This window comes from Somniosus microcephalus, chromosome 2 (assembly GCF_052327205.1).
Source record: "Somniosus microcephalus isolate GS21.2 chromosome 2, FLI_Smic_1.0, whole genome shotgun sequence".
Lineage (NCBI taxonomy): Eukaryota > Metazoa > Chordata > Chondrichthyes > Squaliformes > Somniosidae > Somniosus > Somniosus microcephalus.
Genome location: NC_140988.1, coordinates 154,186,193 through 154,306,459, shown reverse-complemented (window position 1 = coordinate 154,306,459; position 120,267 = coordinate 154,186,193). Strand labels below are relative to the sequence as shown.

Sequence of the window (120,267 nt, the reverse complement as noted above, 5' to 3'; positions counted from 1 at the left end):
GAGGGAAGATGTGTTTGGTGGTGGGATCACACTGGAGGTGGCGGAGGATGATCTGTTGAATGTGGAGAATGGTGGAGTAGAAGGTGAGAACAAGAGGAACCCTATTGTGGTTCTGGGAGGGAGGAGAAGGGATGAGAGCAGTAGTGTGGGAAATGGAATGGACATGGTCAAGGGCCCTTTCAACTACATTGGAGGGGAATCCTCGGTTGAAGAAAAAGGAAGACATATCGGAAGCACTGCTATGGAAGATGGCATCATTGGAACAGATGCGATGGAGACAGAGAAATTGGGAGAATGGAATAGAGTCCTTACAGGAAGCGGGGTGCGAGGAAGTGTAGTCAAGGTAGCTGTGGGAGCTGGAGGGTTTATAGTGGATGTTGGTTGATAGCCTATGCCCAGAAATGGAGACAGAGAAGGTGAGGAAGGGAAGGGAAGGGAAGTGTCAGAGATGGACCATTTGAAGGCAAGGGTGGAAATTGGAAGCAAAGTTGATGAAATTTTCCAGTTCAGGGCGAGAGCAGGAAATGGCACCAATACAGACAATGTGCTGGAAAAAGAGGTGAGGGAGGGGACCTGAGTAGGACTGGAGCAAAGAATGTTCCACATATCCCACGAAAAGGCAGGCATTGCTGGGGCCCATGTGGGTTCCCATAGCAACAACTTTTATTTGGAGGAAGTGAGTGGAGTCAAAGAAGAAGTTGTTTAATGTGAGAACAAGTTCAGCCAGGTGGAAGAGGGTGGTGGTGGATGGGGACTGGTTGGTCCTCCCATCAAGTAAGAAGCAGTGCGCCCACAGGAAGTCCTGGTGGGGGATGGAGGTGTAGAGGGATTGGACGTCCGTGGTGAAAAGGAGATGGTTGGGGCCAGGAAACTGGAAACTGTTAAAAGCGGTGGAGGGCATCGGAAGAGTCGCGAATGTAGGTAGGAAGAGATTGGACAAGGGGAGAAAAAGGAATCTAGGTAGGAAGAATTCAGTTTTGTGGGCAAAAACAAGCTGAAACGATGGGTCTACCAGGGCGGTCCTGTTTGTGGATCTTGGGAACCCTGTGTGGGGTTGTGGACTATGATGTTGGAGGCCGTGGAGGGAAGATCTCCAATGGAGATAAGGTCAGTGACAGTCTTGGAAATGATGACTTAATGTTCAGTGGTGGGGGTGGTGGTAGGAGGAGGTATTAGAGAGTTGGCGTTCAGCCTCTGCAAGGTTCGCCAAACAACAATAGCGTCACTCTTGTCAGCAAGTTTAATGACAGGTTAGGGTTGGATCTGAGAGAATGGAGTGCTGCAAGTTCAGAGGGAGGTAGGTTAGAGTGAGTGAGGGGAGCAGAGAAATTGAGACAGCCATTGTCACGCCGGCAGCTCCCAATGAAAAGAGCTAGAGAGGGTAAGAGGCCAGAGGGAGGGGTCCAGGTGGAACGAGAATCCTGAAGCCAGGAAAAAGGGTTTGCTGTGCGGGGGGGAAGACTCCTGGCCAAAGATGTGGGCACAGAGGCAAAGGCAACAGAAGAGCTCAACATCGTACCAAGCTCAAAATTCATTGAGGTGGGGGCGTAAGGGGATGAAGCTGAGGCCTTTGCTGAGGACTGATCGTTCGGAGCCAGAGAGGGGAAGGTCAGAGGGGATAGTGAAAACACGGCAGGGGGTGAGATTGGAAGGAAGGATGGGGTCAGAGGAAAGTGAAGGGAAAGAAGGTTCCGGAGGGGTGTTGGTACCAAGAGTTGTTGAAGCTTGCGATCCTTGAAACCTGAAAGGAAGAAAAAATGTTTTTTGTTTAAGCGCCGGATAAGGTGAAGGATGAAATGGAACTGCGGACCAGGACAGCTTTGAGATGGAGTGCGTCGGTGCTGCTGAAGATAGAGGTTGAGAGTGTTCATGTGGTGGTGCATGGGTTGAGCGTGGATCTCAGGACATGGCGAGAGCAGTTGTTCGAGGAATGCTGAATATCCTGGAGATATCTGTGATCATGGGTGGATCCGAAATATGAAAGGTAGAATTTCAGTTGGATTCCACGTGGAGTAAGTTGGAGACGAAGACAGTTGCTGAAGAAAGAGATGTGGCTGTGAAAGCGAGTTTTGGCAGATACCTGATCAAACACGAGAAGGGAAACAGAAAGCAATGAAGATGACAAGGTATATGAAATAAAGAATAGATTTGCCTTCCAAAGCTAGGCTTTATTAACTTTAAAATCTGCAGCACATCTTTCCACATCCAGTCCCAACCAAAGCTGGAAAAGAACTGAATTTAAGGTGGCCACCACACATCATGTGACATCAACTACCAATGAGATTACAACATATATCCCAAGGCAGTTAACAAACAACCAATCAAAATACTTTTACTAAACAAGGAATAATCACCACATTCACCCCTCCTTTTAAAATATACTCCAACCTAAATAACCTTTACAATTTATAATTAATTATTTACAACTAAAACTATGCACAACAAGAGTAAAACTGTTTACATGACACAATACTAAGTGAACAACAACAAATAATAACATTGCACATAAGTATTAAGTATCTCTCAACTAAAACAATATAATATAATATTTCAACAATTTAAAAACATTACTATCAATTTAAAAGTCCATTTTCAATCGGTCGACCGGATATCTTGTTCGTGTCGACCTTCTTAATCTTGGTGAAATTCCTTGCCCTCCCACACCAGAAGGCACAGAAGTATCTGCAGCAGGAAGGCTATCCATATCCCGATTTTCAACAGTTTCCGGATTAGAAATCCCATCAGAAGGTAAACTGGGACGGTCATAAACATCCATCAAGGGCTGACTAATAGAAGTATAATTATCTGCAATCGGATTGGAGACATTTGTAGTATCTGTAACAGCATCCACATTATCTAAATCATGACTATTGTTAATATCCTCAGAAGAGGGCTGGCCACCACAAGGAGCCAAGTCTTTAATTGGAACGGTACTTTCTTTCCCATCTTGGAATCGAATATGAGCATATTGGGAATTTGCCTCCAACAGCTCCACCTCCTCCACTAAAGGATCATATTTTGACAATCTAACATGGCGTCGAAGCAGCACAGGTCCCTGCATAGTAAGCCATGAAGGTACCGAATATCCCGTAGTAGATCTCCGCGGATAGTTAAAGAGCCTTTCATGGGGGGTCACATTAGTAGCCGTTGAAAGCAATGATCTAATGGAATGCAGGGCATCAGGCAGTACCATTTCCCACTGTGTATTCTTAAGGTTCCGGGATGTCAAAGCCAACATAACTGCCTTCCAGATCACCCCATTGTATTGTTCGCACTGTCCATTACCCTGGGGATTATACGGGGTAGTTCTACTAGTAGAAATTCCCCGACTCTGAAGGTATTCCTTCAACTGGGAAGACATAAAAGAACTTCCCTGATCCGAATGGATATACGCAGGCATCCCAAAGATGACAAAAAGTTGAGTCAGACATTTGATAACTGTAGCAGCTGATACATCTGCACAAGGAAAAGCAAAAGGGAACCTTGAAAACTCATCCACAACAGTAAAAATATATCGGTTTTGAGTAGTTGAAGGAAGAGGCCCCTTAAAATCGACGCTCAAACGTTCAAAAGGAGAAGTAGCCTTTATAAGATGAGCTCGTTGAGGCTTAAAGAAATTTGGTTTACACCGAGCGCAGATAGAACATGATGAAGTCATCCGCTTGACGTCTTCAACTGAAAAGGGCAAATTCTTACTGCGTACGAAGTGTATCATCCTCGTAACCCCAGGATGACATAAGGCATTGTGAAGATTAATAAGCGTATCTCCGTGAATCACAGAACAATAAGCCCTCGACAGTGCATCAGCAGCAACATTATCCTTCCCTGGACGATAAACTATGTCAAAATGGTAACATGCTAACTCAATCCTCCATCTCATTATTTTATCATTTTTGATCTTTCCAAAATGTTTAACATCAAACATAAAGGACACAGATTTTTGATCAGTTACCAACGTGAAATGTCGCCCCGATAAATAATGTCTCCATTTACGCAATGCTTCTACTATTGCGTATGCCTCTTTCTCTATTGAAGAATGTCTTTTTTCACTATTGTTCAAAGTACGTGAGAAAAAGGCCACAGGTCTTCCATTTTGGTTCAGAGTAGCCCCAATTGCAAAATCAGAAGCATCCGTCTCGATCACAAAAGGAACCTGCTCATCAATAGAATGCACAACTGCTCCTAAAATATCCTTTTTAAAATTCTCAGAACATGTCCTGGCCTCCCATGATAGAGGATATGTCGTAACCCGAATAAGAGGCCGGATCTTCCGTGAAAAATTTGCAATCCAATTAGAATAATAAGAAAACAGTCCAACAACTCGTTGCAAAGCCTTAGAATTAGTAGGACAAGGTAAATCAATCAATGGTCGCAGACGTTCTGGATCTGGTTTAATCTTGTTTCCCGAGATAATATACCCCAATAGATTTACCTCAGTAGTCGAAAAGATACATTTCTCTTTATTAAAAGTTAAACCAACTTTTTCCGCAGCTTGAAGGAATCTTTTTAAATTAGAATCATGCTCCACCCTTGATTTGCCACACACTGTAATGTCATCTAAGTATGAAAAGGTGTCAGAGAGGGAGTTATCACTTATAAAAGCATCCATTGCCCGTTGAAAACAAGCAACACCATTAGTAACACCAAATGGTATTCGGCAAAACTGATACAGCTTTCCACCAGCCTCAAAGGCCGTATATGGTTGATCCTTCTTAACAATAGGAATCTGATGATAAGCACTCTTTAAGTCAATAGTGCTAAAAACCTTATACTGAGATACTCTATTGATAAGCTCATCAATCTTAGGCAAAGGGTACGCATCTAATTGAGTATACCTATTAATAGTTTGGGAATAGTCTATCACCATTCGTTTCTTGTGTCTCTCGTTAGTCGTGACAACTACCTGTGCTCGCCAAGGCGAACAACTAGGTTCAATGATTCCTTCCAATAAGAGACGTTGAACTTCAGAATTAATAAATTCTCTATCCTGACTGCTATATCTTCTTGACTTGGTAGCAATTGTGAGGGTGCCAGTCAGTTCCTTTTGTAACCTCTAGATGGCACCTTCACTTGTTTGTTTCTAGCCCTTTGTTAATTGTTCCTAGCCTCCTGTGTTAATTCTTAACGGCCTGTTAGCTGTTCATGGGTTTCACCTGGTTTTCTTGGTATATAAGTTCTGTGGTTGCTTCCCTCTGTGCTCAGTCCTAACCGGGGAACCGGGGACTAGCCTTCGCTCTGTGGCTCCTGGCTTTGACTAGCTGGCTGCCATGGTTCTCTCGAGCTCTGTATTTAAGATGTATCTAAGTCTGCGTTCTTGTTGTTCTTAGTCTTGATAAGGTGCTGGGCTGGACTAGCGTGTTGCCATGTTGGCGCTTGTCTTGAGCTCTGTATTGATAAGCCTGTTACCCCTGTGGCAGCCCCTCGTGATAGCTTGTCTCGAGTCTCGTCTCGGCAAGCTGGTTGCGCTTGTGGTAAGCTTATCCCAGCTCAGTATGGACAAGTAGGTTGCCTCATGGAAGCTGTCCTGAGTTCCTATTCTTGACTAGCCGTTTTGTAACTTGTCTCGAGTTCTATGTATATTGTTGTGTTCCTTGTATGAATCTAGTTATGTGTGAATCTAGTAAAGTACCTTAAAGATTGTATACCTGCCTCTAGCCTGGTTTCTGCACTTGGGTCCAGAACCTACATTACCCGGAGAGCACGGCCCCGTATCTATACGGCCCCGTGGCTCCCCACCCCCATGACAGTAGGACTGAGCCATACATGGACCCAGTAGAAACCAACCGGCTAAGGTTTGAAACTCTCGAGTTAATTTTTTGAGCTTTTGGGCAAATTTTTGGTCTCCTAGGACGAAGACCCCCAGTGTGTTTAAATTTTCAAGTGAACTTTCAAGTCTTCTATGTTAAATTCAAGTGAATTTTCAAGTCTTCTGTGTTAAATTTTCAAGTGAACTTCCAAGTCTTCTGTGTTTAAATTTTCAAGTGAACTTTCAAGCCCACTGTGTTAAAATTTCGAGTGAACTTTCTAGTTTCCTGGGCCTTTGTTGTGTTATATTTTCAAGTCAAACTCTCAAGCTTCTTGGGCCTCTACTGTTAGAAACCCCAAGTAAATTCTCAAGCTTCCTGGGCCTCTACTGTGTTAAACCCCAAGTAAATTCTCAAGCTTCCTGGGCCTCTACTGTGTTAAACCCCAAGTAAATTCTCAAGCTTCCTAGGCCTCTACTGTGTTAAACCCCAAGTAAATTCTCAAGCTTCCTGGGCCTCTACTGTGTTAGATTTTTTGAGTAAATTTTCAAGTCTCCTATGTTTAATTCAAGTGAACTTTCAAGTCTTTTGGACCTTTATTGTGTTAAGCTTTCAAATTCTCCTACAAAAGAGAGACTTTCAAGTTCTTCTGGGCAAATTAAGTCTTCAAGCTCTCCTGGACAAATTAAACTCTCAAGCTCTCCTGGACAGGTTAAACTTTCGAGTTCTTCTGGATCGTATAGACTCTTGAGTTCTCCTGGACAAATATAATCCATTGAGCATGCTAACTCTGGAGAACGATGGCTCCGTTGCTTACAAAGATTTTGGTCATATGATCGCCACGACATGTCCCTGCCGCTAGTGGATGAAGAGGATGATTTTGTCTTGAGATTTCTGAACATCTGCAGTTTGTGAACAGTTGGAATGGGGAATATTATTGCTTGAGAAGCTAAGAAGATTCACCCTGTGTATTCGAGCCCTGTGTATTCGAGCCCTGTGTATTCGAGCCCTGTGTATTCGCGCCCTGTGTATTCGAGCCCCTAAACTCCTCAGGGATTTTCGCTATCACCATCCTGATTGTCCAGAGGGAACGTCGGGAGCCGTTCCTAGGGGAGGGGGTCCTATGAGGGTGCCAGTCAGTTCCTTTTGTAGCCTCTAGATGGCACCTTCACTTGTTTGTTTCTAGCCCTTTGTTAATTGTTCCTAGCCTCCTGTGTTAATTCTTAACGGCCTGTTAGCTGTTCATGGGTTTCACCTGGTTTTCTTGGTATATACGTTCTGTGGTTGCTTCCCTCTGTGCTCAGTCCTAACCAGGGAACCGGGGACTAGCCTTCGCTCTGTGGCTCCTGGCTTTGACTAGCTGGCTGCCATGGTTCTCTCGAGCTCTGTATTTAAGATGTATCTAAGTCTGCGTTCTTGTTGTTCTTAGTCTTGATAAGGTGCTGGGCTGGACTAGCGTGTTGCCATGTTGGCGCTTGTCTTGAGCTCTGTATTGATAAGCCTGTTACCCCTGTGGCAGCCCCTCGTGATAGCTTGTCTCGAGTCTCGTCTCGGCAAGCTGGTTGCGCTTGTGGTAAGCTTATCCCAGCTCAGTATGGACAAGTAGGTTGCCTCATGGAAGCTGTCCTGAGTTCCTATTCTTGACTAGCCATTTTGTAACTTGTCTCGAGTTCTATGTATATTGTTGTGTTCCTTGTATGAATCTAGTTATGTGTGAATCTAGTAAAGTACCTTAAAGATTGTATACCTGCCTCTAGCCTGGTTTCTGCACTTGGGTCCAGAAACTACATTACCCGGAGAGCACGGCCCCATAGCTATACGGCCCCGTGGCTCCCCACCCCCGTGACAGCAATTGGCTTACAATCCAGCATCAAATTGGAAAAAAGTGATAATGGAGAAATGGATAAAGAGGTTAATCCACAAATAGATAAAGGTGGCTTAGTCCCTCCAAATGAAAGACTAAGAGACTTGTGTAACTGAAGCACATCATGTCCAATCAAAATATCCGCACAGAGATTAGGCAAAACAGATAGGCGTATATCAGTATACGTATTACCTAGAAGAATCATTTTCACAAAGCAACAACCAGCTATTTGTGAAGTAAGGGTCGTCTGAGCCATACACACCTGATACGTAACAGGCGAAATTTTCAAATGCTTCTCCTTCGCAAACTGAAGACTTATAAAACTCTCAGTACTGCCCGTATCTATAAGGGCCTTCACTTCCAACCCATTAACTTGAGCGGTAACTATAGCTTTGTTTAGGCCATGAGCAAATGCAGCAGAAATTGATGCAATAAACGCCCTATCTAAAGGCTGAATAGTCACAGAGGAGGAGGTGGTAGAGGAGGGCCCTCCCACACCAGGAGAGGAGGAGGTAATTGAACCTGATGATTTGCACACGTGTGCATAATGACCTCTCTTGCCGCATTTACTACACACAGCCTCCCGAGCAGGACACTTCAGACGAGGGTGCCGGATATTCCCACAAAAATAACACTTCTGAATCCTAGTGGCAACAGCCGCCGAAGTAGAAACTGTTTCAGAATCTAGTAAACCACTCCCATTAAGCCCACATAATTCCTTTTCATCCGAAACTGCCGAAACCATAGTCGCAGGCCGATTAAAAAGAGCATAAGAATCCGAACTTCTCTGAGCCACATCCAATGTAGAAGCTTGCTCAAAAGCACTTTTAAGATCCAAAGTCTTATTTTCTAACAACCGCTGACGAATTGATCTAGACCGTAATCCATTAATAAAAGCATCCCGTACCGATTCTTCCTTATATTCTTCAGCCGTCACGGCCTTATAATTACAGTTAACACTAAGGCACCGAAGTGCTTGTAAATAAGTATCCAAAGATTCTCCCACCTGCTGCCTACAGGCAGATAAAAGGTGACGTGCAAATACCTCATTCTTTGGTTTAACAAAAATCTTTTCCAATGTAGAAATAGCCACTTCATAAGTTTTACAGTCCAAAATATATTTATATACATCCGGAGCAATGTAGTTGATCAGCATATTCAGCTTATTTAGAGACTCTTGATCCAACACGCCCAAAAAGTTTTTAAATGTACAATACCAATGTTTCCATTTATCATCCACTCCAGCAGAATTGGGGTCAGCCTTGAATCGTTCTGGTTGAAGATATCGCTCCATTCTAACATAAAGTTAATAAATTGAAATAAAGAATAGATTTGCCTTCCAAAGCTAGGCTTTATTAACTTTAAAATCTGCAGCACATCTTTCCACATCCAGTCCCAACCAAAGCTGGAAAAGAACTGAATTTAAGGTGGCCACCACACACCATGTGACATCAACTACCAATGAGATTACAACATATATCCCAAGGCAGTTAACAAACAACCAATCACAATACTTTTACTAAACAAGGAATAATCACCACAGTATAAAAGACAAACGGAAAACCCGTTGGAGAGAAGAGCAGAACCTCTTCAAAGTGGACATTCCTGGAAATTAAGTGGCAGTGAATTAAACACTAATACAAAAGCAAAATACTGTGGATGCTGGAAATCCGAAATAAAAACAGAAAATGCTGGAAATATTCAACAAGTCGGTCAGCATCTGTGTTGTATGCCATGTGGCTGGCTGATATTTCATTCTGTCACCAGGTAGCTGGCAGGGCCCAACTCCCCATCTCCGACGGCCAGGCTTGCAGAGACTCTGCTGATTTCCAGTGCCTCCTCCTTTGTAAATGTCAATTGAGAGATGGCTGGTGAGCCACCTCCGGTTCTCTGCCTTTCCCTGGTGTTCTGTGCTCTCTTCTCCTGCAAGGAGGGAAAGGAGAAACCTATGAGTGAGAGTAATGGCATGTGTTCACCCGATGGATGGAGAGCATTTGTTGAGGGTGACTATGAGGGATAAGCATGACATTGCATAAGGATGAGTGTGAGTGCCAGTGGTGGATGGATAGGTGGGAATAGAAACATAGAAACATAGAAACATAGAAGATAGGAGCAGGAGTAGGCCATTCGGCCCCTCGAGCCTGTTCTGCCATTTAATGAGATCATGGCTGATCATCCAAATTCAGTACCCTATAGAAAATGTGAGTAAGTGCATAGACAGAGAGGGATGGGTGCACCTGCAAAGTAAGTTAGTGTGAGGAGTGATGTGCTAGAGTAGGCTTGAGAAGGCACAGTGAGGGGGCTAGGGTAATACGCACATCAGGATGCAGGTGAAGGTGGCATGTATTCACCTTTCCTGCCCTGCTTAGGTCATTAAACTGCTTTCTGCATTGAATCCAGGAGCATGGCACCACGCTCCTGCTGCTGACCTACTGGGCAACCTCCAACCATACCTTCTTTGTGTCATCTGCAGGCTTCTTCCTCCCGTCACTAGGGAAGAGTATCTCCCTCCGGGCCCTTGCAGCCCCCAACAGCACATCCAGTGAGGCGTCGTTGAAGCGGGGTGCAGCCTTTGCCTGTCTGGACTCCATACCAACAGGTCTGTGGCTCTCCATCCCAACTCCAGACTCCTTCAACTTGGATGTTTGGAGTGTCCCTTTAAATACTGGAGTTGAGATCACCTCATGCACGTCGTCATCACGCCCGCTGATGCTAATTGGACGTGAAACCTGGAAGTAAAATGAAAATGAGGTGGCTCAGTTAAAAAGGCACTGACAGACATGATGCACTTACTTCCGGGTTTCCCATGCGCTATCGGCTAGTCCACCACTGCACCCCCCTCCCCCACTCCCAGCAGGTCTGCGCTTTAGATTCCAGCTCTATGCCTCTGTTTATAAAGCCAAGGATATCGTATGCTTTTTTAACATGCTTCTAAACTTGTCCTGCCACCTTCAAAGATTTATGTACAAACTCCCCCAGGTCTCTCTGTTCCTGCAACCCCTTTAAAATGATACAATTTAGTTTATATTGCCTCTCCTCATTCTTCCTACCAAAATGCATGACTTCACACTTCGCTGTGTTAAATTGCATCTGCTACATGTCTGCCCTTTTCACCAGTCTGTGTCTTCCTGAAGCCTAATTACTGTCGTCCTCACTGTTTACTACATTTCTGAATTCCGTGACACCTGCAAACTTTCAAATTATGCCCTGTATACCCAAGTCCAGGTCATTAATATAAATGAAAAAGAGAAAAGAATTGTCTGCTAAATTGCTTAATTCAAATGATTGAATAATGTGATTTTTGTTTTAGTGATTTGAATCATCAGGCGTAAATTGTATTGACATAAACACCAGGAACTTGCAAGGGCATCTAAATAATGTCATCCAGGGTTAATATTAATAAAGTTAACTGCAAACGGGTGGACACCAGTACAAAATGCAACCAGAAAATTGGATACGGTGCTAAAGCTAGCATAATGGCTACATGCCATTTTTCCACTTGGTTATACCCTCTTTATACTTGTTAATCAGGTGCAAAGTCTTGTTGTAGAGTTAATCTGCAGTGCACTGTTCCAGTCCTCAAGAGGTTAATAGTTGCACACTGCCATGTCAGCTTTACTCTGTCCAATACCAGCACACATTCCAGTTTTACGTAGAAACTCATCCTGGGGAATTTCCATATAAAATCTAAAATAATTAGACCACAAGATTACAATCTGCTGCAGAGATCCAGTACAAGCAGTAAAGTTGTAAAAGTAAAAATGGAAAATTTCACAAACGTTCAAAAGCTTCTCAGCAATACTACAACCAGCAATGAAGAGTTTAATCAAAATAACACGACCACTGAGGAAGCCTTTAATCAGCTTATGATAAACATTATAAAGGGACCACTTTTTGCAGCACTTCTGTTGATCATGTTTTCCATGGGCTGCACAGTTGACCTGAAGAAGCTGTGGGCTCACTTGAAGAGACCTTGGGGGTTAGCTGTGGGCATGGTCTGCCAGTTTGGATTTATGCCACTCATTTCATTTATCCTTGCAATTTCTTTTAAATTGAAACCCTCTTCAGCAATTGCTGTACTTGTTATGGGCACATGTCCTGGAGGGACTATTTCAAATGTGATGAGCTACTGGACTGATGGAGACATGGATCTTAGGTGAGTGTTTATGGTTTCCTCTCCACCTTTCACTTATCAAGCTACGCATACTCTCTTCTCTCTGCACATCCTTTCTGCATAACATTAACAATTTCATTGTCGGTAAAACAGAAAAAATCTTCCCCTCTGTGTTCTCTTTACGTTGTCAGTATCTCACTTTATTTTCTTAACAATTTGCAAATGTCCTGGATTTACTTTAATATCACCTACATAAAGTGCTTTGCATGACACTTTTCCAAGCTTGACCAACACTATGTATGTGGTGACAACATCAAGTTGACAATGAAGTTATCCATTTTTCTATATGTAGATCACCTAAATCCCTCCATTCAGTTATGGGCTGTAAGCATAGAATCAAAGAATCGTACAGCACTGAAGGAAACCATTTGGCCCATCGTGTTTGTGCCAGCTCTTTGAAAGATCTACCAATTAGTCCCACTCCCCTGCTCTTTCCCCCATAGCCCTGCAAATTTATCCTTTAACAGTGCCCCTTTTACAAATGAACGCACGTAGATCAAAGAGCAGGATTTAATATTATAAACTGATCAGAATATGGAGGTGTAGCTTTCAAAAGCTCTTTATAATAATTTGTGTGTGACTACACAAACCACTCTGGGTACAGGTATATTGTGTATCAGTAAAACAGTCCGTGACTACACAAACCACTCTGGGTACAGGTATATTGTGTATCAGTAAAACAGTCCGTGACTACACAAACCACTCTGGGTACAGGTATATTGTGTATCAGTAAAACAGTCCGTGACTACACAAACCACTCTGGGTACAGGTATATTGTGTATCAGTAAAACAGTCCGTGACTACACAAACCACTCTGGGTACAGGTATATTGTGTATCAGTAAAACAGTCCGTGACTACACAAACCACTCTGGGTACAGGTATATTGTGTATCAGTAAAACAGGTTTATTAAGCATTAAATATCCAGTACAGAGAAAGTAATACTTAACAAGACGATAGTCACAATCTATTCGTTGAACCCCGGTGTTCCTTCCGAGTGGGTGCAGTCTCTTTATTCTCTTGCTGTGTTCTGTTGACTGAAGCTTCTCATCCTCTGGTTTCTCGCTGCGCGCTGCTTTCAGTGTTCAATATCTGTATCTTTATACCCTTTCTCTCCTTTTTGCCTACGTGGCAGTTAGTAAGCAAGCTATCCTTATCTGAGAACAACCTTCACACTAAATTCTCTCAGATGTCATTTTGCTTTGTAATTAGCTCATTGTTTAGCCAGTTCTGTATTTTTGAGAAGACAGGGAGTGGTGACTGTCTCCAGCCCCCTATCTTCTTTTGCAATGTTGCTGAATTTCTTGTTCCCCGCTGTCTCCCTGTATACTTAACAGACCATTCTACAGAATTATATCAATTTCTAACAAAGTCCAGTCAGGTTGGCATAATTTTCCTAGTATGCTTTGGTCTCAGCCATTCGCCATTTTATACAGGCTTTTTAGGTTTTTAACATACAATTTCACATATTATAGTTATATAAAAATGGTTATAGAATCTTAACAATGTTTACTAAATCCTACGGGTACACCTCTATCCTATAGATCCCTACCTTGAGGGCGAGGCATTTGCCGACCCCTCAAAACTAAAATTTTACATATGGGTTTGTTCTCCCACATTTATATAACTCTAAGATATTCTGGGCTGTGATCATATTTAAATGCGATCAGGTTTTGTACATTAGGTGTTTCAGGTAGCAGGTGTAGAATAGTAAGCACATCAGTACTACAAGTTGGGTTATGACCAGTACATGGGAAATTATCCTAATCCAAGGAGGAATCTCCATGTTTGTCCCTATGTCCCACTAGTGTGTTTGATCTTCAGTACTTGGAATTTCCTTGGCTATGGCTTTATTCCCTTGCACCAGTGCATAATAATGGCGTTGGGAGGTGCTTACTTGATTTATTAATTCAGTTAAGGCTTCAGGTAGCTCAGGGATATCATATCCGAATTTAGTGACATAATCTTCTAAATTTATATTTAAATCATCTTTTACTTGCAATACCTGCTGGGCATGTGAGGCTATTGCAAGGAGAATTCTTCCTCCTATTACCGTAGTCTTTGTAAGCGTGATACAGTAGTTATTGAACATTCAAGTGTTCCGTGATTATAAAAGTTTTCTAAAGTGGTAAAACAATACCTCCCTTCTCGTAAGTAGGCTGTTCTCGTTCTTACATCTGAGGGGCCTGTCACTTCCATGGTACAGTTTAACCTTTCTTCATTCCAACCATACCCACAGGTGTCCTTTGAATGATCGTACAAACTGTATGGGCAAACAAGGGCATCCTTATTTGTACTACATCCTTGTAGGTTTGGTTCAATCCATGTTAGCTTTTCTAACTGTACTAACCATTGTGGTGCCGTGAGAAATCGGTTAATGGTATTTCCTTTTACTACTCCTATATTCTCTATTCTAAATAGAGGGTTGGGTCTGGTTCGATCCATTAGACTAGGAATTTGTGGTATTAGTCCCATCAACCTTTGACTCCCTACCTCGTGGCATTTGTGTTTGACAGGATGGATCCTAATTAAACTTCTGATCTTACATAGTTCTGCATCATCGTAATAACTGGATAGCCCTGATAAGTGTTTATTAGTGACCCAGGTGGGGAGACGTCCCTTATTGATGGTCTGAAGGTTTTCCCTAGTTTGCTCAATCAGCCAATTCCCGTACATAACGCATATGTCATTATGGGCTGCTTGATCAGAGGCATTTCTGTTTTCTCTAATTAGATCATTAATTCTTTTGGCATGATCCTCTATTTCGTGTATGATGTCCCGCAGATGTATGGTCATTATCCGATCTTCCCTTAGCTCCTCGCTTTCTGTGCTGTTTTCCTTACTGAGTATCTCCTTCAATTTCTGCCTTATTGTTTGTAATTGTTTCTGTAAATCTGCGGAGTCCATCGAGTTAATTACTGAGGTTACTGTGCTGAAACCTGTGAGCCCATCATTTATTAATCCTCTTTTCTGTCTACTCTTTCCCTGGCTTTCCTCTTGAGTGGTACTAAGCTCGTGGCGGAAGGCCCCTTCTGTTTTTTCTATGCTTGTTGACAAAGTCGCCTTTTTCCAGTATTGGCTAAAAACCTGCTGCAGCATTCTTTGAGTTAATTGTGCTGTTTTGTCAGGGCACCACTTTGGTAGTATTAGATCTGTTAAATTGAGGATAACAGGGGCCACTTCTGGTATTACTTGATGATACACTGCTTTATAGGTAGGGATTATTACAAGACCATTCCCAGGTCCCGGTTTTAAGTGGGGGCATTGTTTCTCGAGTACTCCCTCTTGGGGTTCTGAATGATTTGTTTTCTCATAGGGTGTGAGCCCAACGCTATAGAAATACCCATCCTCCCTTACACACCCAGTTATTGCATTTTGGAATTCTACTGTGCTGCTATCCTCATTCTCGGGGTCCCTATAATTTCCCCAACGTTTAAAGGTTGTCATAAAGGGTTCATTCCCTGCTGAGTTAAACTTTATATTATATTCGGGAATAGGAGGCCAATCATCACCCTGATTTTTAAGGCCCATGATAATATTTGACCCAATACAAGAATACTGGCCGGTGTGTTTCTTCCACCACCGAGGCCAACATAATTGCACGTATTCCTTGCTCTCTGCAGCTACTGGGCCCTGGTTTGATTCTTGTACTTGTTCCCAGATTTCATTATTTTTCTTCAGGAATTTCCACACATTTGGGCCTTTACTGTTCCTTATCCCACACCTGATACACACACCATATCCTTCTTTTATTTCCCAACTATCCACCTTTTCTTGTGATGTACCACAGCCTGTCACATATGTTGTTGTTATATTATCTTTTGTACTGTTTCTGATCCAAATTCCCCCATATGTCTCAGATGAACCCATGCTTGCTGACCAACATTGGCTCCTAGCCAGCAATGCTTTCAGTTTAAAAATCTCATTCTTGAGATCTCAGCTCAGCCTTCAGCTGTCTAAGCCTTATTATCTGAAATTCTCTCCCCCAAACCTCCCTGCCTCTCCACCACCCTCTCCTCCTTAAAGACCTTCCTTCAGACCCACCCACTTCTAATAACTCCTTCTTTAGCTTGACATCCAATTGCCTGACTACTTCCCTGTAAAGTGTCTTGGGATGTTTTTCCATGGTAAAAATGCAAGTTTTGTTGTTAAAGTGTTCCAATTACTTGAAAGAAATTGTTGGCAACCAATAAGTTTGTTATTCTGAAGTTTTCACATATCACCAAAGCTCATTTGGAAAGTGAAAAGAAAGTGTATTCTTCCCAGACCGGGAACTATTTGGAAAGTGCAGGAGCACAGGGAAAGGAGGAGAGGAAAAGTTTAAATTTGACTTGAGAGAAGAACTAATAACCTTTCCATTAACAAAACTTGCCTTTCTTCACCACATTCACAGGCCATGGAGCCTTCTCCTCTTTACCAGATTTTCCATGCTTTCCTCCCCCTCTTCTATTCTGTTGAAACCAGTTTCAGCTCATCTAGACCCACCTTTTGTTTCTCTACTTCTCATTATCACCTCCTTTTGCCTTGCACCATCATCACTTGTCATTTAATCACAAACACACACCCTCCACCCATCACAGACATTTCCCTTTATTCATTCCTCCCCTCCCCACTTTTCCCTGACTCTGTACTTGCTACAAAACTTTTTGGGGGTTATATTGACCAAAGGCTGAAAAATGCTACTAAATGGGTGCTGTGCTAATAAAATCTGTTTGAAAATCTGGATTGAACACAATTTTGGTCCTAGTTGCTGATTACCATAATTTGAATTTGCCTGAAGGTGCTAAACCGGACACCTGCAGGTTTAGCACTCAAGTGCTGATTAGATGCAACTTTTGTGGATCAGTCTATGTGGGCTCCTCGCACCCACTTTCACTGGAGGTGTGGAGTGCGCTGGTTAGCACACAGCAGCAGCTTTCAGGATGGCTCAGGGACCGAGGGAGAGGGCGCACAGGTTCTCCAACATGGCACTGGAGGTCCTGGTGGAGGAGGTCCAGAGGAGGAGGAATATCCTGTACGCGCAGGGGGGGAAGGACGCCACCTCGACCTCCTGTCCCTCTCTCCTGCAGCAGCTGGTGCTGCTCTGCCTGGCCTCATGACCTCCTCCCATTCCTTGCCCAGCCCAAGATGCCCATTACCAAGCACTCCCTTTCTCCTGGTGACTCCTATAAGGTGGAGTAGCACAGCATGCGCTCTTTTTAAGTGAAATCCTCAGAGAATTTCCAGAATAAATGTTGATAGAGTGTTGGTGAAGTCTTGATAGAGTGTTGGTGTAGTCTTGACTAAGTGTCCCAAAAAGTCTCCCGATGTATTTCAGAGGTACTCTTCACAGCTCCAGCAGCAATTGAACATGAAATGGTGAGTATCCCTTTAAGTAGCGCTTGAAATCCACATCAATGCCTTGTTTACTCCCAAACAGCTGGTCGCTGTTAGGAGAGGGCGTTAGGACAAGGGCCAGCCACCAAAATGCTGTGCAGCCTCCCTAATGAGCGCTAGCAGGCATTTTAAGTGGCAATCAACTCCTTAATGAGTCTTCCGGCAGCCGTTCCTAGCTTAGGCTTCAACTCTTCAAAGAAGGATTGAATATCAGTATTTTCCTATTTTAAAAATAATAACCACTTTATGCTTTGCAGTGTTTTCATGACTGTCTGCTCCACAATCCTGGCCATTGGTTTCATGCCATTGTGCCTTTCTATTTACTCGACTACCTTGACACAAGAATTCAACAATTCCAGCATCTCGACACAAGCAAGTAACATTGAAGTACCTTATAAACAGATAGGTGATCAAAATTATATTTATTCATTTTTCTTCATAAAATTTTAAGAGAATGGGGAACATGTTCAGATGCTCTTATTTATTCATTGTATAATAGCTGAGATAACAGCAAGGAGCAGCAAAATGACCTCGGTGGCTGGGGCTGGTGCCTTGGAAACTCTGCTCTTCAGTCAGGTTTTCTAAACATCTGGGCCATGTGCTGCTCAGTGTTGGGGAGGTTAAACATCAAACGGGATGGGTAAAATGAAATACCAGTATGTATACTCATAATTTTATTTTGTTTTTAATTCCATTATGAATATAATTCGTTTTAATTAATTCCTTAATTTGTTCCATCAGGGCCAGATATGGGTCAGTGTTGCTGTGTGCTGCTTTCTTTAATAGTCTTTTCACAATCTGTATCCCCTTCTCCGCCTTTCCATTAGCCTGAGGATAGAGCAGGCTGGAGGTTACATGATTAAACTCATACTCTGAAGCAAATAACTGAAACTCACGACTGGCATAGGGAGGGCCATTATCAGAGACCAGGGTTAGAGGGATGCCCTGCCTGGCAAAGATTGACTTCAGGTGAGTTATCACAGCTCTTGATGTAGTACTGGACAAGAGAGCAATCTCCGGATAATTGGAATAATAATCAATAACTAACAAATAGCCTTTTCCTTCATAATGAAATATATCAGTTCCGACCTTTTCCCAAGGTTGTGATGGAAGCTCTGTGGTAATGAGGGGCTCTTTTGCTTGCTTGTAGTGATACTCCTGACATGTAGCACACTCGCTGATCAACTGGTCAATATCAGAGTTCATGTTTGGCCAGTAGAGTGCCTCACGTGCTCTCCTTTTCGACTTTTCTGCACCCAGATGCCCTTCGTGTATCCTGTTGAGCATTTCTCGTCGCATAGAGGTGGGCACGACTATCCTGTCACACTTAAGCAGTAATCCATTGACCACAGAGAGCTCAGACTGAATGTGATAATATTGTTTACATGACCCTTTCTTCCATCCCTCTTGAAGATTTCTCATTACTTTACTGAGGACTGGGTCCTTTGATGTCACTGTGACTATCACTGATAGTTGTTCCTGTGTGGCGGGCAATGCTGCGTAGACCATATCCACATGAAGAGCCACATCCTCTTCTGTTTCACTGTTTTGTGTGGCATACGGCGCAGCCCTGGATAGTGTGTCTGCAATGAACATTTGTGTCCCTGGCACGTATGTTAGCTCGAAATCGTAATGTTGAAGTCTCATCATCAGGCGTTGTATCCATGGTGACATGTCACACAGATTCTTCTTTGCGATCCCTAGCAGTGGCTTATGGTCCATTTCTAGGATAACCTTGGGAAGACCATAGATGTAGGTATGAAATTTTTCACACCCAAATGCCAAGCCAAGGCACTCCTTCTCGATCTGCGCATACCGGCACTCTGTAGCCGTCATGGAGCGTGACGCATACGCCACTGGTCACCATTCTCCTTCATCTTCCTGTAGAAAGACAGCCCCTAATCCATTCTTAGAGGCATCTGTGGTCACTTTTGTCCTCTTTTTAGGGCAGAAGAACTTCAGTAGGGGTTCACTTGCTAGAATGTGTAGCAGCCCCTTCCATTCTCTCTCATGTTCATGTCCCCATTGGAACTCAGTCTCTTGGTGCAGCAGTTTTCTCAGATGAACAGTTTTCTCTGCTAGATTTGGAATGAATTTTCCTAGGTAGTTAACCATGCCAAGGGCCCACTGAACCCCTTTCTTGTCCTTTGGTTTCTCCATGTCATGTATAGCTTTTACCTTTGACTTGTCTGGCTGAATCCCCTCTGCAGAGATTTTGTCTCCGAGGAATGTGATTTCATTGACACGGAACTGACATTTGTCTTTATTTAGTTTGAGTCCATACTGCTGTATTCTCTGAAGTGTTTTCTCCAGTCTGGTGTCGTGCTCCCCCTGAGTGGAGCCCCATACTACCAGATCATCCACGTACACCCGCACTCCCTCCAGGCCCTCAATGATTTGCTTCATTGCTCTGTGAAAGATTTCTGGGGCAGAGCTAATACCAAAGGGCAGACGTTGGTAGGAGTACCGACCAAACGGGGTGTTAAAAGTGCACAGCTTAGCACTTTCTTCATCAAGTTTCAACTGCCAGAAACCATGTGAGGCGTCCATTTTGGAGAAGACTTTCGCTTCTGTCATTTCGCTGACTATTTCCTCTCTCTTTGGAATTTGGTAGTGCTCTCTTTTGATATTGGCGTTAAGGTCCTTGGGATCCATGCAGACACGCAATTTATCAGTTTTCTTGAATTGACGCAGACCATGGAATTTACCCAGTCAGTCGGTTCCTCAATCTTCTTTATGACAGCTAGTCCCTCCATGCGGTCTAACTCTTTCCTCAGTTTTTCACGGAGAGCCACTGGAACTCTCCTGGGTGCGTGAATCACAGGTTGTGCATCCTCTCTCAGTTTGATAGAGTATGTAAAGGGCAGTGCTCCGAAACCCTGAAAGGCATCTGCATATTTGTGTGCTATAGTCTCATGAGTCAGATTTGTAGTATCTTGGGGGGCACTCTGCACACAGTTCTGTTCATTGATAGTATAGATTCGTTTTACCAAGCCCAAATCCACACAGGCCTTGTCCCCCAACAGTGACTCATGTCCTTCAGGCACTATAACAAAGGTCAGAGGGTGAATGTGATTTTTTACCTTAACATTCAGCCTACACGTTCCTTTTGTTTCAATGTCCATTGTATGCCTTCAAAGACATAGTCTTGTTCAGTATTTTAGGTCACACTTTGAGATTCCGTGCATCACTCCAACTTATGAGGTTTGCCTTAGCACCTGTATCTAGCTTAAAGGGAACAATGGTGCCATTTACCAGCAAGGGAGCTATCCAAACTTCAGTCTGTGGTCCTACAGAGTGCACTTTGATATAAGAAAAAGGAGACTTACCATCAAGTAACTTTAAAGTAAGCTTTAAGTAACTTATAAACACACTATATACACAAGAGAGGTCTTTACCATGCCTCTGGTAGAAGCCTCTTACAATACTGAACAGACCAGTATTTATACCAGTCCAACAGGAAGTGACATGACAGGAAGTGAGGTATGTACACAGTTCATAGTTCATAGTTCACAGGAAGTGATGACATAACTTCCCGGAAGTTATCATTTTTATCACATTCTTCCCTCCTGCAGGATTAGGAGGCTGTGGTCTACCTTTTGGTCCGCAGCCGCCGAACAAGGAAGAGTCGCACCCGTTTGGATTCCCGTCGTAGAGGGTCGCTGGTCCGCTTACATGCGGTTGGCCATTGGTCAGAGTCTGTGTGGCCTGGATTGCCCTGTGAAGGGTCGGGGAGATCATGGCTTCGAGTACGAGCCCCAATAGGTTCAAAGTCGGACTGCCTCTGTTCAGAGGGAGGTGCAGAGCTGGTCTGTGGCGGATCAGTACTTTCATGCGCGGTACTGGGAGGGTCGCAACCTTGAGCACGGGGTTCTACCGGCACCAAGCTAGTTGGTGTCCGATCAGGATCCTGGAGAGGGGTACCCGATAGGTCCCAAGAGTTTCCTGGTGAAATGCCATCACCCGATGTCCCACTAGGTCCTGGTGGGCAGGGAGCCAGATCCCGTAATGATACGGTAGATTCTCGGCCGTCGGAATATCGTATGTTTGCATAGGTGGGGTTGGCATCGGTTAGTTCGACCTCGTCTACAAGAGGGTCATTTTTAGATGTCCGAACGTATCTTCGGAGTAATACAGGTCCAGGAGTAGTTAGCCATGACGGGAGTGATGTCCCACGAGATGAGCGACGCTGGAATCCAAAGAACCGCTCATGAGGTGTAGTATTTGTGGCTGTAGAAAGCAGGGACCGTATAGAGTGCAATGCATCCGGAAGCACTGTTTCCCATTGCTGGTCTGGTAGGCCCCGAGATCTTAAAGCGAGACGTACGGAATTCCAGATGATACCGTTATACCTCTCTACCTGCCCATTTCCGATGGGATGGTATGGTGTTGTTTTGCTTGTAGCAATTCCCCGTTCTGAGAGGTAGTCCTTGAGTTCCCTTGACATAAAGGATGGACCCCGATCTGAGTGAATATAAGCCGGCATGCCACAGAGAGAAAATACCTGCTCAAGGCAGCAGATTACTGTGGACGCCAGCATATTGGAGCAGGGGAAGGCAAACGGAAAACGTGAATATTCGTCGATCATGGTGAGCAAATATGTGTTCCGAGTTGAAGAGGGCACTGGGCCCTTAAAATCGATGCTAAGTCGTTGCATCGGTTGGGTTGCATGTATGAGTATACCATCTGAGGGGCGGAAGAACTGAGGTTTTAATTCCGCACAAAGCCGGCATTCTGAGCATATTTTCTTTACATCTCCAGTGGAAAAAGGGAGATTCCGTGATCGTACGAAATGTAGCATGCGCGTAACGCCAGGATGACACAAACCATTGTGGACATCCATGAGAGTGGAGGATGACATAGTGGAGCAGAATGCCCGTGTGAGGGTGTCCGGGGCCACATTCTCCTTGCCAGGCCGATAGAGAATGGTATAACCAAAAGAGGCCAGTTCCATCCTCCAAAGTTGTATTTTATTATTCTTAATTTTGGTTCGTTTTCGATTATCGAGCATGAAGGCGACTGATCGTTGGTCCGTGATCAATGTAAAGTGCTGGCGAGCTAGAAAATGGTTCCACTTCCGTACTGCCTCTATGATGGCTGTGGCTTCTTTCTCAACCGGAGGATAATGTAGCTCGGCACCTTGTAAGGTCCTGGACATAAATGCTACAGGACGACCTTCCTGATTCAGAGTAGCCGAGATCGCCACCTCCGAGGCATCACATTCAACCACGAAAGGGAGATTCTCATCAATGGAGTGAAGAGCCGCTTTCTCCAACTGTTTTTTGAGAAGGTTAAAGGCTGCAACAGCCGCTGTTCTCAGTGGAAATGATCTAGCATGCAGCAAGGGTTGGATTTTGTCCGAAAAATGAGGAATCCATTTAGCGTAGTATGCAAACAGACCGAGAGCCCGACGTAAAGAAGCCGGATTCTTAGGTGACGGGAGCTCTTGGAGCGGGCGAAGTCTTTCTGGGTCTGGCTTAATGATACCATTGCCTACGCAGTAGCCAAGGATGTTGATGGTCGGTTGCGACTCAACAGATTTGGATTCATTCAGGGTCAAATTACGGCGATGGAGGGCATCCCGAAATTTTTGGAGGTTGGAGTCGTGTTCCTGTTGATCGTGACCTGCAATGGTAATGTTATCAAGATAGGGAAAAGTGTCCCTTAGGTTTTCCTGCTTAACCAGGCCATCCATTGCCCGTTGAAAGACAGCCACTCCATTAGTAACCCCGAATGGGAGGCGACGAAATTGGTACAGCCGTCCATTAGCCTCAAAGGCTGTGTACTGCTTATCTGAGACCTTCAAGGGTAACTGATGATAGGCACTTTTTAAATCGTAAGTTGAGAACACTTTGTATTCGGCCAGTTTATTAACCATATCATCAATGCGTGGCAATGGGTAGGCATCCAAGTCGGTATATTGATTGATGGTTTGCGAATAATCGATGCATAGTCGCTGTTTGTGAGGTTTTAGAGGGTTCTTGACAATGACGACTTGAGCCCGCCAGGGCGACGAACATGGTTCAATGATATCCTCTGCTAGAAGTCGAGAGATTTCAGCCGCAATAAAAGATTGGTCTTCCTGATTAAAGCGCCGCGATTTCGTTATTATTGGTTGGCATTGAGGCGGAATACTGGCAAATAATGAGGGTTCATCAAGTGAAGCTGCTGATAATGCACAAAATGGTAATTTAGATGGTATATTAGAAATAGTAAGTCCGGGTTTGGATCCACCAAACTCAATGGTGAGTTTCTTATGCTGTTTTTGGAAGTCCAGCCCTAAGAGGAGATCACTACATAAGTCTTTGAGCACCGAAAGTCGGGTGGAGGGATACATACAACCATGAAGTGTCATATCAACAACACAAAAGCCGGAGATTCTGGTATTAAGTGATGACTGGGCCATCGCAATTGCCTGGTCCGATGGGAAGACATGTAGTTTCAATTTCGCAACAATCTGTTCCTTAATGAAACTATCAGTACTTCCTGAGTCAATTAAGGCATCTAAGGTATGCCCTTTAATTGAAATTTTTGTGGCTGCCTGAGACAGGTTCTGTGGGCAAGCAGCTGTAATTGGTGTCGTTGCACAGAGAGTGGCTAAAACTCTCGGTGTGCTTCTTCGGGAGAGAGCTCGAGAGGAAGCTTGATAGGTCCTAGCTGGAGCATCTTGATAGGCCCTAATTGGGGCAGTTCGGTAGGCCTTAGCTGGATTGGCCCTCGTAGAGGCCCTTGATAGGCAAACTTTAGCAAAGTGTCCTTTTTTCCCGCAATAACTGCAGATTGCATTGCGAGCAGGGCAGGTTTTCCTAGGGTGAAAAGCATCTCCACAAAAGAAGCATTCCTTCCTAGATTGCCAAGAGGCTGCTAAAGTGGGGTCGTCCTCCTCTTCTTCATCAGAATTATCAGAATTAGATTCCCCCATGATAGGGTTCACCTGAGACCGCTTGAATTGTCTGGTTGCAGCTACAGCAGCAGATCGAGATCTGGGCAGCTGATAGAGGTCTGCATTTCTCTTTGCCAAATCCAGTGAACAAGCTAGGTCAAAAGCTTTTTGTAGCTCAAGTGTTTTACTTTCTAGTAGACGCTGGCGTATAAATGGAGAGGCAATCCCGCAGATGAAAGCATCACGAATCATTTCTTGGCGGTACAGCTCAGCTGAGGCTGCCTGAAAGTTACAATCTATGCTGAGCCTGCGAAGTTCTTGCAGGAATTCGTCAATTGATTCCCCTGGCCCTTGTCGGGCTGTGGCCAGTAGATGTCTAGCATAGACCTCATTTGGGGTCTTCGCATACAGTTTCTTAAGTGCCCGAATCACCTCTTCGTAATTATCCCAGTCATCAACATATTCGAACACTTTTGGGGTCACATAATTGACAAGTATCTTCAATTTAGCAGGAGCATCCGCTTTACATTCATCCAGAAAATTCTCAAAAGTACGATACCAATGCTTCCATACCCTGCCAGCTGCTGGTGTATTCGGGTCCAAGTCCAGACGAATAGGTCTAAGGATTTTCTCCATGATGGGTGGTTCCCTGGATCCTTAACTTCCGAGTTTGTCTGAAGGTCTAGTATTTGTCAGTGTAAATACTAAGTTACTTAAATTGATGTAAGAAAAAGGAGACTTACCATCAAGTAACTTTAAAGTAAGCTTTAAGTAACTTATAAACACACTATATACACAAGAGAGGTCTTTACCATGCCTCTGGTAGAAGCCTCTTACAATACTGAACAGACCAGTATTTATACCAGTCCAACAGGAAGTGACATGACAGGAAGTGAGGTATGTACACAGTTCATAGTTCATAGTTCACAGGAAGTGATGACATAACTTCCCGGAAGTTATCATTTTTATCACACACTTCATTAGCATTGTTGCCCTGTTTTGACTCATTTTGCACCATTCCAACAAACAAAGTGTGGCATCGGCAGCGGGTGGAGGCGGAGCAGCGCGGCAGAGCGACTACAAGAGGCCCCAGAGGCTCAGGTAGGCCTCAGTGCGGCATCGGCAGCGGGTGGAGGCGGAGCAGCGTGGCAGAGCGACTACAAGAGGCCCCAGAGGCTCAGGTAGGCCTCAGTGTGGCATCGGCAGTGGGTGGAGGCGGAGCAGCGCGGCAGAGCGACTACACGAGGCCCCAGAGGCTCAGGTAGGCCTCAGTGCGGCATCGGCAGCGGGTGGAGGCGGAGCAGCGTGGCAGAGCGACTACAAGAGGCCCCAGAGGCTCAGGTAGGCCTCAGTGCGGCATTGGCAGCGGGTGGAGGCGGAGCAGCGTGGCAGAGCAACTACAAGAGGCCCCAGAGGCTCAGGTAGGCATACCAATCTCCAATCTCAGGCAAGGAGAGAGGTAAAAAATATTCAAGGTGTGACGTCACCACAAAACAGGTAGGTGATTGGTTGGAGTATTTCTCTCATTTTAAAACTTTAAGTCTGTGGTTTATAGTTTTTAAGGTTGCTGTGGTGTACCAAAGCCTTTCTGGTGCAGAGTGACTGTTGGTAAACCATTTAACTGGTGTAACTAGAGGGATTGATTTAATTTAAATCCAATTAATTAAAGGGGATACTAGCATCTAAAATCGGGCAGAGGGTGTCCATAACTAACAATAAAAATTTTAATTAATTACATAGAATGGAGCAGGTGATGTGTTACTGTTGCGAGATGTGGGAGCCGGTGAACCCCATTGAGGCTCACGGTGATTACGTCTGTGACAAGTGTCTGCTGCTACAGGAACTCCAGCTCCGTGTTGATGAGCTGGAGTCTGCGCTTCAGACACTGCGACACATCAGGGAGGGGGAGAAGTACCTGGACTCTGTGTATCAGGAGGTGGTCACACCTATGAAGTTAAGTAATTCAGATGTAGCCCATGGTCAGGGACAGGATGGTGTGACTACGAGTGAGGCAGGTACGGGGATCCAGGAGGTAGAGCTGGAGGAGCCGCAGCCCTTGCTCTTGACCAACAGGTTCGAGGTTCTTACTCCCTGTGGGGACAGGAGCAGGGACTGCAGGGAGGATGAGCAACCTGGCCACAGCACCGTGGAACGGGGGGCCATTCAAGAGGGGGGAGTAAATAGAAATGTTGAAGTGGTAGGGGATAGTATTATTAGGGGGATAGATAGAGTTCTCTGCAGCCGAGAGCGAGAGTCCCGAAGGCTGTGTTGCCTACCCGGTGCCAGGGTTAAGGACATCTCCTCTGGGCTGGAAAGAAACTTGTAGTGGGAGGGGATGGATCCAGTTGTCGTGGTTCATGTTGGTACAAACGACGTAGATAGGACTAGGAAGCCGGTTCTGTTAAAGGAGTATGAGCAGCTAGGGGTCAAATAAAAAAACAGAACCTCAAGGGTAATAATCTCTGGATTATTACCTGAGCCACGAGCGAATTTGGTTAGGACAAATAAAATTAGAGAGTTAAATGCGTGGCTCAAAGACTGGTGTGGGAGAAATGGGTTTTGCTTCCTGGGACACTGGCACCAGTACTGGGGCAGGAGGGAGCTGTTCCGTTGGGACGGGCTTCACTTGGCCAGTGCTGGGACTAGAGTCCTGGTGGATCATATAACTAGGGCTGTAGAGAGGGCTTTAAACTAATTAGTGGGGGGGAGGTTCCTAGAGAGCAAATAATAAAAATGACAACAGAGAAGGTTATAGACTTAGGTAGCAGTGGGGAAATTAAAAACCAGAGCATGTCAGGAAGGGGCAGAAGGTATGGAGTAAAAGGTAAAGTAATAAAAAGGGCAAAAGCAGGAACTAAGTGTCACAAAACATATTTGAAAGTTCTCTATCTGAATGCACGTAGCATTCGTAACAAAATAGACGAGTTAATGGCACAAATAACTACATATGGGTATGATCTTGTGGCCATTACAGAAACATGGCTGCAGGGTGACAATGCCTGGGAATTAAACATACCAGGTTATTTAACAATCAGGAAGGACAGGCAGGAAGGAAGGGGAGGTGGGGTGGCTATGTTAATAAAGGAAGGAATCACTGTAATACAGAGAAATGATATTGGGTCAAAAGATCAGGATAATGAAACAGTTTGGGTGGAGGTAAGGAATAATAAGGGGAAAAAACCACGAGTGGGCGTAGTCTATAGGCCACTGAACAGTTGCAACTCTGTTGGACGGAGTATCAATCAGGAAATAGTTGAGGCTTGTAATAAGGGAGCATCTATAATTATGGGGGATTTTAACTATCATATTAATTGGACAAATCAAATTGGGCAGGGCTGCCTTGAGGATGAGTTCATTGAGTGTATTAGGGATGGGTTTCTTGAGCAGTATGTAACTGAACCGACCAGGGGGCAAGCAACCTTAGATCTGGTCCTGTGTAACGAGACAGGATTAATTAAAAATGTCCTAGTAAAGGATCCCCTTGGAATGAGTGACCATAACATGGTTGAATTCCATATTCAATTAGAGGGTGAGAAGGTTGGATCTCAAACAAGCGTGCTAAGCTTGAATAAAGGAGACTATGAAGGTATGAGAGCGGAATTGAGTAGAGTGGATTGGGAAAATAGATTAAAGGGTAAGACGATACATGATCAGTGGTGTACATTTAAGGAGTTATTTTACAACTTCCAAAAAATATATATTCCACTGAGAAGAAAAGGGTGTAAAAGAAAAGACAGCCATCCGTGGCTAAGTAAAGAAATTAAGGATAGTATTCGACTAAAAACAAGGGCATATAAGGTAGCCAAATCTAATGGGAGGATAGAGGATTGGGAAAACTTTAAAAGACAGCAAAAAATAACAAAAAGATTGATTAAGAAAGGGAAGATAGATTATGAAAGTAAATTAGCAAAAAATATAAAAACAGATAGTAAGAGTTTTTATAGTTATATAAAAAGAAAAAGGGTGGCTAAAGTAAATGTTGGTCCCTTAGAGGATGAGACCGGGAAATTAATGGTGGGAAATATGGAGATGGCAAAAACACTAAATGAATATTTTGTATCAGTCTTTACAGTAGAAGACACTAAGAATATCCCAACACTGGACAAATAGGGGGCTATAGGGGGGGAGGAGCTAAACACGATCAAAATCACTAAGGAAGTGGTACTCGGTAAAATAATGGGACTCAAGGCGGATAAATCACCTGGACCTGATGGCTTACATCCTAGGGTCTTGAGGGAAGTGGCGGTAGGGATTGTGGATGCATTGGTAATAATTTTCCAAAACTCCCTGGACTCAGCAAAGGTCCCGGCAGACTGGAAAACTGCTAATGTAACGCCCTTATTTAAAAAGGGCAGTAGACAGAAGGCTGGAAACTATAGACCGGTTAGCCTAACACCTGTGGTAGGTAAAATATTGGAGTCCATTATTAAGGAGACAGTAACAGGACATTTGGATAATCATAATTTAATAAGACAAAGTCAGCATGGTTTTATGAAGGGGAAGTCATGTTTGACAAATTTGCTGGAGTTCTTTGAGGAAGTAACATATAGGGTGGATAAAGGGGACCAGTGGACGTAGTGTATTTAGACTTCCAAAAGGCATTTGACAAGGTGCCACAGAAAAGATTATTGCTTAAGATAAAAAATCACGGGATGGGGGTAATATTCTGGCATGGATAGAGGATTGGCTAACTAACAGAAGGCAGAGAGTTGGGATAAATGGTTCATTCTCGGACTGGCAATCAGTAACTAGTGGTGTTCCACAGGGGTCAGTGCTGGGTCCCCAACTCTTTACAATCTATATTAACGATTTGGAGGAGGGGACCGAGTGTAACATATCAAAGTTTGCAGATGATACTAAGATGGGAGGGAAAGTAGTGAGTGAGGAGGACATAAAAAACCTGCAAGGGGACATAGACAGGCTAAGTAAGTGGGCAGAGATTTGGCAGATGGAATACAATACTGGAAAGTGTGAGGTTATGCACTTTGGCAGGAAAAATCGTAGAGCAAGTTATTATCTTAATGGCAAGAAACTGGAAAGTACTGAAGTACAAAGGGATCTGGGGGTCCTGGTGCACGAAACTCAAAAGGTTAGTATGCAGGTGCAGCAAGTGATTAAGAAGGCCAATGGAATGTTGGCTTTCATTGCTAGGGGGATAGAATATAAAAATAGGGAGGTATTGCTTCAGTTGTACAAGGTATTGGTGAGACCGCACCTGGAATACTGCATACAGCTTTGGTGTCCATACTTAAGAAAAGACATACTTGCTCTCGAGTCAGTACAAAGAAGGTTCACTCGGTTAATCCCGGGGATGAGGGGATGGACATATGAGGAGAGGTTGAGTAGATTGGGACTCTACTCATTGGAGTTCAGAAGAATGAGAGGCGATCTTATTGAAACATATAAGATTGTGAAGGGGTTGGATCGGGTGGATGCGGGGAGGATGTTCCCGATGATGGGTGAAACTAGAACTAGGGGGCATAGTCTTAGAATAAGGGGCTGCTCTTTCAAAACTGAGATGAGGAGGAACTACTTCACTCAGAGGGTGGTAGGTCCATGGAATATGCTGCCCCAAAAAGCTGTAGAAGCTACATCATTACATAAATTTAAAACAGAAATAGACAGTTTCCTAGAAGTAAAGGGAATAAAGGGTTATGGGGAGCGGGCAGGAATTTGGACATGAGTCTAGGTTCGGATCGGTCATGGCCCTGTGGGTAGTGGAGCGGGCCCAGGGGCCGTGTAGCCTGATCCTGCTCCTATTTCATGTGTCTAATTCTGTTAGATTCAGGAGATGGTTCTGTGATAGTAGATTGGCGGTTAGGATCAGATCAGCCATGATCTTATTGAATGGCGGAGCAGGCTCGAGGGGCCGATTGGCCTACTCCTGCTCCTATTTCTTATGTTCTTATGTTCTTATGTTCAAAGTCTCCGCTCCTGTCTCTTCAGTCGCAATAGCATGCACTGTCTTTTTACCTTCAGTTTTCTCTTCTAAAAAATACATCTTGGCAAAGTGATTCCTGCCTTTACATTTTACGCAGTTCTTCCCATAAGCAGGACACTGTCTGGCCACGTGTTTATAACTGCACCATCTGCATTCGTAAGGCGTATTCGTCTTGAACTCCATGGGCCCTCTTGTGTCCCTTTTGTGTATCACATCCACTGGCAGGTTTTTTAGCCCCAGGGCGCTCTCTTCTGCTATGCTGCTCCCTTCGAATGTTTTTGTGTGCATGGCTGAGAGTTCACTAGCATGACAAATTTTCACTGCTGCATCCAAATTTAGGTCATTATCTCTAAGCATTCTCTCCCTCACCTTCTTGTCGAGTATTTCAAAAACGACTTGATCGCGTATCATTGATTCCTTCAGGTCCTTAAAGTTGCATGTTTGTGCTTTTATTTTCAAGTCCGTCAAAAAACATCAAAGGATTCTCCTTGCTTTTGCACGCGGGAGCGAAACACGAATCTCTCATACTTTTCATTCTTTTTTGGAGTGCAGTATTCGTCGAACCATTCTATCACCTTGTCCAGATCATTTTTATCATCTTCGGCTGCAAACGTAAATGTGTTAAACAGCTCGATTGCCTGCGAGCCAGCCACTGTTAGCAACAAAGCTACTTTATGTGTTCCAGAGCTAGTCGAAGCGTCAACCGCTGTGAGGTAGAGAAGAAAGCGTTGCTTGAAGACACGCCAATTTTCATCAACATTTCCTTCTAGTTGCAGATTAGCCGGAGGTTTAATTCCTTCCATTGTTGTAGTATGTCCTTATCGTGAGTTTTATAAATCCTGGTACCATGCAATGCTATCTTAGTAACGTAATTACGAGTCTCACAAGCAGTTGTTGAGGAGAACCATTTCATCCAGTCCTGCTTCTGTGTCTCCCAGTACAGTCTGAAAGCATGGCCAAGATGGCGTCGGATCCCGCCCCCGGATATGACATCAGCCGTCAACCAGCTGTCAATCAAACCCCCGCTGTCCTTACAACAGCTACGGTTATCCTTACAGCTTAGAAATAAGTTTGACTCCAAATGATGTTGGCTAAATGCCTGGGGAAGTCCAGGAGACAAACTATTTCATTGTTTCTTAAGATCTTCTGTGATGCGATTAGAAATTTAATACTGTTTGCTTCTGAAGAGCAGCCAGAATTCTTAGGGGCCGCAAATGGCTTTGCGACCGGGTGGAGTGCTGACATCAACTTCTGCCATACTCGGCGGGAGTTTTGCAGCGGCGCTATGCTTTTGTGCCCCGATCTTCTTCACCCGGAGATCGTGACGTCATCGCCGTGTGCATTGCCCCGGGGGCGATGATTAAAGGTGAGGTGGCTGAAGTAAGTAAAAAAAACAACTTACCTTTCTTGTTCCCGTTTTTTTCGCGGGTTCCTGCCCGTGATCGATCAGCCCAGCACTCTGCTTGATCGCACGGGATCATGGCTGCCTTGTTGGTCCAGGTAGGTACTTTTTATATTGCAGAGCCTGCAGCGATGGCCCTTCCCTTTAAGGGAGGGAAGGAGCCTTTGAACGTGGCAGCGCTGCACGACCCATTGTGCAGCGCAGCTGAAGTCTCCGCCCCGCGCTCTGAAATTAACGTCCTAAGAAGGAAGTGGAGTGCTTGATTTAGCATTCCACTTCCCTCTTGGTGCGCTAAAACTCAATTTTGTGATAGCCATCGCTAATTAACGCCCAGGCGATGTTAGCGCCCCAAAATGGTTGATACCGAATTTTTCCCCCTTAGTGTTTCCACTGTGGAACATCTGCGAGGCTGAGATCTTCGTGGATAGCACGTTTAACGAGGTGGTCACACCGCAGATAAAGAGTGCACAGGCAGACAGGAAATGGATGACCGCCAGACAGAGTAAAAGAACTAGGAAGGTAGTGCAGGAGTCCCCTGGGTCCATCCACCTGTCCAACAGATTTTCCATTTTGGATACTGCTGGGGGAGATGGTTTCTCAGGGGAATGCAGCAAGAGCCAAGTCCGTGGCACTACGAGTGGCTCAGCTGCACAGGAGGGGAGGAAAAAGAGTGGGAGAGCAACAGTGATAGGGGATTCTATCGTAAGGGGAACAGATAGAAGTTTCTGTGGTCACAGATGTGACTCCAGGATGGTATGTTGCCTCCCTGGTGCCAGGGTCAAGGATGTCACTGAGCGGCTGCAGGACATTCACAGCCAGAGGTCATGGTCCATATCGGTACCAATGACATAGGTAGAAAGAGGGACGAGGTCCTGCAAGCAGAATATAGGGAGCTAGGAATAAATTAAAAAGCAGGACCTCAAAGGTAGTAATCTCAGGATTACTCCCAGTGCCACGTGCTTGCGAGAGCAGAAATAGGAGAATAGACCAGATGAATGCATGGCTGGAGAGATGGTGTAGGAGGGAGGGATTTAAATTCCTGAGGCATTGGGACCGATTCTGGGGAAGGTGGGACCTGAGAAGCTGGACGGGTTACACCTCGGTAGAAACGGGACCAACATCCTCACAGGGGGGTTTGCTAGTGCTGTTGGGAAGGATTTAAACTAGTTTGTCGGGGGCGGGGAACCTAAGTGTGGGCCCAGAACGGAAACAAAGCTGGAAGTGCAAGTTAGAAAAGTAGTCAGCAAAACTAGTAGGGAGCAGAAACAAAGGCCAACAGTAAAGAGGGTCAAAGTGCAGAAAAATATTAAACTGGCAAAGTTGAAGGCACTTTATCTAAATGCACGTAGCATTCGCAATAAGGTGGATGAATTAATGGCACTAATAGAAGTAAATGGGTATGATGTAATTGCCATTATAGAGACATGGTTGCAGGGTAACCAAAGTTGGGAACTGAATGTTCCAGGGTACTCAACATTTAGGAAGGACAGACAAAAAGGAAAAGGAGGTGGCGTAGCGCTGTTAATAAGGGATGAGATCGGTACGGTAGAGATAAAAGATCTTGGCTTGGCAGATCGTGATGTAGAACTGGAGTCAGTTTGGGTGGAGCTAAGAAACAGCAAAGGGTAGAAAACATTGGTGGGAGTTGTGTATAGGCCACCAAACAGTAATGGTAATATAGGGCACAGTATCAATCAAGAGATTAGAAGTGCATGTAACAAGGGCAATACGGTAATCATGGGGGACTTTAATCTACATATTGACTGGGCAAATCAAATTACCACTAATGGTGTGGAGGACGAATTCTTGGAATGCATGCGAGATGGTTTCCTGGATCAGTATGTGGAGGAACCAACCAGGGAACAGGCCATTCTGGATCTGGTACTGTGTAATGAGAAAGGGCTAATCAATAATCTTGTGGTAAAGGGACCTTTAGGGACAAGTGGCCATAATATGATTGAATTTTACATTAAGTTTGAGAGTGATGTAGTCCAATCTGAAACTAAGGTGTCCAATCTGAAATGAAGGTCTTCAATCTAAACAGAGGAAACTACAAGGGTATGAGGGACAAGTTGGCCATGGTAGATTGGGAGACTACACTGAAAGGTATGAAGGTGGACATACAATGACTAACATTCAAGGAAATAATGCATAATTTGCAACAAACATATATTCCTCTAGGGCATAAAAACCCAAAAGGAAAAGTGATCCAACCATGGCTAACAAAAGAAATTAAAGCTAGTATTAAGTCAAAGGAGGAAGCTTATAAACTTGCCAGAAAAAGCGGTCAGCCTGAGGATCGGAATCTTTTTAGAAATCAGCAAAGGGGACCAAGAAATTGATAAAGAAAGGGAAAATTGAAAATGAGCACAAACTAGCGAAAAATATAAAAACGGATCGTAAAAGCTTCTATAGGTATGTGAAAAGGAAAAGACTGGCAAAGGTAAATGTAGGTCCTTTACAGTCAGAGATGGGAGAATGTATAATGGGGAATGAGGAAATGCAGAGAATTTAAATAAATACTTTGTTTCTGTCTTCACGGAGGAAGACACAAAAAATCTCCCAGAAATACGAGAAAACCAAGGGTGTCACGAGAATGAGGAACTTAAAGAAATTATTATTAGTAAAAAAACAGTACTAGCTAAATTAATAAGACTAAAAGTCGATAAATCTCAAGGACCAGATGACCTACATCCTAGGGTTTTGAAAGAGCTGGCCATTGGAATAGTGGACGCATTGGTTGTCATCTTCCAAAATTCTATAGAATCTGGAACAGTTCCTGCAGATTGGAGGATAGCAAATGTAACCCCGCTATTTAAGAAAGGAGAGAGAAAACGGGGAACTGCAGACCTGTTAGCCTCACATCGGTAGTTGGGAAAATGCTGGAATCTATTATAAAGGATGCAATAACTGGGCACTTAGAAACTACGAGTAAGATTGGGCAGAGTCAACATGGGTTTAAGAAAGGGAAATCCTGTTTGACAAACCTATTGGAGTTCTTTGAGGATGTAACTAGTGGAGTAGACAAAGGGGAACCAGTAGATGTGGTGTATCTGGATTTTCAGAAGGCCTTCAATAAGGTCCCACACAAAAGTGCAGCGCAAGAGGCGGCGGGAATCACGGAGCGGCGGCAGTACAAAAGGCCCCAGAGACCCAGGTAGGCCTCAGTGCGGCGCGAGAGGCAGCGGGAATCGCGGAGCGGCGGCTGTACAAAAGGCCCCAGAGACCCAGGTAGGCCTCAGTGCAGCGTGAGAGGCGGCGGGAATCGCGGAGCGGCGGCAGTGCAAAAGGCCCCAGAGACCCAGGTAGGCCTCAGTGCGGCGCGAGAGGCGGCGGGAATCGCGGAGCGGCGGCAGTACAAAAGGCCCCAGAGACCCAGGTAGGCGTACTAATCTCCGAACTCAGAGGGAAGGAGAGAAGTAAAAAGTAATCGAAGTGTGACGTCACCAGAAAGCAGGTAAGTGATTCGTTGGTGAGTATTTCTCTCTCTTAAACTGTTGTTTATAGTTTCTAAAGTCTCTGTGGTGTAGCGGGGACTGTTTGTAAACCAGGGCCCCTAAATATACCATTTAACGGTAGTGTAATTGGTGGGATTGATTTGATTTAATTTAATTGCAATTAATTAAAGGGTAAGTCATGGCAGGACAGCCCGGTGCCATGGTATGCTCCTCCTGCGCTATGTAGGAACTCAGGGACACTTTCTGTGTCCCTGACAACCATGTGTGCAGGAAATGTGTCCAGTTGCAGCTACTGGCAGACCACATTGCGGTGCTGGAGCAGCAATTGGATACATACTGGACCATTCGCGATGCTGAGGATGTCGTGAATAGCACGTTTAATCAGTTGGTCACACCGCAGGTAAAGGTTGCACAGGCAGAAAGGGAACGGGTGACCAACAGGCAGAGTAGTAGGTGCAGGCAATTAGTGCAGGGGTCCCCTGTGGCCATCCCCCTCTCAAACAGATATACCGCTTTGGATACTGATGGGGGGGATGGCTTACCAGGGGAAGGCAGCAGCAGCCAACTTCCTGGCACCAGGGGTGGCTCTGCTGCATAGGACGGGAGGAAAAAGAGGGGTACAGCTATAGTAATAGGGGATTCTATTGTAAGGGGAATAGATAGGCGTTTCTGCGGCCGCAAACGAGACTCCAGGATGGTGTGTTGCTTCCCTGGTGCAAGGGTCAAGGATGTCTCAGAGCGGCTGCAGAACATCTTGGAAGGGGAGGGTGAACAGCCAGTTGTCGTGGTGCATATAGGTACCAACGATATAGGTAAAAAACGGGATGAGGTCCTAAAAGCTGAATATAGGGAGTTAGGAGGTAAATTAAAAAATAGGACCTCAAAGGTAGTAATCTCAGGATTGCTACCAGTGCCACGTGCTAGTCAGAGTAGAAATAAAAGAATATTTTCAGATGAATACGTGGCTAGAGGAATGGTGCCAGGGGGAGGGATTCAAATTCCTGGGATATTGGAACCGGTTCTTGGGGAGGTGGGACCAGTTCAAACCGGACAGTTTGCACCTGGGCAGGGCCGGGACCGATGTCCTAGGGGAAGTGTTTGCTAGTGCTCTGGGGGAGGGTTTAAACTAAAATGGCAGGGGGTTGGGAACCTGAGCAGGGGGACAGAGGAAAGGGAAACAAGGATAAAAGCAAAAGATAGGAAGGAGAAAAACAAAAGTGGCAGTCAGAGAAATCAACGGTTTAAATCAAACATGGCCACTGTAAATAATAATTCCAATGGGTCTAAGAGCATTAAAAAAACAAGCCTGAAGGCTTTGTGTCTTAATGCGAGGAGCATTCGCAAAATGGTGGATGAATTAGCTGCGCAAATAGAGGTAAACGAATATGATTTGATTGGGATTAAAGAAACATGGCTCCAGGGTGGCGAAGGCTGGGAACTCAACATCCAGGGGTATTCAATATTCAGGAAAGATAGGCAAAAAGGAAAGGGAGGTGGGGTAGCATTACTGGTTAAAGAAGGGATTAACACAATTGTAAGGAAGGATATTAGCTCTGATGATGTGGAATCTGTATGGGTAGAGCTGAGAAATATCAAGCAGCAGAAAACGTTAGTGGGAGTGGTATATAGACCTCCAAACAGTAATGCGGAGGTTGGGGATGGCAATAAAAGGGAAAGTAAAGGAGCGTGCAAAAAGGGCACAGTAGTCATCATGGGTGACTTTAATCTACATATAGATTGGGCTAACCAAATTAGTAACAATACTGTGGAGGAGGAATTCCTGGAGTGTTTACGGGATGGTCTCCTGGACCAATATGTCGAGGAACCAACCAGAGATCAGGCCATCTTAGACTGGGTATTATGTAATGAGAAAGGATTAATTAGCAATCTTGTTGTACGAGGCCCCTTGGGTTGGAGCGATCATAATATGATCGAAATCTTCATTAAGATGGAGAATGAAGTAGTTGACTCAGAGACGAGGGTCCTGAATTTAATTAAAGGAAACTGCGATGGTCTGAGGCGTGAATTGGGTAGGATTGACTGGGGAATGTCACTCAAAGGGTTAACGGTGGATAGGCAATGGCAAACATTCAAAGACCGCATGGATGAACTGCAGAATTTGTTCATCCCAGTTTGGCATAAAAATAAAACAAAAAAGGTGACTCAACCGTGGCTAACGAGGGAAATTAGGGATAGCATAAGATCCAAGGAGAGGACATATAAATTGGCCAAAAAAAGCAGTAATCCAGAGGATTGGGAGCAGTTTAGGATTCAACAAAGGAGGACAAAGGGATTAATTAAGAAAGGGAAAATAGAATATGAGAGTAAGCTTGCAAGGAACATAAAAACTGACTGTAAAAGCTTTTATAGATATGTGAAGAGAAAAAGATTGGTGAAGTCAAGCGTAGGTCCCTTGCAGTCAGAATCAGGGGAATTTATAATGGGGAACAAAGAAATGGCAGTCCAATTAAATATATATTTTGGTCCTGTCTTCACAAAGGAGGACACAAATAACCTCCCAGAAATGTCGGGGAACATAGGGTCTGATGAAAGGGAGGAACTGAAAGAAATCAGTATTTGTAGGGAAATGGTGTTAGGGAAATTGATGGGATTGAATGCCAATAAATCCCCAGGGCCTGATAATCTATATCCTAGGGTACTTAAGGAAGTGACCCTAGAAATAATAGATGCATTGCTGATCATCTTCCAACATTTGATGGAATCTGGAACAGTACCCATGGATTGGAGGGTAGCTAAGGTTACCCCACTATTCAAAAAAGGTGGTAGAGAGAAAACGGGGAATTGTAGACTGGTAAGCCTGACATCGGTAGTGGGGAAAATGCTAGAGTCCATTATAAAAGATGTAATAGCAGAGCACTTGGAAAACAGTGGCAGGATCGGACAAAGTCAACATGGATTTACAAAAGGTAAATCGTGCTTGACTAATCTACTGGAATTTTTTGAGGATGTAACTAGTAAAATAGATAAGGGAGAACCAGTGGATGTGGTGTATTTGGACTTTCAGAAGGCTTTCGATAAGGTCCCACATAAGAGATTAGCGTGTAAAATTAAGGCACATGGGATTGGGGGCAAGGTATTGACTTGGATAGAGAACTGGTTGGCAGATAGAAAGCAAAGAGTTGGAATAAACGGGTCTTTTTCCGAGTGGCAGGCAGTGACTAGTGGGGTACCGCAGGGATTGGTCCTTGGACCCCAGCTATTCACAATATATATTAATGATCTGGACAAGGGAACTAGATGTAATATCTCCAAATTTGCAGACGACACAAAACTGGGTGGGTGTGTGTGCTGTGAGGAGGATGCCGAGAAACTACAGGATGATTTGGACATGTTGGGTGATTGGGCAGAAGTAGGGCAGATGCAATATAACGTGGATAAATGTGAGGTTATCCACTTTGGTGTCAAAAACAGGAAGGCAGATTATTATCTGAATGGCAATAGATTGGGAGAAGGGGAAGTGCAACGAAACCTGGGTGTCCTTGTGCACCAGTCGCTGAAGGTAAGCATGCAGGTGCAGCAGGCGGTTAAGAAGGCAAATGGTATGTTGGCCTTCATAGCGAGAGGGTTTGAATACAAGAACAAGGATGTCTTGCTGCAGTTGTACAGGGCCTTGGTGAGACCACATCTTGAGTATTGTGTGCAGTTTTGGTCGCCTTATCTGAGGAAGGATATTCTTGCCATGGAAGGAGTTAAGCGAAGATTCACCAGACTGATACCTGGGATGGCAGGAATGACGTATGTGGAGAGATTGGTTCGATTGGGCTTGTACTCGCAGGAGTTTAGAAGAATGAGAGGGGATCTCATTGAAACGTATAAAATTCTGGCAGGACTGGAGAGACTAGATGCAGGGAGGATGTTCTCGATGGTCGGGGAATCCAGAAGCAGGGGTCACAGTCTAAGGATAAGGGGTAGGACTTTTAGGACAGAAATGAGGAGGAATTTCTTCACCCAGAGAGTGGTGAACCTGTGGAATTCTCTACCACAGAAAGCAGTAGAGGCCAATTCATTAAATATATTCAAGAAGGAGTTGGATATATTTCTTAAGGCTAAAGGGATCAAAGGGTATGGGGAGAAAGCAGGGACCAGGTACTGAACTTGGATGATCAGCCATGATCGCATTGAATGGCGGAGCAGGCTAGAGGGGCCGAATGGCCTACTCCTGCTCCTATCTTCTATGTTTCTATGTAAGAGGTTGGTGAACAAAATTAGGGCACATGGAATTGGAGGTAATATACTAGCATGGATTCAGAATTGGTTAGCAGACAGAAAACAAAGAGTAGGGATAAATGGGTCTTTTTCAGGATGGCAGGCTGTGATTAGTGGGGTACCACAGCAATAGCTTGGGCCCCAGCTATTCACAATCTATATCAATGATTTGGATGAGGGGACTAAATGTAACATTTCCAAATTTGATGATGATACAAAGCTAGGTGTCAGTGTCAGTTGTGAAGAGGATGTGAAGAGGCTTCAAGGGGATCTCGACAGGCTCAGTGAGTGGGCGAGAACATGGCAGATGGAATATAATGTGGATAAATGTGAAGTTATCCACTTAGGTAGAAAAAACAGAAAGGCAGAGTATTTCCTAAATGGTGAAAGATTGGGGAATGCAGATGCTCAAAGGGACCAGGGTGTCCTTGTACATGAGTCACTGAAAGTGAATGTGCAGGTGCAGCAAGCCATTAGGAAGGCAAATGGTAAGCTGGCCTTCATTACAAGAGGATTTGAGTACAGGAGTAAAGAAGTCTTACTCCAATTATATAGGGCCTTGGTGAGACCACACCTGGAGTACTGTGTATAATTTTGGTCTGCTTACCTAAGGAAGGATATACTTGCCATAGAGGGAGTGCAACGAAGGTTCACGAGATTGATTCCTGGGATGGCGGGACTGTCATATGAGAAGTGATTGAGTAAACTAGGCCTGTATTCTCTTGAATTCAGAAGAATGAGAGGGGATCTCATTGCAGCATACAAAATTATTACAGGGCTTGATAGGATGGATGCTGGGAGAATGTTTCCCTTGGCTGGGGAGTCTAGAACCAGGGGCCACAGCCTCAAGATAAAGGGCAGGCCATTCTGGACTGAGATGAGAAGAGATTTCTTCACACAGAGGGTGGTGAATCTTTGGAATTCTCTACCCCCGAGGGCTGTGGAGGCTCAGTCATTGGCTATATTCAAAACAGAAGTTGATAGATTTCTGACTAGTAAGGGCATCAAGGGATATGGCGATAGGGCTGGTGAATGGAGTTGAGGTAGAAGATCAGCCATGACTGTAGTGTATGTACTTTGCAGAAGGAACTATATTCTGCAGCCCCTGTATCAGTAGTGACCACCCCTGTATATAAGCCTGTGTAGTAACTTTGCGTAGTAGTTCCAGTTTGTCTCCACTCAGTAAAGTCCTGTTGTAACCAACTCCTGCAGTCCGTGTCTCAATTACACACGGAGATAATACTGGCGACGAGCAGTTCCGAACTTACCTACAGTTCTGCACCACCTCACGGGGATCCATCCCTGAAGCGAAGTTGTTAGAGGTCGAGGCGAGAAGGAAGAAAGAAAAAACAAACAGAAGAAACGGGCGTCGACCGTGGGCAACCGCCTCTGATTCATTGGAGTTGAAGATTTGCAGGAGAGGCTGTCGAGAGCGGGGCTTGGTTATCCTGTCGATGGTGTTCCAGCTAATCGGGCTGGTGGCAGGTAGTACACTGATCCTTCCTGGGCTGCGGCGGGGTAGAGCTCGATCGGGTGGCTTTTCAACGGGGCCGAGCAGCGTTGTCGGGAAGAGGAGAGAGAGAGAGAGGGTGGAGCACACACGGCGTGGCTGGTGCTACGAAGCCGGGCAGTGTACAGACCCGAGAAGAGGGAGGAAAGTGTCCCGTAGGGTTTGCTCTGACGACGGGAAAATAAAGGAAATTAGAAGCGCAGAAAGCCGCGAGGAGCTGCAGTTTGCCACGGGAATCGCGGAGAGCGGCGTTAGCAGCAGCGCGGGGGGGAAGTGCGTGAAGACCATAGGGCGTCGCCATCAAGGCATAAAACACCAGCAACAGCGCTAGCAGCAGCGGAGAAGATGGAAAGCGCGGGAGGCGCCATCTTAATCCAGCGGGGAAGAAGGCAAAGCGCGGGAGGCGCCATTTTGTTAAATCGGGGAAGAAGGCAAAGCGCGGGAGGCGCCATCTTAGATTTCCAAGATGCCGAAGACTGGCAATATCACTGCCTTCGATAATGCAATAGAAGACTGGACCACGTATGTGGAAAGATTCGAAGTATATTGCAAGGCAAACGAAGTAGCCGATGAGAAAAAGGCATCGGTACTACTAAACTTAATGGGCGCAAGAACGTACAGCCTATTGCGGAACCTGATCACTCCAGCCAAACCGATGGCGAAGAGTTCTAACGAAATTGTTGATATCCTACAGGAACACCTAAATCCTACACCGCTGCTGATAGCAGAAAGATTTAAATTCCACAGAAGAAATCAGCATAAAGATGAGAGCAATGCTGATTACCTTACGGAACTACGCAAGCTATCAAAGCACTGCCAGTTCGGAGCAGGACTGACAGATACTCTACGGGACAAATTTGTCTGTGGACTCCTGAGTGAAGGAACCCAGAAGAGGTTACTCTCAGAGAAAGAGCTGACGCTAGATAAGGCTTTCAGCGTGGCAGTATCGTACGAAGCAGCAGCAAGGGGAGCTGCAGAAATACAGCAAAAGCCACAGGAATACGGCACCCACGAAATGACACGGGGATTTGAAAAATGTTATCGCTGCGGCAGAACAACCCATGACCAGAAGGACTGCTGGTCCAAGGACAAAATATGCAGGCAATGCGGAAAGATGGGACACATTGCACGAATTTGCAGGTCTGGGAAGAAGACTAACGACAACAAAAAGGCTACTAAGGGACAGTACAGGAAAGTACAAAAGATGACGGACAGTAGTTCCGAAGACCAGAAGAGCGATAGTGAATCCGGGAACAAGAGACTAAGCTGTCTCAAACTTCACAACGTAATCGCAAAAGAGGATCACCGAACCATTTGGGTCACCCTCACGATAGCAGGGTCCCAAGTCAAAACGGAATTGGATACAGGATCAGCCCTGACCGTCATGAATCGACGAGACTACGAGCGGCTATTCTCCCACATACCCTTGAAAGAGGCATCCATTGTCTTGAAGACGTATACGGGGCAGAAAGTATACCCCAGAGGGAAAATAAGGGTGCCTGTCGAATACAACGTCAAGGAAATACAGAAATTGTATCTGTACATACTGCAAGATGGTGGACCACCGTTATTGGGACGTGAATGGATCAGAGAGATAAGTTTAGACTGGCACTCCATTCAGGCACTGACAGTGGCTGGTAAAAAGGATGACGACGTCACACCTGGATGATTGTCAAAAATCTTAGCTAACGCCAAAGAGGTATTTCAACAAGAACTAGGAACTCTTAAAGGCGTAAAAATAGAAGAGAATGCAATTCCCAAGTTTTTCAAAGCAAGACCGGTACCGTATGCAATTCGTCCAGCCGTCGAGGCAGAGCTGGAGAATCTGGAGAATGCAGGCGTGTTATCTAAGGTAGACTGGAGCGAGTGGGCGACACCCATCATTCCTGTCATGAAGAAAACGTTAAACAATAAGTCTGAGGAGCCAAGGAAGGTTCGCATCTGTGGGGACTTCAAGGTGACGGTGAACCCAGTCCTTCACACAGTACAATATCCTCTCCCGAGGACAGAAGATATTTTTGCCTCACTATCTGGAGGGAAGCGTTTTACAAAAATTGACCTAGCACAAGCATATTTGCAGATGGAGGTTGAAGAATCCTCTAGGAAGTATCTCACGCTAAAGACTCACAAAGGTCTTTACCAGTATAATCGACTGGTATTCAGAGTAGCATCAGCTCCGGCGATATGGCAAAGAGCGATGGAACAAGTCCTGCAAGGGATTCCGGGGACTCAGTGTTACTTGGACGACATCCTAGTGACAGGTGAAGATGACAGTGAACACCTTGCCAACCTAGAGCAGGTGCTCACTAGACTAAGAGAACATGGGCTACGAGCCAATCACCCCAAGTGCGAGTTTTTTAAGAAACAGATATCGTATTGTGGCCACGTGATTGATGAAGAGGGGTTACATAAGTCCCCTGACAAAATTGAAGCAGTCGTTAAGGCTCCAGCGCCGGAAAATGTGTCGTAACTGAGGTCATTCCTCGGGTTGGTGAATTACTACCATAAGTTTTTGCCGAATTTGTCCACAATTCTGCACCCACTGAACGCCCTACTACAAACTGGAGTAGCATGGAAATGGAGCGATGAATGTAAGCGGGCCTTTCAGAAGAGTAAAGACCTAATCACTTCAAGAGAAGTACATAAGAACATAAGAACATAAGAAATAGTAGCAGGAGTAGCAGGAGTAAAGATGTAGCTTCTACAGCTTTTTGGGGCAGCATATTCCATGGACCTACCACCCTCTGAGTGAAGTAGTTCCTCCTCATCTCAGTTTTGAAAGAGCAGCCCCTTATTCTAAGACTATGCCCCCAGTTCTAGTTTCACCCATCATCGGGAACATCTTCCCCGCATCCACCCGATCCGACCCCTTCACAATCTTATATGTTTCAATAAGATCGCCTCTAATTCTTCTGAACCCCAATGAGTAGAGTCCCAATCTACTCAACCTCTCCTCATATGTCCATCCCCTCATCCCCGGGATTAACCGAGTGAACCTTCTTTGTACTGACTCAAGAGCAAGTATGTCCTTTCTTAAGTATGGACACCAAAACTGTACGCAGTATTCCAGGTGCGGCCTCACGAATACCTTGTACAACTGAAGCAATACCTCCCTATTTTTATATTCTATCCCCCTAGCAATGAAAGCCAACATTCCCATTGGCCTTCTTAATCACTTGCTGCACCTGCATACTAACCTTTTGAGTTTCGTGCACCAGGACCCCCAGATCCCTTTGTACTTCAGTACTTTCCAGTTTCTTGCCATTAAGATAATAACTTGCTCTACGATTTTTCCTGCCAAAGTGCATAACCTCACACTTTCCAGTATTGTATTCCATCTGCCAAATCTCTGCCCACTTACTTAGCCTGTCGATGTCCCCTTGCAGGTTTTTTATGTCCTCCTCACTCACTACTTTCCCTCCCATCTTAGTATCATCTGCAAACTTTGATATGTTACACTCGGTCCCCTCCTCCAAATCATTAATATAGATTGTAAAGAGTTGGGGACCCAGCACTGACCCCTGCGGAACACCACTAGTTACTGATTGCCAGTCTGAGAATGAACCATTTATTCCAACTCTCTGCCTTCTGTTAGATAGCCAATCCTCTATCCATGCCAGAATATTACCCCCAATCCCGTGATTTTTTATCTTAAGCAATAATCTTTTGTGTGGCACCTTGTCAAATGCCTTTTGGAAGTCTAAATACAATACGTCCACTGGTTCCCCTTTATCCACCCTATACGTTACTTCCTCAAAGAACTCCAGCAAATTTGTCAAACATGACTTCCCCTTCATAAAACCATGCTGACTTTGTCCTATTAAATTATGATTATCCAAATGTCCTGTTACTGTCTCCTTAATAATGGACTCCAAAATTTTACCCACCACAGATGTTAGGCTAACCGGTCTATAGTTTCCAGCCTTCTGTCTACTGCCCTTTATAAATAAGGGTGTTACATTAGCAGTTTTCCAGTCTGCCGGGACCTTTGCCGAGTCCAGGGAGTTTTGGAAAATTATTACCAATGCATCCACAATCCCTACCGCCACTTCCCTCAAGACCCTAGGATATAAGCCATCAGGTCCAGGTGATTTATCCGCCTTGAGTCCCATTATTTTACCGAGTACCACTTCCTTAGTGATTTTGATCGTGTTTAGCTCCTCCCCCCCTTTAACCCCCTGTTTGTCCAGTGTTGGGATATTCTTAGTGTCTTCTACTGTAAAGACTGATATAAAATATTCATTCAGTGTTTTTGCCATCTCCATATTTCCCACCATTAATTTCCCGGTCTCATCCTCTAAGGGACCAACATTTACTTTAGCCACCCTTTTTCTTTTTATATAACTATAAAAACTCTTACTATCTGTTTTTATATTTTTTGCTAATTTACTTTCATAATCTATCTTCCCTTTCTTAATCAATCTTTTTGTTATTTTTTGCTGTCTTTTAAAGTTTTCCCAATCCTCTATCCTCCCATTAGATTTGGCTACCTTATATGCCCTTATTTTTAGTCGAATACTATCCTTAATTTCTTTACTTAGCCACGGATGGCTGTCTTTTCTTTTACACCCTTTTCTTCTCAGTGGAATATATATTTTTTGGAAGTTGTAAAATAACTCCTTGAATGTACACCACTGATCATGTATCATCTTACCCTTTAATCTATTTTCCCAATCCACTCTACTCAATTCTGCTCTCATACCTTCATAGTCTCCTTTATTCAAGCTTAGCACGCTTGTTTGAGATCCAACCTTCTCACCCTCTAATTGAATATGGAATTCAACCATGTTATGGTCACTCAGTCCAAGGGGATCCTTTACTAGGACATTTTTAATTAATCCCGTCTCATTACACAGGACCAGATCTAAGGTTGCTTGCCCCCTGGTCGGTTCAGTTACATACTGCTCAAGAAACCCATCCCTAATACACTCAATGAACTCATCCTCAAGGCTGCTCTGCCCAATTTGATTTGTCCAATTAATATGATAGTTGAAATCCCCCATAATTATAGATGTTCCCTTATTACAAGCCGCAACTATTTCCTGATTGATACTCCATCCAACAGAGTTGCCACTGTTCGGAGGCCTATAGACTACGCCCACTAGTGTTTTTTCCCCCTTATTATTCCTTACCTCCACCCAAACTGTTTCATTATCCTGATCTTTTGACCCAATATCATTTCTCTGTATTACAGTGATTCCTTCCTTTATTACCATAGCCACCCCACCTCCCCTTCCTTCCTGCCTGTCCTTCCTGATTGGCTCACTACAACCCATCACTACCGATAAGACTGGCGTGTGATGAGTCTCCCTACGGCATTGGAGCGCTACTGTCACATAAATTCCTTGATGGTTCAGAGAGGCCGATAGCTTTTGCGTCACGCTCGTTAACTTCAGCCGAGCGTAACTACGCCCAGATTGACAGAGAGGCCCTCAGCCTGGTGTGGGGGGTGAAGAAGTTCAATCACTACCTGCACGGTCAGAAATTTACTCTACTAACCGATCATCAACCTCTTGTCTCCATTTTCAACCCTCAGAAGGGCGTCCCGATAGTGACAGCACAACGGCTACAGAGGTGGTCCCTTTTCCTAGGGGCACACCAATATGACATCGAGTACAAAGGAACTAAACAGCATGGGAATGCTGATGGATTGTCGCGCCTACCGTTGCCAATGGTGGAAGAAGCACCTGCAGTGGATCCTGTGGAGATATTCCACTCGCCCATAGTCGAATGTCTACCTGTGACGAATGCAAACATAGAAAAGGAAACACGAAATGACCCGACACTCTCCTGGGTCTATGATTTAACGGTGAAGGGATGGCCAGCACATGACAAACCACTGTTGCCAGCATTCTTGCCAAGAATAGAACAGCTGTCAGTGTGCAGAGGAACCTTGATGTGTGGATCCAGAGTAGTAATTCCACCCAAATTGAAGGATAGAGTGCTCAATGAGCTTCATGAGGGTCATCTGGGAGGGGTAAAAATGAAGAACTTAGCCAGAGCGTTTGTGTGGTGGCCGGGAATCAATAGAGAAATCGAAGAGATGACCAAGAGCTGAACAGGATGCCAGAAGGTCCAAAACGCCCCACACAAGCCCCTCTACATCCATGGGAGTGGCCCTCATCTCCATGGCAAAGGGTGCACATTGATTTTGCTGGTCCATTTATGGACTCGATGTTTTTAATTGCGGTGGATGCACATTCAAAGTGGCCAGAGGTAATAAGAATGTCCTCAACCACCACAGAAAAAACTATCACAGTCTTACAAACCATATTCGCCAGAAATGGGCTGCCTGAACAGATTTGCTCTGACAATGGACCACAGTTTGTGTCTGAAGAGTTCCGGAGGTTCTTAAAGAACAATGGTGTTAAGCATTACACATCTGCCCCATATCATCCAGCCACCAATGGATTGGCTGAGAGGTTCGGTCAAACATTCAAGAAGGCTATCAAGGCAATGTGTAATGAAGACATACCCCTACAACACAAGGTGGATAACTTTTTGTTTGCCTACCGGAATGCGACACATGCGGTTACCAACCAAACTCCAGCCATGATGTTCTTCAATCGAAGACTACGATGCCGCTTGGATTTGGTTAAGCCAAACATCAGAAGAGATGTGGAGAACAGGCAGTTTCAGAATATGAATGATAGGCCGACCAGGAGTTTTAAGATAAGTCAACCAGTTTTGGCCTGGGACTACCACACAGAGAAATGGCAGCCAGGAACGATCTGCACACGGCAAGGACCTCTAATGTATACCGTGGACGTTGGAGAGAGCATTGTAAGACGCCATGCTGACCAGATTCTAGAGTCACTGGAAAATATCAATTCCACACCACGATCCGATACACCTGGTGATGAAACCGAAGTACCAATTGCATCTACCTCAGAATCGGGAATATTGGAAGCAGACGAACCCAACAACGACGTTGATTCCGAATCAACTTTGCCAGAAGAACCTGATACCCCAAAGAGGCGTTATCCAGACAGAATCAGGAAGCCTCCTCAAAGACTGAACTTATAATTGCTTAACTTCAGCTAATGTATATAACAACTGTAATTGTAAATATGTTATTTACTTATTAAATCGAATGTTATGTACTGTTTAGCTAAAAGGGGAGGAATTGTAGTGTATGTACTTTGCAGAAGGAACTATATTCTGCAGCCCCTGTATACTGCAGTACCAGTAGTGACCACCCCTGTATATAAGCCTGTGCAGTAACTTTGTGTAGTAGTTCCAGTTTGTCTCCACTCAGTAAAGACCTGTTGTAACCAACTCCTGCAGTCCGTGTCTCAATTACACACGGACATAATAATGACCTCATTGAATGGCAGAGCAGGCTCGAAGGGCCGAATGGCCTCGCCTGCTCCTATTTCTTATGTTCTTATGTAACCTCCTGCCAGGCATGCTGTACTGCTGCCCTCTATGGAGGATGCCCTGGAGTGCCAAACATCCTCGCACCCATCTCGTGCAGCAGCACCTCCATTTCTCCAGCCAGCAAACAGAGGGTGTGGTGTATGTAACCTGTTCCACCTTAAGAGAGCTTAAGCCTGTTCCACCTTAAGAGATGTACTACTTTCTCTGGCTGCTGTATACGTAGTACCGGTGGTGACCACCGGTATATAAGCACTGTGTAGTAAGATTGTATTTCATATAGTCCTGACCTCCAACCAGTAAAGACCTGTTGAACTTTAATCTTGTAGTCTGTGTGTTATTAATTACAACGAGAACACACAGACTTTACAGAGGGGTCAGGTGCTATGCTGCTTCATCACTTGCCCACAGTCTCGGTGTCCTACCTCCACCTTTGTTTTGCCTTCTTTTGTTTTGCCTGCTTTTGTTTTGTTCCAGATGCTTCTTCTCCTCATACAGCCTTCGGAACAGCTGAAAAATAAATCTGAAAATACACCAGAAACCCCCACTATGCAAAGGCTGAAAAAAAATTTGTCCCACAATCCAGCCACTTACTCTCATGTCCTGTTGAAACATGCAATTTTCTGTTTCATTCCTTTGGCAAGTTGCCAATAGTAGGTCAAGTTGAGTCCAGGAACTTGATATGCATGACAACCTCAAGCAATCCTGCAAGATCAGCCCAGCGAGATATCAGTGAGCATTAAGCTTCCTGCGAGCTGGTCATGCCACTTCAGAGCTTAAACCCTACAATGTTTGAATCATGTTAGACCAATCTTTCTTCCCTAAGTTACATAATTGAGATTGATTTCACATAAAATAGAATCAAGTTTTATTTCTGTGTGCAGAAAATTTGAAGTCTGGGGGGTCGGGGGGGGGGGAGGGGGTGCCATGTTCCCCAGATACTTTAGGCGCTAAAGAGTCTCCGGAGGTGGCCAAGATGGGTTAGCCTGCCTTTAGCACAAGGCGCCATCTTGGTAATGGAGTTTAAGCGCATGCTAGGAATGGCCAACCTGAGGATGATTAAGGCTCTTATGAACCATTAGCTCCTAACGCTCATTAAAGTCCCTGAGCTATCCTGATACATGCCATTCTCGGTCAGCCAGCACACTCCACACCTTCAGTGGAAGTGCGTGCGTAGAGGCTACAGATACCACTTCACGAAAATTGCTTCTAATCAGTGCTTGAGTGCTAAATGTGCAGGTCTCTGTTTTAGCACCTCCAGGCATGTTTAAATCATGGTAATCAGCAATTAGCTGCCAAATTGCGGGCTAAAACCAGACTTTTAAAAAGACGGCTGGAATTTCCTGGGGTCCGTGCAGGCGCGATTGGTGGCGGGTTGGATGGGAAATTTGAAAAACCTTGGAGTGGGTCAGGAACCTGCCATCATCCCGCCCCCATGCGCCTTTCCCTCGACATGGCAGAGGCGGGCGAGCTAATTTAAATCATTGAGATACTGGTCAGACCTTTAAGCATCTTTTTCACCCTACATTTCAAATTTCCCTGGATGAGCACAGGAATCACGCAGCTCGGGAACCACATCTGTGAACCTGAGGCGGAGGTTGAGTGGCCATTGATCCAGCTCATTACTGCATAGCATGAAAAGTACAATAAAAACTCCAACCTCACAGCTGATCACTTTCATAAGGCAGATGCTGTTGCCGATTGCATTGTCAGCACAGATTTAGCTTTCTAGAGGCTGCAAGTGTTTCCAGCAACATCGGCATCCAGTGTCACCTCATTGGTAGAACCTATCACAGCATTGACAGATTGCTTCTGTCACCTCTACTTGACCTGCCATCTAGGCAGTAATTCCCTTGTTGCTATGGTGGACTCTAACTCCACCCCTACTCTTATGTTCATTAATAAATAGACATTCTTATTATGAACACAGCTAGCTTTTGTTAGTTACTTTATTGAGCCCATGTGGACTAGGTACAGTATCTGTAGAGGCTTCCATCTTGACTGCTGCCTTGTGGGTAGCCTAGTGCCTCATGGGTAATGTAGTCTTACTATATATATACAGCTGGGTAGTGTAGTCTTATACATACAGCTATATACAGCTCTACACAGCTCTACGGCTCCACCTAGTGTCCACTATAGAATGACATGTTATTGATCATTACATCCTCCTTTCTTTGAGGTTTAACAAAATCAATATCAATCAACTTTCAAGAAAAACAATAAAGATAATATCAGTAACACTTTTGTTAGTGCTCTATAAACATAAACATTTTCAAAACAGTCAACACATTTTCAAAGCTTTACATTGTACTCAAAGATTAAGTCTATCAGGCTCTTTTACTTCACGTATGGATCTTCTCAACACGGGTAAGTCTGATGTGTCTTCATGAGATTGTTCTGGCGGTGAATGACAAGATGCAGTTGCGGCATTGTCATCAATCTGCTCTTGTATAGATCGAGATCTCCTTGTGATCTTTCCTTGGAGAGGGTTTCAGTGTTTCCTTCACTCTTCATGCCATAACTCTCAATGTAGTCAATGCACTCTCGAAAAACTGCTGGCAGCTGGATCCCATCATACAGCATAGTCCTCTCAGCAGCCTCGGCTAATGGAACACCAAAGATTGGCCTGAGGGAAGAAGGAGTATCCACCGGAACTGCTTCCTGCTCTGGTGCAGGCTTCTTCTTTTTCTTTTTCTCTTTCCACTGCTTAACAACATCTGCTGCGGTTATATCTTTGGACTTTTTCTCCTTGTGTTTTTCCTCTTTGTGCTTTTCTTTGACCTTAAAGTCTTTTTCTTTCTTCTTGGAGAAACTAGGCTTTTTGAAGACATGGATACCCTTTGGCCTTTTCATCCTTGATGGGCTCTCTGCTTCATCACCTGAGTCACCTGGTCTGCTTATGGCACAATTTATACGGTAGACTCTCTTGACCAGTTCTAAGTCTTCACAAGCTTTGTCACCTAGTTTCGAATCAAGTCTTTCAGCCACAACAGAAAACATGAGATGATGCACTTTGTCTTTTGACTGTCACTTTAAGTCTGCATACACCTAAGCTATCTATTTTCTGTCCATTATAGTCCTTCAGTAGTACTGACTTTTTCTGTATTTTGGGCTTTTCTTTCATATTTTTTATGTCACTCATACTGATTAAGTTTGCTTTTGCCCCAGTGTCCAGTTTCAATGTAACTAATGCTCCATTTATCTGCAGTGGGATCATCCATTTGTCCACTTTTACTGCATTGACTTTATGTTCAGCATTGTCCATTTCTGAGGGCTGCACATTTTCTATATCTTTTTTGATATCATCACATGACACCATTCCTACAAAAAATGTCTCACTTAAATCAATGTCCTCAATCACATTAACTTGTTGCCCTTTCGTTGTTTTTGCTTTTGAAAAGCATTGTTTGGCAAAGTGATTCTTTCCATTACACTTTGTGCACATTTTTCCAAACGCTGGGCATTGTCTTAACTGGTGTTTGTAACCACAGCGTTTACAATTAAAAATGTCATCCTCCGATTGCTTTTCATTTCTGTTCTGCCCACGTTTCTTCCCCTTGTAGGACACAGCACCGACAGCAGCATTTTCACTCATTACAATCGCATCATTATTGATTTCACTGAAAGTCTTCGCGTGCTTTCGAGCTAGCTCGCTGGCTTGGCATATTTTCACCGCATTTTCCAAATTTAGTTCGGTTTCTCTCAACAGACGTTCCCTGACTTTTTTATCATGAATACCAAACACAATCTGGTCACGAATCATGGATGATTTCAGCTCAGAGAAATTACATGTCTGTGCTTTCAGTTTCAGATCAGTTATAAAGCTATCAAAAGTCTCATTTTGTTGCTGTGTCCGAGAACGGAAGATGTATCTTTCATACGTCTCATTCTTTTTGGGAGAGCAATGTGCATCAAATTTTTTTAGCACATCTTCTAATTTTTCTCTGTTCTCCGCTGGATTAAATACAAATGTATTAAATACCTCTATTGCCTGTGGGCCTGCAACCGTAAGCAGCAATGCTATCTTCCTTGCATCTGGCTTCATACCGAATCCGATGGCTGCAATGTAGAGTTCGAATTGCTGTTTAAAAGTCTGCCAATTGTAGTCGATTTTTTCTGTGAGATTCAAACGCTCTGGTGGCTTCAAATTCTCCATGTCGCTTTTCACAATTTTCAGCAGATCTTCACCATCCTGGTACCATGTTATGTTCATTAATAACTAGACATTCTTATTATGAACACAGCTAGCTTTTGCTAGTTACTTTATTGAGCCCATGTGGACTAGGTACAGTATCTGTAGAGGCTTCCATCTTGACTGCTGCCTTGTGGGTAGCCTAGTGCCTCATGGGTAATGTAGTCTTAATATATATACAGCTGGGTAGTGTAGTCTTATACATACAGCTATATACAGCTCTACACAGCTCTACGGCTCCACCTAGTGTCCACTATAGAATGACATGTTATTGATCATTACACCTACCAATGAATTACCCAGTCGCATAAGCCCCTTCGCCTGGCTGAACCAAATGAACCTTCCACCCCGGAATAGCCCAAAAACTTCACTTCTGAGAAATCACTGAGCCCTTACAGCTCACCCAGCTCACCTGGGATATCAGGTTACTGGCTTGGGACACTTGAGACCATGCTTACCAGCACACACAGTTGGTCTCGATCGCTCTGCTCAGCAGCTTCTTCCTCTGGTACTTCTTGTTAGGTCGATCTTGGTGGAGCGGGAGCAAGAGAGAGAGAATGGTGGAAAAGGATCTATCTTTATAGGAGTCTGGCTACCCCTATCTTTCCCACCAATCTTTAAAATCCTTTTGTTTCTAAGCACTCTGGTGCTTAATCAGTGATGGGTCGTCATCGGACCCATGAGTATTCCATGATTGGACTAATGGCCCTAAGTCGATCTTTGTGTTGGGAAAAACTGGCTCCTCTTCGGTTGGCTGAGGCTAGTGGGTTCATTGTTCTGCTTCTCTTCTGAGATGGAGGTGAGAAGTGCTTTTGCATATTAGAGTGATTTTCTAATAGGTTCAAGTTCAACGGGTGCCTCAGGGTCCTTGGCCCCTTCGTCAAATGGCCCCCTTCCTTTTCCCAGGACTGTCGGGCGAACCCATACATTCTGGATGACTGACAGTTCTTTTGTCACAGCCAACTGCCGTGCGTTCTCTGGAGTTTTAACAAACCAGTCCCCCTCGCATCTGCACAGGGCGATCCCGCCACAGGGCAAACACCCTCAGAAAAATCCCATAAAGTCCACAAAAATATTCTCGACTGAGTCCATTTTTCAAACAGAGACTTTGCAATCTCTTCAGATGGCCACTGATGGAGTGCCACCTCCGATTCTCTCCCTCTTATAGTGGGCTCTCTTTTCCTGCAAGGTGGGAAAGAAGAGAAGGTTGAGTGAGACTGATGGAATGAATGGGTTACATCTGTCGAGAGTGACTATGATGGAGTGGGGTGGCAATGCCAAGTGGCCTCCTTGTGTGTTGTTAGTTGATATGATTGCATTAGGATGAGGGTGAGTGTGAGGGGTGGCTAGTTAGATGGGGATGTGATCATGTAGACAGAGAGAGATGGGTGGACATGCAAGGTATGTTGGTGTGAGTAAGGATGTACAGTGGTAGGGTTGGGAAGGCAGAGTGATGGGGATGTGATGAGAGGCACAGCAGGATGAAGTTGAGTGTGGCTTGTTACTCACCTTTCCTGATCTAATGAGATCATTGAAACATTTGCGGCACTGCACCCAGGCAATGATCCCTCTAATTTTTTTTGCACTGAGCGGGCCACGAACGCCTTTGAGTGCAACCTTTTCATCCGAGGTGAGCAAATTTTACAACAAAACAACAACTTTTACAACAATGACTGCAGCAGCAACCATTTAACAGCATAGGTACAGTAATGCCATATTGCCACCCCACTGTCTCATGATTTGAGACAATCAGAAAAGGTTCTATATAAGTTCAACATAAATTCTTTGCTTTTGAAATGAACCCCGGTGCTTTATTTGCATTTTTATGACTTTTTTAACCTGCGTTACTACTTTTAATGATTTGTGAATCTATACCCCCAGATCCCTTTGCACCTCTACCCCATTTAGACTCTTATTTTCCAAGGAGTAGGTCGCCTCCTTATTCCTCCTACCAAAATGCACCACCACACACTTATCTATATTGAAATTCATTTGTCATTTACATGCCCATTCTGCAAGTTTGTTTATGGTAGAATTAATTAAAAGCTTTTAGTTCATCATGTACAAACTCTATTTAAAAAAATACTTGTCAGAAATGACTGGGAGATAAAAGAACTGCATAATAATGCATTAACACTTCAGAAACGTCACTCAGTTACATAAGTTATGTATCGACAAACAATCCAAAAGCCCAAGGTGATCTGAAAGAGGCATATCTATTCATTCAATATGTATTAATTTTAAAGTTTTCAATGTATTAGCCCATTGCTCATGTCACTATAGCAGTGGCTGCACAAGCAGCAGGAGCAGCAGCTTTCCCATAGCGCTGACGTGCTGTAGGCCCGCATAAGTAATTAGAATATTAATCAAAATGCAACCAGACAACCAACAAATATAAAGTGCTGTAGCTCTTTGGTTCACATTATTAAAAAGAATTGAACAAAAGCAGTTATCCGTATTTCCAACTTCAATCACTTCCATTAATAAACGTTGTCTTCTTGAACCAGCATCCCCCCCCATGTAACATGTCAAAAATGCAGCACTTATTCACAAGTGCAGAAAAACACATACACAATTTGCATCACCAAATTAAAAACAAAAAGCAGGAAAAGCTATGATTTAACATTCATCTCTCTTCCTGGACAGGAGAACCAATCAGACTGACTTGGAAATGTTTACTAACATGGTGAACTATAAATGTTAATTTACGAATTTCACTTCTAATGTTTTTCTCTCAAACATTCTCCACAATATTAATCCCTGCTCTTATCACGAAAAATGTTGAATTATTTTAGGTACTTCGCAATTAAATAGTGGGAAACAAACTTCATTGTACTCTCAATTTTTAATCTATTTCAAACATTTATACCAAATCAAAATTGTACATTATCAGTTTAATCGAAGTATTTTCTGTGTCTTTCTCAATAAACAAATAGTAGTTTCTTCTAAAGTAGTTTCCTGCAATTTTTATACATCATTACATAACTCGTGTTTCTATTAACACTTCACTAAATATTTAAGAGGAAATCTATATTTACATTATTCCTGGGACTTGTTCGGACTATAGAATGACAGACAAAATAAAATGGTTTGTGTTTTTCCCTTTTTTTGGTTCTCTTCCTAAATGTCTTAATGATATTTTTTATCACCATCTGAAGCCAGGCCTACTGAGCCCAGAGCTCCACAAAGTCATCCTGCAAGGCCATGTGCAGTCTCCCCAACTGAAACTCAGCAGCCTTCCACCAGACATGCTGCAGCCACTGGGATAGCACAGCGTAGGAACACACAATACAATCACAAAGTGAATGCACAAGGGTGATTAGTTGATTTTTTGATGTAATATTGGATGGATAGACTTATAAAGTTGGATTGGAATGCTTGCTTTGTGGCAGTTTTTATTTCAGTATTGTGGCCAAGAGGACGCTGTGACGGTCAGTAACAGAGGGAGGGTAAGGTGTGGGACTAACATTGAATGGGGAATTGGGGTTACGTTTACTCATACCACAGGTGGTTGATTCCATCCTGGATATCCTGGCCAGAAAGGGGCTGCCTGGGTTGCCTTCCTCCCACTCCAGAGCTGGTGGCCGTATCCCTGATGGCAATGGCTGTGCCCTCATGATGACTAGGTTATGGAGGATACATCAGACCACCAATAATTGGTGTGGAGATGCCGGTGTTGGACTGGGGTGGACAAATGTAAGAAGTCACACAACACCATCAAAGAACTTTGAACTAATGTTTTCCTGACTGACCTGTTTGGACACCATTCACACCTTTGATTGCTGTGATTATCCCTCTGCCGAGGTGTGATAAATGGCAGTTAGAAAGATTACCTGTAATCATCTGGCATTATTCTCTGACTATATAAGCTGTGTCTTTATGCATCTCTCCACTTCAGCTGATGAAGGAGCAGTGCTCCGAAAGCTTGTGATTTCAAATAAAACTGTTGCACTATAACCTGGTGTTGTCCACCAATAATTGGGACACAAGTGAGTACTGTGGGGCTCCTCCAGAGTGGTCCAGCCAGCGGAACCGTTGCTTCAGCACCCAGTGGTCTGCTCTATGATGTTTTGTATGGCAGGATGGCTCTCGTTCTATGCATGCTGGCCACGTGTGGTTGGGTTGCGGAGCGTAGTCATGAGCCAGGTGGTCAAGAGATAGCCCTTGTCGCCCAGTAGCCACCCTCTGGTTTGTCTTGGTGGCTCAAAGACTGAGGGAACAGTGGATTGACGCAGAATAAAAGCAGCATGACTGCTGCCAGGATACTGGATACTCACTATCGTAATGTGCTGAGCATGGTCGCACATCAACTGCACATTCAGCAAGTGGTAACCTTTGTGGTTGTGGTACATCTTAGCATTTAGATATGGTGCCTGCAAAGTTATGTGTGGGCAGTCAATGGCGCCCTGCACCATGGGGAAGTCCGCTATCCCGGCAAAGCCATGAGTACGCTCCGCCTGCTTCTCTCTGATCAGAGAGAAGACAATGAATTCCCCTCTCCTGGCATAAAGAACGTCTGTCACCTCTCTTATGCAGCAGTGGACGGCAAACTATGAGAGGTTACACATGTTGCCTGCTCCAGCCTGGAAGGATTCTGACACAAAGAAATACATGGTGACGGTTACCTTCACAGCCACAGTCAGTGCTGTCCTTGCCCTGGAGTGAGGCTGCAGGTCTGGTTGCAAGAGGTGGCAGAGTTCTGTGAGCATCTCCTTTGTAAAGTGCAGACGCCTCTGACACTGCTCAGGTTGAGGTAAGAGAACTGCTCTCAGAAGATCTTAGGTAGGCAAGGCCTCCTGCTGATAGACTTTCTCCTCCTCCGCCTCCACTCTCTGTGAGCAGCTTGTCCTCTTTGCTGCCTCTGCTCCCTGTCACACTGCAGGCCAAGGGGGATACTGGTAGTGCCAGAGGACTGCTAACGTTGTACCATTATTCAAAAAGGGAGAACAGGATAGACCGAGTAATTACAGACCAGTCAGCCTAACCTCGGTGGTGGGCAAGTTGTTGGAAAAAATTCTGAGGGACAATATCAATCGTCATTTAGAAAGGCATGGATTAATCAAAGATAGCCAGCATGGATTTGCTAAAGGGAAGGCCTTATCTGACTAACTTGATTGAATATTTTGAGGAGGTAACAAGGAAGGTTGATGATGTTGTGTCCGTATATAATCAGACACAGACTGCAGGAGATCGGTACAACAGGTGTTTACTAAACGTGGCTCACACTGGAACTGCCTGTACAGATTACTACTCAGTGCTATATACAGGTGTGGTCACTGCCGGTACTACAGTATACATGAGCTGTAAAAAGTAGTTCCCCCCCTTAAAGGTACATACATTACAATTCCTCCCCTTTTAGATTAACAGTACCATAACACTCATTTAACAATTAAATATCAAACTAATTACAATTAACACTTTTAACATGCAACATTACCTGAAAATAGTCTATTTATATATTCAGTCTTTGGGGAGGCCTCCTGATCCTTTCTGGATAGCGCCTTTCCCGAATGTCTTGCTCTTGGTGCGGAGGCGATTCTGGCCCCCTGTCGTTGGTTGGTTCATCAGCTTCCGATGCTACTGTTTCTGGGGTAGATGCGACCTGTACGTCGTGTTCATCACCAGGTACGTATGGGCGAGGCATGGGGTTGACTTGTTCCTGTGACTCTAGGATCTGGTCAGCATGGCGTCTCACGATGCTCTCCCCAACGTTCACTGTGTACATTAGTGGGCCCTGCCGTGTGCATATCGTTCCTGGCTGCCATTTTTCTGTTCGGTAGTCGCGGGCCAAGACTGGTTGCCCTATATTGAAGCTCCTTGTTGGCTTCTCATGGATGGGCTGGAATTGCTTACTCTCAACATCTCTTCGTACGTTTGGTCTGAGCAAATCCAGGCGAGATCTTAACCTTCGGTTAAAGAACATCATGGCTGGGGCCTGGTTGGTGACTGCATGTGTCGCATTCCGGTAGGCGAACAGGAAATTGTCCACCTTGTGCTGCAGCGGAATGTTGTCATTGTACATAGCCTTTATTGCTTTCTTAAAGGTTTGTACGAACCTCTCAGCCAATCCATTTGTGGCTGGATGATACGGGGCGGATGTGTAATGCCTTACCCCATTCTTTTTCAAGAACCTCCGGAACTCTTCGGACACAAACTGTGGTCCGTTGTCAGAGCAAATCTGTTCTGGCAAGCCATTCCTGGCAAAAATGGTCTGTAGGACTGCAATAGTTTTCTCTGTGGTGGTGGAGGGCATTTTGATGACCTCAGGCCATTTCGAGTGCGCATCCACGGCTATTAAAAACATTGAGTCCATGAATGGACCAGCAAAATCAATATGCACCCGTTGCCATGGAGATGAGGGCCACTCCCATGGGTGTAGAGGGGCCTGTGGTGGTGCTTTTTGGACTTTCTGGCATCCTGAGCAGCTCTTGGTCAGGTCCTCGATTTGTTTATCGATTCCCGGCCACCACACGTAAGCCCTGGCTAGGCTTTTCATTTTTACCCCTCCCAGATGACCCTCATGAAGCTCATTGAGCACTCTATCCCTTAACTTGGGTGGAATTACCACTCGGGATCCACACATCAAGGTCCCCCGGCACACTGACAGCTGTTCTCTCCTTGTCGAGAATGCTGGCAACAGTGAGTCGCCATGTGCTGGCCATCCCTTCACCGTCAAATCATATACCCGAGACAGTGTCGGGTCATTTCGGGTTTCCTTTTTGATACAAGCGTTAGTTACCGGTAGGTATTCAACTATAGTCGAATGGAATATTTTGACAGGATCCACTGCTGGTGCTTCCTCTGCAGTAGGTAGTGGCAGGCGTGATAGCCCATCAGCATTTCCATGCTGTTTCGTGCCCTTATATTCAATCTCATAGTGGTGCGCCCCATGAAAAATAATAATAATAATAATAATAACAACAATCAACTTTATTGTCATTGTTAGTGCACAAGTGCAGTACAACAAAATGTAGGCTTGCGGCTCCCGAGAGTGTACATTTAGATTAAGACATTTAAACATTCAACATTCATTTGGCTTGTAGTACATTAACATAAACATAACCATAATAAAGTGCATTGGCAGATGTGCAGGCTTTAGAGTTTATTTGTGGAGTTGAGTAGGATGACAGCCCTGGGAAAGAAGCTGTTCCTAAATCTGGTCGTTCGGGTGCGAATGCATCTGTAGCATCTCCCAGATGGCAGGAGGGCGAACAGACTGTGGCTGGGGTGGGTAGGGTCTTTGATGATGGTCTGTCTTTGTAGTCGTTGCGCAGTCATCACCGGAACACCCTTCTTCGGATTAAAAATGGAGACAAGAGGCTGGTGATCAGTCAGCAAGGTGAATTTCTGCCCGTGCAGATAGTGATTGAACTTTTTCACTCCCCACACTAGGCTGAGGGCTTCCCTGTCAATCTGGGCGTAGTTACGCTCGGCTGAGGTTAGTGATCATGACGCAAAGGCTATTGGCTTCTCTGAGCCGTCCGAGAATTTGTGCGACAGCACCGCTCCAATGCCGTAGGGTGACGCATCACATGCCAACCGAATTGGTAATGCTGGGTTGTAATGGGCCAATACCTCTTTCGATGTGATTAGTGTTTTGTTCTTCTGGAAAGCTCGTCTACATTCGTCACTCCACTTCCATGGCACCCCAGTTTGCAGTAGGGTGTTCAGTGGGTGTAGTATTGTAGACAAATTTGGCAAGAACTTATGGTAATAGTTTACCAGCCCGAGGAACGACCTCAGTTGTGACACATTTTCCGGTGCTGGAGCCTTGACTACTGCCTCAATCTTCTCTGGGGACTTATGTAACCCCTCTTTATCGATAACGTGGCCACAATACGAGATCTGTTTTCTAAAAAACTCGCATTTGGGGCGGTTAGCTCGGAGCCCATATTCCTGCAATCTAGTGAGCACCTGCTCCAGGTTGGCAAGGTGATCACTGTCATTTTCGCCCGTGACCAGGATGTCGTCCAAATAACACTGGGTCCCTGGGATCCCTTGCAGGACTTGTTCCATTGCCCTCTGCCAAATAGCCGGAGCTGATGCTACCCCGAATACCAGCCGGTTGTATTGGTAGAGACCTTTATGGGTGTTGATTGTGAGGTATTTTTTGATGCTTCTTCTACCTCCATTTGCAGATACGCCTGGGCCAGATCAATCTTAGTGAAGTGTTTCCCTCCAGATAGTGAGGTGAAAATATCTTCAATCCGCGGAAGTGGATATTGTACGGTGTGAAGGATCAGGTTCACTGTTACCTTAAAGTCCCCACAGATGCGAACCTTCCTTGGTTCCCCAGACGTGCTGCTCAACGACTTTTTCATCACAGGGACGATGGGTGTAGCCCACTCGCTCCAGTCTACCTTGGACAGTACACCTGAACGTTCCAGACTCTCCAGCTCTGCTTCGACGGCTGGGCGGATCGCATAAGGTACTGGTCTGGCCTTAAAAAATTTTGGGCTTGCGTTTTCTTCAATTTTAATCATCGCTGTCATGCCTTTTAGTGTTCCGAGTCCTTGCTGGAACACTTCTTTTGCGTCAGTTAGGATCTTTGACAGTCGCCCAGGTGTGACGTCATCATCATTTTTGTCAGCCACAGTCAGTGCCTGTATGGAATGCCAATCCAGTTGTATTTTCTGGATCCATTCACATCCCAGTAATGGTGGTCCTCCATCTTGCAATACATACAGGTCTAGTTTTGGTGTTTCCTTGCCGTTATATATAATGGTCACCCTTATTTTTCCTTTGGGGTAGACTTTTTGCCCCGTGTACGTCTTCAAAATAATTTTTGTGTCTCTCAAGGGTATGTGTGAGAATAGCCGCTCGTAGTCCCGTCAGTTTATGACTGTTAGGGCTGATCCTGTGTCCAATTCCATCTTTACCTGGACTCCTGCTATCTTGAGAGTGACCCAAATGGTTTGGTGATCCTCCGTTGTGATCACATTATGTAGTTTCAGACAACTCAGTTCCCTGCTTTCGGAGTCGTTATCACTCTTTTGTTCTTCTGAACTATTCTCCGTCATCTTATGTACCTTCTTGTACTTTCCTTTGGTAGGTTTCTTATTGCTGGTTTTCTTTCCCGACCTGCAGACTCGTGCTATGTGTCCTACTTTTCCACACTGTCTGCACACTTTGTCTTTGAACCAGCAATCATTCTGGTCGTGTGTTGTTCTGCCGCAGCGATAGCACTTCTCTGTTCCATATGACATTTCATTTGTGCCATATTCTTGCGGTCTCTGTTGTATCTCTGCAGCGCCCCATGCTGCTGCTTCATATGATACCGCAATGCTGAAAGCCTTTTCCAGCGTAAGGTCCTTTTCAGATAAAAGCCGTTTCTGGGTTCCTTCACTTTGAAGCCCACACACAAACTTGTCCCTTAAGGTACCTGCCAGTCCCGCTCCAAACTGGCAGTGTTTCGATAGTTTGCACAGTTCTGTTAAATAATCAGCATTGCTTTCATCCTTATGCTGGTTCCATTTGTGAAACTTGAATCTTTCTGCTATCAGCAGCGGTGTGGGGTTTAAATGTTCCTGTAGTATCGTTACTATGTCTTCAAAACTCTTTTCCATTGGCTTCATTGGGGTTATTTTATTTCGTAATAAACCATATGTCTTTGCACCCATTAAATTTAACAATACCGACGCTTTCTTGTCATCTGACACCTCATTTGCCTTGCAGTACACCTCTATTCGTTCGACATATATAGTCCAATCTTCGACTTCATTGTCAAATGCGGTGATACTGCCACTCTTCGGGATTTTGGGTGTGGTTTAAAATGGCGTCTCCCAATGGCTTAAAATGGTGTCTCCCGTGCTTTCCTTCCTCCCCCGCTGCTGCCAACGCCGCTCCCGGCGGTTCTCGTGGCAATGGTGGCGCCCTGTAGGTTTCGCGCACTTCTCCTGCGCTGCTGCCAACGCCGCTCTCGGCGGTCCTCGTGGCAATGGCGGCGCCTCGCGGGTTTCTGCGCGTCTCTCTCTCCCTCTCTTCAACGCTGCATGGCCCCTGAACACCGGCTGCGCCCTGTGTGCTCTGCCCTCTCCCCCATCGACGCTGCTCGGCCCTTTGCTGTGCCGCTCGGTCGGGCTCTAGCCCGCCGCTGTCCGGGAAGGGTCTGCGCACTACATGTTGCCAGCCCGTTTCACTGGACCACCTCGACTGGAAAGCCAAGCCTGGCTCTCGACAGCCTCCCCCGCAATTCTCGAGTCTCTGCTGGATGACTGGGCGGTTGCCCGTGGTCGACGCCCGAGTCTCTGGCCTTGACCTCCAATCCATTGATCTCCAGGAACGAATCCCCGGGAGGTGATGCAGAGTTGCAGGTAGGTTCGAACTTGCCTTGTCGCCAATGTTGTGTCCGTGTATAATAAGACACAGACTGCAGGAGAAACGGTACAACAGGTGTTTACTAAATGTGGCTCACACTGGAACTGCCTGTACAGATTACTACTCAGTGGTATATACAGGTGTGGTCACTGCCGGTACTACAGTATACATGAGCTGTAAAAAGTAGTTCCCCCTTAAAGGTATATACATTACAGATGAGGGTAGTGCATTTGATGTAGTCTACATGGATTTTAACAAGGCTTTTGACAAGGTCCCACATGGCAGACTGATCAGAAAAGTAAAAGCCAATGAGATCCAAGGGAAAGTGGCAAGTTGGATCCAAAATTGGCTCAGTGGCAGGAAGCAAAGGGTAATGGTCGACGGGTGTTTTTGTGACTGGAAGGCTATTTCCGTGACTGGAAGGCTGTTTCCAGTGGGGATCTGCAGGGCTCAGTACTAAGTCCTTTGCTTTCTGTGGTATATATCAATGATTTAGACTTCAATGTAGGGGCCATGATTAAGATGTTTGCAGATGATACAAAAATTTCCCCCAGCAAAGACATCAATAAACAGGGGGCCTAGATTTAGAAACATAGAAGATAGGAGCAGGAGTAGGCCATTCGGCCCCTCGAGCCTGTTCCGCCATTTAATATCATGGCTGATCATCCAAATTCAGTACCCTGTCCCTGCTTTCTCCCCATATCCCTTTAGCCTTAAGAAATATATTTAAAGTAATGGGTAGAAGGGTTAGAGGGGAGTTGAGAAGAACTTTTTCACCCAAAGGGTGGTGGGGGTCTGGAACTCACTGCATGAAAGGGCGGTAGAGGCAGAAACTAGTGTATGTACCTTTAAGAGGAACTATGTTTTTGAAGCCCCTGTATACTGTAGTACCAGTAGTGACCACTCGGGTATATAAGCCTGTGTAGCGTCGTGTGTAGTTAGTTCACCTCCAGACTTTGTTCAGTAAACACTTGTTAAATCAACTCCTGCATTCCGTGTCTCCATTAACACACGGATCTAACAGTGGCAACGAGTTAGAAACGAACTTACTTGCAATTCGGCAGCACCTCAAGGAGATCGATTCCTCAGACGAAGGTCGAAGCCAGAAGCAAGTAAAAAAAAAACTGTGGTTTCACCAGCTAAACGGGCTGGTGGCAGGTAGTGCACTGATCCTTCCTGGGCTGCGGCGGGCTGGGGCTCGATCGGGTGGCTCTGCAGCAGGGCCGGGCAGCGAGTCGGAAAGCAGAAGCAAAGAGAGACAGAGGGTGGAACACTCAGGAGGCGGCCGGTGCTGCAAAGCAGGTCGGCGTTCAGACCGAGCAGAGGGAGGGGAAAGTCCCAGAGGGTCCGCTCCGCGACGGGAACGGTTCTCCAAGTAACGGAGAAACTGTTTAAAAGATATATATAAAAAAAATAGAAGAAAAATAGAAATACCGCGAAAAGCTGCAGGTCGCAACGGGAACCGCGGAGAACAGCGTTGGCAGCAGCGGCAGCGGCAGCGGCAGGAAAGCACGGGAGGCGCCATCTTGACTCGGCGGGGAAGAAGGAAAAGCGTGGGAGGCGCCATTTTTGATTTTCAGGATGCCGAAGACTGGCAATATTACTGCTTTCGATAGTGATATAGAGGATTGGACCACATGTGTGGAAAGAGTGGAGGTATATTGCAAGGCGAATGAAGTAGCGGATGATAAAAAGGCATCGGTACTTCTAAATCTGATGGGCGCAAGGATACACGGGCTGTTACGAAACTTGATCACTCCAGCCAAACCGATGGACAAGAATCTTAAGGAGATTGTTGATACCTTACAGGAGCACTTAAACCCAACACCGCTGCTGATAGCGGAACGATTCAAATTCTTCAGGAGGAATCAGCACAAGAATGAAAGTAACGCTGATTACCTCACCGAATTACGAAAACTGTCAAAGCACTGCCAATTCGGGGCAGGACTGGCAGATTCTCTACAAGACAAATTCATCTGCAGTCTCCTAAGCGAAGGAACACAGAAAAGACTACTTTCTGAGAAAGATTTGACACTGGACAAGGCTTTCAGTGTGGCTGTATCATACGAAGCAGCAGCAAGAGGAGCTGCAGAGATACAGCAAAAGCCACAGGACTTAGGCACCCATGAAATGACATGGGGTTTCGAGAGATGTTATCGCTGCGGCAGATCCACCCATGACCAGAAGGACTGCTGGTTCAAGGACAAATCATGCAGGCAATGCAGAAAGATGGGACACATTGCACGTGTATGCAGATCTGGAAAGAAATCCGCTGACAGTAAAAAGGTCAATAAGGAAAAGTACAGAAAGGTACAAATGATGACGGACAGTAGCTCCGAAGACCAGAAGAGCGATAGCGACTCCGGAAACAAGAGACTAAGCTGTCTCAAATTACATAATGTAATTGCCAAAGAAGATTACCAGACCATTTGGGTTACCCTCACGATAGCGGGGTCCCCAGTCAAAATGGAGCTAAATACAGGATCAGCTCTGACCGTCATGAGTCGACGGGATTACGAGCGGCTATTTCCACATATACCTTTGAAAGACACATCCATTATCTTGAAGACATATACGGGGCAGAAAGTATACCCCAGAGGGAAAATAAGGGTGCCTGTTGTATACAACGGCAAGGAAATACAGAAGTTGTATTTATACGTTCTGCAAGATGGTGGTCCACCGTTGTTGGGACGTGAATGGATCAGAAAGATACGTTTAGACTGGCACTCCATTCAGGCATTGACGGTGACCAGTAAGAAAAAAATGATGATGACGTCATACCTGGACGATTAAAAGAAATCTTGGCTAACGCCAAAGAAGTGTTTCAACAGGAACTAGGAACCCTGAAAGGCACCACCGCCTCAATAAAAGTGGAAGATGCATCAATTCCCAAGTTTTTTAAGGCAAGGCCGGTGCCATACGCAATTCGTCCAGCTGTCGAGGCAGAGCTGGAGAATTTGGAAAAAGCAGGCGTGTTATCCAAGGTAGATTGGAGCGAGTGGGCAACACCCATCGTCCCGGTCATGAAGAAAACGTTGAATAATGATAAATCTGAAGAACAGAGAAAAATTCACATCTGTGGGGACTTCAAGGTGACTGTAAACCCGGTTCTTCACACGGTACAGTATCCTCTTCCGAGGATAGAAGATATTTTCGCCTCACTATCCGGAGGGAAACGTTTCACCAAAATTGACTTAGCACAGGCATATCTACAGATGGAGGTTGAGGAGGCCTCTAAAAAGTATCTCACGATAAACACATACAAAGGCCTGTACCAGTACAATCGACTGGTTTTCGGAGTGGCATCAGCTCCGGCTATCTGTCAAAGAGCTATGGAGCAAGTCCTGCAAGGGATTCCGGGGACTCAATGCTACCTAGACGACATCCTTGTAACAGGAGAAAACGACAACGAGCACCTTGCCAACTTGGAGCAGGTGCTCACGAGGCTGAGTGAACGGGGCCTACGAGCAAATCGCCCCAAGTGCGAATTTTTCCAGAAACAAATATCATATTGTGGCCATGTCATTAATGAAGAAGGGTTGCATAAGTCACCTGAAAAAATTGAAGTGGTCGTAAAAGCCCCCGCACCTGAAAATGTCTCACAATTAAGGTAGTTCCTGGGATTAATAAATTACTATCATGAATTTTTACCGAACTTGTCAACGGTTCTGCACCCTCTTAACGCACTGCTACAAACGGGAGTAGTTTGGAAATGGAGCGAAGACTGTAAACGTGCCTTCCATAAATGCAAAGGCTTGATCACGTCCAGGGAAGTGTTGGCTCATTACAACCCATCACTGCCAATCAGACTGGCGTGCGATGCATCCCCTTACGGCATGGGAGCGGTATTATCGCATAGATTCCCTGATGGCTCGGAGCGGCCGATAGCTTTTGCGTCATGCTCATTGAACACAGCTGAGCGTAACTATGCCCAGATCGATAGGGAGGCACTCAGCCTGGTGTGGGGGGTGAAGAAATTCAACCATTACCGACACGGACAAAAATTTACCTTGTTGACTGACCATCAACCCCTCATCTCCATATTCAACCCTAAAAAGGGCGTTCCCATTATGACAGCACAAAGGCTACAGAGGTGGTCCCTTTTCCTAGGGGCACACCAATATGACATAGAATACAAAGGAACAAAACAGCATGGGAATGCTGACGGGTTATCGCGCCTACCGTTGCCAACGGTAGAAGAGGCGCCTACAATGGACCCAGTGGAGATGTTCCACTCGACCATAGTGGAATGTCTACCGGTGACAAATTCTACCATTGAAAAGGAAACGAGAAATGACCCAACTCTCTCACGAGTCTACGATTTAACGCTGAAGGGATGGCCAGCACATGGCGAACCACTGTTGCCAGCATTCTCGCAAAGAAGAGAACAGCTGTCAGTGTGCCGAGAAACCTTGATGTGTGGATCCAGAGTGGTGATTCCACCCAAACTCAAGGATAAAGTGCTAAAGGAGCTTCACGAGGGGCATCTGGGTGGAGTGAAAATGAAGAACTTAGCCAGAGCGTTTGTGTGGTGGCCAGGTATCGATGGAGACATTGAAGAAATGACCAAGAGCTGTCTAGGATGCCAGAAGGTCCAAAACGCCCCACCACAAGCCCCTCTACATCCATGGGAGTGGCCCTCATCTCCATGGCAAAGGGTACATATCGACTTTGCTGGTCCATTTATGGACTCAATGTTCTTAATCGCGGTGGATGCACACTCCAAGTGGCCGGAGGTAATAAAGATGTCCTCCACCACCACGGAAAAAACCATCACAGTATTAAGGACCATATTCATCAGGAATGGGCTGCCTGAACAGATCTGTTCTGATAATGGACCGCAATTTGTATCCGAAGAATTCAGGAAGTTCTTAAAAAACAATGGGGTTAAGCACTACACGTCCGCCCCATACCATCCCGCCACCAATGGATTAGCTGAAAGGTTTGTCCAGACCTTCAAGAAGGCCATAAAGGCCATGGGTAATGAAGACATAAATCTACAACATAAGGTAGATAACTTCTTGTTTGCGTACAGGAATGCAACACATGTGGTTACAAACCAAACCCCCGCCATGATGTTTTTCAATAGAAGACTAAGATGCCGGCTGGATTTGGTCAAGCCAAATGTCAGAAGGGACGTAGAGAACCGGCAATTTGAAAGCATGAATGAAAGGCCAACTAGAACCTTCCAGATAGGTCAACCAGTTTTGGCCCGGGACTACCGTACCGAGAAATGGCAGCCTGGAACTATTTGCACACGACTAGGACCGCTGATGTATACCATGGACATTGGAGAAAGCATAATAAGGCGCCATGCTGACCAGATCATAGAGTCATCCGAAAAAGGACAACCTACACCACAACTCTATACGCCTAGTGATGAAGCAGAGATACCCATAGTATCTACCTCCGATCCGGTGATACTGGAACCAGATGAACCAGACACTGGCATTGAAGCCGAATCAACCTTGCCAAAAGAACCTACTGCACCACCGAAACCTACTACACCACCGAGGCGTTATCCGGACCGAGTCAGGAAGCCTCCAGAGAGACTGAATTTGTAATTGATTAACTTCAGCAAATGTGTAGATTATTGTTCTTGTAAAAATGTTATTTAATGATTACTTAAAATGTTATGTACTATTTATCTAAAAAGGGAGGAATTGTAGTGTATGTACCTTTAAGAGGAACTATGTTTTTGAAGCCCCTGTGTACTGTAGTACCAGTAGTGACCACTCGGGTATATAAGCCTGTATAGCGTCTTGTGTAGTTAGTTCACCTCCAGACTTTGTTCAGTAAACACTTGTTAAATCAACTCCTGCATTCCGTGTCTCCATTAACACACGGATCTAACAGAAACCCTCATTGCATTTAAACAGTACTTGGATATGCACTTGAAGTGCTGTAAACTACAAGGTTACGGACCTGGACCTGGAGCTGGAAAGTGGGATGTTGCCTGACCTGCTGAGTTTTTCCAGCATTTTCTGTTGTTATTTCAGCTGGATAGCTCCTTTTTGACCCTAGTTCACAAAACAAATGTAATCCAATTAAACGCACTGCTTTTCGTGAGCGAAGAAAATCATGCAGCGCCTTTTATCTTTGCACCTGTAGTGTTACATTCAGAAAATGTAAATTCAATTTGAAACCCTGGCAAGTGATACTCCAAGTATGAACTGCTACATGGCTTGATAAGGCGAGGTGTATCTGTGGCGAAACGAATTCAATTTTGAGTAAGGCAGCGATTCATTTCGACTCAAACTCAAACTGCTTACAGTCTGTGCTCCTGCGATCCACAGCAGCTCCCCCACATGCTGCAACTGCTCCTGACTTGTGCACATGGCACACCCAGGCAGCAGCTCCTTCCAATACAAACTTCCAGAACTCCGGCAGTGCGGCAAGTATGCGCAGCGTGAGTGGGGGGCGTACAGCTGATTAGCTACTACACCATTTAAAACTGGCAACCTTTGAATCGCTCCATCTAAATAAAATAATGTGTAACAAAAGGTAAATCACCTCCCAACAAACGTATCTCCCGAGTTGCCAGCGGCAGTGCTTGGGAGATGAACCACCGATTTCTGGAGACTCCTGCCGAAAATGTGAGGGCTGGAACCTCGATCCCAAGCGCTCCCCAAAAATAGACGCTCAAATTGATGGTAATTAAATTTAAGCGGCCAGATGAATGCCTCTGTATATTCATCAGACACTGCAGGGAAAGCAGAGGTCCCGCCAGACCACGATAGAATTAAATTGATGGCCCAAACTGAATACATCAATAGAGTTCCAAAAACGCTTCAGTATTGCAGAATTAGATTAAAAATATATATACACAGGTGAAGAGTATGAGACAAATAAGAAAGAACACTGAACAAAGTATGTTAACAAGTTTCAGGAAATTGTTGCAGAGTGTATTAACTGACACTCGACGCGAGGTTTCAGATCAATATTCAAGTGGTCTTTATTACACCGGCGGCGAGCCAGTCGCTCACCAACAGACTTCTCCAACTTGTTACTGTATACAGCATTTTTATACTTTCAAATACCTCATGGCGACCTTGTGACTTGTTAGTCTTATTGGATTTCTGCAGTTACTTAATTGCATTATAAGCTGCATGATTCAAACCGGCCAATTGACTTACGGATGATGCAATGCCGCTTTTGGTTGATTTCATTAACTCTGGGTGTAGCTGCTGATTGAAAGGTCAGTTTCGATCGCATTACCAAACCTGTCAAGGTGCTTTCTGTTTTGATAAGCAGCCATGAGTTTCTGCACACACATACTGTTTTGCAAGCTGTCAGCAAATTTTTAACTTTAACGCTTTCCCCACTTCACAAGACATGGGAATAAAGGAATAAATGTAAAAAAACTAATTTAAGGAATGCTTTCAGCTAACTAGTTACTTTAAAATGTTATTTTTGTTTTTGAAACAGGTATTACATTGGCTGCTTTGATCATCCCAATATTATGTGGAATTCTTGTGACAAAGAAGTGGCCAAAACAATCAAAAACCATTCTAAAAGTAAGTTAGTATTTTTCTTCTGTTTGTGTCTTTCGCCACAGAATTATGGAGCAGTCAGTATTAATTGATATTGTTTTATCAATTCTTACACCAATGATGTATAAAACAGTGGTTCTCAAACGTTTTTGGTTGAAGGGCCCCTTTTCAAATGGATTAGTAATCACGGACCCCCCCCCATCTAAATTATAATACTGTATATTATAGTCATTGCAACTTTCCCACGCTTGTAAATTCACTAATGGAATTACAAAATCATAATATACATATACAATATCTGCACTAATGATTTAGTTTAATACAATTCAGTTGCACAGCAATGTAACAAGCCCTGTCTTGACCAATGTTTTTTCCACTCAAATGGCACATGCATACACTGACTCCAAAGACATATAAACACTTTTCCAAATGTTGAGCTTTCATCCAATGGCTGTAACCATCCAGCCAGCTGCTGCTTCATGAACAACATAAAAATAATTTTTTTACAAACAATGACAAGATTTGTTAAATGCAGCTGCTTTATTGACAATGCTCCACCAAGGGGATGGTTTGGGATTAGGAAATTAGGGCTAGAAATTCAGTAGGCTTTGCGCCCAGTTTTCGCCCAAAGAGGGCTTTTGCGCCACTTGCTGAGCTTTCGCCGATATTCAGCGCTGCGGTAATGGCGGCGTTAGCCAGTAGCGCTGCGCCGCCACCGATGACGTCATCGGTGTGCGCAGTGCACCGCTACCGCCCCGCTACCGGCCCGACCGCCATATTGAGTTGCGGCCGCCTCTTCCGCAGCGGCCGCAAACAGCGATCAGAAAACGGGGCCGTACTGTAGCGTTAGTGGGGCGAGTTAAGGCGGATGTGCGGCCGGCCGCCCGCTTTTTCGGCGGCTGCCTGCCCGCACCTCCTTCCCCGGCCTCCTCCACCACCCCCCCCCCCCGCGGCATTGCCGGCTGTTTTCCGGGAGCCCGACACTTCTCCGTGGTGCCGGGCTCATTTGCCGGCACTAGCGAGCGGCGATCTCGCTGTTGCAGGCACCTCCCCCTTAAGAGAGGGAGGAAGGCCTGCAGTACCGCAGCCTGCCGCTCCGCAGCGGGTGGCGCTGCGGCACCTAGCGCGCCGATATTCAGTCTCAGCGCCCCAAGCGGGGGCGCCGAAACCCTTGAATAGCGGCCGGCTTCGACGTGGGGCGCTGAAACTGAATTTCCGGCGGGCGTAAGTGGCTCCGCGCGCAGCGGTAACTTCTGGGCGCAAGCGAGTTGGCGGGCCCAAACTGAATTTCTAGGCCTTAGTGTTTAATATATAATAGGTACATATAAAATTAAATTACCAGGTTCCAGTCTATGTTAGCCATTAGCTCAGTTGGTAGCACCCTCACCTGAGTCAGAAGGTTGTGGGTTCAAGTCCCACTCCATGAGACTTGAGCAAAAAAATCTAGGCTGACACTCCAGTGTAGTGCTGAGGAAGTGCTACACTGTTGGAGGTGCTGTCTTTCAGATGAGATGCTAAACCAAGGCGCCCCGTCTACTTTCTCAGGTGGCCGTAAAAGATCCCATGGCACTATTTCAAAGAAGAGCAGGGGAATTATCCCTGGTGTCCCAGCCAAGATTTATCCCTCAGTCAACATAACAAAAGCAGATTATCTGGTCATTATCACATTGCAGTTTGTGGGAGCTCGCTGTGTGCAGATTGGCTACTGCGTTTCCCAAATTACAACAGTGACTACACTTCAAAAAGTACGCCATTGGCTGTAAAGCACTTTGGGACGTCCGGTGGTCATGAAAGGCACTATATAAATGCAAGTCTTTTTTCTTTTTATTACTACAGAGCTCTGGGTGCAGAATGGGGTTTTATCCCACAAACACTAACAATGTCCTGACTTACCCAGTTTTCCCTGAGATTCCTCCAGCTTCTGGATCTGGTTCTCCAGGAACAGCATCGCAATCACAAATGCCACAACCGCTAGAAGCTGTAATTTGGGCAGCAGGATAATTCTTAGAAGCCTTATGAAATTATCAAGACATAACGCTATTGAAAAATAATGAAGAAAATTGAAGAGCAGAGAAGGGGTTTTGGAGAGTGAAATCACACGCACGGGGTGGAACTAAGGAGAAATCAGAAGCGCGAAGAAAACATGGATAGGTGAGACTAGAACTGGGGGGCATAATCTTAGAATAAGGGGCTGCCGTTTCAAAACTGAGATGAGAAACTTCTTCACTCAGAGGGTAGTAAATCTATGGAATTTGCTACCTCAGAGAGCTGTGGAAGCTGCGATATTAAATAAATTTAAAATGGAGATAGACAGTTTTCTAGCTGATAAGGGAATTAAGGGTTATGGGGAGTGGGCAGGGAAGTGGACGTGAGTCTAGGTTCGGATCAGCCATGATCCTATTGAATGGCAGAGCAGGCCCAAGGGGCCGTATGGCCTACTCCTGCTCCTACTTCTTATGGACACACGGAACATTTTGCCAACTGATTTTATGCACATAATCATGTCACTGGGGAAACAAGAGATGAAGTTTTAAGTCACGGCCTCTCTCTCTCTCTCTCGCACCGATTCTCAGTGCTTTTCGCTGGGCAAAGACTCAGCATCTTATCTCATTGCCCCAGCGCCCTCCCTCTGGGGTCTCACTCCGTGCGCTGCATCCAAACACCAACCGCCAACGCTGCTTTGCGCATGGACCGGCTTTCTCTCTCTCTCCATACTTCAACCAATACCTGTGTGAACACAGAAAGACCACAGCTCTGATTCACTTTCATTGGATGGCATCCCTTGATTGACAAGACATCTCGGCCGCCACTTGTCCCAACTCTGATTCTGATCAGTCTATTATCATGTAAATCTTTTTTTTCCTGCACATTTTTGGCGGATCCCCTGAAACCTTCTCGCAGACCCCCAGGGGTCCGTGGACCCTAGTTTGAGAACCACTGGTATAAAACTATAAATACAAAAGTCAACACATGATTGTTAATGCTTCGAATTAGCCCTGTAGCTGCAAGTTCAGTTCTTTAAGCAATGATAATTTAGCACTGTGTTCATTATATTTATAAATGACTTTGATAAAGGAATAGAGAGCCATATATCCAAGTTTGCTGACGACACCAAGTTAGGTGGCACAGTAAATAGTGTAGATGGGACCAGAAAGTTGCAAAGGGACCTGAATAGATTAAGTGAGTGGGCAAAACTGTGACAGATGGAGTTCAATGTGGGGAAGTGTGAGGTCATCCACTTTGGACCTAAGAAAGATAGATCAGAGTATTCTCTAAATGGTGGGAAGCTAGGAACTGTCAAGGAGCAGAGAGATTCAGGGGTCCAAGTACATAAATCACTGGCAGCTAGTGGACAAAAAATAATTAAAATGGCTAATGGAATGTTGGCCTTTATCTCAAGAGGATTGAAATACAAAAGGGGTAGAAGTTATGTTACAGCTGGACAGAGCTCTGGTTAGACCTCATTTACAGTATTGTGTTTATTTCTGGGCACCTAATCGCATTTTTCCCGGAGCAACATGTTTGAATCCTTCCAATCAGGTTTCTGCCCCTGCCACAGTACCAACACGGTTCTTATGAAAGTCACAAATGACATCCTTTGTGACTGTGACAAAGGTAAACTATCCCTCCTCGTCCTTCTCGACCGGTCTGCAGCCTTTGACACGGTTGACCACACCATCCACGTCCATCGCCTCTCCACCGTCGTCCAGCTGTGTGGAACTGCACTCGCCTGGTTCCACTCATCTATCCAGTCATAACTAGTGAATCACCTGCAATGGCCCCCTCCTATTTTTCATCAACATGCTGCCCCTCGGCGACATCTGGAAACACAGCGTCAGTTACAACATGTACGCTGAAGACACCCAGCTCTACCACACTACCACCTCTCACGACCCCTCTACTGTCTCAAAATTGTCAGACTGCTTGTCCGACATCCAGTACTAGATGAGCAGAAGTTTCCTCAAACTAAATATTGAGAAGACCGAAACCATTTTCTTCGGTCCCCGCCACAAACTTCGTTCCCTAGCCACCAACTCCATCCCTCTCCCTGGCAACTGTCTGAGACTGAACCAGACTGTTCGCAACCTTGGTGTCATAATTGACCCTGAGATGAGCTTCCGACCACATATCCATGCCATCACTAAGACTGCCTATTTCCAACTCCATAACATTGCCTGACTCCGCCCCTGTCTCATTTTATCTGCTGCTGAAACCCTCATCCATGCCTTTGTTACCTCTAGATTTGACTATTCCAATGCACTCCTGGCTGGCCTCACACGTTCTACCATCCATAAACTTGAGGTAATCTAAAACTCTGCTGCCCATGTCCTAACTCACACCAAGTCCTGTTCACCCATCACCACAGTGCCCACTGACCTACACTGGCTCCTGGTTAAGCAACGCCTCAATTTTAAAATTCTCATCCTTGTTTTCAAGTCTCTCCATGGCCTCGCCCCTCCCTATCTCTATAATCACCTCCAGCCCCACAACCCTCTGAGATATCTGCACTCCTCCAATTTCGGCCCCTTGAGCATCCCTGATTTTAATCACACAACCATTGGTGGCCATGCCTTCAGCTGCCAAGGCCCTAAGCTCTGGAATTCCCTCCCTAAACTTCTCCTCCTCTCTACCTCTCTTTCTTCCTTTAAGACACTCCTTAAAACCTACCTCTTTGACCAAGGGTCATCTGCCCTCATTTCTCCTTATGTGGCTCAGTGTCAAATTTTATAACATTCCTGTGAAGCGCCTTGGGACATTTTACTATGTTAAAGGCGCTATATAAATACAAATCATCGTTGTTGTTGTAGGCTTGTATTCCTTGAGTATAGAAGAATATGGGGTGATCTAATTGAGGTGTTAAAATTATTAAAGGATTTGATAGACTATTTCCCTTGGTGGGGGTGCCCAGAACAGGGGGCATAACCTTAAAATTAGAGCTAGGCCATTCAAGGGTGATGTCAGCATGCATTTCTTCACACAAAGGGTAGAGGAAATCTGGAACACTTCTGTGATAGATACCCACTAAAGTTGCCAGAAAAATTCCATTCCAGTGTAAAAACCCTTTTAAAGGGACTACTGCCGAACATACAGTCTGGCACTGAAAATTAACCTTTACAAGTGTGGAATCTCATTCCTTCAGATTTTAATTATTGTTGGAGATTTAAAAAACTTTTGCTTTAACTTTTTCTTTCTGTCTCTTTTATCTCTCTTGTTTAATCCCATCTGGATTTATTTTGCTTTGAATTAACTGTTCTAACTGACACTTCCTAGTTGAGACTCTGCGCTGCTCATTAAGAATCTTCAATCTGATTGGTTAAGGAGATACACAGTTGCTTGCCCTGTTCACACAGGTCCCAGATCCCCTGTCGAGGGTGCTGCACCAACATGGATTTCTAATCACTGCAAGTTTCAGTGCAAACTCCACAGAAAGTCTGAGGGCAAATATAATTGTAATGAACAGCTGGCACCATTTGTTCACCGATGACTGTAAAATTCAGGCCAATGTCACACTGAGGTTTCAGGGAGAAGTAGCAAATCTCAGTTATTCTATTTTGAAATGCTGGGAGCCTTAATAATGGGCCACTTGTCTTGACCTCCACCACTGTCTGACCCTGCCAAAGTTCACAAAGTCAGATGGGGGTCACCCAATTTGAATAGCTGGGGCATCCTCCACTACTGAAGTGGCTGGGAAGTCTAGTGAAGAGCCATAGGAAGGGGAACGGCATTGTCAGTCTCCACCAGAAGAAAGAACTTTGGCGCGCCCCACGGTTCCTGTACAAAAACCTTAAACACTATAAAAACAATTTTTTGTATCAGTGTAATCTTCAGGGGCCTAGGGCACAATCCTGGCCTGGACCCCCAGGTGGGCCATACTTATGCTGAATGGTTGGCCAGGTGTACCAGCACTGACCACAGGTATGTCCGGAGCTTGGGAATTCCAACCTTCAGAAGCTCTGCCCCTTAAAAGGCCAAGTGGGAATTCCACACAAGGCTGGGAGCCAGCCTATCCCTAGGAAAAGGGACCACCTCTGCAGCCGTTGCGCTGTCATTATCGGTACGCCCTTCTGAGGGTTGAAAATGGAGACAAGAGGTTGATGATCGGTTAGTAGAGTAAATTTTTGACCGTGCAGGTAGTGATTGAACTTCTTCACCCCCCACACTAGGCTGAGGGCCTCTCTGTCAATCTGGGCGTAGTTACGCTCGGCAGAAGTTAACGAGCGTGACGCAAAAGCTATCGGCCTCTCTAAACCATCAAGGAATTTATGTGACAGTACCGCCCCAATGCCGTAGGGAGACGCATCACACGCCAGTCTGATCGGCAGTGCTGGGTTGTAGTGAGCCAATACTTCTCTTGAAGTGATTAAGTCCTTACTCTTCTGAAAGGCTCGCTTACAGTCATTGCTCCATTTCCATGCTACTCCCGTTCGTAGCAGGGCGTTCAGTGGGTGCAGGATTGTAGACAAATTCGGCAAAAACTTATGGTAGTAATTCACCAATCCGAGGAATGACCTCAGTTGCGACACATTTTCAGGCGCTGGGGCCTTAACAACCGCTTCAATTTTGTCAGGGGACTTATGTAACCCCTCTTCATCAATCACGTGGCCACAATACGATATCTGTTTCTTAAAAAACTCGCACTTGGGGCGGTTGGCTCGTAGCCCATGTTCCCGTAGTCTAGTGAGCACCTGTTCTAGGTTGTTAAGGTGTTCACTGTCATCTTCACCTGTCACAAGGATGTCGTCCAAGTAACACTGAGTCCCCGGAATCCCTTGCAGGACTTGTTCCATCGCTCTTTGCCATATCGCCGGAGCCGATGCTACTCTGAATACCAATCGATGATACTGGTAAAGACCTTTGTGAGTGTTTATCGTGAGATACTTCCTAGAGGATTCTTCAAACTCCATCTGCAAATATGCTTGTGCTAGGTCAATTTTTGTAAAACGCTTCCCTCCAGACAGTGAGGCAAAGATGTCTTCTATCCTTGGAAGAGGATATTGTACTGTGTGAAGGACTGGGTTCACCGTCACCTTGAAACCCCCACAGATGCGAACCTTCCTTGGCTCCTCAGACTTATTGCTTAACGTTTTCTTCATGACAGGAATGATGGGTGTCGCCCACTCACTCCAGTCGACCTTAGACAACACGCCTGCCTTCTCCAGATTCTCCAGCTCTGCCTCGACGGCTGGGCGAATTGCATATGGCACCGGTCTTGCTTTGAAAAACTTGGGAATTGCATTCTCTTCTATTTTTATCGAGGCGGTTACGCCTTTAAGAGTGCCCAGTTCTTGTTGAAATACCTCTTTGGCGTTAGCTAAGATTGTTGACAATCGTCCAGGAGTGACGTCTTCATCTTTTTTACCGTCCACCATCATTGCATGAATGGAGTGCCAATCTAAGCTTATCTTCCTGATCCATTCACGTCCCAATAACGGTGGTCCACCATTTTGCAGTATGTAGAGATACAATTTCCGTATTTTCTTGCCGTTGTATTCGACAGGCACCCTTATTTTTCCTCTGGGGTATACTTTTTGCCCCGTATACGTCGTCAAGACGATGGATGTCTCCCTCAAGGGTATGTGTGAGAATAGCCGCTCGTAGTCTTGTCGATTCATGACAGTTAGCGCTGATCCTGTATCCAATTCCATTTTAACTTGGGACCCTGCTATCGTGAGGGTGACCCAAATGGTTCGGTGATCCTCTTTTGCGATTACATTGTGAAGTTTGAGACAGCTTAATCTCCTGTTCCCGGATTCACTATCGCTCATCTGGCCTTCGGAACTACTGTCCGTCATCTTTTGTACTTTCTTGTACGGTTCCTTAGTAGCCTTTTTGTTGTTGCTGGTCTTCTTCCCAGACCTGCAAACTCGTGTAATGTGTCCCATCTTTCCGCATTGCCTGCATATTTTGTCCTTGGACCAGCAGTCCTTCTGGTCATGGTTAGTTCTGCTGCAGCGATAACATTTTGCAAATCCCCGTGTCATTTCGTGGGTGCCGTATTCCTGTGGCTTTTGTTGAATTTCCGCAGCTCCCCTGGCTGCTGCTTCGTACGATACTGCCACGCTGAAAGCCTTATCTAGCGTCAGCTCTTTCTCTGAGAGTAACTTCTTCTGTGTTCCTTCACTCAGGAGCCCACAGACAAATGTGTCCCGTAGTGTATCTGCCAGTCCTGCTCCGAACTGGCAGTGCTTTGATAGCTTGCGTAGTTCCGTAAGGTACTCAGCATTGCTCTCATCTTTATGCTGAGTTCTCCTGTGGAATTTAAATCTTTCGGCTATCAACAGCGGTGCAGGGTTTAGGTGTTCCTGTAGGACAGCAACAATTTCGTTAAAACTCTTCGCCTTCGGTTTGGCTGGAGTAATCAGGTCCCGCAATAGGCCGTACGTTCTAGCGCCCATTAAGTTTAGCAATACCGATGCCTTTTTCTCATCGGCTATTTCGTTTGCCTCGCAATATACCTCGACTCTTTCCACATACGTGGTCCAGTCCTCTGTTGTATTATCAAAGGCATTGATACAGCCAGTCTTCGGCATCTTGAAAATCTAAAATGGCGCCTCCCACGCTTTGCCTTCTTCCCCGATTTAACAAAATGGCGCCTCCCGCGCTTTGCCTTCTTCCCCACTGATTAAGATGGCGCCTCCCGCGCTTTTGCCTTCTTCCCCGCTGTTGCTAGCGCTGCTTTCCGCGGTTTCCGTTGCAACCTGCAGCTCCTCGCGGTTTCCTGCGCGTTTAATATTTCTTTTTTTTATTATTTTCCCGTCGTGGAACAACCCTGTGGAACTCTTGCCTCCCTCTTCTCGGGTCTATACGCAGCCCGGCTTCGTAGCACCGGCCGCGCCCTGTGTGCTCCACCCTCTCTCTCTCCTCTTCCCGACAACGCTGCTCGGCCCCGTTGCAAGCCACCCGCTCGAGTTCGCGACTGCCGCAGCCCAGGAAGGATCAGTGTACTACCTGCCACCAGCCCGATTAGCTGAAGCACCGTCGACAGGAACCAGGCCCCGCTTTCGACAGATTCTCCAGCAATCTTCAACTCCGCTAACACAGGGGCGGATGCCCACGGTCGACGCCCGTTTCTACTGCTTCTTTCTTCCTTCTGGCCTCGACCTGTGCTCACTTCGCTGCAGGAATGGACCCCAGGAGGTGGTGCAGACTGTAGGTAAGTTCATATCTGCTCGTCGCCAGTATTATGTCCGTGTATGATTGAGACACGGACAGCAGGAGTTGAACAAAACAAGTCTTTACTGAAAGGAGTCAATCGGGAAACTGAAACTACAGAGGCTTACTAGCGCCTTTTATACAGGGGTGGTCACTGCCGGTACTGCAGTCTGAGACCAGTTATTCTCTTAAAGGTACATACACAACACAATTGAAGCCAATTAAAAAGTAAGACCAAGAGCATTAAATCAGTCAATTGATCTCCTCCGTTTAAAAAGTTGAAGAATGGCTCATTTCCTGGCAATCCCACTTGTTTTTGTGATGCTGGAGGATGATGTTCCAGTCACAAATCAATCACAATCGATTATGCTGCTTTATTGTACTGATTCTCTGGAGATTTTACGTTTGGGCTTTTGCTAATGAGTTTGCGTGGAAACTTGACCGTAACTTCACCTCGGCAAATCCAATACTGTGTCCAGTGCATTCTGGGCGCATTTCACCGATTGCGGCTCTAGCCCCCTTTTTTTTGCTCTTCAGCCTAATAAGAGCCTCGGGCTCCCCCACCCCCATCAGGGAGGCAATCTGATACAGTGGGACAGACACCTCTGTTCCACCTCTACACACGCGTGATGTCCACCCTGAATATTTAAAAGACTGTCTCCGAGATTTGGGATGTGTCAATGTGGGGACAAAGCCATGAACGGATGTCCCACCCTACCGTGCTTCCTTCTCTTAAAATGGTCCATGGAATTTCAGACTCACTGGGGGTAATTTTACTTTCGGTGAAAGTGTAAAAAGCCGTGCATTATACCTCCTGATTTTCATTTGGATATGAAAATCTCCCAAAGTCAAAATTACCCCCATTGTGTTTAAATTAAAAAATAAAATTGATGGAAATATATAGCATCTGTAAAGAGAAAAGATAGGTTATTATCCTCATGTACACTTCATCTGAAATTGTGGGGGACCACTTCACCGGTGCAATTGCGGTGGGACAGATCTGCTACCCGACCTAGCCCTAGGCCATAGACCCTGTCCCAAATGCCTGAGACAGAGTCATTTGTATGACTCAATGTATGGCGCAAGGTGCCTGCCCTGAGCTGCTGGTGGAAAGTTGGAGCAGCACCGTGTCGCTCCTATGGCAGAGCAGAAATCCTGAAGAAATATCTCCTGTTCCACTTCTAGTGGAGCAAATAGTCCTCTTCAGGAAGATAATCAATCCCCTCCGATCAATTACCTTTCCCCAGTAATGCTTTAGGTCCTTTTCACAGGCCCCACTGAGACTCAGAATAGCTCTCAGGTGGCATGAGTTCTGCTTAGGCCTACGTAGGGTGTAATGGGTGCATTTCCCGAGGTAGTCGAGGAACTCCCCAGACATACCCTATTGATGTGGTGGGTGGGGGAGGGGGTAGATCCACTCATAGCCCCTCAGAAAATAATAGGATGGAAAGCATAGATTGGGATGCTAGCAGAACCAGGTTCTGCCCCATTTTCTGGTACCCAGTCCAGAAATCCATCTAGCTTCCATCTTTCCACCAATTGGAATTTTGGTAGCAATATGTTTGCTAGTTTCTAAAAGTTAAGAGGAAACTGCATTTTTATATTTTATTTTCAAAAATGTTCTGTCCTTTTTTCTCTGCCCTTTCTATCTCTGCCTCTTTATCCCTTTCTTCTTGAAGTCTGTTCACCCCACACACCTTCCCCTGCTGAGAGTAAGAGACTGGAGACTTGCTCCCAGACCTCCACCAATACTCCTCTACAGCTGGCTGCTAAGAGGTTTGCAAAAGGCACTCAGTGTGCCTGGCCCCCTTTCTTCCCCTGTATGGGTAAGCACTTCAGCTCTGCTCAATGAATCCCCACACACATTAAATCACAGACGCGAACCTCCTTTCCTACTGTTCCCTCCCATTCGTGATATGATTGGTGATGCAGTACACACTGTGCTCCCCTCAGAGAACTTCGACCTTAAAATGTTTCCCGATTTTAATAACCAATGGTTGTGTTTCTCCACAGGTTGGAACTGGCACTGGTGCAACCATATTAATTATCTTAGCAGTGACAACCTCACTGCTGTACAAAGGATCGTGGAATGCAGATTTACAATTGTTAATTATCGGAATTATCAACCCACTGATTGGTTACACGATTGGTTTTGTTTTGGCTGTGATTGCACAGCAATCATGGAAGAGGTAAATTAACAGACTTACTCTGTACCTTTCCGGCCACACGGTCCTCATGCCTCAGAAGCGCCATGTTAGATCATTGGACCTCTCTTCCCAGTGGTGTTCTGGAATTGTGCAGGTTTCCCTTAATACATTGTGCTATATGAGACAAATAAATTATTGTTATCTTTATATTTGTTCTTAGGGTGTGGATAATGCTGGCTGGACTGCATTTATTGCTTATCCCTAATTGCCCTGAGAAACTCCAATGCTTATGATAATGGTGCTCCCACAATGGTGTTAGGTAGGGAATTCTAAGATTTTGACCCAGCGACGATGAATGAATGCCGATATATGTCCAAGTCAGGATGGTATGTGCTTTGAAGGGGACGATATTGCTGCTCTTGTCCTTCTCAATGGTAGAGGTTGCAGAAGAAGGAGGTACTGTCGAAGTAACCTTTGTTATTCTTTGAAGGTGGCAAGACAAGTTGAGAAAATTATTAAAACAGTATATGGGATCCTAGGCTTTATAAACAGAAGCATAACATATAAAAGGAAATTATGCTAAAGCTTTATAAATCATTGGTTAGGCCATACACTTTAGAAAGGCTTTTCAGTGGCAGAGGGGTCACTAACCAAAGGACGCAGATTTCAGGTAATTGGAAAAAGAACCAGAGGTGAGATGAGAATTTTTTTACGCAGCGAGTTGTTATGATCTGGAATGCACTGCCTGAAAGAGTGGTGGAAGCAGATTCAATAATAACTTTCGAAAGGGATTTGAATAAATACTTGAAGGAGAAACATTTGCAAAGCTATGTGGAGAAGGCAGGGGACTGGTACTAATTGGATGGCTCTTTAAGAGCTGGCACAGGCACGATGGGCCAAATGGCCTCCTTCTGTCCTGTAACATTCTAAGATTCTATGATATTGAGTCCAGTGGGAGGGACACTGATTAAGCAAACTTCTTTGACCTGGATGGTGTTAAGCTTCTTGAACACCGTTGCAGTTCCTCCCTTCCAGGCAAATGGTGAGTATTTCATCACACTTTTGACTTGAGTTTTGTACATAATTAAGAGGCTTTGAGGAGTCATGTCATAGAGTATCCAACCTCTGCTCTGCTGTTGTAGCCATTGTGTTGATATGGGGGGTCCAGTTCAGCTTCTAGTTAATGTTGACCCCCCAGGATATTGATGGTGGGGGACTCAGCAATGGTGACACTGTTGAAGGTTAAGGGTGATGGTTGGACTTTCTCTTGATTGAATTGGTCATTACCTGGCGTCAATGTTACCTGCCACTTGTCAGCCCAAGCCTTGATGTTACCTAGGTCCTGCTGTAGGCTGGCATGAGCTGTTTCATTATCAGAGGAGTTTGTGAATATACCTAAATATTGTGATTGTCAGTGAACTGTTCCATTCCTGACCTTATGATGGAAGGAAGGTCATTGATGAAGCAGCTGAAGATGGTTGTGCTGGGAATTCTTCCCTGAGGAATTCCTGCAATGATGTCTTGGGAATGTGATGACTGGCCTCCAACAACTGGCCTCCATTTCCTTTGCATTAGGTATAACTCCAGCCACTGCAGGGTTTTTCCTTTGACCCTCATTTACAAGTTTTTCTATGGCTGCATGGTGCCATTCTCAGTTGAATGCTGCTTTGATGTCAAGGGCAGCTACTTTCAATTCTCTTCCGACATTTAGCTCCTCTGTTCATATTTGGATCACGGCTGTGATAAGGCCTAGAGCTGAGCGGTTCTGGTAGAACCTAAAACTGAGTGTTGGTGAACTGATTATTCATAGTTAGGTGTTGCTTGATGGCATGATTGATAGTTTCTTCCATCATTTACTGATTTGGAAGAGGCTAATAGCACAGTAATTGACCAGCTAAGATTTGCCCTATTTTTGTGGATATTGATATACAGAAGCAATATTCCACATTGTCAAGTAGATGCCAGTGCTACAGATGTACTGGAATAGCTTGGCTAGAGGAGTTGCTAACTTTGCTGCGTAGGTCTTCAGCACTACAGCCAGGATGTTGTCAGGGCTCATAGCCTTTACTGTGCCCAGTGCGCTCAGCTGTTCTTAATGTCATGTGGAGCGAACCAAACTAGCTGGACACTGGTGATGAGAACCTTGGGAGAGTTGACTAGGATCATCCACTCAATACCTTTGGCTGAAGACACTTGAAAACATTTCAGTCTTGTCTCTTGCAGTCACATGCTGGGCGCCACCATTGTTAAAGATAGGGGTGTTATTAGAGCCTCTTTCTGTTAGGTGTCTGGTTATTCAGCACCATTCTTGAATCAATATTATAGGGCTAGAGATTTGGTCAGATCTGTTGGTTGTTAGACGACTTAACTTTGTCTATAGCTTGCTGCTTTTGTGCCTAGAATTTCATTTGGGTTCTCCAGATTGTGCACTGTAACTTCGGCTTGTGAATGGCAAGTACAATTATTTATGCAATTTCTCTGGGATTCCTGTCAATATTCCGTCAAAGTTACAGTGGATAATCAGGAAATTCTTTGTCCAGGTGTTTAACATTCAGGTAGCTATGTGTGGTAGCTTCACCACGTTTGTACCCTATTCCAAAGGATGCTTGGTACAGCTCCTAGTACACCCTTCTACACTCTGCTTTGACCCAGGATTGTTCTCCTGGTAGTATACAATTTTCTGCTGATGATGGCCCATAGCATCTCATGAACACCCAGTTTTGGTCTGCTAGATCTTTCTGTAGTCTGTCTCACTTAGCATGGTGGTGGTGCCACACTACATGATGGAGGCTGTCCTCATGATGGAGACAAGACTTCATAAGGATTGTGTGGTGGTCACTTCTACCACTGCAATTGTGGACAGATACGTCTGCAACAGGTAGGTTGGTGATGACGAGGTCATGTTGATTAATTCCTCATGTTGGTTCTTTCACTGCACTGTCTAGAAGCTACTGTACATCCTTCATGACTCAGCCAGCTGGTTGGTGGCAGTACTACCAAGCCACTCTTGGTGGTGGACATTGAAATCTCCCACCCAGAGCATATTCTGTGCCTTTGCTTCTCTGAGATTCCTCTAAATGATGTTCAACATGGAAGAGTTAGTATGGGTTGTAAGGGGGGTGATGGTAGGTTGTGATCAGCAGCCAGTTTCCTTGGCCTTGTTTGACCTAAAGACATGAGACTTCATAGGGTCTGTAATCAATGTTGAGTACTTGCAGTGCCACCCCAGGTCATATATTACTGTTCCCTCACTGCTGGTGGGTTTATTCTGTCAGTGGGACAACACATACCCAGGGATGGTGATGGAATTGTCTGGGATGTTGTCTGATTGACACGATTCTTTGTGTTGATTATGAAAACTGTTGCTTGACCTCCCTTCTGATTTAAGATATTATAAATTCCTAGAATATTTTACAAGGGAAACTGTAGTTTATTTAAGATTTGTGGTTAGTAATTGTGACATTTAGATGAATAGATCAAGAGAGTTAAACAATTATTTAATAAATGTGCTGTATAAACAAGTAATATAATTTAAGAATGCCTGTTTCACGTTGAAGGTAGCTTAATTACATTATGCAATAACTTAATTGTTTTGTTTTCCCTCGCAGATGTCGAACTATAGCATTAGAAACAGGAGCACAAAATGGTCATCTATGTACAACCATCCTAATGATATCCTTCAAGCAAGAAGAACTCCACTCCATGTTTGCATACCCTTTCATTTATATTTGCTTTCAAATCTTTCATGGATTAATGTTTGTAACAGGTAGGAGCACTTGTTGTGAAATGAAAGACGTGGCTGGAAAGTTTTGTGCACACTCCACACCTTGGCATATATTTTCTGACGAGCAGTAATGCCTCTACTGACAGGATTCGGGCGGGGGGGGGGGCGCAAGAAAGTTGGGTGAGAAATACAGACATTTTTAGATTATCTCAACACTTAATTATTGTAGAATACCAAAAAGTAGAAGAGAAAATAAATTAGTATTGGAGGGAATAAAACAAATACATTGCACTGTATTCTGACCATCAGTCAACAACTGCCATTTTAGATTGCATGATTTTTGAAACTAAAAACCTCTAAGCAATCACCAGGGTAAAATGATGTTGGATGATACATGCATACATATATACACATACACATATATACATATAATTCTAGCTTTATTGTTCAGAACATTATGAACGTAAGCTAGAAAGTCTTTTGAAGGCAATCAAATTAAAGTTAAGGCTATCATAGATCTAGTGGAACAGCTGGTTCTGTTTGTGACCTTTCCTTTTGACCTCAGAAGACATTCAAACCTCCTGATGCAAATTTGAAAATGCTAATACAGGAAACTTTCTGATATCCGGCACTGACGGGACCGAGCTGGTGCCGTACCATCAAAAGTGCCGGACATACCAGCGTTAATGTTGAGAGATACGGAACTGAAAAGCTCCGTGCGAATCAACAAACCCTGTTGCTTAGCAACAGCTTCAAAACAGTCGGCTGCAGTTGCAAGCGCCTCTAGCTGAAGCTGTTGCTATAGCTACAGACCTTGCAGTGCCTGACTGGGGAAAAAAAAGCAACGAGAACTAAAAAAACTTATAGAAAACGGCTCCTGATTTTTGCCGTTAGATCGAGTATTCTGGACATATAACCTTCAGATAAACCGAAGTCTCCTGTAGCTGTAAAATACAGTTGATAACTGAAAATCATTTATTGTACATTGTTTTGTCTGTTTATAATATATTTTTTGTTACAATCAGCTTATCAGCTATACAAAAGATTTAAAAAGCCCTCTGCTGAACCTATGGATTCACCTCAGGCTATGATATAAGGCAAGAAGAAAGTCAACACCCAACGCAGGGAAGACAAGGCACCAGCTGAACACAACGCTAAAATGACGAAGCCAATTTAACAAGCAGATTTGAACTCTTCAGAGATTGGCAGATCCTACAGAAAGAAAAGATTTCTTCCTTTAGTACCTGCTCTGTATCTCCCCATTGCTTTATAATGTAATTTGGCAATATGGTTCTCTGTAAACTTTCATGCCAATAAAGCATTTGAATTTGAATTTGATATGCTCTGTATTCCCTTTTAATTTTTCCAGCTTTGGTGATATGATGCCCTAGGGCTCTTATCCAATGGGAAAACCCATTTTAAAAGTGTAAACATTCACCTGTAATACCTGTTATTCCTATAGGCTGTGCTTTGATTGGCATCTACATTGTTACAGGCTTATCTGGTAATATTAGGTGCAAAGTGCCTTGCTACTAGTGCAATCTGGTCCTGCGAGACAGCATGCAGTTACAGTATACAGACACTGGGTACCAGCGCAGGAACATGGTAGTTCTTATCAGAAGACCTCAATGTGGGGGTGAAAAGGTGTAATGTATGTAAAGGGAGAGAACTACTTTTTAAAGCTCCTGTATACTGTAGTACCGGCAGTGACCACACCTGTATATAAACCCTGAGTAGTGATCTGTAAAGTTAGTTCTAGAGTAACCCTCATTCAGTAAACACCTGTTGTACCGTTTCTCCTGCAGTCTGTGTCTTATTATACACAGACACAACAAAAGGAACCTTTTTGGTGAAGTCATTCATTAATAAGCCAAAAAAGCACCTCACTACACAGTGGTCAGACCCACGTCAATCCAAATCCCAGCCCCAATCCTGCACCTTGCTCGAATTGCTGTACTGGTGCCCATATCAGTGGCATTCCTGTGATAATTCTGCACCTCACTTTCCATAGGCAGAGCTTAGTGCCCTTTTTGCAGCCTTTCCCCGTGGTGGTCACTAAAAGGCTTTGCCACATAACTTACTGCACACACAGAAGGGAATTGAAGGGCCATTGCAGCTTTCCTAATTGTTTGGGTGACATGTGAACAACATCGAGTTCAGTTGCAAACTCCAAGCCCTGAAAAGACTGCTCAATATCCCAATACTGAATTAGAGATTGACAGTGAATACAACGCAGCCCCCACTGGTTGAATGTCCAGGTCCTCGGTCCCCACCCCTTTGCTGACTGAATTTCCTGGGCCTCGGTCCCCACCCCTCTGCTGACTGAATTTCCTGGGCCTCGGTCCCCACCCCTCTGCTGACTGAATTTCCTGGGCCTCGGTCCCCACCCTTTTGCTGACTGAATTTCCTGGGCCTCAGTCCCCACCCCTTTGCTGACTGAATTTCCTGGGCCTCGGTCCCCACCCCTCTGCTGACTGAATTTCCTGGGCCTCGGTCCCCACCCCTCTGCTGACTGAATTTCCTGGGCCTCGGTCCCCACCCTTTTGCTGACTGAATTTCCTGGGCCTCAGTCCCCACCCCTTTGCTGACTGAATTTCCTGGGCCACCGTCCCCACCCCTTTGCTGACTGAATTTCCTGGGCCTCGGTCCCCACCCCTCTGCTGACTGAATTTCCTGGGCCTCGGTCCCCACCCTTTTGCTGACTGAATTTCCTGGGCCTCAGTCCCCACCCCTTTGCTGACTGAATTTCCTGGGCCTCGGTCCCCACCCCTCTGCTGACTGAATTTCCTGGGCCTCGGTCCCCACCCCTCTGCTGACTGAATTTCCTGGGCCTCGGTCCCCACCCCTCTGCTGACTGAATTTCCTGGGCCTCGGTCCCCACCCTTTTGCTGACTGAATTTCCTGGGCCTCAGTCCCCACCCCTTTGCTGACTGAATTTCCTGGGCCTCGGTCCCCACCCCTCTGCTGACTGAATTTCCTGGGCCACCGTCCCCACCCCTTTGCTGACTGAATTTCCTGGGCCTCGGTCCCACCCCTCTGCTGGTTGAATTTCCTGGTCCTCAGTCCCCACCCCTCTGCTGGTTGAATTTCCTGGGCCTTGGTTCCCACTCCTCTGCTGACTGAATTTCCTTGGCTTCACTTGCCTCTCCCCACGAACTGAAATTCAGTTAGGATTTGCCTCAGAATTCAGAAACAATTTTTATTAACTTTACAAAAGCCATTGTTGGTCAGATACAAATCCCAACACATGCACAATTACGGTTTATGAGAAATTGGACAAAAAAAACGCACTTAATTTTGGATGGCTAGCTTTAAATTCAAGCTGAACAGTAGTGACAAACCCACAAAGCTGAATTTAGCTGGGACTCACTTGTGCACTCTATCATTTGTACCTGACCTTGTATTATACAAGTCAAATACATTTAATTAGTGTACTCCCAGGATGGCACTACGAGAAGATACCAAAAATTAAACAAGATTCATGAGTTAAGTTTTCTTCATAATTGAAGATTTTACATCTATCATGTTATTAACAGGCAGTTATCTTTTAGTAGTGTGGATTGTTTACTAGTATTTTTTCATCGACAAGTACACCAACTCCATCTTTTATTACTGTGATTATAATAATGTTCAATGTATAAATAATATTTTAAGCAAGCCATTCTGTTAAATCAGAATTTTTTTACCTGGGAATATTTTTATATACCAAATGTTTACTTTCAATATTATGAAATTAGAAAAAATTAATTCGAATAAATGTTTAGCAGTTATCCAGGTCAATTATAAACTGCAATTTTATTTCAAAGCTCATTGCACTTCTGATACTTCCTGATTTTATACTTAAACATGCCAAAACACTGTGGAATTAGTTAATTTGTGAAGGAAACCCATGATGTGTTAGTCTGTTTAATGTATCACCCATTGGTACGTTAATCTCTCCTTCAGAGGGTGATAGAAGTTGTCTTCCTTCATGCATAGCATTATTTAGGATACTTTTGGGTGCATTGTCCCAATTTCCTGATATTTTTCCACACCTTTCATTCTTCTGTTTTTCCCTGCTATATTTTATTCTTTCCTATTGGAATTTTTTGCAAACATCACAAATACGTGTGCCTATTACTGTGAAGCTGGAATGTTTCGCTACAGCTGATTTAAACTGCTGGCATTTTGCATTAGTATACCTCTGCCTGATGAGCCATTTTGACATAAAAATCGTAACTTTGCTAAGTCATGTATAATTGCAATAGCTCATGATATTGCCAGATGAAGATCACTAAACCACACAATGTGACTGAACGAATCACAGAGGGTTGTTATCATCTGGAACGCACTACCTGAAATGGAGGTGGAATCAGATTCCATAGGAACTTTCTAAAGGTAATTGGACATGTATTTGAAGAGAACTAATTGGCAGGGTTATGGGGAAAAAGCGGGGTGTGGGACTAAATTGGACAGCTCTTTCAAAGAGCCGGCACAGGTGCACGTGGAGAGGGGGGTTGCGGAGGGAAGTAATGAGCAGATGCAGAGTGGATAGCCTTTGCCTCAGAGCAGCCACTCTCGGGTTTGACGTGGTGGCTGGAAGATTGCTGGCACACCGGACTGACACAGGATGAAGGCATCATGACTGCAGCCAGGATAGTGGGCATTGACCATCAGGATGTGCTGGGCGTGGTCACACAACAACTGCACATTAAGTGAGTGGTAGCCTTTGCGGTTATGGAACATCTCAGGATTGGTATACAGTGCCCGCAAAGTCACGTGTGTGCAGTTGATGGCGCCCTGCGGAAGCCCGCTATCCTGGCAAAGCCACATGTGCTTCTCTCTTCAGATAGAAAACAACATAGTCCCTTCTCCTAGTGTAGCAAGCCTCTGTGACTTCCTGGATGCAGCGATGGATGGCGAACTGGGAGATGTTAGCTATGTTTCCTGCTGCAGACTAGAAGGATCGGCCAACAAAGAAATTAAGGGCCACGGTGACCTTACTGGGAGAGTCGTGGTTGCCTTGCTCTGAGGCTGCAGGTCTGATTGCAGGAGGTGGCAGAGTTCTCTGACCACCTCCTAATACACTGCTCCTCGCTTAAGTGGAGATAAGAGAAATGCTCTCGGACAACCCTAGGTGGGTAAGGACACCTGTTGAGAGCCCTCCTCCTCTTCCCTCTGTGAGCATCTTCTCTTCGCTGCCTCTGCTCCCTCTCCCAAAGATATGGAGCATGAATGGCACTGCAAGTAGAGCCCCCATGGCAAGTGGTGTGAGCAGAAGTCTTTAAATAAGAATGAAGGTGTTCTCCACTTCCACCAACACTCCCTGTCTTGAAGCAAGTTTAGAAAAGCTGCAAAAGTTGCAGAAAGTTACACAGAGCCAGTCAAACTGAAGAACCATGTCACCTGCAAGTTGTTGATGATGACTCCTTTAAATAGCGCTGCTGGAGGCTTCTTCCTGCTAGTGAACGTTTGGTCAGCTGGTCGTGATTAACACAGGCCAGTAAGTGGGGTGGCAAATGTGAAAATAGCAGATCGGGCACCAAGTGAGCGTTGCACACTCACTGACAACATAATCTGCCTAATCTAAATATCTCCAGTGAGCATGGGCACTGGCAGTGCTGCTGACCTGACAAACATGGCGGCTGCCATGAGACCCACTGGAAGCAGGCAGAAGTGAGGCGACCACCATTTTTTTGCCAAAACGGGCCTTACCGACCAGCACAAAACCCACACATTTCTAGGCCTCTGTCTCCCTTAAACATAAGACCATAAGAATTAGCAGCAGGAGTAGGTCATATGGCCCCTCGAGCCTGGTCCGCCATTCAATAAGATCATGGCTGATCTTCGACCTCAACTCCACTTTCCCTGCCTGATCCCCATATCTCTTGATTCCCCAAGAGTCCAAAAATCTATCTATCTCAGCCTTGAATATACTCAACAATTCAGCTTCCACAGCCCTTTGGGGTGGAGAATTCCAAAGATTCACAATCCTCTGAGTGAAGAAATTCCTCCTCATCTCAGTCTTAAATGACTGACCCCTTATCCTGAGACTATGCCCCATAGTTCTAGGCTCTCCAGCCAGGGGAAACAACCTTTCAGCATCTAAGTCAATCCCACTTCAAATCTTATATGTTTCAATGAGATCACCTCTCATTCTTCTAAACTCCAGAAAGGAGTAGGCCCAATCTGCTCAATCTCTCCTCATAGGACAACCCTCTCATCCAAGGGATCAATCTAGTGAACCTTTGTTGCACTGCCTTTAAGGCAAGGATGTGGCTTTGAGCCCAAGATCAGCCATGATCTTATTGAATGGCGGAGCAGGCTCGAGGGGCCAAGTGGCCTATTCCTGCTCCTATTTCTTATGTCCTTCCTCAGATAAGGAGAACAAAACTCAATACTCCAGGTGTGGTCTCACCAAAGCCCTGTACAATTGTAGTAAGACTTCCTTACTCTTGTACTCCAACCCCCTTGCAATAAAGGCCAACATGCCATTTGCCTTCCTAATTGCTTACTGTACCTGCATGCTAACTCTCTGGATTTCCTGTACGAGGACACCTAAATCTCTCAGAACACCAACATTTAATAGTTTCTCAACATTTAAAAAATATTCTGTTTTTCTATTCTTCCTACCAAAGTGAATAACCTCACATTTCCCCACATTATACTCCATCTGCCCACTCACTTAACCTGTCTATATCTCTTTGTGTCCTCCTCACAGCTTACTTTCCCACCTAGCTTTGTATCGTCAGCAAACGTGGATACATTACACTCGATCCCTTCAGCTAAGTCATTAATATAGATTGTAAATAGCTGAGGCCCCAGCACTGATCCTTGCAGTACCCCATTAGTTTGCCAACATGAAAATGACCAGTTTATTCCTACTCTCTGTTTTCTGTCCGTTAACCAATCCTCTGTCCATGCAAATATATTACCCCCAACCCCATGAGCCCTTATCTTGCATAGCAACTTTTTATGTGGCACCTTATCGAATGCCTTTTGGAAATCCAAATGTACCCCATCCACTGGTTCCCCTTTATCTACCCTGTTAGTTACATCCTCAAAAAACTCTAATGAATTTGTTAAACACGATTTGCCTTTCATAAAACCATGTTGATGCTTTGGGGGAAAAATTTGGTAGGTTAGCGCCTCCCATTAGTGCCTGCAGCGGGTGGTAACAGGGCACTGATGCAGTAGCGCCAGGGCGAGGCGAGTCCAGCACCACACAGCAATTCCGCCCCCCCCCACACTGCACCGCCAGTACGAGGTATCGCCAGGGACTTCAATGCCAGGCAGATCGTGACATCAGTGATTGAGCAATGCTCGCTGGATGCCCGATCTGGAAAATTTATTGTTGCCACTTACCTTTTTGCCTCGACCAGATACGACAGGGAGAGCAGGCACACAGCTGCAGGAAGTCGGCTCCAGTGATGTTATTTAAAGACATCAGCATTAATCACTCGCATGTTAGTTTCAGTGGTTTCTTGTCAGTTTCACCCAGTGGATGAGTTTGTACAAGTAATTTCAAGCTTCTTTTTTATCAGCAGTTTTCTGGCAAGTGCAAAGTTGCTACATTTATTGTTCAAAGATTCAAACTGCTACACTTGGCAACATTAATGAGGGCTGTACTGGCATACGACCTTGCCCTCCAGGATCTACAGTGGAGGGAGCGTAGGCAGCCAGAAATATGGGAACATGTGTGCAGAGGGATGAGGAGAGAAATCAGGGCTCTCATCAGGAGGCCTTAACCTCTGAGGGTATTCCGACAGCACCTCACCTACCTTCAATTAAGCGAGGAGCAGTGTATTAGACGGCTCCGCATCACCAAGGTGGTGGTCACATAACTCTGCCACCTCCTCCAAACAGACCTCCAGCCTCACACCAGGATGACTTAAACCCCAGATCCCTTTTGCTCACCACATGATCATCATACCATCCCTGTGTCATGCCATATCACAGCATCCTCCTGAGTGCAAAGGTGAAATGAGAGAGACCACAAAATATTGCAAACTCCATTAATAAATTTAAGCATAAACACATCACACATATCACATTCATTCTAATAACAAATGACCCATGTGCCTGCCATAGTTGAATAGCTATCATTGTGTGCAAGGCGTGAGATGTGGGTGTGAGTGTTGGTAGGTAGAGATTGTTGGTGTGTGAGCACTGGGGGTGTGGTGCTTTGGGCAGTGTGTCAAGATTATGGTTCAGATGGTGGTATATAACATTTGTTGAAACATTCAATCACCCTGACCACCCAAGTGAGGTGGATCGGCCATGAGCACACCTGTTTCAGTCCTCCCGCTCCTTCTCCTTGTTGTGCCTCTCCTTGCTGAGCCAGCTGCACAGCCAGCAATGCTGAGAATACGGTGATGCAGTATCAATGAACCTCCCCTTTAAGTACTGGGAAAAGCCTGTGGCAATGATGAGTTGAGATTAGACTGCATCCAATATTGGTCCACCCTTTGAGTGTAACGCCACTGAGTTAGGCCTTTAAGACTTGATTTAGTGCCCTAATCATTTCTTTGAGCGGTGAGAATGAATTTTGCGTGCAGTCTAAAGCATTAGCGCCTGCCGCTAATTCTCAAACATTTCTAAAGATACCGCCCATTCCTGGGCTATAATGAATTTCTAGCCCTTACACTATAACTAGAAGTTGTCACTCTGAACAACACAGCGACTAATGTTGGCATAATCTATTGCATAGAAAAATAGAAACATAGAAAATAGGAGCAGGAGTAGGCCATTCGGCCCCTTGAGCCTGCTCCGCCATTTAATGAGATCATGGCTGATCATCCAAATTCAGTACCCTGTCCCTGCTTTCTCCCCATATCCCTTGATCCCTTTAGCTTTAAGAAATATATCTAACTCTTTCTTGAATATATTTAATGAATTGGCCTCAACTGCCTTCTGTGGTAGAGAATTCCACAGGTTCACCACTCTGGGTGAAGAAATTCCTCCTCATCTCTGTCCTAAATGGCTTACCCCTTATCTTTAGACTGTAACCCCTGGTTCTGGACTCCCCGCCATTGGGAACATCCTTCCTGCATCTAGGCTGTCTAGTCCTGTTAGAATTTTATAAGTTTCAATGAAATTCCCTCTCATTCTTCTAAACTCCAGTGAATACAAGCCCAATCGACCCAATCTCTCCTCATACATCATTCCTGCCATCCCAGGTAACAGTCTGGTGAATCTTCGCTGCACTCTCTCCATGGCAAGAACATCCTTCCTCAGATAAGGCGACCAAAACTGCACACAATACTCAAGGTGTATGTTATAAATCTCATCATTCATCAAGAAACTACTCATGGAATAACACTAGACAGCCAGCTGGTGGCGCCGTCCAAGGAGTATAAATACTCGGGCGTCGGCCCCAACTTGCCAGGGACATTTTGTAAGACAAGGAACTAGTGAGGTATAACTAGACCTCCATGTTCTGAAACAAGTTGATTAAAGCCTTGCTTTATGCTCAAACCAAGTGCGTAGTGAGTTTTATTACATCAATTTAATCAACTTGATATCGACTCCACGCTTTGGGTGATTCGGGAACAGCCAGCTACAACTCAAACCGTAGAAGGGAACTCAGACAAGTAATCGATCCATCATAGAGAAACTACTCAGACTCGCCCGTCTCGACCTGGACCCGAATTCACTTACAGCCGCTAAGGTATGGAAACACTGGTATCGTACCTTTAACAACTTCCTTGAGGAGTGTGGTGAGAATGTTCCTAACACATTACGGATGCTTGCCAATTATGTATCCCCTCATGTGTTTGATTATATCGAAGACTGTGTAGACTATGATGCCGCTATCCAAATACTACAGCAGCTATATGTCAAGTCCCCAAATGAAATTTTTGCTCGGCATCTACTGGCCACAACTCGACAACAACCCAGGGAATCACTTGATGAATTCCTTCAGAAACTTTGCAGGCTCAGCAAGGATTGTAATCTTAAAGCTGTTACAGCTGAGCAGTACCAGGAGGAGTTAATTCGTGATTCCTTTATTAATGGGATTGCGTCTCCCTTCATACGTCAGCGTCTGTTGGAGAATAAAACCCTCAAGTTACAGGCTGCCTATGACCAGGCATGTTCTCTGGACTTAGCAAAGAGGAATGCAGACACCTATCTTTCACCACGTGCATGGGCTGCTGCTATCACTTTTAGTGACTCTTTCGATAGGCCTCGGGTGGAAGCCCTCACGGATGATGACTCCAACCCAGCTGATGACAAACCTAGCCTAGAAACCTACACTGATGATGACCCCGTCCTAGCGGCATCTTGCCAATCTGGAAGGAAGTGTTTCTTCTGTGAAGGTGCGTTCCATTATAGGAAATGTTGTCCTGCTCGTAACGCGACCTGCAATCATTGCAGCAAGAAAGGTCACTTTTCTAAGGTATGCCAGTCAAGAGCCGCAGTTAGTAAGAAAGGCCACTTTTCTAAGGTATACCGGTCAAGAGCTCCTGTTAGTTTTGCAGCTACTATCTATAAAACTGCTTCTCCCCCAAGAGCCACTACTAAGGTTACAGCTGCAATCTATAAAACTGCTCCTCCCCCAAGAACCACTACTAAGGTTACAGTTGTCAAGGGTAAAACTGCCCCTCCTCCCATCACAGCTGTTTTTCCCCAAAGTCTGTCCCATGCAGCCACGAAGGTTTCGGTAAATGGACACATTTTGAGTGCACTAATCGACTCATGCAGCTCCGACAGCTTCATTAGTGAGCAGGCTGTCAGTAAGTTAAAACTGCGCATTTACCCCTCGGACAGGGAAATTGCAATGGCTCTGACGACACTGACCACCAATTCTTCTGGCTTTTGTCTTGTCGACCTTATTCTCAATGGCCGCACTTATTTCTCCACCCGGCTCGGGGTGCTCAAGAACCTATGCAGTGATGTGCTCCTGGGACAGAATTTCCAGAAACAACACAAAAGACTCACTTTCAAGTCTGGAGGGTCAAAGCCGGAGCTTACTATTTCCAAAGTACCGTTTTGTGCGCTTTTGGCAGTTTCACTCGACGAGCCCTCCTTGTTTGCCAATCTTTCCCCCCGATGTAAGCCCATAGTCACGAAATCACAATGTTTCAGCCAAGATGATCGATCCTTTATTGAGACAGAAATCTCTCGCCTTCTAGCTGACGGTGTCATTGAGCCATGTTCATCTTCCTGGCGGGCTCAAGTCGTCATTGTTAAAAATCCTCTGAAGCAACACAAGAAATGTCTTTGCATCGATTACTCGCAAACTATTAACCAGTATACCGACCTGGATGTCTAAACACTACCACGCATCGATGACATGGTCAATAACCTTGCCAACTACAAGGTATTTTCAACTTTTGATTTAAAGAGCGCATATCATCAAGTGCCGTTAAAGGACTCTGACAAGAAGTATATGGCCTTTGAGGCCAATGGTCGGCTTTACCAGTTTTGTTGCCTTCCATTTGGGGTCACCAATGGGGTGGCCGTCTTTCAACGGGCAATGGATAGCCTAGTCAAACAAGAGAACTTAACGGACACTTTTCCATATCTGGATAATATCACCATTGCTGGTCATGACCAGAAGGAGCATGATGCCAACCTCCAGAAATTTTTTGACGTTCTCCGTCGTCACAACTTAACCTTAAATGAATCCAAATCTGTGAAATCAGTACCATCAGTCTACATCCTTGGCTACTGGGTGGGCAACGGTGTCATCAAACCAGATCCGGAGCGACTTCATCCGCTTCAGGAGCTCCCTCCCCCTACGAATCTCGGCTCTCTTTGTCGGGCACTCGGCATGTTCGCCTATTATGCGAATTGGATACCCCACTTCTCCGACAAGATCCAGCCCCTGCTTCACGCAAAGTAATTTCCATTAGAGGCAACGGCTATTTCAGCTTTCAACCTCCTCAAGCGACAACTGGAAAAAGCCACGCTTCGTTCCATTGATGAAAATCTTCCTTTCGTGGTCGAGTGCGATGCATCAGATGTGGCCATCTCTGCTACCTTGAATCAAGGTTGTCGACCCATTGCATTTCTGTCCAGAACTTTGCAGGGTAGCAAGCTCCATTATCCTCCTATTGAGAAGGAGGCTACGGCCATCATCGAAGCGGTACGTAAATGGAGTCATTTTCTCGCTCGTTGCCATTTCACACTTATAACTGATCAGCGCTCCATGGCCTTTATGCTGGATAACCGGAAATGCACTAAGATCAAGAATAACAAAATACAACTCTGGAGGATGGAATTGGCCGCCTTTGGATACACCATACATTATCGACCCAGCAAAGAGAATGTGGCCCCGAATACCCTCACACGGGCATTCTGCTCTTCTATGTCAACTTTGACTCTGGCGGATCTTCATACTGACTTATGCCATCCTGGCATTACCCGTATGTTGCACTTTGTGCGATCTAAAAATCTCCCATTTTCTACGGAAGATGTGTAAAGAACATGCTCCTCCTGTAGAATTTGTGAGGAATTAAAACCGCAATTCTCCCGTCCATCGGATGGCTCGCTCATACAAGCTATGCAACCTATGCAGCGGCTCAGCATTGACTTTAAAGGGCCATTGCCTTCCTCAACGCGAAACACCTACTTACTGACTATGGTGGACGAATATTCACGCTTTCCCTTTGCTTTCCCCTGTCCCAAAATGCTTACTTCCACAGTGATCAAATGCCTTGATCAAGTCTTTTCCCTTTACGGTGCGGCCAATTTCATCCACTCTGATCGGGGTCCCTCCTTCATGTCAAGCGAACTCAAAAGTTACCTCTCCCAATGGGGAATCGCCACAAGTAAAATGACACCGTACCATCCCATCAGTAACGGAAAGGTTGAGAGATACAACGCTATCATCTGGAATGCTGTTTATCTTGCGCTGAGGTCACGCAACCTACCAGACCAGCAGTGGGAAACTATGCTCCCTGGCGTGTTGCATTCCATCAGGTCTCTCCTTTCTACATCTATCAATGTCACACCTCACGAGCGATTCTTCAGCTTCCAGCATCGCTCCACCCATGGGACGTCTCTACCGTCATGGTTGGCAGCTCCTGGCCCCATGCTGCTCCGAAGATTCGTCCGATTATCTAAAACCGATCCTCTCGTCGACGAGGTAGAACTCACGGATGTCAACCCCATGGGCACGCACGTGCGGTACCCTGATGGCCGGGAGGCCACCGTTTCACTCTGGGACCTGGCTCCCTGTCCGGCCGGTTCCACGGACCCAACCGATAGAGGGATCCACGGGGATGATGCCGACACTCTGCGCTCCCCTGAAGATGACACTCTACCTCGGGCATCGAGAGATCTGACAGCTGCCCCACCGGATTCACTCGGGGAGCCGAGCACTCCCCGTGGGGTGGCCACCCGAGGTCAGGACGTCGGGCAATCCCCGGCTATCCAACAGGATGAAGCCAGTTCTGCGCCTGTGGGGACCCGCACCCGGAGTCACGATCTCCCCAGCCTCCCTCGGGTCGATCAGAGCAACATGGGCCCTGCTGATCCACTGGTATGGATCAAGCAGCCCAGGGACCAAGACACGGTCCGGGGAGACGTGCCTTCTAGCCATAAACAAAAATCTAAAAGACTGCGGCTATTCGTGGTCCGCCTGATCCGCTAAGAGGAAGTTGTCGGACTTCCAAATCTTTTACGCAGGAAGAATGTTATAAATCTCATCATTCATCAAGAAACTACTCGTGAAATAACGCTGGATGGCCAGCTGGTGGCGCCGTCCAAGGAGTATAAATACTCGGGCGTCGGCCCCAGCTTATCAGGGACATTTTGTAAGACAAGGAACTAGTGAAGTACAACTAGACCTCCATGTTCTGAAACAAGTTGATTAAAGCCTTGCTTTATGCTCAAACCAAGTGCGTAGTGAGTTTTATTACGTCAGTGTGGTCGCACCAAGGCCCTGTACAACTGCAGTAAGACTTCCTTGCTCCTATACTCAAATCCTCTCACTACGAAGGCCAACATACCATTTGCCTTCTTAACCGCCTGCTGCACCTGCATGCTTACCTTCAGCGACTGGTGCACAAGGACACCCAGGTCTCGTTGCACTTCCCCTTCTCCCAATCTATTGCCGTTCAGATAATAATCTGCCTTCCTGTTTTTGCCACCAAAGTGGATAACCTCGCATTTATCCACATTATACTGCATCTGCCATGCTTCTGCCCAATCACCCAACCTGTCCAAATCATACTGGAGTTTCTCTGCATCCTCCTCACAGCACACACGCCCACCCAGCTTTGTGTCATCTGCAAACTTGGAGATATTACATCTAGTTCCCTCGTCTAGATCATTTATATATATTGTGAATAGCTGGGGTCCTAGCACTGATCCCTGCGGTACCCCACTAGTCACTGCCTGCCACTAGGAAAAAGACCCGTTTATTCCAACTCTTTGCTTCCTGTCTGCCAACCAGTTCTCTATCCAAGTCAGTACCTTACCCCCAATCCCATGTGCTTTAACTTTACATGCTAATCTCTTATGCAGGACCTTATCGAAAGCCTTCTGAAAGTCCAAATACACCACATCCACTGGTTCTCCCTTATCTATTCTACCAGTTACATCCTCAAAAAATTCCAGTAGATTAGTCAAGCATGATTTACCTTTTGTAAATCCATGTTGACTTTGTCCGATCCTGTCACTGTTTTCCAATTGTTCTGCTATTACATCTTTTATAATGGACTCTAGCATTTTCCCCACTACCGATGTCAGGCTTACCGGTCTATAATTCCCCATTTTCTCTCTACCACCTTTTTTGAATAGTGGGGTTACATTAGCTACCCTCCAATCCATGGGAACTGTTCCAGAGTCTATCGAATTTTGGAAGATGACCAGCAATGCATCTACTATTTCTAGGGCCACTTCCTTAAGTACCCTAGGATGTAGATTATCAAGCCCTGGAGATTTATCAGCCTTCAATCCCATCAATTTCCCTAACACCATTTCCCTACAAATACTGATTTCATTCAGTTCCTCCCTCTCATTAGGCCCTATGTTCCCCGACATCTTTGGGAGGTTATTTGTGTCCTCCTTTGTGAAGACAGAACCAAAGTATGTATTTAATTGGTCAGCCATTTCTTTGTTCCCCATTATAAATTCCCCTGATTCTGACTGCAAGGGACCTACGCTTGACTTCACCAATCTTTTTCTCTTCACATATCTATAGAAGCTTTTACAGTCAGTTTTTATGTTCCCTGAAAGCTTACTCTCATACACTATTTTCCCCCTCTTAATTAATCCCTTTGTCCTCCTTTGCTGAACCCTAAACTGCTCCCAATCCTCAGGTTTGCTGCTTTTTCTGGCCAATTTATATGTCCTCTCCTTGGATCTTATGCTATCCCCAATTTCCCTTGTTAGCCACGGTTGAGTCACCTTCTTTGTTTTATTTTTATGCCAAACAGGGATGAACAAATTCTGCAGTTCATCCATGCGATCTTTAAATGTTTGCCATTGCCTATCCACCATCAACCCTTTAAGTAATGTTCCCCAATCCATCCTAGCCAAATCGCACCTCATACCATCGTAGTTTCCTTTATTTAAATTCAGGACCCTAGTCTCTGAGTCAAATACTTCACTCTCCATCTTAATGAAGAATTCGATCATATTATGATCGCTCCTCTCCAAGGGGCCTCGCACAACAAGATTGCTAATTAATCCTTTCTCATTGCATAATACCCAGTCTAAGATGGCCTGATCTCTAGTTGGATCCTCGACATATTGGTCCAGGAAACCATCCCGTATACACTCCAGGAATTCCTCCTCCACAGTATTGTTACTAATTTGGTTAGCCCAATCTATATGTAGATTAAAGTCACCCATGATAACTGCTGTGCCCTTATTGCATGCATCTCTAATTTCCCATTTAATGCCATCCCCAACCTCAGCATTACTGTTTGGGGGTCTGTATACAACTCCCACTAATGTTTTCTGGTCCTTGGTATTTCTCAGCTCTACATATACAGATTCCACATCATCAGAGCTAATATCCTTCCTTACTATTGTGTTAATCTCCTCTTTAACCAGCAATGCTACCCCACCTCCTTTTCCTTTTTGCCTGTCTTTCCTGAATATTGAATACCCCTGGATGTTGAGTTCCCAGCCTTGGTCACCCTGGAGCCATGTCTCCGTAATCCCAATTATATCATATCTGTTTACATCTATTTGCGCAGCTAATTCATCCACCTTATTACGAATGCTCCTTGCATTAAGAAAATTGCAATAATTTTATTTCCAATTCTGCACTGCTGGTTACCTTATCCTGGTTGGAAATATGATAGAACTCCCAAATTTCTAGCAGGTTCCCACTGTCAGCTGAAGCCCTGGGACTTAGACCAGGACTTGTATACGCATACCACAATTATCCTGGAGAGCCTTGAAGGGAGTACTAAAAGGTTCCTCTTGATCAGTCCAGCCATCTGAAGCATTATTTCAGAGTCCCTATGCTGTGCTCAGTTATTACTCTGGTAGTGAATCTCCTCAGAATTGCCCCTTGGAAAGCCATGGCTGCAGAATGTGTCCTTTGTTTCCCAACAACCAGCCACGTGTACAAGCAAGACTCTGAAATATGGCTGGCACACTAGGCTGCCTTTGAATGAAGGGATCACGAGAGCTACATGGGTAACAGGCATTTACATGAATGATGTGTTGATGCTGCCATAACCTACAGGACTATGGATCAAAAGCTGGAAAGCGGGATTAGACTGGATAGCTCTTTTTTGGCTGGCACAGACATGATGGGCCAAATGGCCTCCTTCTGTGTCGTAAATTTCTATGATTCTATGGTTGTCACAGACAAGTTAAACGTTGATGAAATGGAATTCGTTCCTATTCATATATGAAGCGGCATCAATGAAAGAGACTGTTATGGTAATATGCGTTCTGTCAATGTTACTTTGTACGCTGGGAAAGTCAGCCATCCTGTAGAAGCCAACAGTCCTCTCATGCTGTGATTTGAAGTCCATTGGCATCTTAATGCAATTTGATGCTCTCCCAAATATTGCATCTGTAACACTCTGTATACATCCTTGTTGTCAGCGATGCCTCAGTCTCACTCTCACCTCCAATTCAGAAGGCTGTGGGTTCAAGTCCCACTCCAGAGACGTGAGCACAAAAATCTAGGCTGACATTCCAGTGTGGTACTGAGGGAGTGCTGCACTGTCAGAGGTGCCATCTTTCTGATGAAACATTAAACTGAGGCCCCGTCTGCTCTCTCAGGTGGCTATAAAAGATCCCATGACACTATTTTGAAAAAGAGCAGGGGAGTTATTCCTAGTGTGCTGGCCAATATTTATCCCTCAATCAACATCACTAAAAACAGATTATCTGGTCATTATCACATTGCTGTTTGTGGGAGCTTGCTGTGCACAAATTGGTTGCCACGTTTCCTATGTTACAACAGTGACTGCACTTCAGAAAATACTTCATTGGCTGTAAAGCGCTTTGGGATGTCCTGAGGTCGTGAAAGGTGCTGTACAAATGCAAGTCTTTCTTTTTTCTTTTTTTTGTTCTGCAGCTCTAGACACATTGCTAATGTCTGCACTTGCAGCCTGAAAGGATCCAGATTGTTGTCCCAAATTCACTGTATCTATTGAGCTAGTAATAAGTAATCAGCTCAACAACAGTTCAACAATTTTGGTTCTTAGTTCAGAGTGTCAAATGTCAGTCGGACTCAATAAGTTGCGTACATTTAGTACTTTATTGGTTAACAAGTTGTTTGAATAACTTAAAAGGAAAAATGACACAGGGCTCACTTCCCTGTGTGCTAGCTTAAAACAATATTACCCGTTGATAGTTGATCAGCCTTCACGCTGGTGTGCTACAAGTCCCGGACTTGTGGCTCCTCCCTTCTCGAGTGTGATTCCTAAGCTCTCGCTGCTAAACTAGCTCTTGGCTCCCTTCTTTTATACTACCTATATGCCGCCCCCCCCCCCGATAAAACCGTTTGCAAGATCATCACAACAGAATAGTCAAGGCGTGCCATGTGCAAATTCAGCCATTTTGTCTGAGATGTGTCCATCCTTAGCCAATCGGTATCCTTGGTCGTTTAGGGAATTCCAGAGGTCCCTTATTATGTGATTTGCGACTGCCCAACTGTTAGACTAGATTGTCACCCTTATCTTGAGTTAATTATTGTTGTAGACTCAATCGTCTTGCAAGCTTGTTATCTTTTGCAGGCCTGTTAACTATGTTATTTGAGCAGCTGTAGGCACCACCCCCCCCCCCCCCACCAACTTCAAGGCTTTGTTGATTTGAGATCTCTCTGTGGCTGCAGCTTTCACAGTCCTCGACCATTTTCTAAAGGCATCAGTTCATATTTCTACACTCCTTCCTTTGATCATTTTAATCATAGATTATATTGATCACCTTTCGTAGTTAGTAGCCTCCTCCGGTCTTCCATCTTCATCACTTGCCCCATTTCCATCATTTCGAGTTGCCCCTTCAATCTTTTTTCCAATCGTATCATACTTCTCCAGGTGACACACAGCCACAGGAATATTACAGTAATTAGAATAACTGTAATGTGTGAGAATATTCTAATCCATGGGTGTATATTGGCATTTGTACCCCAATTCCATATTTCATCCTACCATGTGTCTGTCTTGATGCTCTTTATGTCCTTGCCAATTTCCTTTGTGCTCTGTTCCACTCGTATGTAAGTCTGATGTACCAGTTCAAGCTGATGCTTGATCCTAATCAAATGTTCCTTCTCTAATTGGATACTGATGTCATATTTTCCAAAGTAACTGTCCAAGTTTCCTTTCAGGCTGTCAGCCACATTAGTCTAAACAATTTCTCTTCACTTGATAATTTCTTAATTACCCAATCTCATAGGTATTAAAGGGTGCAGACAGAAAGTCGGGGTTTCTATGGGACATTCCTTGTTCCCATAGTGATAGCTGACCTTGGTTGTGGTAAAACAGTAAGGGGGAGAAATTCGGTATAGCCCTGTTTGGGGCGCCATTAGCGGCCGTGCGTAAAGTTTAGCGCCTGGCGCTAATTATCGCCTCCAACGGCAAACTTGGCTTTTATCGCCCCTGGAGGTGATTGGAGCGCTAAATCAGGCGCTACACACCTCTCTTAAGGTGCTAAGGCCGAGGAGCGAGGCGCTACCTCAGAGGGCGGGCGCAGCGCAGGTGCTGCCAGTTAGCGATTGAACACAGACACACTGGCGCCAGTCAGTTCTTAAAGGGGAGGGTCGATCTTGCTCTGCATCCACACCCTGCTCATTGGAGCCTTGAATCTCGGCCTGGGCAGACCTGTGGCTAAATCTTGCAGCCAAACACTATGGAGAGGGCCAGGGACCGAGCATAGCGCTTCTGCAAGCGGGCCTTGGAGGCTCTGGTTGGCGCAGTGGAGCGCGGAAGATCCGTTCTGTACCCAGAGAGTGGCAGGAGGCCTTTGCCACGCGAGTATAGAAGAGTGTGGAGGGAGGTGGCTCAGAGAGTCACCTCAAGCAGCATGGTGCCTTGGACCCATCTCCAATGTAGGAAAAAGTTCACCGACCTCACTCGGGTCGTCAGGGTGAGTGGCTTTTTTTCAATACCTCTCCATCCCTCCATCTCAACCTCACTTTATGGGCAGAGGTTCTTAAAAGCTCCAATGCCCAACACTCATCCAACACCTATGGCCCTTTCCTCAAATACACACGCACATTCCACATTTTGCATACAGTAAGGGCTATTCAACTATGGGAGGCACAACAGGCAAGACCATGGCTGCATACAGTAAGGGCTATTCAACTATGGGAGGCATTTCAGGCAAGACCATAGCTGCATACAGTAAGGGCTATTCATCAATGGGAGGCATTTCAGGCAAGTCCATGGCTGCATACAGTAAGGGCTATTCAACTATGGGAGGCATTTCAGGCAAGACCATGGCTGTATATTTACTCAGACGCCGTCCTTTTTCTTGCAGGCCAAGCTGTCTCATAATAGGAGACAGCAGCAACGGACCGGTGGAGGGTGGCTTCAGCTGCAACCCCTCAGCGATCTTGAGGTGCGCGTTCACAGGATTGTGGCAAGCCAGGTGATTGGTCCCGTCGCCACTGGAGACGTCGAACCCGTTCTGGACAGCAATGGTAAGGTCATCACCTTTTTGTCCTCTCTCCTTCCACTTGTTCCTCACAACACCAGCCTTTGACACTTTCAATCCAAATCACTAAATCGCTGCACTCATGCCTCCCTTGCTGCCACCCTGCCCTCACGCTAAAGCCACTCTTGTACTTCCCTGCTTTCAGATGGTAATTCACCAAGTGAGGAGACGGGCCCTCAAGCTGCCAGTAGGAGTGAAGCTGAAGGCGAGGAGGAAGAGGAAGCCGGAGCATCAGCGCCACCCTCTCCCAAGGAAGCCCATGCTCACACTGGGAACACGCCTTCCCTGGAGGGGAGCAGGGGGGAATGGCCTGTTGAGGTTGAAACTCCAGGACCCAGCGGGCTGCAGCAACGCGATGGGGGTAGTGAAGCTCGGGCATCTTCTCCCCGGAGGGAGAGTATGCCATCGAGTCCTGCTGCACTGGACGCAGAGGAGGAGCGGGTCCTCGCTGAAATGAGCGCCCAGGCGGAGCACAGGCACACTGAGCTCATGGCTACAGTGGCAAGGGTGCCCGAATCCATTGAATCACTGGCAAGGAGTGTGGAGCACTTCGCTGTAGCACAGGTGGCTGCCACGCAAATGCTTAGTGCTGCAATGCAGTCACTGGCTGCTCTCATGCAGACGCAGATTGAGGCCACGCGAGTACTGACTGCTGCCATCCTCGCTGGTTCGGATACATTTCCCCGGGGCTCTCACCGCGCCGCAGCAGGCCAGCAATCTGTGCTCCAGCAGATTGCTCCGGATGCTGAAGTGCTGCCCCGTGGGAGTGCCAGTGTGTTGGTCGAGCAGGGAGGTGCTGTCCTCTCTCAAGATGACAGCATTCCTGCTGTCACCGCTGTCACCACTGTCACATCTCCACTGCACTTGCCACCGCCTGTAGGACAGACTGCTGCCGCCCATGCAGAGTTGGTGCAGTCTGCAGCCGGGCCCTCCAGGCCCAGAGCTGGTCGAGGCCGTCCTTCAAGGGCATCTGCAGTCTCAGGTTGTGACAATCAGCAGCCTTCCACCAGCCTTGCTGCAGCCACTGGGGTCCCATTACGGAGGAGCTGCAGGGTGGGAAGGGGGGAATTTTGCAAGGGCAGCAGATCACTCTCGATGGGAAAAAAGTAGGAGGTGTGACAAAATGTTGTTCATTGTTTTATTAAAGGCCGAGGTTCGTGGTCAAATTTTTTTAACTGTTTTGGACATTGTCTCCAGGTTGTGAGAGCCAGTTATGTTAATGACTTTTTTTTGTGTTTCTTTCTATTAGTTTGTCCTGCGGAAATGAGACAAACAGAGTTTGTAAAATAAATAAGTTTCTATATTCAAAATGTACATGTTTGGTCTTTGCAATCATTGTTGCCTTGACCGGCTTAGGGGTTGCAGGATGGTTTCATTCAGGTTGTTTGAATGGCAGAAGCCATTTCCTCAGAAGGGGCCTAGAAGCGACTTGCTATGAGCCTTTGATGGATGGCCCTTCCACTTTGTACATTGTGTGCCTCCCTCCCGCCTTGGTGCTGCTGATGATCTTCCTCCTCCTCTTCTTCCTCCTCCTCTGGTGGTGCTCCAATGCCTGGTGGCAGTGGCTGGGTCCCGAGGATTGCCAGGTTGTGCAGCATGCAGCACACAACAACAAAGTGGGGGAAATAACAACAGAAAATGCTGGAAAAACTCAGCAGGCCAGGCAACATCCGTGGAGAGAAACAGAGTCAACGTTTCGGGTCGAACCCTTTGTCAAGACTGGGAGACTCGAAGTGGGAGACTCGCTCAGGCGAGTACTGAAGGGCTCCTCCAGAATGGTCCAGACAGCGGAACCGTTGCTTGAGCACGCTGATTGTGTGCTCAACGATGTTCCTGGTAGATTGATGGCTCTCGTTGTACCGCAGCTCAGCAGGGGTGTTGGGCGTACGGAGCAGTGTCATCAGCCAGGTGCACAGAGGATATCCCTTGTCCCCGAGAAGCCAACCACCTGGGTGATGAGGTGCCTGGAAAAGGTCTGCCACAGAAGTCTGGCGCAGGATGAAGGCATCGTGGCTGCTGCCAGGAAAGTGGGCATTGACAGTGAGTATCAGCTGTCTGTGGTCACACACCAACTGAACGTTTAAGGAATGGAAGCCCTTTCGGTTGCGGAAATCCTCGGCATTCTCTTGCGGCGCACACAAAGCCACATGCGTGCAGTCAATGGCGCCCTGCACCATGGGGAAGCCCGCTATCATCGCAAAGCCCATTGCGCATTCATGCTGCTTGTCCGGGGTCATGGGGAAAGAGATGTACTCTCGTCTCCTTTTAAAGAGGACATTTGTGACCTGACGGATGCAGCAATGCACCACGAACTGGGAGATATTGGCGATGTCCCCAGTAGCTGATTGAAATGAGCCGGTGGCATAAAAGTTGAGAGCCACTGTTATCTTCACTGCCACCGACAGAGACGTCCTGCTCCTCAGTTGAGGCTGCAGATCTGGCTGAAGCAGGTGGCAGAGCTCAGTGACCACCTCCTTGCTGAAGCGCAGCCTTCGCAAACACTGCTCCTCAGACATATTAATGTAGGAGAACTGTTGGCGAAAAACCCTGGGAGGGTAAGGTCTCCTGTACAGAGGCCTGTTGGCCCTTCTCCATCTGGCCATGATTGCCACTCTCTCTCTGCGTCTCTGTGCCCTCCGAATGTGATGGAGAAGGACGACGCCCCTATCCATTGCAGCCCCCATAGTATCTAGGCAATCAAAGTTATGAAGGTCGAAAACCAAAGTACCTGCAAAGTTATGGTCAGAAGCCAAAACTACCTCAGACAGCGTTGACTCAATGCAGAAGTCTCTCTTTCTCTCTTTGTCGCTCTCAAAATCTCTCTCTCTCTCTCAGAATGAGTGGTGCAAAAATGGCTACCACACAAAAGCCAGGAAGAGGCCCCCTTTAAATAGCCCCCCCCCAGCCCCACAGTGACTGGGAAGCGTCCAGTCTACCTGTCCTTGGTTGCGCCAGGCGGAAAGGAGGGGGGCGCCACTCAATTTCCGTCCCGGGGCGCCACAAGGGCGTTGCACTCTCGAATGACGTCAAGATCTGCGTGCGCAGGAGATCAGGCGGTATTGTTTAGCGCCGCCGCAAAATGTCCGGTCAATTGCGCGAGAGGCGCAGATATCACCGCGCCCAGGCGCTAGTTGCTTTGCGCCCCATTTAGCGCCCTCTTAAGGCGCTAACAGGAGGCGCAAACCAGCTGAATTTTTCCCCCTAAGTTCCATTTCCCTGATAGCCGGTTCTCACGATTGTTCCACTGGTAGATTCCACTACCAGCATACAATTTAGGGTTTTGATCCCATTGAACCCACATCTTGCCGCATTCGTTGGATAAATCTTATAGGGGCATATTACCGTTTAGTCAGTTTGTTGACATTGACTTAGGGTGGTACCGACTAGGGTACCATCTAGTTCGACAGCATATGGTAACAGATTATCAAACCTCATCCATATTCCTTCCTGCATTATCCCTATATTCTTAACCTCCACTAATTTCATTCCTTCTTGCTCTCCCATTTTCCTTCCTGGGTACGGTTCCCCCCAGTATTATTGCCTATTTCCTGTTGGAGCAACCCCTTAATCAAGTCTCGGTAAATTTCTTGCAGTTTAGTAGGACACCAGGCGGGCAGCTGGATATCTGATATATTCAAAACGACGGGTACCAATGCATACTGTACATTATCATACACAATCTTGCCAGTGGTTCTGAATACAACTCCTCCCTTTGGTCCTAACATTTCTTGGGGACATTCTCTCAGAGGAGCCAGAGTGGGTGGTAATGGGGAAATGGTTATAGGGGTGGTAGTTGGTCCTGGGGTGGGGGTGGAAGGAAGCTGATGAACTATAATCTTCCCTTGACTTTCGCAGGAGCAATTAGGTCTCTGGGAGACCCTTGCATTAGAAGTCAGGTTTCCCACTGCCCTATTACTACTACATTCCATGAATAAGTGTAAACTCTTTGCCTGTGTATCCATCTGACAACATACTGATGGTACAATTTGGTCTATTTAGCGGATTGGCTCCTGACGATACTGTGTATATTCCATCCTTCTCGGCCTTTGCCTGCCAGTCTATATATCGTTTACATTGGTTAGTATGGCTGCAAGTCACACACACTCTAGTCAGGTTCCCCGCATAGCTAGTCTCGTGGCATGTCCTAGCCATCCCACTACAGCTACATTCATGCTTTCCGTGGGTAGGGGCCTTCCAGTGACTAATCTCAGTGATACAATTCGCGCTATTATAGTCTTTTTCCCCGGAGGTGAGAATCACCTTCTGTTCACCTAGTACCCTGTTTAATTCTACACATACCATAAGTACACAAGTTATTATTATTATATAACACGTCATTGTTGAACCGCCTCTATATCCTCTTGTCCTTCTTCGTTGTTCTGTTGGTGTCCCCTATTCTTTCATATTTGATGGATGATCCATAGGATAAAGAATGTTCCGAACATCAAAAGTCCCAGATGGAAAAAGGTCCAGAACAGCTCCTGACTCCATTCTTGATAGCGGTTGTGATAGTCGTCTGAGGTTTCGACTGGAATTATTTCCGGCATTCATTTCTAAACACATACAAACATGATCAAGATACTAGCTGCTCTTATGTACAGTTTATTAATTATTTCTTATGTATCAGTCACCCTTTGTAAACGAGGGGTCTTTGAGGAGCGATCCATTCCAGGTAGGCATGCCCAACCCTGGAGTTGGTGAGTGACGGCCATGAAATTTGATGACCCGGTACTTGCTGTCTCCCTTATTGGTGAGTTAGGAGGAGATTTGAGTCCTGTTCGTCATTTAGGAACAGGTTCTCTACTCTGTCCACCAGACCTGTTGAGTCCTGATCGGACCTATCTGATTGGTTACTGTCATCTGAACCATCATTTCTTTCATCCAATCCCTGGGGATCTAAAACATCCAGTTGTACATGGTACTGGTGAAAACTATCCACTTTTCCGAAAGTTTTTAACTGGCTGATGTGGTACCAATTTTACTTTCCTTGTCCGTCCATTATCTTATATACGGACGGACTAGCTTTTTCCATTACTCTAAAGGGCCCCGCATATTTTGGGCTCAGGAATGTTCCCTCCCTTTGGACCTTAACCATGACCTGGTCACCTAACTTGACTTCCCATGGGTGGGTTTTCCCGTCAAAATAGGCTTTACTTTTCTGATGCCTTTTTCCCATTTTTACGGCTGCGGTCATTTTTGCCGCTTCCAAATATTTCATCAAATCAGTCATGTATTTTTCAGATGACAAGGATGTCTTCTGGATTTCACTTAGGTTCAGTTCAGTTCAAATGCTTTATTGGCATGAAAGTTTACAGAGAACCATATTGCCAAAGCTTACATAGCAAAAAGGTACAGTTTTCCAACATTCTGTAAGTGTCAATCGATTTGACATTTGTTGGGTATATACAATATTACTTTTAAACAATATTAATTTTAAACAGTCTTTCTACTTCATTTGGTACGTTCAATATTAATTTTAAACAGTCTTACTTTTAAACAGTCCTCAGGTTGTGACATGTTGTTACATATTTAGCCCCAAGGTATGGTCTGTCTCCTTCTCCTAGGACTAATCTCAATTTTGACAGATCATCCAATTCCTTGAAATCTGGGGTTGTTTGGCTTAGCTTGTTGAATAATATGTTTCTTGATGTGTTGAATTTTTCGCATTTTAGGAGGAAATGCATTTCTGTTTCAACCTCGCCAGCCAGACATTGATCGCATATTCTATTCTCTCTAGGCTGCCAGGATTTCTTGTATCTGCCTTTTTCAATTTCCAGTTGGTGGTCGCTTAGTCTGTACCTGGTGAGGGTCTGTCTCTGTTTTGTGTCTCTGATGGTCGTGAGGTAGTCTGCCAGTTTATATTCTCTTTTTAGGGCCCGGTAACATTCTAATCTGCTTTGGCTTTCGGTTATTTTGTTCCAATGTTCCAGGTAGGTTTCTTTGCATTTTTTAATGATTTGGTTCACTCGGATTGGTGTTTGGACGGCTGTGTTGGTCTGGGGCTGGTCAGGGTCCGGCTGAGTACTTAGTTTCAGTAGCAGCTGACTCAGGGGACTCTTTTCTGGGTTTAGCTCTTGGGTCTGAAAGGCTTTGAAATGAAGGGTGTCTGGGGAGCTAGATTTGAGGTGATTTAGGAAGTTTAGTGCTCGTTTTTGGATGTTTATTATCAGTGGGTATCTGCCTAGTTCGGCTCTGCATGCATTTGTTGGCGTTTTTCTTTGGGTGCGAAGGATGCTTCGGCAGAATTCTGCATGTAGGGCTTCTATTGTGTGTTTTTCCCATTTAGTGTAGCTTTGGTGATTTAGCGGGCCCCATACTTCACTACCGTACAGTGCAATGGGCAGGATTATGCTGTCAAAAATTTTGAGCCAGATTTTGATTGGGATTTGGATGTTGTAGAATTTTCTTTTTATTGCATATAGGGCTCTTCGGGCTTTTTCTTTTAGTGCATTCACTGCTATGCTGAAGCTCCCTGATGCTGTAATAGTTAGACCAAGGTAGGTGTAGCTCATAGTGTGTCCTATAGTGGTATCACTGAGGGTAAACTGGTATTTGTTTTCCTGACATCTGGGTCTTTTCTGAAAAATCATGATGTTGGTTTTCTTTAGATTTACTGTTAGAGCCCAATTTTGGCAGTATTTGTCGAGTAGGTCTAGTTGTTGCTGTAATCCCTGTTCTGTGGGAGACAGCAGAACCAGGTCGTCCGCATAGAACAGGGACTTCACTTCTCCATCCAGGAGACGGAGACCTGGTGACTCGCTTTGCTCCAGCATGTCTGCTAATTCATTTATGTATATGTTGAACAGGGTCGGGCTCAAATTGCAGCCCTGCCGGACGCCTCTTCTCTGGGTGAAGAAATCGGTGCGTTTGTCTCCAATTTTGACCCCGCATTTGTTTTTCAGATACATTGATTTAATAAGGTCATAGACTTTGCCCCCTATTCCACACTGAAGAAGTTTATAATAGAGCCCTTCGTGCCATATAGAGTCAAAGGCTTTCTTGAAGTCGATGAAACAGGCGAATATTTTCCCATTTTTTGTTTGGTGTTTATGTTTTTCGATGAGGGTGTGAAGGGTATAGATATGGTCGGCGGTGCGGTGTTTTGGAAGAAAGCCTATTTGGTTTTTTCTGAGGATATTATGTTTGTTAAGAAAATCAAGTAATCTACTATTTAGAATACTGCAGAATAACTTCCCATACCCATAAATGCCTCGATACCTTTCATAATCCTTCCTGTCATTAACTCATGTGGTGAGTAGCCGGTGGATGCTACCACCGTGTTCCGGATGGCCATTAATGCATAAGGGAGCACCCTATGCCAGGAGCTATGATTTTGTTGGGCCAATTTCCTCATCATAGTTTTTAGGGTCCTGTTCATTCTTTCTACTATCCCACTGGACTCTGGATGGTATGAAATAAGACAATCTGTTTTACCCCAGCCAACTGCATGGCCGATCTCACGACCTGCCCAGTAAAATGGGTCCCTTGATCTGAGTCGATGCTTTCAGGTAATCCCCATCAGGAGAACACTTCTTCCATTAGGATTTTGGTGGCAGTGGCAGCTGAATTGTTATTGGTTGGGAAGGCCTCAATCCATTTAGAAAATACATCTACTATTACCAATATGTACTTCTTTCCTCCTGGGCAGTGGCCCGATATAATCGATCTGAAGTTGGGCCCAGGGGTCCTTGCCCTGTCCAGTGCGTCCCATTAAAGCCTGATTCTTGTATTTCCCAGGGTTGTTTTGAGCACAAATCAAACAGTTCTTGACGTATTTCTCTACATCTGATTGTATTTCTGGCCACCAACATACATCCCTAATCTTGGCAGTAGTTCTATCTATCCCCTGGTGTCCTCCCACATCATGGAACTGGTAAATTATTTCGGGTCTATCCACCCCTGGTACCACATATTTTCCGTTCTTTAGCACCACCCCTTGATTTAAAGTTAAACTGGTTCTATATTGACTATATGGTTCGGGATAAGGCTTTCCTAATTGGATATTGTTCAGATCCGGGTCAGAGCTTTGGCTCTCCCTTAGATCTATTACTGTCTTGGAGGATACCTTGACAGCCAAGAGGGTTTCTGTTAGTGTCCCTTCCTTTCCCTGCAAAGGGTCCCATAGGTAACCATCAATGGCTCCTTGTTTTGCTGCTTCATCTGCTACTTGATTTCCTAATGGTGTGGTTTTTACATCGGCTTTAACCTTTTTCATTATATATTGTCCCTGATTGGCCATGGCCGTGTCAAGAAAACTTTAAGAAGTGGGCCCATTGTTAATGGTTTCCCGCCTGCCGACGTAAAACCTCTCGCTTGCTAAATGGGTAAAAAGTCTGTTAGGCTGTTGCAGGAGTAACTGCTGTCTGAATGAATTTCCACCGGTGGGGGAAATGATTCTGGGTGCAATACTACATGTGCTATGGCACTTAATTCAGCTATTTGTGCTCCTTTTAATCCTTCTAGTTTAATTGGGGTTGTTTCAAGAACCTTTTTCCCATCCTCGGTCATAGTTACCACTCCGAACCCTGTACACTGTTGTCCTTGTTGTGTATGTACCTTTAAGGGAATAACTGGTCTTAGACTGCAGTACCGGCAGTGACCACCCCTGTATAAAAGGCCCTAGCAGGCTTCTGTAGTTTCAGTTTCAAGCTGCCTCTTGTTCAGTAAAGTACCTGTTAAACTGTTCTCCCGAAGTCCGTGTATTATTGTGGTGCGGACTTTACAGTGGCGACGAGTAAGTTCAAACTCACCTGCAGTGTGGGGACATCTCATGGTGATCTCGCCTGAAAGGAAGGTCCTGGAAGGTCGTAGTCTGAGCAACGGGTGTCGACCGAGGGCAACCGCCCAAAGAATCCATCGGTGTTTGGAGAAAACAAGAGAGAGAGGGTGCAGCGCACAGGGCGCGGTTGGTGCTCGAGAACAGGACAGCGGAGAGAAACTAAACGGGGGGGAAGGAAAGCGAGATGCGCCGAAGCTGCGGGTCGCCGCCATTACCCCGTAGAACGCTAGGAGCAGCGTGGCAGTAAGGGGAAGAAGCAAAAGCACGGGAGGCGCCATTTTATCCCGTTGGGGAAGAAGCAAAAGCGCGGGAGGCGCCATTTTATTCCATTGGGGAAGAAGCAAAAGCGCGGGAGGCGCCATTTAAAGTCGCCCAAGATGCCGAAAAGTGGCAGTATCACTGCTTTCGACAACGAGGTAGAAGACTGGACCACGTATATGGAAAGAATTGAAGTGTACTGCAAGGCAAATGAGGTGGCTGATGGGAAGAGGGCGTCGGTATTATTAAATCTGATGGGTGCGAGTTCGTACGGCCTATTGCGGAATTTAATTACCCCAGCTAAACCAATGGAGAAAAGTTTTGAGGAGATTGTTCATATCTTACAGGGACATCTAAGCCCTACACCACTGCTGATAGCAGAAAGATTCAAGTTCCATAAAAGAAACCAGCACAAAGATGAGAGCAATGCTGACTATCTTACGGAACTACGCAAGTTATCGAAGCACTGCCAGTTCGGAGCAGGACTGGCAGACACCTTACGGGATAAGTTTGTCTGCGGGCTCCAGAGTGAAGGAACCCAGAAATGACTACTTTCAAAAAAGGACCTGATGCTAGAACAGGCTTTCAGCGTGGCAGTATCCTACGAAGCAGCAGCACGGGGAGCTGCGGAAATACAACAGAAACCACAAGAATACAGCGCTAACGAAATGGCGTATGGAGCTGAAAAGTGCTATCGCTGCGGCAGAACAACCCATGAGCAGAAGGACTGCTGGTTTAAAGACAAAATATGCAGGCAATGCGGGAAAATGGGACATATAGCAAGGGTCTGCAGGTCGGGAAAGAAGACCAACACGACAAGAACTACTAAGGAACAGTACAGGAAAGTAAAGAAACTGACAGATAGTAGTTCAGAAGATCAGGAGAGTGATAAGGACTCCGGGAGCAGGCGACTAAGTTGTTTAAAGTTACACAACGTGATCGCAAAAGAAGATCACCGAACCATTTGGGTCACCCTCATGATAGGAGGGTCCCCAGTGAAGATGGAATTGGACACAGGATCAGCCCTAACTGTCATGAATCGACGAGACTATGAGCAGCTATTCTCACACATACCCTTAAAGGACACGTCCATTGTATTGAAGACATACACGGGGCACAAGGTCTACCCCAGAGGAAAAATAAGGGTGCCAGTTGAATATAACGGAAAGGAAACACAGAAACTATACATGTATATACTACGAGATGGAGGACCACCATTATTGGGACGTGAATGGATCCGAAGACTACAATTGGATTGGCATTCCATTCTGGCACTAACTGTGACTGACAAAAAAGATGATGACGTCGCACCTGGACGTCTGTCACAAATTCTATCTGACGCGGAAGAGGTGTTCCAACAAGGACTTGGGACTCTAAAAGGAGTAAAGGCAACCATAAAGATTGAGGATAACGCAACCCCAACATTTTTCAAGGCCAGACCGGTGCCATACGCGATACGCCCAGCTGTGGAAGCTGAACTGGAGAGTCTGGAGCATTCGGGGGTGCTGTCTAAGGTGGACTGGAGCGAGTGGGCCACACCCATCATTCCTGTAATGAAGAAAGCATTGAGCAGCACGCCTGGGGAGCCAAGGAATGTTCGCATTTGTGGGGACTTCAAGGTGACTGTGAACCCAGTCCTGCACACAGTACAGTATCCGCTTCCGCGGATAGAAGATATTTTCGCCTCACTATCTGGAGGGAAACGTTTTACAAAGATTGACCTGGCTCAAGCATATCTACAAATGGAGGTGGAAGAAGCATCTAGGAAATACCTCACGATAAACACTCACAAAGGCCTTTACCAGTACAATCGACTGGTATTTGGGGTAGCATCGGCCCCGGCTATGTGGCAGAGGGCAATGGAACAAGTCCTGCAAGGGATCCCGGGGACCCAGTGTTATTTGGACGACATCCTGGTTACGGGCGAAAATGACAATGAACACCTTGCCAACCTGGAACAGGTGCTCACGAGATTGCAGGAATATGGGCTACGAGCCAACCGTCCCAAATACGAGTTCTTCAGGAGACAAATCTCGTATTGTGGCCACATGATTGATGAGGAAGGGTTGCATAAGTCGCCGGACAAGATTGAGGCTGTAGTTAAGGCTCCAGCACCAGAAAATGTGTCGCAACTGAGGTCGTTCCTCGGGTTGGTGAACTAATACCATAAGTTCTTGCCGAATTTATCTACAATTCTGCACCCACTGAACGCCCTCCTTCAAACTTGTGTAACATGGAAATGGAGTGATGAGTGTAAGCGTGCCTTTCAGGAATGTAAATGCCAAATCACTTCAAAAGAAGTATTGGCCCACTACAACCCAACACTACCGATTCGGTTGGCATGTGATGCGTCACCTTACGGCATTGGAGCGATGCTGTCACACAAATTCCGTGACGGTTCAGAAAGGCCAATAGCCTTTGCATTGCGCTCGCTAACCTCAGCCGAGCGTAACTACACCCAGATTGACAGGGAGGCCCTCAGCCTGGTGTGGGGGGTGAAGAAGTTCAATCACTATCTGCACGGGCAGAAATTCACCCTACTGACTGATCATCAACCCCTGGTCTCAATTTTTAACCCAAAGAAGGGCGTTCCGGTGATGACGGCGGAACGGCTGCAAAGATGGCCATCCCTTCACCGTCAAATCATAGACCCGAGAGAGTGTCGGGTCATTTCGGGTTTCCTTCTCAATACTTGCGTTTGTAACAGGCAAACATTCGACTATGGTCGCATGGAATATCTCCACCGGGTCCACTGCAGGTGCTTCTTCCGCCGTAGGCAACGGTAGGCGCGACAGCCCATCAGCGTTTCCATGTTGTTTCGTACCTTTGTACTCTATGTCATACTGATGTGCCCCAAGAACAAGTGACCGTCTTTGCAGCCGTTGCGCCGTCATCACCGGACCGCCCTTCTTTGGGTTAAAAATTGAGACCAGGGGTGGTTGATCAGTCAGTACGGTGAATTTCTGCCCGTGCAGATAGTGATTGAACTTCTTCACCCCCCACACCAGGCTGAGGGCCTCCCTGTCAATCTGGGTGTAGTTACGCTCGGCTGAGGTTAGCGAGCGCAATGCAAAGGCTATTGGCCTTTCTGAACCGTCACGGAATTTGTGTGACAGCATCGCTCCAATGCCATAAGGTGACGCATCACATGCCAACCGAATCGGTAGTGTTGGGTTGTAGTGGGCCAATACTTCTTTTGAAGTGATTTGGCATTTACATTCCTGAAAGGCACGCTTACACTCATCACTCCATTTCCATGTTACACCAGTTTGAAGGAGGGCATTCAGTGGGTGCAGAATTGTAGATAAATTCGGCAAGAACCTATGGTAGTAGTTCACCAACCCGAGGAACGACCTCAGTTGCGACACATTTTCTGGTGCTGGAGCCTTGACTACAGCCTCAATCTTGTCCGGCGACTTATGTAACCCTTCCTCATCAATCATGTGGCCACAATACGAGATTTGTCTCCTGAAGAACTCGCATTTGGGACGGTTGGCTCGTAGCCCATATTCCTGCAATCTCGTGAGCACCTGTTCCAGGTTGGCAAGGTGTTCATTATCATTTTCGCCCGTAACCAGGATGTCGTCCAAATAACACTGGGTCCCCGGGATCCCTTGCAGGACTTGTTCCATTGCCCTCTGCCACATAGCCGGGGCCGATGCTACCCCAAATACCAGTCGATTGTACTGGTAAAGGCCTTTGTGAGTGTTTATCGTGAGGTATTTCCTAGATGCTTCTTCCACCTCCATTTGTAGATACGCTTGAGCCAGGTCAATCTTTGTAAAACGTTTCCCTCCAGATAGTGAGGTGAAAATATCTTCTATCCGCGGAAGCGGATACTGTACTGTGTGCAGGACTGGGTTCACAGTCACCTTGAAGTCCCCACAGATGCGAACCTTCCTTGGCTCCCCAGGCGTGCTGCTCAATGCTTTCTTCATTACAGGAACGATGGGTGTGGCCCACTCGCTCCAGTCCACCTTAGACAGCACCCCCGAACGCTCCAGACTCTCCAGTTCAGCTTCCACAGCTGGGCGTATCGCGTATGGCACCGGTCTGGCCTTGAAAAATTTTGGGGTTGCGTTATCTTCAATCTTTATGGTTGCCTTTACTCCTTTTAGAGTCCCAAGTCCTTGTTGGAACACCTCTTCCGCGTCAGATAGAATTTGTGACAGACGTCCAGGTGCGACGTCATCATCTTTTTTGCCAGTCACAGTTAGTGCCAGAATGGAATGCCAATCCAATTGTAGTCTTCGGATCCATTCACGTCCCAATAATGGTGGTCCTCCATCTCATAGTATATACATGTATAGTTTCTGTGTCTCCTTTCCATTATATTCAACTGGCACCCTTATTTTTCCTCTGGGGTAGACCTTTTGCCCCGAGTATGTCTTCAATACAATGGACGTGTCCTTTAAGGGTATGTGTGAGAATAGCCGCTCATAGTCTCGTTGATTCATGACAGTTAGGGCTGATCCTGTGTCCAATTCCATCTTCACTGGGGACCCTGCTATCATGAGGGTGACCCAAATGGTTCGGTGATCTTCTTTTGCGATCACTTTGTGTAACATTAAACAACTTAGTCGCCTGCTCCCGGAGTCCTTATCACTCTCCTAATCTTCTGAACTACTATCTGTCAGTTTCTTTACTTTCCTGTACTGTTCCTTAGTAGTTCTTGTCGTGTTGGTCTTCTTTCCCGACCTGCAGACTCTTGCTATATGTCCCATTTTCCCGCATTGCCTGCATATTTTGTCTTTAAACCAGCAGTCCTTCTGCTCATGGGTTGTTCTGCCGCAGCGATAGCACTTTTCGGCTCCATATGCCATTTCGTTAGCGCTGTATTCTTGTGGTTTCTGTTGTATTTCCGCAGCTCCCCGTGCTGCTGCTTCGTAGGATACTGCCACGCTGAAAGCCTGTTCTAGCGTCAGGTCCTTTTTTGAAAGTAGTCGTTTCTGGGTTCCTTCACTCTGGAGCCCGCAGACAAACCTATCCCGTAAGGTGTCTGCCAGTCCTGCTCCGAACTGGCAGTGCTTCGACAACTTGCGTAGTTCCGTAAGATAGTCAGCATTGCTCTCATCATTGTGCTGGTTTCTTTTATGGAACTTGAATCTTTCTGCTATCAGCAGTGGTGTAGGGCTTAGATGTTCCTGTAAGATATGAACAATCTCCTCAAAACTTTTCTCCATTGGTTTAGCTGGGGTAATTAAATTCCGCAATAGGCCGTACGTACTCGCACCCATCAGATTTAATAATACCGACGCCCTCTTTCCATCAGCCAACTCATTTGCCTTGCAGTACACTTCAATTCTTTCCACATACGTGATCCAGTCTTCTACCTCGTTGTCGAAAGCAGTGATACTGCCACTTTTCGGCATCTTGGCCGATTTTAAATGGCGCCTCCCGTGCTTTTGCTTCTTCCCCAATGGAATAAAATGGCGCCTCCCGCGCTTTTGCTTCTTCCCCAATGGGATAAAATGGCGCCTCCCACACTTTTGCTTCTTCCCCTTACTGCCACGCTGCTCCTAGCGTTCTACGGGGTAATGGCAGCGACCCGCAGCTTCGGCGTGTCTCGCTTTCCTTCCCCCCCGTTTAGTTTCTCTCCGCTGTCCTGTTCTCAAGCACCGACCGCGCCCTGTGCGCTCCACCCTCTCTCTCTTGTTTTCTTTTCCCGGTGACGCTGTGCGGCCCGATTTGTAGAGCCGCTCGATCGAGCTTGAGCCCGCCGCAGTCCGGAAGGGTCAGCGCGCTACCTCCTACCAGCACGATTCGCTGGAACCACAGTCTCTCCCGCAATTCTCCAAACACCGATGGATTCTTCGGGTGGTGGCCCTCAGTCGACGCCCGTTGCTCAGACTACGACCTTCCAGGACCTTCCTTTCAGGCGAGATCCCCATGAGATGATGCCACACTGCAGGTGAGTTCGAACTTACTCGTCGCTGTTGAGTCTGTGTTTTCAAATGTAGTTATGCTGAATAACAGGACACAGACTACAGAAATAATTAAACAGGTCTTTAGTGATTGAGGGTCAGGGCTGAACTGGGATACACTTTGCTCCGCAGGGTTTATATACCGGTGTGGTCACCACTGGTACTACAATGTACAGGAGCCATCAAAAAGTAGTCCATCACCTTAAGGTATCCTCTTAAGGTGGTACAGGTTACATACACTACAATTCCCCCCCTTTTAGCTTAACA

General features: G+C 45.5%; 1 protein-coding gene across 2 annotated transcripts; it reads left to right on the top strand.

Annotated features, from left to right (window-relative positions):
• The first annotated feature begins 11,341 nt into the window (after positions 1 to 11,341).
• Positions 11,342 to 86,319, top strand: LOC147123031 (sodium-dependent organic anion transporter-like). 2 transcript variants are annotated; one of them, XM_085963869.1, is made up of 6 exons: positions 11,342 to 11,764; positions 17,415 to 17,563; positions 69,893 to 69,981; positions 81,124 to 81,299; positions 84,866 to 85,023; positions 86,007 to 86,319. In XM_085963869.1, the coding sequence occupies exons 1-6, from the start codon at positions 11,370 to 11,372 to the stop codon at positions 86,075 to 86,077; spliced, it is 1,038 nt and encodes a 345-aa protein (XP_085819995.1). In that variant the 5' UTR covers positions 11,342 to 11,369; the 3' UTR covers positions 86,078 to 86,319. The 2 variants fall into 2 exon arrangements, with proteins under 2 accessions (XP_085819995.1, XP_085819987.1); XM_085963861.1 differs by lacking the exon at positions 86,007 to 86,319 and having other exon boundaries at positions 84,866 to 85,114.
• Positions 86,320 to 120,267: the final 33,948 nt, after the last annotated feature.

What these genes read in the sequence shown, in the direction of transcription:
- LOC147123031 (XM_085963861.1), top strand. Translation starts at nt 11,370, where the DNA reads ATGGAAAATTTCACAAACGTTCAAAAGCTTCTCAGCAATACTACAACC. An exon ending in AATCAAAAACCATTCTAAAA is followed by an intron (nt 69,982 to 81,123) that starts GTAAGTTAGTAT and finishes GTTTCTCCACAG; the next exon opens with GTTGGAACTGGCACTGGTGC. An exon ending in GCACAGCAATCATGGAAGAG is followed by an intron (nt 81,300 to 84,865) that starts GTAAATTAACAG and finishes TTTCCCTCGCAG; the next exon opens with ATGTCGAACTATAGCATTAG.